Source organism: Thermobia domestica, chromosome 8 (genome assembly GCF_964235325.1).
Source record: "Thermobia domestica chromosome 8, izTheDome1.hap1.1, whole genome shotgun sequence".
Classification (NCBI taxonomy): domain Eukaryota; kingdom Metazoa; phylum Arthropoda; class Insecta; order Zygentoma; family Lepismatidae; genus Thermobia; species Thermobia domestica.
This window is the reverse complement of record NC_137461.1, coordinates 241,637,206-241,768,331: the sequence shown is the minus strand read 5'-3', so window position 1 is coordinate 241,768,331 and position 131,126 is coordinate 241,637,206. Positions and strand designations below refer to the sequence as shown.

The following is a 131,126-nucleotide window of genomic DNA, read 5'->3' as shown; positions in this document are numbered from 1 at the left end:
CTGCAGGTAGGATGGACAAGTTACAGGCGTATGGATTGAGAATCAATTATGATTTGTAATGATGACTATGTCAGAAGTGTAATACTAACTTTGAAACAGCTTCGACGGAATATAATGTAAAATAGTTATGTAATATGAAGAATTTAAAGTAATGAAGAATATGATGTATAATGAATATTGAAGGATAATAATAATAATAATGTTTAACGAATATTTCGATTGTAAAGATATTATTTCTAAAGGCTATCAGAAAGTTAGAGAAACAAAAGTCAGATAAAGATTAATATGCTGTTCTGTGTGTACTTGTCTGCGTAATATGAATGAAAATTTATATGATTTTATGTACAGCTTAACGACCTAATCACCAGTTATTCATATGTATGTCAACAACGTTACAATATTGTACTTCGCTTTGGGAGTTTCTCATTTGTACACTGAACCTCAAATCGATTTATAATTGGAACACGTACCCGTGGGGGTAGGAGCATTTCAATGTATTCCGTTACATTTCACAAAAATATTTTTAACCGTAAAAGATTCGAAATTAAACTACTATTCAAATAGAGAATAAAATTACGAAAGTTTACAACTATTACTGGAAATCAATGCTGTCATCCATTTTGAACATTTTAAAAGAACATAGTTTCTAATGTATTGAAATTTCATTTCTTATGAATAGTTTGAAACGTTGTAAATAGTTGTAAAGAACCAGCAGAAAATTCGTCAAAATCCTCCTACAATGGGGAAGCCGTGTTAGACATGGAGTTAGTGGATGCAGATGGTGGCATTGGAAAAGTCCGGGTCTCCCGAGCACAGTGGTGATATCAGAAACCGGGCCCCAGCCATGAGGCTCCAGAAAAATGGGGTCCCGAAGTTTTGGGCGCGGGTTCATTCTATACGCCTATTAAACATGGAATTGTATGTGGGTGGGTGGTGAAGTTTTTAAATGTTCGGGTCGTCTGAGCACAGTGTTAACGTCAGAAATTGGGCCCTTGTCTCAAAGGTCCAAAAATGGTGTCCCGAAATTTTGAGCTTGGCTTCATTATATTTTTCTTTTAAGCATGGAGTTATTGGATACATATTGTGGTGTTGGAAAGCTCCGGGACCTGCAAAAAACTCAGCAAAAAACAATTACCATAAAACATCTCTTTGCATGTGTAATGACTGAAATGTATTATACTTTGCTTCCCTCCCAAATAGATAAATAAATAAATAAACGATTACAGTCGATAAGCGTAAATCTGGCAGAACCTATTTTCCGAAATCTAAAACAAATCACGCAGATTGTTTATTGCTTGTTCGCGATTGTCCACATCACATTTTCGGTTTTTCATTGTATGTAATTAACTATACCATAACAGAAATTCCCGCTACGAACAAATTACACGTTAGGTATACGCCTATGTGTCTCGTCTCGAGGACTTCCGGGCCGCAGTGGCTTAGTGGCAGAGGGTTCACACATGCTGCGGGGCCCTGGTTCTATACCAACTTGCGCAAAGTGGGGTTTGTGGTGAACAAACACCGTGTGTGAGGGTTTTCTTGGAGTTTCCCTTTCCCACAACTCTTTCATTTCACCATTCCATTTATTCTCATCATCTGCGTCTCCTTTAGTCTACCCAGGATGACAGTCGGACATAAAACTTAAAGATTGCATTTCATTTTCACATTCGGAGACCCTGTATCTGTGTTCCTTGAGTGCCCCAAATGCTAAATAATAATGGGTTGGAAGGCCCATGAAGTTTAGTACCTGGTACACTCATTATCTCAACTTGCCCAAAAAGTTAAGGGCTCACGTTAAGTTAACGCCCCAAAACTTTGATTTTCACACCTTATTAACTATATTGGCCCAAAAGATGAAATTTGTTAGCCCATCGATCTTTATCTCGACTAGTCCAGAAAGTTGGGAGGCTCTGGTGAAGTTAGCCCCGAAATTTTCGGCGCCTATATCACATTAACTATGGGAGAACGAAAGCTGAAATTTGGTAGCCTATCCAGCCCGTAGACAGTACTATGTAGGCCATTCATTCTCTGGACCAGCCCAGAAACTTTGGGGGGGGGGGGCTCACGTTAAATTAGAGCCCGAAATCTTTGGCGCGCATATCTCATTAACCCTTTCGGGACAAAATCGATTTTGGGGTTTTTGGTAGACTTTCAGTTAATGATTTATTGCCCAAACACTGTTATCCCGATTGATATCGTTTACGTCTTGTATTTTAGAAGAGGGACATGGCTATTTTTTGGTGTAAGTTAGATTGCAGTGTTGCTAACGGGAGGGATTATTGAAAAAATGTAGGAGTGAAATTTAAAAAAAAAAATCCCTAGCCGAATTTCATGATTTTTTCTAGCTGGGAACACCGAAGCCACAGGGGTTCAAGTCACCTAAAAAGAATTTTCTGGTATGTTGACAAGGTACAGTAAAAACCTGAAGTCGCTGGCTGCCATACAAAGAGAGAAAGAAAAAAACTCTCTCATAATACACATCAAATTTTGGCACTTCTTACGCGTCAGAAGCAAAAATCAGCATACATGGTGGTTCACCGTCTTCCCTAATTATTCAATCGTGCTCCTCTATGGTGCGTTTTGTAGGCCAAGAATGATTCCAGACAGTTGTACGTTGGTTTGAATATAGCCAAGGACACTGAAATAATAGGGGGGAAAGGATAAACTTCCCAAATTTTTTACAAACAATTACAATTAACATTTTCTGTAGCTGGCAACATTGCTACCACTCAGAAGCAAACAATTTTAAAGTAATCTTTGGCCCACCAATAATATATTCAGCTAGTATCATGATGATATCTCTCAAATTAAGCATGTAATTTTAAAAAGTATATCATTTTTCCTAGAAAGTCACTATTATCCTTAAAATTATGTAATATGGTATACTGTAAGACCGGAATTGTAGTGTCCCCAATTATCCAAGTGAAACCTTTTATAGTGCGTTGTGTAAGTCAAGGATGAGGCTTCCAGAATCTGGTATGTTCGTTCCAATGTAGCCAATAGAAGAGAAGGAAATAAGAGGCAAATTTTAGAAAGGAAAAAAGGAAATTTTTACCAAAAAAAGTCTGGAAATAAATAGTTCTATGGCTGGAAATACTGCTAAGAGACAGATGCAACTATCTTCAAATAAACCTTAGCCCACCACTAATATATCCTGAAAGTATCATGTCGATATTGAATAAACGAAGCTAGTAATTAAAAATTAATAGATTATGGTAAATATAAAAGTGAGAAAAATCAAGGATTAGAACCTTAATACGAAAATGAAATGAAATGAAATCTTTTAGTTTCACGTCCTACGGTTATGCCGGTTAGGCTAAAGTAGACGCTGATGATGAGAAATGAATGAAATGGTGGAATGAAAAAAGTGGAAGGAAACGGGAGAACCCCGATAAAACCCACACACACGATGTTTAGAACCTAAATACGAATTTATGGTGCGCCTCCTAATTACGCAATTGCAACGATCTGTGCCCAAGTTTGTTCAGTAAGGACCGATGTTTGACTGACGTAGTTCACTTGCGCTCGGACGTATAGGTACGGAATTATAAACATAAACTTCGAAAATTGACAAATCTGAAAATACTTTATCTTCGCATTGAATTTGGATCCCTCCTCCAAAGTAAGTTCATGCGTATGGTACGTACCACCATACTACGATTTTTAATTTCAGTAAAAATCCCTTTGTTTTCTTGCCCCCAGGATAACTATATACTCTGCCAGTTAATATGTTTAAAACATTTGGAGTGATGTATCGTCATGTGTATAGATTAACCTCTTGCACACACAGAATGTTTCTTTTCCAAGATTTAAATAAAACTGAAATGATTTCCATTTCCATACAGAATTCAATTCACCTAAGATGTCCAAAGTTCACCTAAGATGTCCAAAATTCAATTCACCTAAGATGTCCACAACAATTTTTATGGAGGTAGTTGGAGAATACTTTATATCATAGGCCCGTAGTTAAACTCCCTCTATAAAAATTGTTGTGGAAGCACCTCAGGATTCTGACATACGCATTTTTGGATAGGGCACATACTAGTTCCTAAGTTAAGTCTTGACCCGACTGCGGTAGGTCCCATAGTTTTGGAGCTATGGACCTTTAAAATTCCTTTTTTCATGTTTTTGGCAGCCTATAACACGTAAACCGTCGCTTGTAGAGGGATAAATTCTTAAGGTCTTTTGAATTTGGCTAATCAGAGTGCTCCTTTAACCCGCGTATATTCGACGATAACCGTTCGGGATAAAATCTGCTCGCCATGTAGACCTAATTTTATTACAAAATGACGACTGTCTATTTACTTTATTGTGTAGTTCTTCCATATTCACTTTCAAATGATCGGCGCCAGTTGCCATCTAATAAAGTTGATGCGTTTGTTGCTTCTAGTACACAACCGCTTTGAAAAAGAAGCAATAAATGCATCAAATGTGGGAGATGAATTTAGAACACCAAAATGGTACATGCCTAGCACATCTTGTGCTGTTAGGGTTTCTTCAGAAACATTTTGTAAAACAATTGAAAACACATCGCGCGGTTTGTATTTTGAAATTTTGCGTATACTTGGATTTGTTTAAGTATTTCTTTCTACTGTGTTTGCCTGTAGCTTCAGTTCATAAGCCTTTATAATTAGATACCCAACATATATGGCAATCACGCAGAAAACAACACCGAAGATTCTACACTTGTGTTAACACACAGGCTGTGTGTCATTTCAACTAGCGGCATTTGACACACAACTCCAAACGGAGAGTGAGTTGTTCTAACCACTTGTTTGTGTTATATTTTAACACAATCGTGCTAACACATAGGCATGTCGTTGAAATAATACAACGATTTTTTACAGTATAGGCACTTCCAGTAGAACTACAAGGATTAAATTTGGCAAAGTTTTTAGCCTCCTGGGACTATATAGAAAATTTCCAAAAGTGAATATTTTCCATTTTTAGCAGCTTTAAAGAGACAAAAAACTGTGTAATTTAAATAGACTTTTTGGATGTACAAAATCTCATATTTTAGGTACCGTAATTGAAATCGGAATAAAAACTAGGAATTTTGGTATGTTAGTAGGTTTATGAGGCGCGAGGCCGTAGGATGAGAAATTTTGTATCTGGCGACAAATTCCCACCTACTTAAAACTAAACTGATTATATAAACATTCAATTTTGCCAATTGCCAAGTTCATAAAGAAATTGAAAATCACAGCAACTGGGTAAGTAAGAAAATGCTAATCCAAATGTCAATTGAAAGAAACGGAAGTCTTTTAAGTAAATATTGGCAGCAACGCATTCTAATTTTCCAACTTGGTCAAAAGTTAGCAGGGTTGGAAAAAATACAGTTTTTTTTTAAAAAAAAAAGAACAAAACGCGTGTTTAAAACATGAAAAAAGTGTTTAAAATGTTTTAAAGATGTTTTAAAAAACACACAAAAAAGTAAAAGTACATGTTTTAAACATTTTGAACAGTTTAAAATATTATTTTAAACATATTTCAAAATCGTCTAATCACGTATTTATTAAGACTTTTTGCTCTTTCAACCGATCTTTTCATTTATTTTATTCTCTTTAAGACTACACAGTGTTGGGTACAGAACATTTCCGTATAGATTAGTAATTTTCAACTTATTTCATATAACGACCCCTTTTATTACACCCTCTTGCCAGTGACTCTCATACAGTAAGTATTTTCTTGGATATAGTAAGCTTTTAAGGTAGATTTTAAAATTTACCAACTATAGAGGTTTCACACAATCTATCAATATACATGGCAAAACAAAAGTCCTCACCATCCTTGTGCGTTGACAACGGGTTGAGGGAGAATGATGAATCTTGGAAGTGGTCTGACACATCAGATGGTGCTATCAAGCATCATGGCGAACATCTGTGCTTAGTATTCGAAATTTCAAATGCAAATGGTGTCATGTTACATGAGGGCTAGAATTTTACCAGAAATGCTGTTGTGCGGTTATTTTAACCATAAAGAAAATCATTTCGAGTTACCGCTTCTAAAAGTTTTGTAGTTATGCCTTTAGGGGCTAAGCTAGCGTTTCGTGGAGGCGGGTGAGATTTCTGTTGCAAAATTTGATTACTACTTCATAACACTGGTGCTAATAAAATTATTTTATAATAATAGGGCTACGTTTTCGAAAAGTAATGTTTGAAGCACACTTCATATTGTGCTAACTTTATATTTTCTGCAAGTCTATGTAATTGGTTGTTTTTTGAGTCAAAATTTATTGACGAAAGGTAATATTTGGGGCGTTCAGAGTACAATAGATCCAAATCCATTTTCAATAAACTTCAGTTTTCCTCAGCAAATGAATTCTATTTCAAAAAATAATACTTCGCAGTCAAGAATCCAAAACAAATGTAACTAAAACCATGCGAAAAGGCGTGGGATAGTTTCATATGACAGCCGCTAGTAAGGGCGTCAGTGGAACAGGAGGGCAACCACCCTCATCCGCACCCTGCATTTCAGATTTTGCTGACAGTAAGACAGTTTTAGAAATCTTTTGATAAGCAAAGTCCAACAGAATAAGCCTGAGGTAATTACACCGAATAAATACGAAGAACATACAGATGATTAAAACTGGGAAGTTGCTTAGGTCAATTTCCTGAATTTTAAGCAGGCCCGAAACTCGAAAGTAGAGCCACCTTTGAAATCCTTGGGTAAAAAAATTATACAAGAAAGCAATATAGGCCTATAGCTCCTTACGGCCAATGATCAAAATCCGTATTTATTCGGTGCAAGGACTTCAATTTTTAAATGTTGGACTTTGCTAAGCAAAATGTTTCTAAATCTGCATTACTGCCCCAAAAATCTGAAATTCAGGGTAGAAGAAGGATGATTTCTAAACGAACGCCCCTATCTAGCGGCAATCATACAAAATTCTAGATTCCTTTTTTTCAGGTAGTTTTTCTTTCTTTCATCTCGGATTCGTGGTTGTGAAAATATGACATTTTACGTCGATGTATTCTTTTGGACACATTCTGCATTTATGTAACGTAATTATGCATCATTGACTATGACATTCGGAGCTTGACTTGTTAATCATTCCAACGCTGCAACATACACAATACAAGTATAATGTTAATATCTTAAATGTATGAGCAAGGAGGGGGAAGGGAAAATTAGCTCTCCTCCCCATTCCGTCAACGCCCTTGTCTAGCGGTTGTCCTATGAAACTCTAGTCCACACGCTTTCCCGTGGTTTTTGTTTCATTTATTTCATACCCTATGCTACGAAGATATTACGTTTGCTGAGCAAAAGTGAACCTTTCTGAAAATGAACTTGGGTCCCTTGTGCTCTAAATGTTGAGTTGAAGCCAAATTTATCCTGCAACCCAAGTTTGTTCGAAACATATAAAATTAGTTTGTTTAGTTTGATTGATTACATCTTGCATCAGTAGCAAGGCTATATTAGACAGGGCTTTTTGTTTAAAGTGGGATCTGACCCACTAATTTTGAAATTTTACGTGGGATCGCAGTCAAAATCTATACAGCAAATTCCGACGCCTCGTGTCTCTATCCTCAAAAATTAATGTTAAAAGACTGAATATTGCACCCTGTAGCGTGGTACATACATACAAACAAACAAATTGAGATCAAATTGTCCCAGACCTTGACGTTCAGCATTAACGTTATAATAAGTATCACACTTGGTTAGTTACGTGATCGACTGCCATACCTTGCGTTTCTCACCTGGTCTCTTCATACAAGCTATGCCAAGTTGTAAAGTTTCAAAGAAAATTTAGAACTGTGGTGGGGAAGAGGTACGAAATAAAATTTTCATAATATAATGAAAAAGATATTGTTGATACAAAATTAGTTGTTACCTGAAGTTTCCAGTTGCATCTCAGCCACACCACTGACGTTAGATTCATCAGAAGCAATTTTCGGATCAACATTTTTACCATTTGTTTGGGTTTCCATTTTTACCAAGCATTGCATTTTTTATAATGATTTTCGTTCTTGGAACTAAACCACCCATTTCTTTGTTACACGTTTTGTGACAAACTCGTTTGATCGTTTACTTACCTGATTGAGTTTGAGTTACTCTAATAAATTTGTATCAAATCATGTCCTTCTTTTCTTCACGCATAATCCATGTTAAACGATTCCATGTTGTACGGAGACAGAACTAACATGTACTGTACAAACGAATGCTTGCGATATTTTAATTTCAGAACCTCAACGTCGCAATGAATACAACACAACAGTTTGTTTCCGTGATAATTATTTTATTTATTTTTTAATATCAGTTCTATAAGTAGTCCAACCTTCGACTACGACACTTTCTCGCAAGTTAACTGAGAAGCATTTAAACAATACAATATACGTTAAAAATAAGGGGGAAAAGAGACAAAATAAATTGTAGATCACCACATTGACCTGCTGTAGCCACGAGAAATCAAACCATTCAAATGGGAAGAAAATAGTCTTCTGATTGGGGAGCACTTTTGGACAGTTCTCTTGCTCTGGAAGATTTCTTTTTTTTACGAACATAAAATAAAATGCAAATAAACATATGTTTAAGACAAGTCTTCAAAATAAACGTGTTTAAAACAAAATGTTTAAAACATAAACAAAATTTGTTTTAAACAAAATCAATTGTTAAAAAAAAGTTTTAATCATTTGTTTTAAATATTTTGTTTTAAACAAAACAACCCTGGAAGTTAGTAAATTTGGGACGAAGCCCAAACTAGCAAAAACTTGAACTAATTACATGAACCTTCGATTGTGCCACCTGCAAAGTCTATAAAAGAAGTGACAATTCACAGCAACTAGGTAACTAAGAAAATGTTAAGCTAAGTCAATTGAACTTAACGGCAATCTTCTGAACAAGGAATTTGCCAACTTGATCAGAAGTAGTGGCTTTTGGGGGGAGGATTCTCCTTTCTCCCTGCTGAGACAAGACTTAGCTTTTTTGGTCCTCCTGAATAAGTCATAGTCCCCCAAGAAAAACTTCCTGGGTACAGCCCTGTATGATTATTTAATTATATTTGTCACTATTTTATTTCTCAGTTTCGTATCTATGCACTTTCGATCGTACGCAGTTTCGACCGTACGCAGTTTCGATCGTACGCAGTTTCGATCGTACGCAGTTTCGACGCTACGCAGTTTCGACCGTACGCAGTTTCGATCCTACGCAGTTTCGGTCGTATACAGTTTTGATCCTACTCCGATTTTTCCCTATATAACTTCAAAAAAATACTATTACTTAATATTCTGTGATTATAAAATAATTGTTTTTTTATTGTTCGATCATAAGACCTTATCTGTTTTCGATCCTACGCCGGTTTTAGTTTCGATCGTACGCAGTTTCGATCGTACGCAGTTTCGATCGTACGCAGTTTCGGTCGTACGCAGTTTCGATCGTACGCAGTTTCGATGCTACGCAGTTTCGATCCTACGCATGTAACCCAACATCTCTCTATTGAGTTGTTTTGATACTGTAGCTGCAGCTGTTTTGCATGCCAGCACCCTCTCTGTCTTCACCCCACCATCACAGGTACGCCTCCTTCTTCTCTCTCCGGGGCCTCCGTACCTTTCACAATTTGGCGCCTTGCATCGAGAGGCCCACACCTTATACACTGGCTTGAAGGAATGTGGTTTTCTTAGAATACTGAGATAGTTCGTATTATGGAGCACGAGTATTGTAGCGAATGTGACACTTACTAAGTAGAATTGAGGAAAGTAAAAAACCTGTTCTGAGAAATGTGTTTCCTTTACATGGTAACTATGTGAACGAGGAGCAATACCACGTTTATCAGTTACAAACTTCTAATTTAATTCTCTCCATGCGAAGACAAAACCTTATTGATCACTCATTGTAAAGGAGGTGATATGGTTAGAACCAAGGTCCGACCGTCTTAAGAACTCAAGTCTCCTCATGTACTCACTTTACAACGGTAAGTGAGCTGCTGTGATGAACTGAAATGAGAATAAAGCAGAGTTGCTGGAATAGATTTTTGTTTTTAGTTAGAAAAGCAAGGGTGAAGGGTATATGCTATTACAGAACATACCCATATGTCCACAAGGGTAATAAGGAACTAAGGATCATCATTTTCCTGACCTAGGCTGGGATGTCATTTCGGGCTGATATGTCACTTGCACTAGAATTATCCATATTCTCAAGCTCGATTCTCGGGCTCAAACGGCCTCTAGAGGTAAATAATCCATTTTACAGAAGCTATGTGAGTCCCTAACCTGCCTTTGAAATGAAGATAGAACAAGAAATAACCCCTTTTTTGCACGGGTGATGTTCAGTTGATAAGAAGACACTTTGCTAGTTTGTAGAAAATTTAGCAGAGAAATTTTAATATCATTCTTTAAATACAGCGACGTTTTGAATAAGGAAAAAAAAACTGAGGTTCTTACACAGATATTCACTGCAAATCTCATATCAATATTCCTTCAATATAAAGTCACTGATTTTGAAAGCTTTAAGAAAACACCTCATTCATCAACTGTTCTAATTATTGATATGATATATAACTTATTGTAAGTTGCAAGCAAATAATTAGTTTTCTCTATAACAGGAGGAATATACACTACCTCCGTTCTCTTGCCATATTATTCTTTAATTCAGTGATATTTTGAAAGAAAGGGGAAAAAACTGACAAGACAAAGTTGGTAACATTTTAGTACTTTCAAACTTGCCAGGTACCGACAACACCAACTTCACTATGAGGTCAATTCTTCTCTTAGACCGTGTGTCCTACATGAGGATTGTGATTAAATTTTACGGCGTATCTAGAAGGGTCACTATGAAAGTGGAGCAAGGGTTGGTTGCAAGCACGCCGATCCTGAGGGGGCCCCCCTTCCAAATCTCATGTGATCCCCCCTATTGTATTTATGAATATACAATATTTGGCATAATTTGAATGCAATTTGTCTTAAAATCCTCATATATATATTTTTTCTGCATCTGAATGCCCCCCCAAATTTACAGAGAAATCGGCGCCCTTGGTTGGTTGGCCAGTTTCTTTGACCTATTTGCCAAAATAGCATTTATGATACAAAAAAAAATCATATTACAGGAACAAAGAGTTAGACTGAGAATTGAAGATTGGAGGTTTTGGAACTAATCAATTATGCTTCATTATATAAATTTTCACTGAAGATGTCAATCAATACAATAAGGTCATTCTAACTTCTGAAAGCTTCAAGAATATATCTCCTTTACAAGGGCGCCCAACAGGAAGGGCAAGGTGGGGCGCTTGCCCCCTACAGGAAATTGTACTTCAGAATATCGAAAATCCAATAGAATTTTTACATTAGTTACAGGAAAATCTGAAACTATTTTTTAAACGTCGCTTATACTTGCCCCCCCATTGGAAACTACAACATGGGCGCCCTTGCTCCTTTATCAAGAATTTTCATGATTCGTATTATATAATATATTACTTATAATGGGAGTGCCGGTTCTGGGTTCGATACTCGTTTGTTCCAGTGCGAGAAGACCGACTAATAATAGTAATATTGGGATTGGAACCTTGGATCTCAAAGTCTCCTTTACAACTTCATTCAAATACACAAATTAGTAAATTGACGTAAGAGACTGGCAATAAACAAGTATCTTCACTCCTCCACGGTCCTAAGATTCGGGCGTTATATGTATCAGAGGCCTAGGCCATATACCCACCATCGCTGTTACGTCAGCTCCAAGATACATTGGTCAATACCTGTAAAAAGTGCAAGGTAGGATAGCCACGCGTGATTAACACCAGACGAGTAGTGGGAGACGAAAGTAAATGTTTGAACTTCTCTATTGATAAATACCTTACCTTCTGATAAACACTTTATGTCGCATACGTTCTAACCTGTACACATTTCAATCACTAGGAAAGAAAAAAAATAACTTACTAAACTCATCTGATTAGCACTATCATCATTTTTAGAAATGATAACAAGAATTGTAAATAACTTTGTATTATTATGCACTATGTGGGTTACACTACATATGATTTAGAACAATACTAAGATTTTTATATTACTTTTAACATTTCACTCGAAAAGAAATTGGCCCTTGAAGGATTTCGCGACGATCTGTAAACGCGCACGACGGTTCCGGCGATTATACCGAATATAATTCACTAGTCCACTACCGGAGAGTTGACATCCATTACTGGAAAGAGATGAATTGACTGTCCTATTCCTTGACAGACAACAAGATTCTTTTGCAAAATCGCTGCATTGGTGAGGGAGGTGCTTAAGAACAATTCTTGTTAACACAAGTTCCTTGTTACTATTGAAACATCATTACTTGTCACCGCTTCCTGCTTTGACTTTGCATTTGATATACACAAAACTCAAATACTATTCACATTCGTTTTAAATTTTGAAATTAACTTATTTCGAGCACATCTTGAATACGTTCAATGTATTTGGTGGGAAGTGACGCTCTCTTCTTTTCTTCGCACATCACACCGTTGCCAATTCACAGCGCAAGAATACACTGACTAAACTAAAATATAGTTCGTAGAGAGCATTGAGTTTTTGCATTATTATAATGTTAATAATATATAATGAATGGTTCATAAGTTAATAAAAATCACCTTAAGAACACTGATTGTTCGAATAAGTTGTACAATCGATGATTATTGATAGACTTCACATTGTCACGTAAATCTCTGTCATCGTCATGAGGACTTGTGAGTGGGCGTTTCTCTCGAGGGTAGCAAAATTTTTCCTCCAAATATGGGCTGACGGGAGGAAGCAGAGCTGTCTGGATAAGTGAGGTACCTTTTGGGTGAGAAATTCCTGAGCATTGTTCTTCTCTAACTGTTGATTAGTCGCATTTCATTTCCAAGAATTGATGTTGGAATAATACGAGGGTTGGTTTAAAAATTCACGCCAATCCATCTTGTTATATACTAAGTTACAAGAAAGTCTCTAATAAGCAGAATCTTCAGCATCTTCGTTCTCTTCGCAGCCACCGACCATGAATTCACTCTCTCTTAAGTGGCTATTTCTTGATTCCATGTATAAAGCAAACACTTGATAACACTTTAGCATTCCAGAGATCAAAGCTATGCTACATTATGTTTAAAGTTCCTACAAATTACATGAACTGAATAATGAAAGTATTGCACAGTGTTGTTTAGAAAATCTTCCCACTGCACATACCCTTTAAAGACCATATTCTCACCACCACAACTAGATATAAACTTTTAAAATGTTCTTGAAATAAAGACCTCGTAACTTAAATAAAGACCAATGTCGTAACTTAGATTCTTTCTTTTGGGGGGGAGCATTAATACGTGTATGCGGATCCACTAAAAAAGTTGTTTTCTAATTCTTGGGCCCTCTTTCTCCATCTCTCATTCTATATGAGCCCCCCCAGAGTCTGTGGGCCCTTCCACACAGCAAGGTGTGCGGAGCCGTTAGTTACGCCCCTGGGCCCGTTTCATACATGACAAATTAATTAAAGGGACAATATTGACAAATCTCAAAGCCATACGAATAAAAATATTATTTCTAGGGCCCGTAATAGTAGACATTTTCTACTGAAATGGGCCCTCATTTTCTGTTTTATTAATCTTTTGTGAGCTGTTTTGTTTATTTATTATAGCGAACCTGTTAAATGCTTCATTTATAATTTCATGTTCGTATCGTATATGGAGTAAGAAAATGTTATCTTAAAATGGGCCTCCCTCGACCGGCGATATGCTTCCCTACAGGGACAGTTGTCCCTACCTACCCCCAAGTTATGGCCCTGCCTCAACAAGCTTTAGATCAGGGTTTCAGAACTTGGTCGCAAAGATAAGCGGAGGTGATAAATATAATTAGAATCTAAAACCGGAAATATTTTTTTAATTATTTGGAATTTTGTTCTGATAGCACACTTTTATTTTTATACATACTATTAAGAACAACAAAAAATAGGTCTACTAAACATTTTCAACAAGTACAGAGTTGTTTACAAATCAATTTAAATGAAAGAGGTATGATTTGAAACTAATGAGAACTGCATATTGTAATACCTTCGCAATAACTGTGTTGCGTTTGTCGATAAATCAACAATGGACAAATTATTCTGTTGGCAATAAAAGAGATTTCTTTCGTTTAGGATTCTTTGTTATTCTTTTCAGTATTGTACACGTATGTGTGTGAGCAATTAGTCTTTTTTTCCAGGAAGCTGGCCACAATGAAAGTATATTTTTGGTGTGGGGTTTTATTTGTTTAATAAATTTAACAAGTTGCTTTTAACAGCTTTTGGTTATACTGAACACATACACAACCATGTAATAAATTCACAACAATGTGAAGCAACTCAAAGTGGCGACCTCTCGAAAATTAAAATACTCAGTAACTTTCTTAACAACTGTCCAATTTTTTTTAAACAAAAATTAGAAATCGCTATTTTTTTATCATATGGCCCAAAATTAAGGGAGTTATGAAGTTTTAAAATTTTCAAACGGTCTCCATTTTGAAACAGTATGACAGATCGGATTCGATATTCTTAATATGAATGAACTGACCAAATTTGGTTTTAATCCATTCGCTTTTAGGGAAGTTACTGTATCCACTATATACAAGAAATGGATTCTGCTGTTATAGAAATAGATGGATAACGTGAGATGTCCGCAATAGGTATATTAAAAATACTATATAAGCTAATTACAAACCAGAAATTATAAGGGGGTCACTGACAAGAGGATGTGATAAAATGGGGGCGAGATAGGAATTAGATTGAGAACCACTGCTTTAGATTTTCGTCATTGCCTGTAATGCGATTGCAATTAATGTGATTGCAATGCGATTGCAGTTTTATTGACTTCCGTGCGAAAGACCTGTATTCTATTACTTGTGGGAGCTCTATAAGTTTCAATTCCAAGTTAAGCCAGGAGCCCACGTCCCCGTCTGAGTAGGAACGATGTTGAAATGAAACAATAAACTCCGAAACATCGTCATCCGATAGGTGTCTCAACACAAAGAATTGAACGCCCTATCGGATAAAGTGATCCAGTTTATATCAAGTTCAACGACTGTTCTTTCCTTGATAATATAATTATCTGTATGACATCATATACAAGAGATTTTATTATCTGATATGTGTATGTCTTTTATATTGACCGTGTTATAGAATTAAGGTAATAATGAAAAATGAAAGAGGTAAAGAGTGAGAGAGAGAGAGAGAGAGAGAGAGAAGAGGAAGAAGAAAGAGTTTAATGAAACAAAAAGTAGAACGTCGACTAACTTTAGTAACCTTAATCATTTCATTTTATTTGGTCCCATTAAGAAGGAGAAAAAGAAGTAAAAAAAAAAAGAAATAGAAAAAGGTAGCATGGTGTATGTATGTATGTTATGCAGAAAGTGTCTTGCACCAAATTCGTTACGTACTATATTCCCTTTTTTTTCTTTTCTTTTTCTGGTTCACAAAATGGCAATACTTTTCAAACTATCCCGTGCTGGTGGTTCTCACAGAGGAACTGGTTCAGAAGCGAAGTATCTCATTTGCGCAACCGGCTCTAGATATATTAAACAAACAAGAGCAAAAAAAAAAAAAAAAAAAAAAAGTATAAAGGCATACTACGGTAAATCTGCTTTCACTTTATCACATAAGATTTACCTTTCTTGAAGGGAGTATACAGCAAATCCCTATTATTTCGAGCTAACTAATGGACGAACTGACACACATAGGAATCGGAAATATGGATAATATGCAATATTGTATTTACTATTATTATTATTATTATTATTATTATTATTATTATTATTATTATTATTATTATTATTATTATTATTATTATTATTATTATTACAAATAATTCATTGTTAAGAGTATGTGCCACAAATCTTTCAGTTTAAAGTCCCACGATTTCAGCCTTTAGGCTAAATGATGGAACGACAATGTGAGACGAAAATCGAGTACCCCTACAAAACCCACTCACAAAATGTTCTCTATTGGTCGAGGATCCAACCAGGGACCCCACCGACTAGATGTAAGCGACTTACCTTATGCCTTTTGTTAAAATGTGTTTCTTTTTAATATATACTTTGTTTTTTTTCTGTGGACAGGGTTGCAAACTATCTCAAGAAAAAATCGGGACGGGACAATCAGTGTTGGAGAACCCCCCTCTGAAGACAACTACACGTACGGCGAGTCGTTGGAAACAAGGTAAATAATTAGCTGAATAACACGAACATGAGTGAATGTGGCACCTTATTTTTTTTTTCCACCCATCACCAGATATAAACAATATATGCAACAAATTCAAACCAAAACAACTGCAATTTATTTAATATAAAAAAAAAAGTTTAGAGAGAAAACTATGTAGATTTTATCATCACATATAAGTGCATAACATTGTTAAGGAATTACTGACAAAAAGTATTACTAAAATCAAGTCTTATTCTTTGGCTATCATCATTCAAAGTCTTTGGCCCAGTAAAATATAATTAACTTTGAAAATCGATAAATCGGGACAATATGCGTCCCGACGAGTGTCCGGACGGGACGCGGGACAAGTAAGTCAGAAATCGGTACAATCCCGACAGAATCGGGACCGTTTGCAACCCTGTTTGTGGAGCCTACAAAAGCTTCAAATTTAGTGTTTGGCTCTCTATGACCTTGTGTCCACCTCTGAAGTAGGATTTTCGAACACTTTTAAGCATGGAAAGCTATAAACTGATTTACTGTCATTTAGTTTCACAGAATTGCAAAGCGGCTCTTTATATCTGGTCTCCTTTGTCCTTGTTAGATACTGGACGAATCACCATCATGATTTAGCTTGGGAAAACATTCCAATAATCTTTTGAGACTTTTGTTTACAGATTTCTCAAATCTTAAAATATGAATTTGAGAACGAGTATTTTCCCATTTATTATTATTATTATTATTATTATTATTATTATTATTATTATTATTATTATTATTATTATTATTATTATTATTACGGGGAAAAATATACACAAGTGCTTGAACTTTCAAGGTCCATATATATATATTTGTAAAAAAAAATCCTATTCAGTGTCGTAATTAGTGAGGGGATAGAAGGCAACTAACCTTCTATTTAGGCTCCCCGCCGTTCGAAGAGGCCCACTTCAAGATAAATCTTTCTTACTGTACATAATTCAATACGAAAATGGATGTATTAAGAATGCATGGAATAAGTTCAGTATGTAAGAAGAATTTTTTCTTTGAAATACTTTAGTTGAATGTCTCACGAGTATGCCCGTTAGGGTAAGGGAGACGATTAAGGCAAGTGGATGATAATGGAATGAGAATGTGGGAGGAAACGACAATACCCGAGAAACCCCACGCACACGTTGTTGTTCACCACAAACTTAGTAGGCCTGGTATCGAACTAGAGACCCCACGCACCAGATGTTAGCGCTCTACTACTGAACCACCGTGGCCCTGTCCACATAAAAAGAAAAGAAGTGAACAGAAAACTGAAATAAAACCAAATTGTGATTTGGACCCATTTTACTAAAATGTCTACCATTAAAGTCCCACTGAACTAATATTTATTTCTTAAGGCTCTAAATTGTTTCAACACTTAGTCCCTCATTTGAACTAATGAAGCGCGGAATGGACTCGCCATATCATTTCACAAAGTAAGTTAAAGTGCTGCTGCTGCCCCGTCATCTGAAAGAAATATATTTCCCTAAGATGAAGCACAAATATAATTACATAAAAGTGATGAAAAACGACTTAAAGTCTTCAAAATGTGGGAGTGAAGAAGAATGGCAAGAATTAGTTGGATCGAGCGGAAAACGAATGAGAGAGTGTTAAAAAGGGTGGGGAGAAAGTAACACTTTTAGGTATTATTGATAAGAGGGATATAAACTGTTCAGGACATTGCCTGAGAAGAAACTGTATCGTGAGGGACGTTCTAGAGGGTATGGTGGCAGGAAAGAGAGGGAGAGAGCGAAAGAGGCTACAATTAATGGAGGATATAAAAGCAGAAAGATCATACGTGAAGACGAAGAGGTTAGCGGAAGACCGTGGAGCATGGAAGCTTCTCACCTGCGGCAAGTTTGACCTGCCAATAAGGGCAGAATACCTATGATGATGACTTTAGTTGAACGCCAACTGAAATAACTATTTGTAATAATAATATTTATTAAGTTCTAAGAAAACCAATTTTTTTTTTCTAGAAGTCCAAATATATATTTTTAAGACTAAAATACTAATCTTTGCCCTCTCGGAAAAAAAAATTAAGTTGCGGGATTGGTATTAATGTTGATATTGTTGTAATGTTCAATTTCAAAGGACATATACAATACATTCGCGTAAGCGCGAAATAATAATAATAATAATAATAATAATAATAATAATAATAATAATAATAATAATAATAATAATAATAATAATAATAATAATAATAAATCGCATTCGATATTGCACAAATTTAGTTATACAGTGGGACGTAGATAACTCGAAGCTGAAGGAAATAGATAAAAATCGAGTTTTTCGAGTAATCATGGTTCAAGTTATAAACGTGATCATAACAGAAATTCGAGATACCGAGGTTCCGCGTTCCTCATGAAAAGTGACCATAACTTGAAGTTTTATTCATTCATAAGTCGAAGTTGTAAAAGCTCCTTAAATTAAATAAATATAATTAAAATAAAAATTAAAATACTAGACATGAGTAAAACTCAATTACAGTGCACATTAGCAACAATGAGAGGACTACCAACAATGATAATTACGTAAAAGCATACAATTGTAGTTTCAAGTTATTGGGACAGGGGGCGCGGTGGCTCAGTGGTAGAGCGTTCACCTCCGGTGCCTGGGGGCGCTGGTTTGATTACAGCTCGCGCCGTGTGGATTTAGTAGTGGACAAACACCGTGCTCGGGGGTGTTCTCGGAATTCTCCCGTTTCCTTTTACTTTCTTCATTCCACCATTTCATTCATTTCTCATCTTCACCGTCTCCTTTAGCGTCACCGGCATACTCGTGGGACGTAAAATTCAAAGATTTTATTACAAGTTATTGGGGTCCGTTGACATAACAATTACCTCTGAAACATGTTTCATTAACAGAGCGAGTACAGCAATACTAGTTTTTCATTTCTTCCCTAAAATTACAAAAAAAAAAAAAAAAAAAAAAAACTGGTTTTTGTGCCCACCACTAGTATTTATCCAGCATTAACATCCCACTTGGCGCTACTCCGGCATCGAATCAGAGTTTATCGATGCGCAAGAGGTGAGTGCTTTGCCACTGAGTCAGCGCTTTCCTCACTCGTACACAAATGATAGTAGCTCTTTTTGCTGGTCTATTGATTGTTTGATTCTAAAAATGAAAAAAAAAAAAAAATACTTCACTTTTACATCCCCGATTATCCCATGTAGAGTAAAGAAAAAAGCGATGGTGAGAATGAATAAGAAATGAAGAAAGTGATAAGAAACGATGATGAACCCCGAAAGTGATGAACCCCGAAAAATCCCAAGTACACGGTAGTTGTTCACTGCAAAGTCCATTTAAAGCGAGCTAGGATCGAACCACGCACCCACACACTACAAATGAAAGTTCTACCACTGAGCTACCAAAATCCTCTTTAAGACGTAAGTACAGGCCTATTGATAATTAATGAATCACAGAAAAGAGAAAAACTCTGGTGTATGGCGTTTTTTGTTCAATCCCAGCTCTCGCCAAGTGGTTTTTGTGGTGGACAAATACCGTGTGAGTGCAGTTTCTCGATATTTGATCGCTTCCTCCTACCTTTTTCATTTCCCCACTGTGTTAATTATCATTATCACTGTCTGCCTTAATCTCGGAGCATAAACATGGGACGTTAAACTAAAAGAAATAGGAAGAGCACAATTAACTAAAAGAAAACAAACGAGGAAAGCAAACTATTGTCTTATGTTACTAATCATTGATGAAAGTAAGTTTAATAGACCCAATTCTGCCTCACATGTTGAAGTAACATGAGATACTAATAAAGGAAAATTAAGATACTTTATTTGTTACATAACAAAGGAATAATTGCAAGAATCGAACCTACGATTCTGCCAGTTGAATACGATCATTCAACCATTAATCCATCATGCCGCCGGACTTGTAGTAAATTTCTTTATTCAGCTCAGTCTTCAACTAGGGCTTTATCACGAGACCATTCAATTAACAATGTTGCGTAATGTCCTTTGTGTCCAGTTACCTAACATATTTGTAACGGAAGAATGCTGTTCGGTTACGAGTGACAAACATTAAATTAATTGATAGAGAAACATCTTCGAAGAAGAGCTATAGTAAGAAGGAGTATGTTGTAGGTATAGCAGTAATTAATCTTTTCTTCATTTCGCATTTTCTTTTGTACGTTGGGCTGCGCGAGAGAATTAACAGCGCAAGAAAAATCCTTATTTCCTGGTTTTGACCAAAGGACTCTTTCCAGATAGGCCTACATACATTTCGATGTTTTGAAAAAAAAATGGCGAATAAAAGACAAAACTAACATTGTACACCGTAGAAAGTTCCTCTTGACGTAACTTGTCCTGTCGATGGTTTGTGTATGTGTGTGTGTGTATGCTTAATTTAAAGTACTGTATACTAAGAGTCTCTTTAGGTTATGGTGTAATATGCTCTTTTAGTATTTGCTCTTTTTGTTAACATTGTTTTTTCGTTGTATTTCGTCGCCCACACTCTTACGTCGTCCATTCACCAGCATCATAATATCGTGCCATTCTCCTCCTGAAGCTTGGTTTCTTAAGCAGAAATGGAGGGGGTGCTCCTAAAAGTATCTTTACTACTGTCCCAACTTCACTTGCACTTTCCAGTCTGATCTTTGCACGTGTATAGTTCTCGTTGAGCCGGTCATGGATGCTTTAAGATATTCTTGTATGTGCCGATGGCTATTGGCTTATATTGTCATTGGGCAAAATATTGTGCATGCAGAAGAGATGGAAGGAGTTCGTAAGTTTCTAAGTGATTTTTTTTTTTTAATTGTAAAACAATATCTTTTTCCTGCTTTTATTGCATACTGAAATGGTTTGTGATGTTTCATTATCATAATAGAATCACAGCCCCAACGGTAAACTTCTTTGCCTTTGGTGCGAAGAAATTCAGGTTGCATTCAAAATTATGTGCGCGTATTATAAACAACACCGTATCGATAGGATTTTCTTCCTCAACTTTGCCATTATCCTTTCATTCAGGCAATTCTTTCATCATTTAAGGCATATTTGGAAAGCTTATCCCTACTTTCTTGAATTTTACGGAATAAGAGGCCTCTGTGGCTCAGTGCTAGAACATTCATCTCTGGTGCATGGGGTCCTTGGTTCAATTCCAGCTCGCGAAAAGTGAACTTTGTGCTGGACAAACACCGTGTGCGTGGTTTTTCTCGGGGTTCTTCCACTTTCTTTATTCCAGCATTTTCCTTCGTCTCTCATCATCACCGTTGCCTTTAGTCTAGCTCGTATACCCGTGGGACATAAAACTGAAAGATTTCATTTTCTTTTCTTTCTTTCTTTTCTTTTCTTTTCTTTTTTGTGGAATAAATTAAAGTCGGTGAAGAAAATCAAAACTGTAGAAAGGAAGACAGATAGTCGTTTCGAAGCATTTTGTTATAGACCAGAAACTTGAGGGTGCAGTTTATTACGTAATAATTGTTGAGCACCCAAATTTAGATAGTCTATTATTTGGCTCGCTTTTCCCATTCTTAGTGTTCTTTAGTGTTTTACAGATATTCACTAAAATTTAAAAAAGTGAGGGTGAACCCTTAATTGTTTTTGTCCGTTTCTTTATCCAAGACCTGAACTCCCTTGAAGCTAAGTGAATAGCGCACGGGCCTTTGGCGTGGGAGATCCGAGTCCGATTGCCGGCGGGAAATCACGTGGTTTGGATTCCACGTTAAGCTGTAGACCCACGACTCATATAGCTTCGTTACTGAAAGGGACGCTAAACTAATATCAAATCATATCAAAAAATCATTTATCCAACAGAACAGAGTTCCTTGAAGGTATTTTAATGGACACGGTCAGCGCAGTAACTTAGATTTTTCTCGGGGAGGGGAGGACATTAATACGAGTATTTGGGCCCCATAGAAAAAGTTGTTTTTTAAATTCTTGGGCTCCTCTTTCGATCTTTCTCTTACTCTTTACGGCCACCCGGACCTCCCACACGGCAAGGTCTGCGGGGCCGTTACTTACGCCCCTGGGCCCGTTCCATACATGACAAATTAATTAAGGGCACAATATTGACAAAGCTCAAAGCCATTCAAATAAATATTATTTCTAGGGCCCCTAATAGTAGACATTTTTTACTGAAATGGGCCCACGACTTATTTTTGTTTTATTTGCCTTTCGTGTGCGGTTTTGTTTATGTAATGTAGTGAACCCATTTGATGCTTCATTTATAATTTCATGTTCATATCGTGTATGAAGTAAGAAAAATCGAACGTCGGGGTGCTTCCATGGGGGTGGGATGTAATTGTCCCCCCCCCTGGACACGATGGGTAATTGGCGTCTGTTTGGTGTAGTGAGCAGTTTGGTTTGAGGTGTTAGTCTGATGATCGTGAGTATCGAAAACCATCGTGGGCTCGAGTTCATCTCTAAAGAGTCGACTGCGTTAATTGTCCTCGATCTTTAATTTGTTCGTGTTCTTGTGGAAAACGGTAGTACTCCGAAGTATAAGAAGGAATAATAATAATAAAAAAGAACATGTAACTTTTGCGTCTGATGTGAGGTGTCTCTGGTTTGAACTCAGACCATGTGAGTCCGTTGAACATAATTGTTTTGACGAGTTCTCTCGGGATCTTACTGTTTCCTCCCACATTTTTATTCCATTATTTCTTTATATAACCATAGACTTTCACTAATTACACAGTCACATACAAATAAATAAATAAATAAATAAATAAAAATAAAAGTTCTGTGCACCGGAGCCCAGGGGATTCGACTTATTTTGTTACTCAGAATCCAAAACAACCGACCGTGACCATTTTTTTATGGGTGAAAAATTTTAGCGATTTTGAATAGTGAGAATACTCCTAACACTGCCATACAAAAAATCAGTGTTGTATGCAGTGGATCCCAGGATATGGATTCCATGTATTTTGTTATACAGGATCCAAATTTCGAAATCACAAGACAATCGACCGGGTCGATTTTCTTTTTGTGGGCAAAAAACCCTAACGATTTTGGATAGGGAGAATACACGTAAGACAGCACACACGTTTTCGCCCATAAAACAAAATTGATATGGCCAATCATCTTGGGCTTTCGCAATTTGGATTGTCTGTTACAAAATATATCGAATCAACGTCCTGCGGTACGCTGCACAGAATTTTTATCTCCGCCTTCTATAGCCTAAAGGGCAAAACCAAAGGACATTTAAAAAAAAAACTCAATTTCGTTTTCCAATGGGACCTATTCTTAGGTTTGAAACTCGAAAGGGATAGATGATGAGTAGATTCTCCAAATTAAAGAAAATATATGATATTGACTTTCGTTCACAGCAAAAAAGAGATGTTGAAATAACACAAAATGACTAGCATTTTAGCGTGTTACTTGTGTGTCAATTCAACTCAAGCCATTTATTTATTTATTTATTTATTGTTTTTGTTTTTGTTCGTCGCCTCGTTTAATAGGTTGTGCCCTTTCTTCGGGTATCTCATTATCAAATTATATTCTTACAAGAAGACAGTTATAGATATGCGACAATCATTTTGGACATGAGTGTACATGCACTTCGATAGTGTTCTTTCGTAAATGAAGAGTTGAAAAGGAGAAACGTAAAACAATTGAAGGTCACTTTTTTTGTTTACATTCCTCGACTATTATTACTGAAGCAACGATCGATTAAAAACTAGTTTCTTGACTTCCGAAATGAAGCTTGGGGCCACGACTTGACCTACAGTAATGACAAAAGTTTACTTTACCTTTCAAATCAAGAAAAAGATTGGAGAAATTTCAACCTTCTATGACTGTGTATAACCATAGCTGGCAAATGTAGTGCAGCAGTCAATTGCGTCATCGACGATAGAGAAAGAAATTTGTAGTAGACTCGCTACTATCGATAAACCTCAGAATAGAAGCTCAATAATGTTTAAGTCTAGTAACCGAGCGGGCCAGAAAAGGTGTTGAGGTTTATTTTAATGTTCCCCAATTTACACCAGAACAAGTCTGGTGGATTGTCATTTTGAGAGATTATTATTATTATTATTATTATTATTATTATTATTATTATTATTATTATTATTATTATTATTATTATTATTTGTTATTATTCATTGATGTTTAGGGTTCCTTTTCTGCCACGAGAGTATATAAGGCGTCGATCTACAGCTTAAGATGAAATCTTAACAACCGTAAAGCGTTATATATTAATTCAATCTTTTTCAAGAAACAAAGATAAAGATTACTCTTTGACTACAGTTCTTTCTTGGAATTATCGAAGATCCGTGTTTTATAATACTGTCAAGGGCGCCGATCCTGGGGGGCAGAGGGGGTCCGGGTCCCTCCAAAGCTCATGTGGGCCCCTCATTTTATTTATGAATATACAATACTTGGTATAATTTGAATTCAATTTGTCTTAAAATCCTCATATATGCCTTCTGCATCTGAATGCCCCCCCCCAAAGTTACAGAGAAATCGGCGCCCTTGAATCCTGTGATTGTTGCACCATCTTTTACACGCTGCCGCCTTGCGGACAGTGACAATCGCGCAATGTGGGATATAAAAGATTCTACTGTTGGCATGACCGACCGTCCATCCGTTACTCTTCACGATTCGTCTTGAACGTAAGCGTATTTTTGGTTAGTTTTGCTTTTTTCGCAACAAACTTATGTCGCCCAAACTACTTAACAGAGTCAATCCATTAACATCGTCACGGGTAACAGCGATTAACCATACCATGTTTATAATGTAAAAAAAAAAAAAAAAAAAAACAACTAAAAATACCCTATTCTATGCAACTACATCGTAGCAAGGAAATGTTGGTTGCGTATAAAAAAAAGTACATATATAAAAGTAGAGAAGGCCAGTTCCGGATTTTTTTTTTTTACTTTCCGAAATCCGGAAAGTGAAATCGCAAAATTCGGGAATTCGGAAAAATCTGAAATTTGAAAAACTCCGAATTCGGAAATAGTATTAAATTAAAAAAAAAACGATATCGGAAAAATTCCGAAAGTATTCCGAATTCCGGCATTTTTAAATTCCGGATTTTTTTATTTTCCGGGTCTTTTTCGAATTCCGGAATTTTTCCGAAATCCGAGTTTTCCGATTCGGGAAAATTTTGGCCATCCCTTTATGAAAGTGACTATTTATATCCAGTATGTGGAATCGTGTGATCCTGTTTACAGTCTTTAGGGGATGCTCTTAGTAACTCAATCTCGGATATTATCATTGTTATTACTGTATATCACAGTTGTTAAAATATACAATGATATGTTCGATATGTTGTATTTATAATTGTATTCTTTGGGCAAAATGTGTAATCTTTTCTATAAAATATGCACTAGCCAGATAGGTTAAAAAGAAGAAGAAAAGGAAATATATCTTGTTATGAATCAATGTATGTTTGGTTGTTATCACCAAGACGATATATTTATAGGTTACTATAGGAACAGAAGCAAGGTTAGACATAATGTCAACTACCTTTTAAAGGATCATATAGTTATAAAAAGAAGGTATACAATAAACGACATTATGTCATTATGTCAATTTAGTTTACTCATTGTGGCTCAATAAGATAGTATAATGTTAGAATCAGGACTAAAGTAAAACAAACAAACAACAATAACAGTTGTTATAAATATTTGTGAATTGGCTGGATTAAAATAGTTAATATTTGAAGTGATAGAGCTTCAAGGAAAATGTGTACTCGTATGTAATACTAATTTTGACCCATAACAAAACTTGATCATATGACTCGTTATTAAATATTATTCCTTTCTCCTTTCAAGTTTTTACTAGCAATTTATTTACATAAATCACAATAGATATAAGTGTGCAAAGTAGGATTCATATTTTCTTCTCGTTTTAGCTTGTTAATTATCTTGTGGTTTCTTTACATAATATTAAATGCTATTGCAAAATGTCATTCACTATATGCATCAACTCAATTCTTTCCGTTATATGTGCAGCAAGTGAAAGTTTATTTCTGCACTTTGTGCAATCAGTTACTTCAAATAAGTAAACGAAAGAGACATGCTCTTTCCAAGACTGAAGCCTAACCACAACAGTGCAACCCAAGGTATATAAAATAACAGGTACCCCAGTTCGCGTTTAGCTTTCTGATTGGCCCCTGTCCATGACGTCTTATGGAGGAACTTTTGCCCATCTTGGAACAGTATACCAACTAGCGTAATTGCGTATGCAGTATTTCACTTCTTCTCTTGAACGATATCTCGCGATAGTCAACGATGTTATAAAATAGAGGATCAGCCCATATGTATCTTCATCCTATTAGGTAACTGAATAACCACAATATATGTTGGCTCAAAACATTGCAATCTTCATATGCAGACATGTAGTGTGTCTGTCGTTTATTTTTATTTAAGTCCCTACTTCAGATTTATTAATGGTTACAATGGTTACATGCTGCACTTATGGGTGTACAAATAGAAATGAGAAGAAATTACCCGAAATAACCTTTCACCGGTAAGAAAATCATAATTCATAGCATACGTATAGCTTCACTATTTTGTGATATGGGCAGATCCTCTATTTTTATAACATCCTTGGCGATACCTCCACGTGACGTCATTGACCGAGAAGTATTCTGGGAAAAATGAGAGCAGAAAGGCTGAATCGAGAGTCCCCTGAGTACAACCTGTTACTTTGCGTTGGGTTAAGGAATAATTCATGTGTTCTTTTTTTCTAATTGATTTTAAACAAGCAAACTACAACAAATTAATCAATAAAATACACTCCGTTGTTTAAGACTGGATCCCATCGTCCAATAAGTTTCTCTATGTGATAGCTACCCGAAAATGTTCTGTCGGATACAACCTTATCAAGAGGAAGGGTACAATATAAATTAAGTTTACTTTGAAATTCAGAAATAGTTCATGTAAGCAGTAATAATCCGTCTGCAACCCGTGGAATCCTACAGCAGTCGAACTTAGCGGAACGTGAATGCGGTAGTGTCGATTACTTGTTGAAAATACGGAACTGTCATCCCCGCAGCCAAATATCTAACAAATGGACTTCCCATAGAGCAATGTCTAGTTAATATGGGGATGCATTCGTGTTTCCCAAAGTCTGCTAATCATATAACTGAAGACATTCGAAATGCATTATATATATTATACAGGGTGTTCATTTATTATGTAGCCAAAATTCACTGGTGAAATCCTCGCACCTAAACAATAAAAAAAATTCCATAAGAACATAGGGCGAAAAACGCGTTGTTTCAAAGTTACGGGATGCCAAAATCGAGAAAATTGTAACTTTGAGTCTGCCTAGCTGGAAAACTGTGAGATATATCAAAGGCGGTTAAGCAAATATTAGATAAACTAGTACACTGTCGATCTAAATAACCTCGTTTCAGAATTGGTTTGTACCGGCGCATATGATTTTAGAGAGGGGGAGGAAGAGCGGAACCTATGCCGCAGCTCCCTCTATAAAATCCGTTGCGCCGATACGTCTCAACTCTGAAAAATGGTTATTTAGACAGACAGCGTACTAGTTCCTCTAATATGTCTTTAAAACCGCCTTTGATATATTTCATAGTTTCCGAACTAGGCTGACTCAAAGTTACAATTTTCTCGATTTCGGCATCTTGTAACTTTGAAAAAAAAAAACGTTTTCCGCCCTGTGTTCAAATGGACATTTTTTTGTTGTTGTTGTTTGGATGTGAGGATTTCACCAGTGGATTTTGGCTACATAATAAATGAACACCCTGTATATTGATCACAGAGTCTTGTCAGTTATACTTAGAACTATTATAACTTGGGAATAAAAGGTATCACACGAATACGGATTACACAGGAAAAATGTGTGATATTTTGACATATTTTTCTGAGCAAGTGAAATACGCTCAGAAAACACAAGTAAGAACACGCTAAGAAGGGTAAGAATGGAATTGGGTCTAAAAATAGAAATGATGGAGACCTTTTCTTTGCTCGGAAACGTTTTCAACATCCAATGCCACGAGAACTTATTCTGTGATTTTAGACATGGTACGTACTAAAATATATATTATGTGTACAGTATGTAGGTTAATAGTCAAATAGCATTTTATGACGTCAGCTTAAAAACTTATTTTTGTGATAATTTTTAAAATGCTAACAGCAATGCGAGCATCAAATTATATAATTAGATGATGCGTGACACATATCTGTACGTTATAGGAAAGAAAGAATAAAAAATGTAGCTAATTTAAATTTTAACATATGTTGCTAGAATAGTTTACAAAGTTATTTGAATTGTGTGTTTGTTAGCCACACTGTCTCGTCAAGTCTAAGCTGAAATTGAATGAATTTAAGTCAAGGTAGTACGAATCGTTGTTAAAGTGAAATGACACATGCACGGTTGTTGTCAGTGTTTCTACCTGGCACATTAAAGGGAATGCTTTGCCCTTTCTCCCAAAGCTGAGCTTCTCCCCCCATCCAAACGGTTACTTCTCCCTTTTGTGAAAAGTACGAGCTTAGTAAATGGATCACATTACATCCAGTGTTACTATTCAGCCAGTTCATGCCGGTTCACTAGAACCGGTTGTTAAAATATTTCGAGTTCGCAGAATAAATTATGTTAAAATATTTACTATTATACCCAGACATAATAGTAAATTTTACACAGTTACACTCAGGGACAGTGAATTTTACTTTAGCTGTCTTTGTTTTTAGAAGTTCTTACAGCTACAGGATTATAGATATATATTTGAAACGAATACATACCATTATCAACAATTGTCAATCCACTACTGGATTAAGGTCTTTCCATTTTTTTTATAACCATCTATCCTGGATAATTTGTTTCCAAGATATTCACAGTGATATCTAATTTCGTCACACCACCTTGTATTAAGGTAGAAAGAATGCTGTGTAGCTTTCTACTTCTCTACTTGTCACTTGTGGTATCCAGTACAAAATTTGCTTTTGTCTATCTTGTATGGTGCCCTAAGAGAGTTATATCTATCAATCTACTATTTTTCTCCAGGCACCAATTTTGAAAACGGTGACCCCTATTAACAACCTTTGCCACAACGCTGTTTAGTGTATGAAGATCTATCGAATTAGGTGTCACTTGACCCATAATATCGTTTAAAATTTCTAAGTTGGGCCTGGGCCCCCATGAAAGGCGGCCCTGGGGGACACCGCGACATCACCATTCGATTTGCCCCATAGTATTTACTATTTGAGTTTTTGTTCAGTTCATTTATGTTCAACCGTTGTCGAGATATTTCCGTGGAAAGATATATATATATATATATATATATATATATATACTGAACCAGTTGTTAAAGAATTAGAATAACATCAGAGTACATCTCCTCACATTTGCCCTCTCTCTCTGAACAAAATTTTCTGAAAGGAAACGTGATTAGTGGTATTGTGTTCGTTTAAGTTGTTAGCGTGCAGTATTGTTATTGTTTAGTTTTATTATTGAAATGTGTTGTACATTGCAAGAACGTGTTTATCATTAGTACCTTCTTGCGAACGAATAGTTTTGAATAGGTGCGGCAACAATTTGTGGTAAGATATTCTAGGAGGCTTATGCACCATAGAAAAGCAATATTGCGACTTCATAAAAAAATTTCAGGATACCAGAGCGCTATGTGCAAGGGTCCAAAGTGAAAGATCAACTGTCGTAACACATGACGTTTAGGAAGATGGGCATAACCAAGGGCACACACACAGGCAGTCCACCAGGTCTGGACGCAACAAAAAGGGTTGGATCCGGACCACTGAGACCAGTGGCGAATCGTAATCAGACAAGTGGGCGCTACAAACTAATAAAACAAATAACATTTAATTTTTAAAATTACACTCAGAATACTATTTTCCTTATTGAGTTAAAGAAGAAAACTACCAAACCTATTTATTTTAAGTAACTTTCTTATCTGTATTTCTAACACTGTTTAGAGCTTAATTTATGTGCATGTATACATAATAGTTTTCTTGTTGTTTAACAAGAAAGAACGAACATATAAACAAAAGTAGGCGAAAGTAGCCTATAATAATAATAATAATAATAATAATAATAATAATAATAATAATAATAATAATAATAATAATAATAATAATAATAATAATAATAATAATAATAATAATATATTCAACAAATGTTTACACGAGGAAAACAGACATTATATTAATGGAATATATATCTATTTAGCTCCACTACAAACACTTTGAAGTGCAATTCATACTTTCTTCTTTCTGGGATTCAGTGGCGGCGTAAGGCAAACTGGGGCCCGGGGCCAGTGAAGTAGATCGGGGCCCTTTCTCGAACAATCATGATTTGCACACTGCTATTTTTGACATTGATTTGAATAATCATTATTTCTGTTTACTCCTCCCCCTTTCCCATTGGTGTGTGTGTTTAAACAACTTTTATCTGGGATATATTAAATAAATGGGGATGACATTCAGCATTCCTATTTTTTAATGCTCAGAACCACCTTCAGACTGGTAAAAAAAAAAAAAAAAAAAAAACGGATCAGGACTATCATTGTATTCATTTTTAAACAAAGGACACGATAGAAAAAAAAGGATTAAGGATACAAGTGTAACGGAAACTACAACCCACGACAGAAATAACAAACAAAACGTAGCAACAAAGAATCCAGAATTTACCCTACACCTATGCTATCCTAGTTTAAACTAGTACTGTGATTAGATGGAATAGTGAAATTAATGGTCCTAATAATACATTTAGAGACAAATTTATGTAGAAAATGTAACAATGAGCTGATATTGAAAAAAAATTGCAAATAATAATACCGGCATAACCGATGCGATTAGATGTAACCTTTTTTTTCTAGAATTTTCTAGTTCGGTTTTCGCCTTTGGTGTTTCTCCTATGCAATTTCTCATATAGTTAAGTTTATTGATGGTATCTCACCTGTCTGGGTTTACTGTATGTCAGTTTTATTTGATTAGATTTTTCTCCTACAATTGGCCCCATTCACTTTAAAATTCAGTTTCTCTCCAGTGATCATACACGATACTTAAAACTCTTTTTTCTTTTTTTACTATTGTTTCCAGATTTCACACCAGTTTTATATCATTTTGTATTTAATAATTTAGCCATGTTTATATTCTGTCACTAATGACTATTTCCATTACCACTTACTAACACACTTAGTATTAGAATTTACTGTAACAAAAAATCCTGATTATGTTGAATAATTGGGCATATATCATAGATGGGAGCAACAGGATTGCGCACACTATAGATCCCGAATTGCGCACAAATCTCTGTTGGTCTTTCTGAACACAGATTTTTGCCTAACGTTGCCACAATGGTAGATTTAAAATTTGTGCGCAAAGAAGGTTTTCCTTCAGACTAGGATAGAAACAGAAATTAGAAATAAAATTCATATTATATTGAGGATTAATTAAATATAATTTGGTCAGTAAATACAAGAAGTCATGATACCTCCAAATTTACAATCCAAATGTTAAAAGTTTCTTGTCTCATAATCTGAATCCCTTCGGAGTTCTAGTACCTATTTTTAGGTACTAAAGTAGCGTCTTCATTATTCGATTAAAAAAGAACCAATAAAGCTTTTTATTTTTTTTCAAGTCTAGAGGTACTGTAGAACACGTTACGTATGGTTTCACGCCTTCCTGCGTCGAGACATAGGAGGTGATGACATCATAACTTTAAAAAATATTTTTGTTAGGCCTATTTTCATTATTTTTTGGCGGGCTTACTTTCGCACCTAGAAGATTGAAATTTTGTACAAACATTCAGTCCACCGAGTACTATTTATTAGATTTTTTCGGATCTCTGCGTAAGCACAAGGTGGATCCAGAGGGGCAAAAAGTAAATAAAAGGGATTTTGTGGTTTAAAAAATCCCTTTTTTTCGCGATTTTCCCGCCTGAGATACATGATGGAGACATGCGAAGTGTCCGTTTGAAAGGCAGTTCTATTTTGAAGATAATAAAGGGCGAACTATGATTCTAGGATAAATAGGGATGTCTCAGGAAATGTTCTGCCTGAGATCAAGGTATTTAACAGTAATCTGGGGCATTGTGGGGATTATTGATATTTTTCCCGCCCTGACTTCAAGATAAAAGCTTGAAATTTTGTACAGACATTTAGTACACCACTTAGTGTTTTCCAGTTGAGTTTTAGGTCTCTGCATTAACACAGTGGGGGTTCAGAGGGGCTCAATTTTTTTTTAAAAAAAGAAATATTTTCAGAGAAAAATCCCGATTTCTCTCAAAATTTCCCGCCTCAGGGACATGATAAGGAGATGTGAATGGTACCATTTGAAAGGTTGCTCTATTGTAAAAAGAAAACGATGTATGAACCATGATCCTATGATAAATAGGGATGATGCTGTAGCCGCTTGACTGAAAGTCTCTAATTTACCTTAAAAAGCCGGAATCTATAAGGGTTAAGCATTTCATACTGCTTCAATATAATGTTATGTATCTTTAAATCTTCCTTTTTGTGTATTGGTATATCCTTTCGCAATTGATCTTAATTTCAATTTTGTTTCTGATTGTGTCTTCAACAAAGAAGAGATCACCTGTTAAATATCTGGACCAAGTGAATAGAATTATTAATTGTAATGTTTGTGAAATATTTCCGCCCTATTTTCGTTCGAGGAGCTCCTGAGGGTTCTGAAGCCCATATTCTAGGTGGGAACCTAAATAAAACAAAGCAAACATTTATGATGACATTCTTAATGTTAATAATAATAATAATAGTAATATATTATACATACTTCCCACTATTAGCCAGTTTTATGGAAAAATTGAAAATTGAAAAAGAATAATTTTCTCCATTGTCGTAAAGTTTTGCTTTGGTAAATTTATTGAGGTCTGTCATTAACGTCTGGTCATATAACAGGATACTTGTTACAATAATATGTGCGATACAATAAACTTAAATTACTATATTATTAGTATAATACAACGATGTGAGTAAACTACTTCCTCATATTAATTACACTGCATTCCAATATAATCCTTGCAAAATTACACTTACTTATTAATAATATGGAATCTGTCAATATATATCTTAAATAACCTTCCTAAATCTAGTTAGAATATATAATTAGAAACAGTATGATGTAGCTACCTGCTAGTTTTATTACATACACTACGACTATGCACAGTAAATACTATCATTGTTCGTACCTAATGTTACTCGCACAAATTAGGACGATAATCTTAGCTTCTTCATTGATGAATAGTAACTTTTCTCCATCATAACTGAACTCAACTTCTCTTTCAATCACTTACTAAAACAGCCTCTGTAATATTTCTCGGACGAACTGGTGTTTTTTTTTTTTTTTTGTTTTTTTTTTTTTGAATAAAGTATGTATCTTCTCTATCGTTATGTGTTAATTCTTCTGTATTTTCTAAATTAGCTCAGTCCTTGTAATTTTATTCGACTCTTGGTTCGGGTATTCCGCTGCTCTTTACTTACAGATTTACATAACAGAAGAGAAAATATTTTCCATCTGACAACATTGCTTAATTTTTCTGTGCGCAATCCTGTACATAATGACAGCTTGTCAATGACTTATCAGATAAAACTGATAAAACTGGAAAAGTGTGCGCAATCTCATTGCAGCCTCATAGATTAAATATGTGAGCACAGAATTCTACTACGGGTTGTACCATCCTACTTTTCTTACCACCCATCACCAGTCAATTGACAGATCCTGACGGTTTTTTATTATTCTTTTGGTACTTTTATATTTTTATTGTCTTAATTTGAAACATGGAACTACTTTCGACGATAGTTCCACTACCTTATTAGAATGTGTTCTACCAGCATTCAGAATACTACCTCCCTTGCTTTGGTAGCTGCGAAAGTCTCACTATATTCTTTCTATTTCATTTTCGATAGAAAGAATGACCAGATTCCTGAGTCTTTCCTGACTCATAGTGTAGCGCAAGTATGACTTCATCAGTTTCATTTTGCTGAAAGACTTTTCACATGATGCGACAGATACAGGCATGCTATCAAAATCTGAAGAGTGGTTGCCAAACTTTTGTCAACTTCAAGCCCCATTGAAGATAAATATTTCAGTATGCCTTGTGCGGAAAAGTCAAGTTGTTCTTTAGTTTTCTAAGCACACATTTGTGAACGGATCATATCCTTACAATCCTGAAATAATTCTACGCCATCCAAGTCATTCGGGTAGAACAAAGTCAAATCAGACCAACATGCTTTTAGCCTTTCCTCGTTCTCATCATCTAGCTGCGGCACAAAGTTGGTAATAGAATACAGAAATTCAAATCTGTCCTTTAGGTCACGCATCTGAGTAAAATAGTCATGCATTTAGCGCTTCACTTCGGCCTGTGCAGTCAGAGGTTCATCCTTTGCTTCTTCTCCAAGCATGCATCTCCTTCTTCTACTGCGTGTACCACAGTTATATTCCATTCTCTGCAACTTCCTTCAGCTACGGATATGATTTCCTCGGCCAACTCAATTCTCCAGGTATCAAATGGTGTCAATCAGGCTCTGTAACTGAATAAGAGCCTGATTGAAACTCATATCCTGAGATTGTAGGCATTTTTGGATCCGATCAATATATGGGAGAACTTCAGACCAAAAATGCAGTAAAGTGATTAAGTTAAATGACTGATACTTGCAAGAAGACCAGCATCTCCTCGAGTATCAAGCGTTTCAGTCGAAGTGTCACGCAGTTCTTCCAACACACCAATTAATTCATCCTATTGACTAGAAAGTGCCTTCACAGCTTCTGTTTTTAAACTCCATCTAGTGTCACTTTCACGTTTCAGACCAATCTTTACGTGCTTTTGCAGTACATTTCATTGGTGAGTAGATCTAGAGAAGAATACAAACAAACATTAACGTGTGCAGTGTGTACGCCAGCAAGGTTCAATGAATGATTGTTACAAGGATTTGCAAATGGCAAAATGGTAAAACGATTTATATTCCGTATCAAAGTTTGAACTCCAGAATATTGATCGGCCATTGTAGCGTGATTATCATAAGACTAGTTTCTGCAATTTTGAATATCAAGCCTGTCACATTAAAGTTTCTTCAGTATTTCAGCAGAAATACCCAACAATCTTTCCTTCGACAGACATAAAATCAATAAATGCTTCCCAAACTTGAACAAACTTACGTTGTATGTCAACAAGTCGAAAGATTTGTGACAACCGTTTCACGTGAGAACAATCAGGAGTTTAATCAAATACAGTGCTAAAGTATTTTTCTCTTCTTTCGCGTTTAAGTATGTACAGTCGAACTTTTTCTCCAAGAAAGTTAATCAATTCGTTCTGAACCTCATGGAAAAAGTAAGATAATCTTCTTTGTCCTTTTGTCTTAGTGCTTATTTAATCAATATGTGCTTTCATAACTGGATCAAATTTTGAGATTTTTTCTTTGGAGGCCCCTAAGAGCGTGAAATGTTTATTTTATCTATTTTTCTCTATATTCAGCTTTTTACTTTAAATTTCTTTGGGGGCTCCCAAGATTATGAAACTTTTATTTTATTTATTTTTAATCTACATTCAGTTTTTTCTTTAAATTTCTTTGTTGTTCCCCAAGAGATTGAGGCCCCAAGTATAGCTTGTTTAGCTTATGCGGAAATTAGACACTGATTAGTTTTGTTAGACAGATATTTTTGTTGTTTCATCCGTTAATTGGCGTAATATTAAATGACAATTAACTGTGTTTACTTTTAAGGAAGATGTGGATTATAAAGTTTGACGGCCCTTGTACGACTCATGCTAACAAGGTTCTTTAGTAATTATTTTTTACCTACCGTCCAGGGGGCCCCCCACAAAGTGGGGCCCGGGGCGGCGGCACCGGTCACCCCGCCCTTACGGCGCCACTGCTGGGATTTGCAGGGGGAATGGGGGAAATTACCTCCTCAGTTGCTGTTTTCATTTCCTGCATATTTGAAAATAGAGGGAGAGAAAAAGAAAGTACATTCTTACAGTTAGTTGCCAAATTTCTTGGATAAACGTTTGTTACTTGCAACTCTCACTTTAAAGTAAGGACAATACTGCATTTAATTAATGCATCATGTGATAATGACTTTAGTAGAAAGAACTTTATTTGAATCAACGCAAGATACTTAATATTGTATTCTATGGATTGGCATATTTAATGGGATGGCTTCCGGGCTCAAACACTCACCGAAATTTTATCGCAACTTTTTATTGTTTTATGCATATTACAGAATTTTTCACATTTCCAAGAATAGACTTAGCATAACTCCTCCCGAAACAAGCAAAGCCCCCCGAAACAAAACCTTAAATACTTCACTGATTCTTTGAAATAGAAAATTCAACTAAAATTACAAACAAATATAATTATTTTATCTTGTACGGCAGCGTTTGTAAATTTATACGTATGTTTAATGTATCAGACATATTCTAGGTGCTATTATGGACCAGGGCCCACGTAAAAAAAAAAAAAAAAAAAAAAAAAAAAAAAAAAACACTGAATAACTCTTGAGAGTACAACAAGCTATCGCTAAATTACTCCTAAATTAAACAAGTTATCGCTAACAGAAAAAAAAAAAACATAATTGTACACAGAAACTTCTTACTCTGTGCTAAGGAAATCATTTTCTAATATATTAGCATTGAAAGATATCTTCAGCGTTACAACTAAACTCCCAGAGGCGAGCCTTCGCACCTTCTCAACAATGCTTATAATCCCAAGCGAAAATAGCTTCGCTCCTTGAGCAGCATAGTCCGTAAACCTGACTAGCGAGCTGGTGAGGCTCAGACTGAAGGGACTCCGAAAAAAAAGAAAGAAAGAAAAAACGAAATGTTGAAGTATTGACTTTATTTTATAAGAAATGAAAGATAAAGAAAATATACGGTATAAAACAGGGTTGGCCCGGCCTCAGAGCCTCATAATACGCTTCGCCACTGACTGAGACACCTCGGCCCCTGAAAAGGAACAATACAGTATGTTTGCTAATAAATAATGAGTAAACAATAGCATTTAAGTAATTGAATACGATAAGGAAAGGGAAATATAGTTCACTTATAGATCAAAGTCTCAACCTACTAATGGAAGTTAAACTAATCATTCACATGACTGGAGTTTTAAGTGTCAGAGTCACATAAGCGCCAAAATAGAAATTCCTCAGTTGGATTCACGAACTACCTCTAGATGCCATTCTTTATCCAAGGAGACAAGAGCCTAACGGGAAACATGGCATATTTAGTGCTGGGAGGCGGAGATTTCTTATTAAGCTGCTAAACCGTATGAGGAAACTGGACTTTAGATCCAATTTTCTCAAAAGTAAGAACATTGCACATATGCTACTCTGGTATTCAAGCCTCTAACTGGACAATCTTAACATTCGGTAAAATCACAGAGGTCTTTTCTTTTCATCGCTACCAAAATGAACCAATCAAATTTTGTGTCATAAAAATTACGTACACTAGTATGCAATCTCACATCTTTGTCTTTTGAATTCATTTTACTCTGCATAATGAATTGAATTTTTCTTGGCGACGCTACGTGCTTCTAGTAAGTGCTCTCAGGCTATCAGCCAGGTGAAGATATTCGTGATTGTGATTCGTGTCATGTTGTCAACACAATGCTTGAAGATGGATGCAATGTCTGCATTCGAAAAATTTTATGTCAATATCTTTATCTAGATGATAGTCCGAGAACCCTTAATAAAATCATTTTACTCTGTTTCTAAACATTGCGAATACTTTTCATACTCTGACCAAGGAAATGTTAGTGATCACGAAATTTATTTTTGTTACGTGACTGATATCATTCTGATAATTCTCCGTTAGTACGGGTAAACGTGATGATGGTTAATGTTTTAATCCAAAAGTGATACTGACTGCATTAATGCTATTGCACAATGTTTCTTCCTTGATTTCAATACTAGATAAAACACGAACACTACATCAAATGTTGTGCAGAACCCTGAAGTCTGTACAACTCAGCATTCCACGCGTTCAACCTAAAAATTAAATCTTTGAATTTAAGGTTCCACGAATATTCCCTTTAGGCTAAAGGAGACGATGAGTAAAGCAAGTGAATGATGATAGAAGAATTGGTGGAATGAGAAAGTGGCAGGAAAGGAGTACCCACGGATAAGATGGTAACCCACCACAAACTTACTTAGAAGGGGATCAAACCAGGGACCCGACGCACCAGAGATAGGCGCTCTACTATTGAGCCACCGTGGTTCTATGGTTTGTATGGAGTGGTTCTATGCACTGGCATTTCTGGCACGTAAAATTTGGGGAGGACATCAAAGAAAGTGATTTAAATGGTACTACCTAGCCCAACCTGTTTATTCACTTCGATTCCATTTGTTACCCTTCTGCTTACCCTCACGGGCCCCCTAAAGTATATCAAGAATTCTGTTATAATCGTTTCACAGTCTGAATATTATATTCGAAATAAATATAATTATTATTATTTATATGATATTCTGTCGTTAGTAAATAAATTAAATTAAACTAAAATATTGAATATTTTGTACTTCAAAATATTGGTTGGGACGCGTTCCCCTCGCTAGAGACGCCCGTGGTTCTATGGTCTCATGTTCAATCTTAAGTTTGATAAAATCCTTGATACAATATACCCAGTGATGTCTTTCAAATCATTTAACAGTCGGTTGTATGGTTAGTATTTAACAACCTACTATATGATTAATATTTAACAACTGGTTCTATGGTAGGTGTTTAACAACCGCTTCTATGATTAATATTTAACAACCGATTTTATAATTAGAAAAGATAGGGGTTGTTTGAGTTAAGTTGAAAAAAAAAACATTCATTACACATTTACTGTATGCAGTAGCACCATAAACTTATGTCCTGTTATGAGTTTGTTGCTTGTGCAAATGTTGGTATGTTTATTACTGTCAATTTATTCAACAGTTGCCGGGCATGTGAATATTCTCTTAGTAAAGCGATTTGTAACGCCTATTTTTTTTCTTGGTCTAATATAATATTATGCACATAACAAATAAGGGGCCAAAGTTCTGTGAGTGCTTATATTTAACAAATCGTTTGCATGTGTATAAGCCACATTGTTTGTATACTTAGGACTTCATGTCATCGCCTTTGTCCGTCAGATCTGAAAGTGGTCCTTCCTTACTCGCAAAAACAAATAACGGATCTATTTGAGTCAACTCGAATTTTGAGACAAGCATGAGATTGAAATGAATCTTGTAAGTTTCGTTACAATCACTCAACTCTTTTTAGTATAGGGTGGACTCCAGGAACCAAATCATAGGATTTTATGGAGGAATATATCCCCTCTACTCCCTCCAAATAGGAGTAGAAAAATTTAAAACTTATTTCTGTTTTCAGGACGTTACTCGAATTAAAATTTGTAAGTTTTATTCCATTTGGACAATTTTTGAGAATCATGCCCCCACCGTCCTCCCTTTGTATGTGCAAATGGAATTTTTTTTATTTGTTTCGTTTTTTTATTGTAGGCTTAAGAGCTATACATCCTGTAAGTTTCGTTCCAATCGCTCAACTCCTTGTAGACTAGACCCAAGAGCAGAACACAACCACATTTTCTCAATATCAATGTGGAATTTAAACGTAAGACGAATGACGATAGAATTTTGAGGATTTTTTTTCTTTTAATATTCCATATGTTGGAAAAAGAGTAGCAAGACTGTCTCAAAGACAAACAAAATTTATAAGAAAACAAAATCACTTGACAGTCTGTGCCAACCAATAATAGCCACAGACGAATGTTATACTGTAAATGATTCCGGAAAACAGAAATATCTTGTGAACTGTGACAGATATAGATATACCACATTGATTTGACACCTAGTCTTCCGTTCCAAGCGCTGCTATCGGCTGAATGAATTCAACTTCCTTTCCCTAAGGCTCTCTCGCTTAGCAACACCTGAATCCTTATTGGCTCAACACCAAGGTGTGTCGAGGGTGTGAGTTTTAGTTCGCATTTTTGCCACGCCTCAAGACATTTTGGCAGCACTATAATACCTTCGAATATCTTTGTTGAACATGTCAGAAGATATCATTGGATTCTCTTACAATATCATGAGATATGTGTAGGAGATCCGGGAGAAAACAATTTGTGTATGACCAAGTGCCTGTGTAGTGAATGCTATTTGTTTAACAACCTTTTAAATACTTTCCTGGTCCATAACTTTTGTCGTGCATTGATTTTGGTTTTTAACTTATTATTGTGTAAATACTTCTAACTTGAATAAGATAAACTTCTTTAAAATAATTATTCTCATTTAGTTTTCATGTAATAATTAGTATGAGTAGTAAATATGCAATACTTTTTTTTTTATATAAAATAAAATAAAAGCATAGTACAATAATGGCTGAAACAGTCAATTCCGAGACGCCAATAGCTCCGAGCTTTTCGCAAGATTCACTCTCCACCATTTTCAATTAAATATTTCTTTTTTTAAATTACTATCAGTTTTATAGTAGGACTTTATTTTTTTTATATATATATTGGGGGCCGCGGTGGCTCAGTGGTAGAGCGTTCACTTCTGGTGCTTGGAGTCCCGCGTTCGATCCCAGCCCCCGCCAAGTGAACTTTGTGGTGGACAAACACCGTGTGCGTGGGTTTTCTCGGGGTTCTCCCGTTTCCTCCCACTTTCTTCATTCCACCGTTTCATTCATTACTCATCATCACCGTCTCCTTTAGCCTAACCGGCATAACCGTGGGACGTAAAACTCAAAGATTTCATTTCATTTTTTTTATATATTGTACTATAGTAATTTATTAATATTTTGACGTAATGAGATAAATAGTCTTTTGTCCTAGTTTTTAGAAAAAAAATTATTTTCCTCTGACTATACTAAAATAATCCCAATCTCCCCTTATATTTGAAAACTACGTACTCTGGTTAGTATTTAACAATTAGTTGTATGGTTAATAGTTAACAACCAGTTCTATGGTTCGTATTTAACAACTGCTTGTATGCTTAGTATTTAACAAAAATTCCTATGATTAATATTTAACTCTTTCCGGAACAGAGAAATACTCATTTTATACCCTATGTTGCACGGAAAATATTATTATTTCTTAAAATTATATGGATGAATTTCTGAACAGAATTGGAACACGTGGTTATACACAGCGGCGCAAATCTGTCTTCAACATTGGGGAGACGGGTAAGACCGTTCCCATATATAGGCCTACAGACACACACACACACACACACACACACACACACACACATATATATATATATATATATATATATATATATATATATATATATATATATATATATATATATATATATATATATATATATATATATATATTTGATGTTCAAAATATTTATGAAGTTGAAAAACAATGCTGTAGTCGTCAACAATGGGAGGCGGGAAGATTTGTGGCTTATCCTGGGAGGGGGGTAAATGAGACTCATATTACGGCAGATAAATCTGATTTCTGAGCTGAACCTGTTGTATATTATATATCAGGCGATGTAGATGAAGTAGTGGCAGGCCAGTATTTAGGTAAGTGTAATTCTGTGCTGGAACACAGGGCTGCAGATTTTAGGGGGCGGCAAAATTTTTGATTTTTTAAAGATTCACAATAAAGTAATATTTAAAACTAGCAACCTGCAGAGTTCCGCGCAAGCGTAAGAAAATATGCTAATGTGTTTAATTCGCTCTAATTACAGTAGTTACTAATTAGCTAGCATATCTGATTATTTTATTTAAAAAGTCATCCTCTCCGACCCCCACCCCATGGGGTGAGGATGAACTTAAACATCATGAAAACTCATACCGGTAAACTCAGCGACCACGAAAACTGAGTTCAATACTAATATCTGTCGTTTTCGATCACTTTTAAAATGTTGCCCCCTCCCTGGGAAGTGGAGTATGACCTTAAAGTTGAAAGGGATTAAAACTGTCACTATTCATCTCAGCGACCCCAAAAACTGTGAATTGAACTCTAATATTGGTCGTTTTCGAGCGGGGGGGGGGGTAATTATTTAGAGCACAGGGGCGCACAATATAAAAATACAGGCCTGAGTAGTGGTACTTATCACTGCCATAAACACATTCTGAAATATGAATACATGCATATTTATAATTGATATGTTTCTACTTAGGCATCCACAGTGATCCATATTAAAATTTTAGGACACTTGTTTCATAATAATATAAATAATGACTTCCAAAAACTACGAAGAAAGAAAATCAATTATGTATGACACAACAAGATGAGGATCTCAATAACATCATAGGAATCGTTACAGGAATTAAACAAATAGTTGAAAATAGACCAACAATAATGACAATATAATGAGTTTTGAAACTTCTACATCATAAAAGTAAAATGGAAAAGCCAAGGGAAATCAAATTCATCTCACTTTCTTTTGTGGCAGTCGGACATAAATCATTACACATATCCCCAAAGAGCACTTTTCAAGTCAGATTATTGGGGGAGACAGTCCCACCCAGTTTCAAGATTGAGAAGGACATGTCCCCATCATTCCCGGGAATTTGCGCCAGTGGTTATACAATGAATGAGTGAAAATATTTTGTTTTGACATCTAGGAACAAACACCTAAACTACATCAACTAAGTATTATTATTATTATTATTATTATTATTATTATTATTATTATTATTATTATTATTATTTCCATGCCGATGGAGACACTCCATCGAAAATATATTGTCCTTCCCTTTATAAATTGTAATAATTCTTTATAAATTGTATTCACGTGTGCCTATTTTACTGAGATATTCGGTTTCTTATAGTACCTATAGTGATACACTTAAATCATGCAATTATATGGGAAGAAAGCATGGAGTAGCTGTGTGTGATTATGTCAGTGAAAGCAAAAAGCCTGTGAAATGGAGACAAGCTAGTAGAGTGAGAAATGGTAATAGAGGCAATTGTGTTTGTATAATTTGAGGTATTCGCCAATTTAATTTTACTTTTCGAGCATTCAAAAAACAGAAAAAAGAAAAAAGAAAAGAAAGAAAGAAAGAAAAGAAAAAAGAAAAGCAATAAAGAAAAGAGAAAAGAAAAGAAAAGAAAAAAGAAAGAAAGAAAAGAGAAAAGAAAAGAAAAGAAAACGAAGCCACACTTGATGAACTACCGCGCTGTATGTGGGCGCTGTTCACGACACATTGCAGTCTCCCCATAAACCTCTACCAGTTGCCGGTGAATTTTAGTTGCGGTTACAGTGTTTCGCCCACTGAAATAGAATAGCTCAGTGGACTTCTTCACGAGACCAATTTTCTAAACAAGCCGCAGTTTTTATTTACTTACAACTTTGCGGGTATCTGAAACTCTGCCAACTCCATTAGCGCACGCTCCTCATTCCTTCATTCCTCATTCCCAGACGAAATTCCAAAAATAGCGACCTTGTAACCTTAGTTTCTGAACCCTCCCTTGTATTAAAATTTGAAAATTCACTCCTAGATTTACAGAAAAGTTTGGATATGCAGCAGAGTCTGGATCTCCAGAAGCCGCCCCCTGCTTATGTCCCTGGGCAAGACAATAAGTGTGTTCATCAACACTATGGAAGGTTTAACTGGTGCTGTTTTATGAGCAAATAAGAACAGACCTTCAGGGGGTCATAATGATAGTACATATTCTTCAAACAGAGGAAATTACATACAACTGCTAATTTTTCTTTATAGCTCTGGAAATATTTAACATGTATTAATGAAAAAAAAATGCTCAAACCAACAAATACTGACTTATGTAACTGTTTTGACAATGTGACATCGAATTCATGAGACACGTTACTGAATCTAGATTAGATGATTATGTATGAGCTAGTATGAGAAACTGTTAAATGTTTTTAGAAGTTGGAAGAAAGAGACTAGTAAGTTTTATATGAGAGGCGGTTCATGAGGGTAGTTACACAGGTAAAAATAAATGAATTATCGCTTGAAATTAAGGCGATAAAGGTTGACTAATATATTAATTGTTCTATGCAACAATTAGTACATTAATAAAGTTTTCTTCTCTTAGTTTTAAGAAAAAAAGAAAACTTAAATTTTTGCCAGTGTGACGTCTCTCACGAGCCGCCTCTGATACCATTGCTTACCCAAAGTAAAAAATTTACTAGACGCCATTGTTATTACTACCCTTACTAATAAATTGCTGACTTCACAACATTCTATCACCTGTAATACCGAAGAGTTTAGATAATACTATATTGCAAAATTCGGCGAATATGTGACGTAAATAGTATCACGCATCCCCTAAATTTGTTTAATTGAGGCCTAGGGATTTTCGGATTACCTAATTGAGAACAATGAAATAACAGATAAATATTCACTGAAAGTTAGTCATAGAGTATAGAATATTCACATTAGTTGAATATCGCTGACTAATAAAAGCAATATTTTTTTTTATATATAGCCAATTAAATGAATGATATTAACATACGTTTTGGTAAGAAATCGGAACATTTCGAGTTTTAAAAATTTGTGGGGGATAGTGTTTCCCAGAAGACAAGACGAAAAAAGATGGGAAATTAAGTTTCTTCGTCTTATAATTATTTGCAAAAGTCTCGATTCTCGAAAATATTTTCTCGTCCCGATTTGTAAAAATAAGAACAAAATTGATGTTCTATTTATTTTTCTTAATTTCATTTAGAAGTTACCAGAATACTTCCGTATCACGATAGATGCACGAAGGGTGTGATATAAGGATATTTAAACCATATTTATTATTGAAATATATTGTGTAATTACTTGCATATCTTTAAATGTTGATAAATGCTGTACATAGTGTTCCTACAATCATTTTATCTATTTATAGTTTTATGCTACAGATAAGGTAACACTAAAACAGTGCTTTAGAACTAGTACTGGGAAGAACTAGTGTTGCCCATGATACTAGATAGAGTGGCGGATCTAACCCGGGGTCCCCCAGTTTTTCGACTAACAAAAATAATTGAAGTTATTATTTATACATTTCTGAAAGTTTATAGTAAACTCATGATATACCTATCATAGTTTGGGTTTACCTCCCCAGTTTTTAAATTCTAGATCCGCCTCTGACTAGATACATGTTTGTCTCATCTCATTTTCGAGACGAGAATTTAAACAAGACGAAAAATTTCTTGTTTCGTTTGGCAACACTACCAGGACAATACGAGTTTGGATCTCCCTTATTCAAAGTCTATGTACGCCACAACATACTACCACTACCCATGGCAGAGTAGAATATATAACACAAGTCAATGGCATGGGCGCCGATTTCTCTGTAAATTTAGGGGAGGGGGAGCATTCAGATGCAGAAGGTGTATACATTAACATTTTAAGACAAATTGCGCTCAAATTATGCCAAATTGTGTATTCATAAATACAATAGGGGGACCCACATCCGGGTCCCTTCGCCCCCCCCCCCGGCGCCCTTGGTCAATGTATATTTAATATGTATAAAAGCTTTCAAATGTAACGGAAAGATTGCTCAAAAGGGAACGTCAAGAAGTGAAAGAATGATGTATTGCAAAATATTTGCATCTTTCATTCCACAGTACTTAAAGAATTGTTAAGTGATGAAAGTGTTGTCCCAGTTAAACAAAAATATGTTTAGTCAGTGGTGTGAATCTATGTTAATCTCTTTTATGCGTGGCTCTCTAATGCTTGCACAATAATGAACAGCTGAAATACTTACATAATGTGAATAATTGTGCGGTTTTTGTGTGCGCATACTCAAAATTTGATACTACTTCTTTCATATATGTGAGCGGGTCGAAGGAAGATAGTGCTAAACGCCACTTCCGGCAAAATTGAGTTAGGTGGAATGACTTAGAATTGGACAACATAACATTATGTAGTTCTTTTAAGCTCGAAAAAATGTACCGAGATGGCAGTTGAAGCTTGTTTGCTATGTGTCACTGCATTGTGCTGCATGGGAATGTTATACGCTCTTTTCCAGTTTACTAAAAAGTTAAAAAAAAGTCACGTACTTCTTCCGAACCGTCCAGATGTTTTTACTACTTAGTAAGTGCATTATAAAATGTTTAAAATATGGTGTTACAAATAATATCTACCTGATAGGTATGAAGTAACTTTCGAGTTGTTACCAAGGAAGTTTTTTTTTTTTTTTTTTTTTTTTTTAAGTCAATATAACAAGAATAAGCCTTTTATTTTGAAATCGAAGTTCAAGAATTGCTTAGATGGAACCAACAAAAAGATTATTTTATGGGCAATGAAATCAGAAAAGTGAAATAAAATCTCTGGTTTTTAGTACTATGATTATGCTCTATAGGCTAAAGGTGACAGATAATTAATGAAAGTGATGATAATTAAACAATTAGAGAAATGAGAGTAAGAGGGAACTGGAGAACTCCAAGGAAACCCACGAAGTCGAAATTATGCGTCGGAAATTACATAGCCTGGGCCCTGGCCCGTAGCTAGGTGTGACAAGGGAGCTTGAATTCCCCTATAAAGCACCACTAAAACTTTCAGACGTTTGTTAGTTGTTAGTAGTAGTTCAAAACAACACCGACAACATTTGGGAGGTGATTCCTGACACCAAGGTAAGACGAAAAGTATAGACCAACCTGGGTGTACAAATTCTTCCTTTCGCAGTTACAGGCTGCCCAAAACATTAAACAATAAACATTAAAGATCCATAGCTTCAGTATTATGGGACCTACCGTAGTCGGGTCAAAACTTTATTTAGGAACTAGTATGTGCCCTATCCAAGTATCCATGTTATAGAATCCTGCAGTACTTACGCAATAATTTTTATAGAGGCTACGTGCTTATAATTTGACGTATTCATCAACTACCTCTATAAAAATTCTTGCGGAAATACAGCAGGATTCTGAAATATGATTTTTTGGATAGGGCAAATATCAGTTCCTAAGTGAACCTCAACTCGGTTACAGTAGGTCTAATAGGCTTGGAGCTATGGACTTTTTAAGTTAATTGTTCCATGTTTTTGGCAGTCTACAACTCCGAAAGGAAGTATTTGTGCATCCAGGTTGCTCTATATTTGTTGTCTTATCTTGATGTCAGTATCACCTTCCAAGCGTTGTCGGTTTTGGAACACCCTGTGTACATTGTTTGTTAATAGTAGAACATACCGACGGATAATTGACCACATCCAACCCGTAATCTCACCATATCAACATGGTTTTATCCCACACAAATCAACAACAACAAACCTTGCACTTATCACAGACTTTATAGCAAATTCGTTAGATGTAGGATGTCAGGTTGATGTAATATATATAGATTTTGAAAAGGCATTTGACAGAGTCAATCACAAGGTACTATTACATAAGCTAGGCGAATATAATTTCTCTTCTCCCTTGATCAAGTTCTTTTCATCATATTTAAATAATCGAAAACAAACTGTTATCTACAAGGAATATAAATCATCTGATTATATTGCATATTCTGGAATTCCCCAGGGCTCTAATCTAGGTCCGTTATTGTTCCTTTTATTCATTAACGATCTCCCTGATCATATATTATTAAGTAACAAATTGCTTTTTGCTGATGACCTCAAAATATATGGTAGGATAAAGACCATCCATGACTGTCTCGATTTACAACGTGACATGGAAAATATTGCTAATTGGTGTTCTCTTAACAAACTTAATGTAAACATAAACAAATGTAACATTTTATCGTTTACCAGAAACAAAAGTCAACTAGAGTTTGATTACTCAATGAATCAGATCTTACTAAGTAGATTAAATTCAGTCAGAGATCTTGGAGTTATATTTGATAAGAAACTGACATTTAATAACCATATAGAGAACATAGTTAACGAATCTTTCAAGATGTTAGGGTTCATAATTAGAATTGGAAAGGAATTTAACAATAGTACTACACTAACAAAAATGTATTATGCTTATGTGCGATCAAAACTGGAATATGCTGCTGTGATTTGGAACCCATCACAACAGCAATACAGACACCAACTGGAAAAGGTCCAATCTAAATTTATCAAATACTTGACGTACAAGACAACTGGAATCTATCCATATTATGAAAATTATCTAACATTAATAGACAACTTCTGTATCCCTACACTTGAACAAAGGCGAAATGTGACAGATTTGATTTTTCTCCATAAAATAGTACAAAACGAATTTAATTGTACAGATCTCATATCAATATTAAATTTTCATGTCCCAACACTTAAAACTCGTGCTAATAACTCTGGTCTGTTTTATTGCAAAAAAGCAAGGACCAACATATTATTGAAATCACCAATTTGGAGAATGTGTTATACTTATAACAAAATATGTATCAAACACAAAGAAATTGACATCTGCAATATGAACTCTATGTTTAAGAAAATTATTGTAAATGTATTATGTAATACACCAACACTATAATTGGGCTTATGCTGTTGTGTTGATGGCAAATAAATAAATAAATAAATAAAGTGAACTCACCTCAACCATAAATGAACTCGTAACTCCATCTACATTCATACGTACCATACTAACTAACAACTGCGGGAGCACAAAGGCTAAGTCTGGCACATTTTCTTAGTGTCTTGGCTACAGGCCTGTATGAGCCATCGTGCTCCAAGAATAAGAAGCTTTAATGTAGTAATATTTAACTTTATAAAAAATTGATCTATATGTTTAAAATTAATTCCAAGAATACTCCATCAAATTTTGAAACTTGCGATAATATCTAACAACACCTTGTCTTAGAGGCTAACATTCTTAACCTCTGTGAAACCACGACCCTAAATATTCTTTATTAGGTACCGGTGCTACAAGATACGAGCAAGTTCCGAATAAATTTATTCGTAAAAAGCATTTTCCATTTCCTTATAGAATGAAAGATCATAGTTAGTAGTAGTTAGTAATTTAATATATTTTGGCAATAAGCAGATCTAAGTTCATCGGAAAATGGCTAAACTGTATGCTGAAAAATAAATTCTTCAGTGACGCAGACGACAAGTAATTACAATGTAACATCTAAATCACTGAAGCATTTCATAATTATGTAACATAAAACTTTATAAACAATAATTATATAAGACTTATTTCTTTAATAACTGTTTGTTTATAGCTAATTCCAACAAATTAACATATTAATTGCGTTGCTCAAGAAACCCTGCACTCTAACATCCTTCTGTATTATTTTTATAGCACAGATAACGTGTAAATCATACTTAATAAGTTGACATTAGACCTCTTGCGGATGTATGAGAACAAATGACTTTTTCAAATTTTATTTACTTGCATTAATTGATGGAGCACACACACATTGTGTTTCTTCCAGATATGTTTTGGGGACGCACTGCCACCCGGAGCTCTCAGAGTGTCCCGCGAAGGAGACCAAAAAATACATCTATAATACAATAATAAATAGACTATTACCAGCAGTGTGGCCCCTGGAATACTGAGTGTCTCCCCGAAACATTTTTTTTTCTGAAACAAACACTGCACACACATGTACACAAAATATGGTATTTCTTCATCGATTCAATTCGTGGAATAAAAATTGGTGAGAATTAATATAGACGTATTATTTAAATAATAGGTACTGTTTGTTGCTAATACCTTGGGCCAGAGGCAATAAGCCCCGAAAGAGCGAATTTATGATTCATCCTTTCCACGAAGGAACAGCTACAGAAAAGAAGCTGAGAATTCTTCCCGTACTCTTTGAACTTATTTATTATTATTATTATTATTATTATTATTATTATTATTATTATTATTATTATTATTATTATTATTATTATTATTATTATTATTATTATTATTTTAATTTTAACTTCGTTATAGAAAAGGGTTTAGAGATGGGAGGAACATGAGAAACAATTTCTTTATAATCTTGATTTTAAATAAAAATAACAGTTCTTAGTAATCCTTACCGAAAACCCTCACCAAATCAAAGACTTTTGGGTTGATTCATTCAGTGGATTGTTCTCACGTTCTTTACATTAACAATACCATATAGGAGAAATATTACAATTTAAGGGGAGAGCTGAACCACTGTAGTGTATTCAGTGCTCTTTCACTTTCAATCAAACCTTTAATTTCACATGCTCCCTAACTACTGGATAAGCGAGGTCTACAGTATGTCTTCTCATTGTTTCAGGGAAACTTGTAAAGGAACCGATGATACATTATGTTACTTTTATTCATCTTTTTGGGGATGTCACTCAAAGTATGATGTCCTAACGTGTACATAGGCTCCACAATTTAACTGAATAACATAAATGACTTGACTATTGTTATAACATGTTTTCACTGCAACAGGTAAGGTTTGTGTCTACTTTGAGGTTTGAACACTGTGTGCAATACTTTTCTAAAGTATTAATGGCGGGAGGGGAGAATTTCCTTCCTGTAGAACAAGGTTGAGATACGAAATATAAGTGTAGGTATTCCCGGGTTCGATTCCCGATCACAAAAATTTAATTTATTTATTAAAATCATTTATTTTCATTAACCATCTGTCTCCTTTACCCGAAAAAGTATAACTATGGAACGTTAAATCAGGGCTGGACTGGCTAGTAGTTCGCCCTGGAGGCTGACATATTGTGTTGGCTCCGAATTCTGAATCTCTCTCTCAACCACCATTATCCCAACTGTCCAGTGTTTTCCCACAATAAAAGTACACTATTACTTTAGATAAAGAACACAATTCTTTTGTAGCCACACCACGCGTGCATTATATCATAGAGATTATAACCTGGTCCAGTCTGGACTTGCGTTAAATTAAAAAAAAAAAAAAAAATCATTTTCAAGAAACGTAGTTATCGTGTGCGTGAGTTTTCTCGATGTTCTTCCGTTCTTTCTTCATTCCTCTATTTCATTCATTCTCGTCATCACGGCTTCGTTTAGCCTATCCGGCATAATTTACGGCCGGAAAGTTGAAACATTTTATTTCATTTCATTTTCAAGAATCACCAGCTGGAGATCTGCAGTTTTCTGAGTGTAACAAATAACGGAGAAGGTTTTGCTGCATCGAATTTGTTACTTCAGATTAAAAAAAAAAAAAAAAAAAAAAAAAAAGATATGGTGTGACATGAGCAAACTGTCGGTACAATGTTTGAGAGGGCATGGTGGTGGTCAGTAGCAGAGCGGTTACTGCTGGTGCAAGGGGTGCCTGATTCGATCCCATGCCAAATAATTTGTGGTGGACAACATTGTATTCGTGGGTTTTCCTGGGGTACTCTCATTTCCTCCCACTCTCTCATTCCAGAAATTCTTCCATTATCATTCATTTGTTTAATCAACCGTCTCTTTTAGCCTAACGGACATGATCGTTGGACGTTAAACTGAAAGATTTCATTTCATTTGAAAGTATAAAATTTACATCATAATCACTTCCGAAAACACTTTTTCACCCACAGAAGGCGCTGTTGTTTTGTCAGTGATACCAACCCGTGGGAAAATTCCATGTTGTGGGATTTTTGACATTAATTTTTCGAATTATGATAGGGGGAATTTTCATCAAAATTAATAGCATATATGGGATTTTTCGTATGTTTATTCGATCAACGAAAAAAAAAAAAATCTGGCGAATAAACGTAAAATCAGTGTTAAAGTGATTTATGCATGAAATTGTGAATCTCAAAACAAGCAAAATGGGATGTATTGCACTTTGGAGTTTAAAAGAGCTTCACAATTAGTGTACGCGCCTTTGACGCCCGTACGCGCCTTTGACGCGGGAGACCCGGGTTCGATTCCCGGCGGGAGTTCAAGTGGTTCGAATTCCACGTTAATCAGTAGGTCCACGTCTCATATAGCCTTGCTGCTGAACGGGACGTTAAACTCAAAATCAACTCAACTCAACTCTGGAGTTTAAAAAAGGAAATCATGAATGGGAGGAAGTTAATCACCAAACAACAAACAGCCAATTTTAAAAGCGCCTCACACGGAACAACTGGAGAATGAAGTTTATCTAGTATCATTACGTGTAGTAGAACATTATCACACAAAATCGTGATGAAAATACTAAATCCTTAGAACAAAATGAGCTTCTTTTCATCAATAATTTCAATGGCCACTTTTAACTAAGGTCAAAGATCGGAATTTATGAATAATTCACTTACATATCGAGAAAAGTAAACAACATACAGTATAGTTTCAATTTTCATATTTTGTAAATTTTGAAAAATTTGTAATTAGTGTAGCGCGTGGGAAATTTAACAGCAAAATGAAAATTTCTTCCTTTGAAGATGGGATTCTATGAGGTTCCAGGTTGGCATCACTGTCGGTGTCTGTGTGATGGTGTATGTTGGAAGTGATCCTTCAATCTTTCCCAGGCGAGGTGAAATGATGAATACAAAATCATAATAGTGATGAGCTGCATGAAACGAATTGCAAAGCTGTCCGCGAGCACATATCTATGGTCAACAGACATAACGTTCTCGTGTTGCACCAGGAGTATTACGTGTTGCACGACATCTCTCTCTCATATGTCGCAGAATGGATGGTACAGGCCAGGCACGTAGCCAAGGGGTTAGGGGTTCGAACCCCCCTTCGAAACCAGAAATGACAAAAATTAAGGAAGGATGAAAAAGAAGAATCAGCGTTAAAAATAAACGCTACAGCAAGCTTTTGGTTACTTTTTTTTTTTTTTGCAATACATGGGGTGAATGAGCGGGATATCCTGGAGAACTCAGGGAATTTGAAATTTCTAGAAAACTTACGGAATTCTCAAAAATTTTGCTACTATTCATGGAAATTTCAAGCTTTCGAAAGCATAGTGCCGTTTTGTTACAGTATGGACATTTTTTTAAATCATAATTTTTCGTCATCGCTTTTCTGCAGTATCAAAGATATTATTTCAGAAACACTTTTCTACTGCTCCTTTAATCTGTCATTTGAACCTGTCAATAGTTGACGGAATAGCGAAATCTAAAAAAAGTTATGCGGGAAACGAAAGTACTGTTAACATTTGATTCAACAGAGAAGGTGAGGAGAGGTGATTTTAGTTTAGCGTCCCGTTCAGCAGCGAGGCTATATGAGACGTGGACCTACTGATTAACGTGGAATCCGAACCACATGAGCTCCGACCGGAAATCGAACCCGGGTCTCCCACGCCAAAGGCGCGTACGCTAACCGCTTAGCCACGAGGGAGCTCTGATTCAACAGAGAAAGAAACGCAGATATTGTAAAATATTTTACAAGACATTGGATATGTTTTTTTTTTTTTTTTTAAATAATAGTTCATTTCATAATGAAAGGAAAATTATTGTATTTGAATGAACAAAGGAAGAAAATTAAATATTGAAAAGTCTTTTTCAATACTTTTTATATTCTTTTACTCGAGATTTCTTCATAGTTTTGTTATTAAAATAATTACTTACGTATCCTCATATTATTGTCCTAAAAAAAAGAATATACAAAATACGTAGTTTAGGTTGATCGAGACCCTGGTGTGTTGACTACAGGATTTCATGTCATTTTCTCCCCCCCCCCTTTACGAAATCCTGGGTAAACGAATCAATATATATGTTGCCAGTAAAATAGTTTAGAATACTCGAGTCCCTGGTGTGACGACCACAGAATTTCATGTCATGGACCCACCTCTCCTTTACGAAATCCTGGCTACGTGCCTGGCACAGACTATCTATGAGTTGCAGTATGAAATTGTTCTTCGCCAAACGGCATTCCCCGATATCTCTTCCACTGATTATCACCTCTTTTGGCATCTAGGGAAGACTTTTCATAATGATTAGGCATTGTAATCAGAAGTGGCATTTCACACTTTTGTTGAGGGGGGCAAGAGCACCATCGACATAAGATTTTCACCTTCTGTACTAGTATATTAGTAGACAATCGATTAGAGTATATGTATTCCGCAAACGCTTGGGGGGGCAGTTGCCCCCTCCTACCCTCCCTATATGACGCCTCTGAGTATAATATGGAGTTGAGTACTTTTTGTTCAGCAAACTCCAGGCTTATTTCAACAGGGAATAAAATTACTGATTGATAGCAAAATTGTGGGGTAGAAGACGACGACCCTTTATAAATTGTACATTAGAAGACAATGACTACTTGTTATAAAATTTACATTCATATCTCGAACCTATATTCATCGTTCTGGAACAGATTTGCCTCTTTTCTCGAACGTCCTTTGTGGCTCCGTTTGTGATGACAATGTTATGATCAGACAAATGTGAAAAATAACCCAGAATGTGACAATATAGTTCATGGATTTTGAGAAATTTGGTTAAAAGAAAGACGTTAGTAATTACTAAGAAGACTTAGTGATTACTTAGAAAGAAAACTTGCTAAGAAAATTAACGTAAAAATTCTTCTTCAGAAGTCAATGTAGTAAATGTCTTTAAATGAATGGGAACATTACGGACATAAAATAACATAAGCACATTGGAAATATTATTAGGCAATGCCGAAAAATCTTTCCAAAGTTTTGATGACCCCACCTGTGCTCTGGATTTTGGTTGATAGGGATGTCATGGGGTATAGCAGATTCACATCATTCCTTCATCATTGTATCTCTCGTAACTCATGTAGGTGCAAATATGTATTTTTAATTGTTTCACCAGTTGCTCTACTCGGCACCCTACACCAGCTGCGACACGATGCCTGAATGTTATTGAAATCTTGTACACTTGCTTTGAGCTCTATGAATATTCCAATTGCCATCTTGGAAAATGGATTGTCTACCCTATATTCATCACCAAGGTGTTTACTGGTCACCAACACTGTCCAAATAAACTTGCTGGTTTACGTTCATATTCACCTGTAGAAGTAGGCTCAAGTGACAATACGAAAAGCATGACTGCTCTAGCTTGAAACAAATCTCCATACATCACGAGTGAAGTACTTGATTAGGTTTCTAGTAGGCCTATATTTCACGCCTTATGCAATTGGAACACAGATAAAAGCAAGTGTCGTTGGTCGAAAGTACACGTTTCTATTTCAGTATATACAGATCAGTGTCTGGGTTTTCTTTAGCCCATTGAAGACATCCAGTTTTATGGATAAAAGTGGGTAAATGTTAAGCACGCAAATAATCGAGAGGGGAAATAACGTCTATTTACCTCGTCTCGACTCTCCAAGAATTCTTTACCGTGTAGATTCTGGAAAACCTTTTTCTCGTCCTCGTCTTCTCTTGAAATTTTTCTCCTCGTATCTTTAAACGTTGTTCATGCAAGCACTTCATCAATTTATAGTTTTCATTCTGTGAATCATATAACACTGAAACAGTGTTTGAGATTTAAGACTTGGGTGAACTACTATGAATCATGTAACACTGAAACAGAGTTTGAGATCTAAGACTTGGGTGAACTACTATGAATCATGTAACACTGAAACAGTGTTTGAGATTTAAGACTTGGGTGGACTACTATGAATCATGTAACACTGAAACAGAGTTTGAGATCTAAGACTTGGGTGAACTACTATGAATCATGTAACACTGAAACAGAGTTTGAGATCTAAGACTTGAGTGAATTACTATGAATCATGTAACACTGAAACAGAGTTTGAGATTTAAGACTTGGGTGAACTACTATGAATCATGTAACACTGAAACAGAATTTGAGATTTAAGACTTGGGTGAACTACTATGAATCATGTAACACTGAAACAGAGTTTGAGATCTAAGACTTGGGTGAACTACTATGAATCATGTAACACTGAAACAGAGTTTGAGATCTAAGACTTGGGTGAACTACTATGAATCATGTAACACTGAAACAGAGTTTGAGATCTAAGACTTGGGTGAACTACTATGAATCATGTAACACTGAAACAGAGTTTGAGATCTAAGACTTGGGTGAACTACTATGAATCATGTAACACTGAAACAGAGTTTGAGATCTAAGACTTGGGTGAACTACTATGAATCATGTAACACTGAAACAGAGTTTGAGATCTAAGACTTGGGTGAACTACTATGAATCATGTAACACTGAAACAGGGTTTGAGATCTAAGACTTGGGTGAACTACTATGAATCATGTAACACTGAAACAGAGTTTGAGATCTAAGACTTGGGTGAACTACTATGAATCATGTAACACTGAAACAGAGTTTGAGATCTAAGACTTGGGTGAACTACTATGAATCATGTAACACTGAAACAGAGTTTGAGATTTAAGACTTGGGTGAACTACTATGAGTCATGTAACATTGAAACAGAGTTTGAGATCTAAGACTTGGGTGAACTACTATGAATCATGTAACACTGAAACAGAGTTTGAGATCTAAGACTTGGGTGAACTACTATGAATCATGTAACACTGAAACAGTGTTTGAGATCTAAGACTTGGGTAAACTACTATGAATCATGTAACACTGAAACAGTGTTTGAGATTTAAGACTTGGGTGAACTACTATGAATCATGTAACACTGAAACAGAGTTCGAGATCTAAGACTTGGGTGAACTACTATGAATCATGTGACACTGAAACAGAGTTTGAGATCTAAGACTTGGGTGAACTACTATGAATCATGTAACACTGAAACAGAGTTTGAGATCTAAGACTTGGGTGAACTACTATGAATCATGTAACACTGAAACAGAGTTCGAGATCTAAGACTTGGGTGTACTACTATGAATCATGTAACACTGAAACAGAGTTTGAGATCTAAGACTTGGGTGGACTACTATGAATCATGTAACACTGAAACAGTGTTTGAGATCTAAGACTTGGGTGAACTACTATGAATCATGTAACACTGAAACAGAGTTTGAGATCTAAGACTTGGGTGAACTACTATGAATCATGTAACTCTGAAACAGTGTTTGAGATTTAAGACTTGGGTGAAGTGGAGTTGGTAGCGAGACCCATCAAATTTCTCAATTCATCTTGATTTTTTTAAACGTACTTCTCTTTTTGATGGTAACACTACAAGTGAGAAATGACCTGTATTCACGAGGTAGAACAACTTGTGTCAAGTTTTAGGAATATTTTTCCTGACCACTTGTGTAACCTGTATACCGTTTTTCTAAGGAATAATCTTTTCTGCAGCCACAATTATGACATGGTATTGAGCTCATATTTGTATTAGATTATTCTTTATAAGCACACTTTAGAGTCGACTTTGATACACGAACAAATCAGGTAACTTTATTTACTATATGCCCATGCTCACACCTAAGCACAATGGACCATTTTTTATATATTCTCTTGGTTCGAACAATCTTGGTAGTATTTCTCCACACAAGCGAATGCAGCACTTTCTCCAGTAGCAGTGAAATGTTCATGTACCAGTGATGGTGGATCATTTGCTGATATCTTACGAGTGAAACGTAAGCTATAATAAGAAGTAACAGTGTCACGTGTGCACTACGCGAAATATTTTGTTTTGTGTGGTTGTGATATTTTTCAATTAATAATTAGAACAAAAAGGATGGAAGATTTCTACCATTTCTCGTTTTTGTAGAGAGATTAAAGTGCAGATGAGGTACCACTTGAGACATAATTGGTTGCAGGAAACTGCTTCTAGCCACTCATGACCGTTTCTATTCTATATGAATCAACGTTAAAACCAGAAGTGATTGATTTCGTCCACTTCTGGCTTCAATTGTGGGTTAAGAGAGAAGATCTTGTTTATTCTTAGAATGCTAAATCGAATCTAGAAGATTAAAAGCTCTCTCTATCTGTTACCAGTTTTGCTCTGTATAAATCAATATTCAAACTAGAAGTGGATCATTAGGTATTCTCGGTGCTATGCTAAACACTGCTTGAATAGTGCGGCGTTGCCAGGTAGTGTCGAGTAATGTTTACTGATGCCAGATAATAAAGGAAGTAATCATGGAATTCTGCGTGGATACTTATTGAAGAAATTAGTTTTCGACCTTACTGCAATTCACAGCTAAGTTCCGCTTCTGCTAACTGCTAGAATCCATTAATTAAACGTACAAATTTGGCAACAACGCACTATGGCGTTCTGCGTAAGTTTCTTCTCAAAATCTATTTCCTTAAATATAAATTAATATTTAAATAAAATGTGAAACATAACACGAAAAACGGTTAAACAATATATCTATTTCGTCATAAGATCATTACTTTTAAAGTACTTTACACAATCAAATAAATGTTTCATAAAATTGAGCACTTATCTCACAGCAAGTGCCATCTTGTGTGCTCATTGTAAAACGAATCAAATATTTTCTTTTCTTTTTTTAACTTTTTCAATATCAGAAGACACAACCAAATGAATCAGTGTCTTGTATTGTAGCTCAAACATAACTTTATCTTATAGTACAGTATTTACAATATGTAACGTTTCATTGCGCAGTGGTTAAGGGAATGAGCTAAAAATATGTACTGACTTCCGGATGATGATCCACCTTAAAGAGAGTAGATTAAAACGAAGTGTGCCCTCAAGACTTTAATCAATTGCTGGAAGCAGCTTATCGCTGTCTATTATCGTTTCAGCTCTACAGCGATCAACAATAACACCGGAGGTGTTTCTATTTCTACCATGAATATCGCCTATATAGACAAATTCCGACCCTAACTTTTGAATTTCTACATCCTGGCCTAAATTTGACAGTAACACAGTTTAATTCTTTAGGGTGTCTCATAAAGAACACAAGTTTTGAAATGCCCGCCATTTTTGTTCTATAGTAAGTTTAGCGTCTTCTGTTTTCTGTACGGGCAACAACATTTAGCACATTTGTAATAAGTTTCCACTATGGCAACACATTGTTCCGTCGTAAAGTCCTCCATTTCTACCCGTACAGAAAACAGATGACGATCATGGGCTATTCGGTGCTCTGTGACTATTAACCAAGGATGTTATAAAATAGAGTATCTGCCCATACAACAAAATCATTAAGCTATACGTCACAGCTTCGCCACACCTATTCTGCCCATGATCGCACCACTAAGATTGCAATGTTTCGAGCCAACAATCATGACGGAAACGAGAATAGCCAATCAGACCTGCCGACTCAGACGATGCTCGGTTGTTTTTTGGCTTCATATGATAAAGATACGTATTGGGCAGATCCTCTATTTTATAACATCCTTGCTATTAACCACAAAGACAACAAATGAAAATCGTGTAACGTTCAGTGTTGACAACTTACCAGAACAGAAATGATTGACATAGATTCTACTGAAAGGAAACTAATCACCAAATTAATGAACTACCTGAAATCTCTTCTTGTTCGCATCCTACAAGTTAATGAATGCATTAATTGATTAATTCTTTGTGGTAATGCAACTGCAATTCTCTACGAGTTTAGTCTTCAATTTGTGTTAAACAAGAAATAGGTTTATAATTTATATAATTTACTACGGCATATGGTTTGGTATTTTAGATTGCATTTTAGAATTTTTTTTTTTACAACATCGAGGTTATTTGAGGTGTGTATCAACAGTTTAAAGTGAAATCCTAATATCCATAATGTGTTCAAATTTCAACGGTCCCCCAACGGGATTCGAATCAGTGACTCAGTGCACCAAGCTAATCACTAGACAAGCAGGGATGGTGAATACTAGTGCTGTTGAATTTTTGTGACATTTGCGGTTTTCGGTTTTTGAGAAAACCGGTTTTCTGAAAACCGAAAACCGCAAAAGCGGTTTTCAAAACCGAAACCGCAAAAGCGGTTTTCAAAACCGAAACCGCAAAAGCGGTTTTCAAAAACCGAAACCGCAAATGCGGTTTTCAAAACCGAAACCGCAAAAGCGGTTTTCAAAACCGAAACCGCAAAAGCGGTTTTCAAAAACCGAAACCGCAAATGCGGTTTTCAAAACCGAAACCGCAAATGCGGTTTTCAAAACCGAAACCGCAAAAGCGGTTTTCAAAACCGAAACCGCAAATGCGGTTTTCAAAACTGAAACCGCAAAAGCTCTTTTCGAAACTGAAACCGCAAAAGCTCTTTTCGAAAGCGAAAGCCGCCCGAAACCGTGTTTGCGGTTTTATAAGGGATTGTCCTTTTCAAAGCAGAAACAATGTTTGCTGTTTTTAATTACACCTTTTAACAATTGTGAAAGCATCTATCGATCGAGACAAATGTATTGATTTATATGTGTGTTTTAACTTTTTTTTATTTGCTCCAAGGCTATTATTGTAATATGTGCAGCACAGTGCGAAAGGGATAGTTCGATGGTTGTACAAGTGACAACTAAATTAGGGTTGCCATATTTTAAAATCAGAAAAGTGAGGGGTTCTAAACCGTAAGTATTGATGTGAACTTCTGTGTTACAAATACTGACCTGCGATCCTTAGTACTTTTTTTTTTTTTAGTTATTTCTTTGATGACACTTCCAATGTACTTTTCGGCTGCAGGGAAGCAAACTGGACCCCACCTGATTTTCATATATGTTGTAAATTAGACCACAAGGAACACAAATCTGAAGGAATTTTGACATTTCGAATGTCGGAACTCGAGATATTCGAACATAAGTTGACCATGGAAGCAAACTGGACGCCACCTGATTTTTATATATTTTGTAAAGTAGGCCACGAGGAACGCGAATCTGAAGAAATTTTGACATTTCGACTTCCCGAACTCGAGATACTAGAACTTATACAGTAGTTTTATGTAATATGTATAAAAGTAACGAAGAAAGTTCTGTCGCTTTTTGACCTATCACTTAGAGCATCGATATGTCACCTAAGACGTACCTGGAAGATCAAAAATAGTACCCATCAGTATCAATGACCTTCTGCCAACGTTCGGGTTGGGCATGGATTCCTTCGCGGTAGAACTTGGTTTGCCGTGAAGCGAAGAAGGTATCAAGTGCATTTAGCACCTCTACTACGGAGTTGAACTGGAGTCCTTTAAAGTGAGTGTCCAAGGAAAGGAACAGGTGATAACAGGACGGTACAATGTCCGGACAGTATGGCGGATGCAATAGTGTTTCCCATCCAAAGCGTAGGATAGTGTCCCGGCTCATTCTAGCTATGTGGGGCATAGCGTTGTTCCGTAACGAGGGAACCCCTTAGCGATTGAGAAGTGCTGGCTCCAGGGTTTTGAGTTTTTCTTGAACACGACTCAACTGCTGACAGTACGCAGTTGCATTGATGTTCTGCTCTGACCACCCGGTAGCAGTTCCCGATGCACGATGTCGTGAGCAGTCCACCAAACACACAGGAGGACTCTCTGCTGCATTGCTGATTTCAGCTGTTTTGGAACCGGTTCGTGGGATTTTAACCAATGATGACGACGCCGTGAAGCTTCGTACAGGACCCACTTCTCAACACATGTCAACACCCTGTCCAGAAATGGCTCCTTCCTCAGACGAGACAGCAAAGAATCACAGGTGTCTGCACGCGTAGCCTTCTGGCCCGGAGACAAATCATCTGGGACACATAGACCCAACTTGTAGTGCTTCCCAAATTGATGGAGGTGCTGGAGAATGGTTTCTCCATTAACATTGAATAGTAAGACTATTCATGGCTTTGGATTAATTGTTTTAACAAAAGAGACACTGACCAAAGCTTAAAACTTTATTTTAAATTATAATTTGTAACTGTTTCAATTACAATTTCAATTAAATTATAATTTGTTATAACAACATTTATATATATGTCTGTATTTTCATTAATTTCGATCGTGTCTGAAGAAGGATATGCTAGATATCCGAAACAGTTACAAATTATAATTTAAAATAAAGCAAAGTTTTAAGCTTTGGTCAGTGTCTCTTTTGTTATAACATTGAATGTTAGCCCCAGTTCCTCACATGTCTGTCCACTGTTCGGCACCCTCACGAAAGGCCTGAGGTATCTTCCGCCCCGCTGCAGTGGCGTTTGATCCAAGTTTGAACTCGTACAGCATACACGCCCTTATGATGCTCTGTGGAGGTTCCATATTCAATCCGTCCTTACACAAGTTCACGTTGTAACTGAACTGCCACAACCAGGTAGAATGTTGGATATACCCACACCAACAACTGACCTTCGCCTTATCTCCATTCGCACTCAACTCACGGTATGAGGGTCAATTGAACATAGACCTCCACAAAAAGCGACAGAACTTTCTTGGTTATCTTTATATATCTCACAGGACATAATATGTTTCGTATAGAGAATATTGTGTTTTTTCATATAGATAGATAGCGTCTATATTAAACTTTAAATTTTAATATCTCGAGTTCCGGAGGTCGGAATGTCAAAACTACTTCAGCTTCGTGTTCCTCGTGATCTAGTTTACAAAATATATAAAAATCAGGTGGAGTCCGGTTTACTTCCGTGGTCACTTTATGTTCGAATATCTCGAGTTCCGAAACTCGGAATGTCAAATTTCCTTCATATTCTTGTTCCTCGTGGTCTAATTTACAAAATATATAAAAATCAGGGGAGGTCCAATTTGCTTCCCTGCATCCTACGTTTCACACGAAACCGTTTTCCAGAGTGTACATTTTGCTTCAAACTGAGTTCTGCCCTGGCTAAGAAACGTAAATTCGCTTCTATAAGAGTCTTGGAATTGTCGTTCGGCATTCTTTATACCTTGTGAAGGCATGAATAATTCAAGTATGTTTGTTACAACATCTACAAACGAATATTCATTCGTATAGAACCTCCAATACATTACATTAAAAACACATGAAATACACAAAGAAAACCATTGTGCATTAGAGCAGATCTCTTATTAGCAAATGATTCTGCACACGTGCACTGCTCAGATAGCCCAGAGCCTGAGCCTGAGCGCGAGTCCAAATTTAACTCAATCGCGATTGAGATTGTCAGAGATGTAGCGGTTTACGTTGAATATACCATACCAACACTTTATCAACTAAGTCCTCTTAGATTTTTCTCCAATCCCAAAAAGCGGCTGGTTTTTCGTGATTAAGATATGTTTAAGAGGGAGACGAATATAGAACCTGAAAATCGGGTGGTACCCGCTAAAATAGGGTAATAAGCCAACACTAAGCTCAATAGAAATAAGGTATATCCCTATTTAAGATCACTACACATGCAACTCATGAAATTCAATTTGAAATATCATCCACTTAGACTGACATCTTTTATATTATTATTGCTCTTTCCCCTTGTTTTTAAAAATAGTACTGCCACTCTTTCTTTTGTTAACAAAAAGGCACCACCTCCCTTTCTTCATAAAAAAGAAAGAGAAAAGAAAGAAAAAATCTCTATCTCAATACACAATTTTATTGTTGATTTGTTGCCACTCCGATAAATGTGAATGTTGTGGTTTTGCATGTGTTGACTGGTTTCTTATCGAAAGTCCCAGACACCTGCAGTAGTTTATACGTGAAGGAAACACCGATCATATTTTATTCTGTATCTTTTTACTTCCCAATAACGATACCCGTGCCTCTTTGAGAAATTGCAACTTATTTTTTTATTCTGCCAATTGTACAAGTATATTCACCAAGAATTTTCCTTCACTTTAAGACATTTTAAGAAAAAATAACTTCTTTTCCTTCTGCAAATTTTGATAATTTTTTCCCTACGCCGAGGAAAATTTCCCTCCATCTGGCAACTGTGAGCCGAAGTGGGGAAAGATTCTTAGCTGTTTTCTCGTCGTTACTTGATATTAGTGTGACATTTGCGGTTTTCGGTTTTTCAGAAAACCGATTTTCTGAAAACCGAAAACCGCAAATGCGGTTTTCAAAACCGAAACCGCAAATGCGGTTTTGAAAACCGAAACCGCAAAAGCGGTTTTGAAAACCGAAACCGCAAATGCGGTTTTCAAAACCGAAACCGCAAATGCGGTTTTCAAAACCGAAACCGCAAAAGCGGTTTTCAAAACCGAAACCGCAAATGCGGTTTTCAAAACCGAAACCGCAAAAGCGGTTTTCAAAACCGACATTTCGGTTTTATGAAATTTCACTTTTTTCAAAAACCGGTTTTCGGTTTTTTCAAAAACCGATTTCGACAGCACTAGTGAATACCCGTACCCTTTCACAATTTGATTTTTTTTTTTTGGATCAAAACATCCATTATATTTCACTCAAAAATTTTCTTAAAAGCCTTATATTTGCAGAATTAGATATAGTGTAGCCAAACCAAAACTATCACTTAAGTCAGTATGATGTGCTTATTCCTAAAAAAAAAAAAAAAAAAAAGAGGGCCGTTCAAATATTTTATCGCCCCTGATCTACTAACTAATTATTGGCCAAGATTGCAATCTTTTGATGCATTTTTTTGGATCATTCCTAAATTTCCTTCAAAGAAATTGTTTAATTTGTCTATTCTTCATTCAGAAACAAGGAAGGATTTTATAAAAGTTTGTAGTGTCCGAAATGATCGCGATCACAATAACCAATAATCATGACAGTGAAAAGTTAAAAATAGAACAAATAATGCTAAAAAGTAAAAGATGATTATATTTTGAAGCAAAATAGTTCAAAAAATTTATGCATGACTATAAAAGAAAAGCAAGAGGAGCTTTGTCATATAATTATGTTCTAATTTTATTGTAATGAGAGAGTATCGAATATTTTTCTTTTATACTCATGCACAAATATATATATTTGTAAAAAGAAAAATAATAATAATTTCCTTGAAAAATTCTCTTTTACTACTTACTAAGATTTGCTTTGTTCTTATTTTACGACTTATGTGACCTGTTTTATTTTGTTAGTTAATTTTTAAGTAAAACAATTTTTAAAATTATTTTCTACTTTATAAAATCATCATTAACAATAATCAATAACAATCATCATTATTTTATATCATTGTAGAATTTTCCTGGTTTCTTTTCTACTTGTTTGTCGAGAGTCTTCTTAAGGAAGAGATTCAAAAATTACATTTGAAAGAAATGACTTTTCTTTGGAGTAAAGTGAAGAAATGTAACTGAGACTATATAAACATTAAGCGCTCCGAATGGTTCACTGTAACACATTATAAGCAATCCCGTTCATTTTATTTTCATTGTCTTAGACCTATTTCTTCATTCTACCCAAATAAGATTCTACTTCTTTTTGTAGACCCTATATCCACGAAGAAATTAAATGTCGACTAAAAGCAGGAAATTCGTGTTATTATTCAGTTCAAAATCTTTTGTCGTCGCGAATTCTGTCGAGGAATTTAAAGCTTAAAATAAATTAAAAAATAAAAAATCTCCTGTATTGTATGGTCTTGAAACATGATCGCTTACTCTGAGTAAAGAACGCTAAACAGAAAGTATTTGGGAATGAAATCCTAGTAGGCTCAGATAGGTAGGTCATGTAACCAGAATGGAAGAAAGCAGTAACGCTTTCAAAGTTTTAACTGGATGTCCTATCGGAAAAGACTGTTAGGAAGACCTAGGCGCAGATGGGAGAACAATATTAAGATGGATCTCGCAGAAATAGAAATACAAAGTAGAAACTGGATCAAGTTGGCTAAGGACAGAAGTCAATGGAGAGCTTTTGTGAAAGCAGTATTGAACCTCCGAGTTCCATAGGTCATAGAGTTAGTTAATTAGTTGTAAGATGTTTTCACATATAATTAGTACTTTCACAATTTGAATCATAATTTACAAATACCATGTGGATGTTATATTGTACATGCAACCTCCAAAGCATTTTTGGTTGCATAACGAAATAGCATATGTAGTTAGTAAAGATTAATATTAATAATGTAATAAATAAGTGTATAAATATATAATTAGGTAGAAATATACAAAAATAACAATGAAGCACTATACTGTCTTTTGACTTACGTCGTAGTGCAAAATTTCATTATTCTATAACGACGGGAAAGCTAAACTTAACATAATCATAGTGAATTCAGGAAACACTGTAAAAAGATTTTCTTTCCTATCACAGCTGGGCTTGATCTGTTCAGCGAGCCTCTTTATATACACCATAAATACTAATGCATGATGTCAGAAGAAGCTGGTTATCCTAATCATATCAGTCAACTATGCATATTTAATTCAAATGTTAGTTCCCTGTAAAAATATTACGGTACTATCTTTAACACGTTTGAATACCAAAAATATATAATATCTGGTTATAGTATGTAAAGTCCAGTGTTAAATGATGAGAAAGCAATTCTTTTAGTACTTAGGTTAGTTAGAAAACTCTTATTTCTGTGATAGAAGAAAATTCTTATACAGTTGAACAGTGTCTTATTTTGTTCTCTCTCTGTTGCAGAGGAATATATCAAGCCATGTTCCAAGGAAGATACTGGATTTGAATACTGTCTGCAAAGATCAATCCGGGAATTAATGGAATCTTTGTATGACGGTAAGTACTTTATCTTCTTCTTTGATATTTGATGTTTTCCTTTTTATTTACATATAGCATCGGTTAACTTGAAGTATGTAAGTAATTCAGCTATTGAAGGAAATGGAAACTTATATGCCCTAAAAATTGATTTAATCAAGAATATTCGACTTATATGCCCTATATCCATCTACAGTGGGTGCATATATTTTTCTGAAGTAGATCATAAGTGTTCACGAATAATGAATACTACAAAATATGAAGGCTGTATCTTTCTGCTGCTGCCAAGGGTGAATTTGTTGTTCCCCGGTAGTGTCAAACGTACTTACTTATATTATTTTTGTTTCGTTCATATTTTTTTTAAACGTAATGTTAGTGCTAAAACATAATCTAACAATAAGGCGATGCACTGAATCCGCGCGCATGAAAGTTGGGGATCCAATAGGACCTACTCGTGTATATTTTGTTTATGGGCGAGGGTATAAATTACAGTTGAGCTGGCAACTCTGTTTGATAGGCATTTGTTAATTATTATATGAAGAAGCTAGCTTTGTGTGAAAAGTGTGGATGAGTTCCTGTTGCCTTTAGTGCTAATAAGTAGTTTCTTTGTGCAATGAAAAACGAAGAAATATGCGCAGAATTTGATCTCATTTGTAATAACAGTATAGTGATCTAGACCTTTCTGAAAATGCAGCAAATTGACGAGGACTTCATAATACTGGCATCTTGTCAAAATAAATTGCAGTAAGTCATTCAAAAAGCAACAAGTAGGTCTGATCGGCCCTAGAGAAACAGCAAATACTTGTTAATTAATATTCAGCACCTCTAGTGGCGTTAATCTGCAACTTCTAACAACAAAACCTACAACATAAATATCTCCTATGTTGTGTGGGATAGAAACACTACAGTTCATTAACACTAGAGGCAGCAGTTTAAAATACGAGTACTCTAACGGCAACTCGACGAATTAGAAAATTGATGGTCCGATTGGACCTACGAGAACATTTTCTTAGAAAACTTCAGTGGGTCCTATTTGACCCATATGGCAGCTAACGCGTTAAACTGAATCAAACGATATTTTAAAATGTGTCCGAAAAGCCACGTCTCTTCCTATAAAGTTACTTTCTGGCGCACATTATTTGGAAACAAGGTTAATAAACGTTCTCAAAACTTCATGTCGATTTTCCATACTACTATTAGCCAGTTCATTTGAAAAATGTCTTTTCTTATGCCTTAACACAAAAATCTGACTTAACATTTATATGAATAAATATAAATGTTCAAGATTGCGATTTTATTTTCACCGAAAAGGAAATAATGTATAAAGTTGGATTACGTGTTCTAAGAATAGTGTATTAATGGGTAAATTGTCGTCAGAAACCCGTTTGAATATCCTTCATTCAAGGGCGCCCATGTTGTGGTTTCCAAGGGGGTGAAGTATAAGCAACGTTTCAAATATAGTTTCAAATTTTGCTGTAACTAATGTAAAAATTCTATTGGGTTTTCGATATTCCCAAGTACAATTTCCTCTTAGGGGGGGGGCGAACGCTCCACCTTGCTCCTCCTGATGGGCGCCCTTGCCTTCATCAATTCATCTGTGACCGAAGACACATTAACATGTCACAACATACAACTATGATTACCATGTGATCATTTGCAGGCATTTGGATCACCCTGTACTTATATCATCTATAATGAACAAAAATATATAGTTTATCAAGCGTTAGCAAGAGTTATGATCCGTTTGGGAGCTACAAATGGTCTAAGAACAACTCATTTACATTAATATAAAATCTATGTCTTGCTTGTAATTATATCCGTCATTTCACTTCATGTCTACCAAAGGTGCATACGAATAATGGTGAACTTCCATTAGAGTAACTTGTTCAACTGTTCATGTCCATTTACAAACACTGGAAGTCAGTCTTGGATGGCTAGAATTATTTAAATCATTTAAGTACTTAGTTGTCGAATGGAAGTTTTGAACAGGAAGTAAAAGCCAACAGTTTAAAAACACTGTTGACTTAGTTTTGGGTTGTTTACATGATTTAACTATTTAACTGTCGAATGTGGACTTCGAACAGCAACTAAAAGCTAACTTGTAAGAATAAAAGTATAAATACATATATAGATAGTTTGAGGCTGGAATTTTCATCTAGTTTGCTGAATGTTCATTACACTTCCATTGTATGTTTGTTAGACACAATCGTATTTTTCCATTGAATGTTCTATCAAACTCTCCTTTTTTTCTGAAAGTTAGCAATAATATCTGTGATGAAGCAAACTAGAGATCTTATACATTATCAAATACAAGAAAATAATTGTTGTAACTTTTTAAAATATTTTATTTAAAAATTCCATTGCTTGTTCATACGAGGATTACCTTCCGGCTGGACATATCCTAATTAGTATCTAGTTGAGACAATTAATTCGATTGATTTTATACAAAGAAGTCTAAAACAAAATAACTAATTGGGTATTGTAATGAGCATGAGATAAGATGACGGTTCTTCATGATATCTGTCTGTCCATAGGAATGTTTGAACATATTATGAAGTTCTTCCTGAGTAAGGGTAGGTAGAGCTTGGTAGAATAAATTATAGTCCGGAATCGTCTTCCACTACCGGTTTTTATTATTAAAAAAATGCTCTGTAAACAAGATTTTACAGGAATACTAAATGATGTAACTTCTCTAATATAAGGTACAGAAAGTGACCCAAGGCCCGAGCAGCCTAAAACAGAATCAACACAGAGCTCCGAAGCAAGCTAGGTGAAGTAGATTAGGAATCCTCAATGTTCCGAAACAAGCAGAGAGAGGGTTAAGTGTCCCAGAGCTCCGGAGAACAAAAGTGATTGAGGTTAGGAATCCCGACAGAGCTCCGAGCAAGCTAAGCGGGAGGAAGGGAAGCCTAGAGTACCGAAACAAACTAAAAGCTTTGGGTTGTGTATCTCCTAGAGCTCCGACCAAGCTCAGCGGGAAGAAGGGAAGCATAGAGTACCGAAACAAACTAAAAGCTTTGGGTTGTGTATCTCCTAGAGCTCCGACCAACCTAAGCGGCAGGAAGGGAAGCCTAGAATACCGAAAAAGAAACTAAAAGCTTTGGGTTGTGTATGTCCTAGAGCTCCGACCAAGCTAAGCGGAAGAAAGGGAAGCCTAGAGTACCGAAACAAACTAAAAGCTTTGGGTTGTGTATCTCCTAGAGCTCCGAGCGAGCTAAGCGGGAGAAAGGGAAGCCTAGAGTACCGAAAAAAAAACTAAAAGCTTTGGGTTGTGAATCTCCTAGACCTCCGACCAAGCTAAGCGGGAGAAAGGGAAGCCTAGAGTATCGAAAAAAAACTAAAAGCTTTGGGTTGTGAATCTCCTAGAGCTCCGACCAAGCTAAGCGGGAGGAAGGGAAGCCTAGAGTACCGAAAAAAAAAAAAACTAAAAGCTTTGGGTTGTGTATCTCCTAGAGCTCCGACCAAGCTAAGCGGGAGGAAGGGAAGCCTAGAGTACCGAAAAAAAAAACTAAAAGCTTTGGGTTGTGTATCTCCTAGAGCTCCGAACAAGCTAAGCGGGAGGAAGGGAAGCCTAGAGTACCGAAAAAAAAACTAAAAGCTTTGGGTTGTGTATCTCCTAGAGCTCCGACCAAGCTAAGCGGGAGGAAGGGAAGCCTAGAGTACCGAAAAAAAAAACTAAAAGCTTTGAGTTGTGAATCTCCTAGAGCTCCGACCAAGCTAAGCGGGAGAAAGGGAAGCCTAGAGTACCGAAAAAAAACTAAAAGCTTTGGGTTGTGTATCTCCTAGAGCTCCGAACAAGCTAAGCGGGAGGAAGGGAAGCATAGAGTACCGAAAAAACTAAAAGCTTTGGGTTATGAATCTCCTAGAGCTCCGACCAAGCTAAGCGGGAGGAAGGGAAGCCTAGAGTACCGAAACAAACTAAAAGCTTTGGGTTGTGTATCTCCTAGAGCTCCGGGCAAGCTAAAGAAGGATATGATCACTCGAGACTGATAGCTGTTCGTGGAATGCTCTTTTATATGGGTGCTCCAGGTGAGGCGATGGTGCCGCTGTTCCCTCGTCGTCGTGTAACTGGTGGTGTCTGCAAGTGTAGTATTCCATAATAAAGTGCACGTGGTAATTGTTTATAAATAGGAGCACGTGTATAATGTTTCTAAACACAAGGACATGTTGGGTGTTTGTAAACACAAACACCTGGTACATTACAATATTTAAATCAAATTTGAATATTTTTAATAATTAGTAAAATTTTAATTATTCAAAATAATAAAATAAAATTAAAGAATAGGCGGAGAGTATGCGTGAAGCTACAAATGTATTTCAAACTAATATGGTTATCTCCTCTATTTTTCTATTCACCTTATCTATTTTCTTTCCTTTTCCTATCTATAATTTTCCTCTTGTTCTGTGTCTGTCCAAATATTGGACTGAAGCTAACTGCAAGGCTTATCAGAGTATAAACACATCAAAATTACCAAAAAAGAAAAAATAAAGCAAAGCTACACATTTATGATATGAGGGAGAGTCAAAATATAACCGAACGAATCTTAAAAAAGTTGTCATAAGGAGTAGCACTGACTGTGAGTCCAAACTGTTTCGTTATTATATTTTTGTATAGCTTGTGTTTAAGGTGGATCACTAGGTGTTCTCGGTGCTATGCTAAACGCTGCTTGGATAGTGCGGCGTTGCCAGCTAGTGTCGAGTGCTTATTGGTGCAAGATAATAAAAGAAGTAATCATGGAATTCTGTTTGGATACTTACTAGAGAAATTAGTTTTCGACCCTTACCGCAATTCACAGCTAAGTTCCGCGTCTCGAATTGCAATGCTAGAATTCAGAAGTTAAACGTACAAATTTGGCAACAACGCATTATGGCGTTCTGCGCAAGTTTCTTCTCAAAATCTATTTCCTTAAATATAAATTAATATTTAAATAAAATGTGAAACATAACACGAAAAACGGTCAAATAATATATCTATTTCGTAATAAGATCGTTACTTTAAAATATTTTACCCATTCAAATAAACATTTCGTAAAACTGAGCACTCCTAGTAAGATCTAACAGCAAGTGTCATCTTGTGTGCTCATTGTAAAACTAATCAAATATTTTCTTTTATTTGTTCTCTTTTTCGATATCAGAAGACACAACCAAATGAATCAGTGTCTTGTGTTGTAGCTGAAACTTAACTTTATCTTATAGTACAATATTTATAATATGTAACGTTTCATTGCGCAGTAGCTACGGGAATGAGCTAAAATATGTACTGACTTCCGGGTGGTGATCCACCTTAAAGAAACAGCATTATTTTCATCTTAGAAAAGTTAATAAACATGAAATTGTATTGGAAATTTAGGTGTCCTGGGAATAAAGGCCGGCCTATGTTTAGCAGAAGGGGTCCAGCTCATTTCTCTAAAAAAAAGTTACAATTTTGGTATTTTCTGTTCACATTCGGTTAGTTTAGGGTAGGTTAGGTTAGTTTAGATTAGATTAGGTTAGTTTAGGATAGGTTAGGTTAGGTTAGGATAGGTTAGGTTAGTTTAGTTTATGTTATATTAGTGTAGGGGTCCCGCATAATTTTCCAAAAAAATACAGAATTTCGCTTATTTCTACTAATATTTGGTTAGTTTAGGTTAGCTTAGGTTAGTTTATGTTATTTTAGGTTAGATTTGGTTACGTTATGTTACGTCTAAGTACTTGCATAATTCATTTCTCCTGTAAATTTTGTGTTTTTTACGTGCTTCTGGACCCCTTGTACTAAACATACTCCTAAAGGCCTTCACTGATGACTCATTCCACCAATAGAGTGCAGAGTAATTGACAATGAGAAGATATTTATGTTTTTAGATATTTCTCATGTAAGAACAATAATTATGCAGGACGTAATTTCATTTTGCTAATTTTTAGTTAATAACTAGGCCTAAAAGACAATAAAGAGCATAAATAAATTACAAGGTGAAACATTTAGCATATACAGAATTCTACTAAATAAACTCAGAACTGCTATCGGGTCTTTTTTCTATATAATAGGCCAGCAATGTGGGTAGACTGTTGTTGACTTCAAATCGGTTATACTTAAATTTGTCTTCTGCAGAAGGACAGAATTTACTTAAAAAACATTTAGTTCATATAACAACATTTTGTACTAAATACTTTAATTTTGAAAGTTACAATAATCTTTGTTTTTACTGGATTACTTACAAAATTATTAATTTTTAAAAGTTATAATTAGGACAACCCAAAAGCATGAAAAGTTTTAAAAGCATAAGAGCAATTTACACATATGGTTGGTACCTTGAATATGATCATGGTCATCTAAGGGTATACGTCCCGTAAAAAAAACGGAACAGTCCCGATTTTGGATCCGAATGTCCCGCGTCCCCGTAAATTTAGTCGGGACAGGCAAATATCCCTATTGTAGTCCCGTCCCATTTCTGCTTTCAATATCAACTTATCGAAAAGTAAAAAATCAAAAATTCTGACACTGGTTGGACACCCTGTTATTAGTGAATGACTGCAGTTATTAGCTGCAGCCGTGTTATTACAGGTTGGCAACCCTGTTATTACTGCAGTTTTTAGCTGTGGCATAAAACAACTTGGTGCAAGTTATCACACCACTCTCTCTAATTTCATAGCGAACAAGCTAATAGGCTTGCAGCGCAGAGTTGCAGTTGTCCATTGGCAGTTAAGTGATCTGCAATCTTTGATCAAGTGCACGAGGTAAGCTGTTATTAAAATTACAAGTGAATTGTTCCAGTTTTGTGTCAATAAGAATGCCTAAACGGAACTGCGAGTTTTTTTTTTTTTTTAATTTGAAGGAGAAATACCCTTTTCTGTAAGGAACGAAGTTGAGCCATGAAGTCGACTGCAAAATTTGCAATTCTACTTTTTCATTGCACGTGGTGGAAACTCTGGACATTCTTCAACTTCAGAAAACAAGAAAACATAAGATGACTTCAAGTGCTTCTACATTTACAAGCACAGAGAAGATAAGTGATTATAATCAGAGCTACAGCTCATTGGATTACACATCAAAGATTATATATATATATATATATATATATAGGATGTTAAGTTCAACTATGCCAGAACAAAATCACATTACTGTATCTATTTAGGGCATCGTAAATGTATGATTGTCTTTCCTCTGCTACATTCTTCAATAATATAGCATATTCAGATGAAAAAAAAACCTCACATTTAAATGCAAAACATTCATAGGAGTTATCCAGAAGCATAAAGTTTCCTGAGAATGAATTGTTCGCTACTTCCTTGTATCCATTTCAAATAATGCAGTAAAAATGTTTCCAAAAATATGTATTGTGCTGAAAAGTTGAAGGGAACGGGGAAGAGGGGGATTGAAGAAGTCCCAGGTTCTCATGAAAAAATATGGCAGGCTTATCTAAGGGTCCAGAAGAAATTAATTTTAAAAGCATAATAAAGCATAATTTTAGAAAATAAAACATAAAGCATAATTTAAAATATATAGCTCAATTCTTGGAAAATTCTGTTTAACTGCAAGTTTAACATACTGCATTAATATTTTTTAAAATCAATATTTATAACGCCAAATCATTGAGAATATAACAATGCGACAAGGAAAAGCTTATTTTTATTCCTGTAAACTTCTTTTCGGTGTAATCCTTTGAAGTGGAGAAAAAAGTAAAAGAAGAAGAAAACTTTCCGCCAACAATGAATAGTACACAAGAAGTCCACACTATATTCTTATGTGTACCTCTTGAACTTGAGCGCTTCTGTACTTTTTGGTGGTATCTTTTACTTTCCCTTTCTGTATATACGTACCTCTAAGGGATCTTGCATCGTTTAGTCTAATCCTCGTTTCGCCTAACCAATTATTTGACACTTTTATGACAGATAAAAGATAAGCTTTATGTCCGCCATTTTAGGCGAAATAAGGGTACTCGTTTGGCCTAATCCTCGTTTTGCCTAAAATGGTGGACTATAAAAAAATCGTGGAGATAAAATTGGAGGGAAATTTTTCGAAAAAAAAATTCCTTACTATGTGAAGAACTGAGAAATACAAATTAGTTTTCCCATAACTAATTTGTAATAGGACTATTTGCTTTCGGAAAAATGTTTCGACAATTGTGCAGTTACTTTTCCGTTCCATTTTGAGAATATTAATGCTCCCACAGGGTGTATAGTAGACACTATACGTCTTAACCTAACTGTTCGTGAAACTTTTCTGTGCTTATTTGCTTTTCTTTAATAATTACTAGACAAATGCACGCAAAATCGAAAGAAAACGATACTCTAAGCAGCGATGATCATAATTTTGTTATCAGACAACACCAAAATTGTCTAGAAAACATACAAGACACATGAAAAACTGGAAACGAAATGTAGCCAAAAAGACAAGGTGAGTGGACTATCTATGCTTAAAAAAACGTTTGTTTTGTATTTCAGGGTAACTCTTTACTTTGAACAGAACATTGTTGGATTAGGTTCTTCTCTAAACGGTCTCTTCAGCTTCAGCAGAACCTCTTTCTTAAAATGTCTCGTGTCAATTATCATTCAAAATTAAAACATGCTTCTGGTACAACATGTTAAAAATTTTTGCCACTTATTTACCATTTCTGATTCTCTTTCTACCACTATTTTGCTCAAACTCAACATTTGCACATTTTGTTTTGCTATATTTCAAATTCATATATTGGGATAATTGGCAAATTAATATTCACCCTATGTTAGTCCATAAAAGGTTACAAACTCTTTTAAAATATAGTCATTCAGTTTAGAAATGTAAACGGATATGTAACCCGCTTGTAGTTACGAAGGGTTTGACGATTGAAAGCAGCTCAAAGCTCACGTTTTACAAGGAGGTTTTTGAGGAATAGAAAACCGAGAAAATGGTGATGCACCAGAGGACGACGACGATATGGATTTCCATTTAGTAGATGATGATGGAGAGGAGGTTACATAATTCAATTTTTTGCACATTTGGATCCATTGTTTTCAATTTAGATCAAAATTAATGTAACATTTATGTATCCATATTCATTTGTGCCAATCTTGTGCAATGTATAGTTGATAATACATTCTCCCCCCCCCCCCGATATTTTAGTAGGCATAATACTGATTTCTGACTCTGAATCCCTTTCTTTTTTGATAGGTTTTGTATCTTGAGCCTCAAGAAAAATGGCCGCTCGTTCAGATGCAAAAGCTGTTATTTCCATTTACATACGAAAAAAACCTGTTAAATCCAAACTATTTTCTTCAATAACGCAATTCACAGACTAGTGTGATTATACAGCTTTCGACAGACCAACACTCACATTATTCTTAATTTTTTAATGTTCTCTAGCTTCTAATGTTATGTTACAATTATGACGTGTTTAAACAGTTTTTCTCGATTTGTCACAAATTTTAAAATGTGAATTTAACGGGTTTTGCTATTCACCTACTCATATATATTCGTATATATCCATGGTCCTAGTAAATACATAAAGAAGTTTTGGTAATCCTAACTCCTCGAAAATAGTTAATATAATATTAATCTATATATTTTGCATTTCTTAACTCTTTATATACTAGGGAATTTTCTCTTATATAATTTCCCTCTAGTTGAATTTCCACGATTTTTTCTTATTGTCCGCCATTTTAGGCGTAACGAGGATTAGGCCAAACGAGGATCCTTTTTCCGCCTAAAATGGCGGACATAAATCTTATCATTTATCTGTCATAAAAGTGTCAGATAATCGGTTAGGCGAAACGAGGATTAGGCCAAACGTGGCGACACGCCTCTAAGGTGCACACATGTGATAAGAAAATCTGACTCGAGTAAAGCATATCTCTTTACAGTGCATTAAGTAGAAAGTTCATTAAACATGAAAGAAATTGGTTGCATAAAATATTAATAAATAGATCAAGATATTTAGAATATTTAATGTAGGCCTATAGTAAATATTATACGTTATACACGATTAATGTAAAACAATGATTGAAATTAATAATAAAGCATAATAAAGCATAATTTGAAAAAAATAAAGCATAATTAAACAAAAAAATAAAGCATAATGTGGGTTGCTCTAGTTATAATAATCTTAGATTTCATTGAGTTATTTACAAAATTATTCATTTTATGAAGTTAAAATCTTGTATATGTTTGTGTTATCTATTAAACAATTCACATTTCAGAGTTACTATATTGAATACTTTCCTTGAATTATTTATAAAATAGTTCGCTTTTCAAAGCTATAATGTTTTTTATTTTTCCTGAGTTATTTACAAAAAGCTCCAGATTTAAAAGTTACAATAGTTTTTGTGTCTTTCTGAGTTACTTACAGAAAAGTAAGGAAAAGTAAGTTTATGTGTGTTGAAATATGATAATCTTTTACTGAATTATTCTTTTCTTACACATTCATGCATTTTGTAAAATATATAAATAATAAAGTTAATAATAGAATTTTATGCAGAATATGAAATTTTGATAATTATTGCTACGGGAAATGTTGTTAAAAAGTGTTTTAAATATTAATATTTTATATTGGTGAAAGGTATACCAAAACTGGGAATCCCTGCGCTTGACCCATTGCTTGAGGCAGAATCTACAATCAATTACAGAAGGGGACCTCTCATTCTCACTATACAAAAGAGGAACTCCTTATTTCGTGGCCTGAGAGAGGTTGATATAAGAAATGCAAGGTAAGTGCCATTCTAATAAATTTACCACAGAAAATGGTTAGTAGGTGATATTGTTAAGATATATGAAGTTGTTATGCATTTGCATACATTATGAGTTATTTTATTTCGAATATTGGGACATTTTATTTTAAGTCAAACTCAATGAATATGGTCGTCATCTGATCAATGTTGAAATCGCATTTCATTTCTTTTTCTAAGTTCATTTAGTTTACAGACAAGGAAATTTTCTTGCTGTCTATCGTCTTATTCTTACATGTGTAATTTGTTTCTATGAAACAGCAGATTGTTTCCCTGTCCGCATTCCTGTCATCACCTCACCTATGGTTAATCTATGTAGTATGCACTTTTCAACGTCACAGAAGAAACTGTCGATAAACTAGGAAATAACCCGGAAGGGACGTTAAACAAAAATGATTGGAAGAGTGTTGGAAGAGGTAGTCAAAGTTGGATTTCGAGCCAAGCAACATGTAACAGCGTGAGCTACGATTTTGAGTTTTCTAAAAGTTATTTCTTGCTCTAGTTGTGGGAGCATTTACTATCTTTAACGTTACTAAGCTGTTAATAACAATGTCTCGTCCTTTTCAAAGTAACTTCAGTCTCTGTTGAGTTAAATGTCTCAAGTACAACTGACTTCTTTGTTCGAGTCGCGCTGCATCTTAATTTCCATCCGCTTCATCGTTTACTTGAAAAGAGAGACCAAGGAAACTTACGAATGGATGAACGTCCAACCACCGAAGAAACCATGAGCGAAGGAACACCGAAGCTTACGAGTAAGTACGAATAGATTAACCTATCCTAATAGCTATTTTCCTTCTCACCAATTTGTACCCTTTCGCCATCACAATCTGTTTCATTTTGTAAGTTTACAGTTTTATCCAAATGCAACCCAGGTCATATACCATATTTTACGCTCTACCAAACATAAGTTTTACAAAATCCTGGGTCCTACTTGTCAGTTCCGACATCCCCAATGTATAAACAATTCATTGAAGCGTCATCTGAGATTTTGAATTGACAAGGGGCGACTGCACAATATTATATCTCAGTAACTCGTACGGAGACCAAGGTTTTCGAATTTCTATTTTTAACTCCATGTGTTATCATGAATAGGGCTGCACATTGCATTTAGGAAATAGGCTATGAACAATTTTAAAATATTTAGGTCTAGTGTTGACTACCAGATGAGACGAGACGAGACGAGACGAGAAGTGAAGTTTTCTCGTATTGTATCTTAACATTAATAGAAGTCTTTTAACAGATGGACCCCATTAATGAACGCTTTAGCTAACTGTTGGAATATAAAGAATTTAAAAATTCGCTTAAATCTATGGGATATAAGATATAAATAGCTATTGTCAACGGCTGGAAATTTTCGAAATATGGATGTGGAGAAGACTGGAGTGGATTAACTGGATTGAATGAGAGGATGTTAGAAATGGTAGGATAGAAAAGATCAATTTGAGATACTATTAAGAAGAGGAAGAGAAACTGGTTGGGACATTGGATAAGAAGGAACTGTATCATGAGGGACGGTGTCAGGAAAGAGAGGGAGAGGGCGAAGGAGACTACAATTAATGAACGCTATCGAAACAGAAGAATAGTACGCGAAGACAAAGAGGTTAGCGGAAGATCGCGGAGTATAGAAGCTTCTTAGTTGAAGCAAATGACCCGCCAATAATGGCAGAATACCTGTGATGATGATGATGATAACGTCAGCGTTACCCAGTGGCGCATTAGGGAAGCTATCGGGCTCAAGCCGGCACGAAATAAATTTGTTATATGCACAACTTCATTATGATTTGTCGGCATCCAAGATGAAAATATAAATGATTATTCTCATGTTGTGCATAGCCCCTCGAAACAAAATCCTAAATACGCCACTGGCAATACCTGTGAAAATGATAATGAGATTGACTCCCTTAACGAACTCGACTGTGTAAAAACCAGAGTTCAAAAATTCTCTTTTGTTCAAGAGTTATTTGATACGTCCCACTAAACAATCCTAATAACTGGGTGATTTGAAAGATAAAGATTAAAGCATGTAAGTGACGAAATGAATGCAAGTAGGTGCCTTAATTTGGTAGATAAGCTCTCCTAAATTAACAATCTTTCTACTGAAAACTACACCAGATTAGCGTTTACCTGATGTTAGAAACTAGAACTAATTTCCTTCAATAACTGTCTTCATATTAGAATATTAGAATGAAACTTGTTTTACTTTAGATTGTTACGTTTTTAGCAAGGTTTGTGAATAAAGGAAGAAATGTCCAAAATTAGTCGTCTTGCAAATTTATCAAAGCTGTTTATACTACTCATTGAATTAGGAATGTTTTTTGCGATTGATAACTAGTTTAAACTTTAATTGATAGATCTTCGTTTAATCTTATGCGATGAGAGATGACGAGCTATAAAATTTTGATTGATAGTTCTAGAGACAAGGCAAAAGAGACAAAGGGGAACAGTAAATACCCATTTTCTTTAACACCGTAAGTGCCGCAGTCAGTTTTATTTTTTTCCATGGTGATGCTATAATAAAATAAGAATAAATAAATAAAAAAAGAGCAATAATATTGGATCATCAGCACAAAACCTTCAAAAGTGCTACGTCGGTCCCTTCTAATGGGTAAGTTTCATCAAAATCGGTCCAAGGACCTTCTAAGGAAGTAACCAAACAGTAGACGTGTAGGTCCCATAGGACCTGCGTAGCCTGTTAACAAACAGAACTGTAGTTCCCATGTGGGCTATGCGGAGCTTAATGAGTTCCCTAAACTTATAGATTGTAACACGCAACCAGGGGCGTAAATGAGGGCCCCGCAGACCCCGCATTGCGGGGGAGCCTCAAGCCATCAGGGGGCCCCAAATCGTGAAGTTGGCCATAGAGAAGGGGCCCCACTCCACGCTGTCTGCGAGGAGGCCCCCAAACCTTTTGTTACGCCACTGCGCGCAACCATTATATTGCGCGAGCGTGTATACTTGTAAGTTGTAGGACTCGAAAGATGAAGCACTTGTTGATGTTGCTTCCACGTGTAAATACATTTTTTTTTGAATGAGTTATTGCTATCTGTGTACAATACATGCAGTAGTTTTATGACTAAATCAGGGGCGCCATTTGGGAAGGCCAAAGCGGGGAGTAATAGTTATCTCTGAGTTTGAGAAACAAACGCTTTCTAATAGATCGTATACTGAAATATTAATGAAAAACGAGAAAACCTTATGTCGATGCATAATCTTGTCTTTCCCCTGGCAAAATTTGAAATGGCGCTATTATGGTAAATTAAGGAACAATTTCGAAAAAAAAAAAAGAAAAAACCTAATAAATCTAAACAAATCTAATAAACCTAATAAATCTTTAACTATCTAATAAATATTGTAATATTTATCTTTTGAATCGTACGACTGTTTTCTAAACAATGATATTTAGCATTACTCGACCTATAACTTGTATGAAGACTACCAACGTGTAGGCCTATACACATATTAATTTATACGTTTAACCAAAACTCTATATAATTGCTGAGTTTTGAACTAAAATGTAACCAAAGCTGAAAAAATTTGCACGAGTGTGAGAAAAAAATGAAATGAAATCTTTATATAAGTTTTACGTCCCACTGTTATGCCGGTTAGGCTAAAGGAGACGGTGAAGATGAGAATCAATAAAATGGTGGAATAAAGAAAGTGGGAGGAAACGGTAGAAGCCCGAAAAACCCACGAGCACGCTGTTTTTCCACCACAAAGTCCACACGGCGCGAGCTGCGATCGAACCAGGGACCCGAAGCACCGGAGGTGAACGCTCTACCACTGAGCCTACTAGTGTGAGAAGCTTCTACTATAAAACAAGTTAGTATTAGAGTACTTAAAAAAAAAAAAAAAACAATTCAGTAAATTTCTGTATTCTATGATAAGTCGAAAATATATTGTTGGAGGTACAATCTCAATAAGTATGAGTAAATAAAAAATTCAGTCTTATACTGTAATTCTGAAATACAGAGCTATAATGGCGTGGACTTCAAGGTATCTACCTTTCAACGAACTATCCAGCTTCGATCCCCATTCCAAGGAGTCTCTCTAGAAAATAGGCTCCTGGGGAAGCACTAAAGAGGGAAAGAGCGTGGTTCCATTACTAGCTGAATGTGGTGAAATCAGGAAAGCGTGAATCCTTTTCTTTACTCAGTTCTTGGACAATTTCGATATGTTCTGCATCAGATTGTTATTTAGGAAAGATCAGGATACTTGAGAAAGTTTATTGCTAGAGATTGTTACTTGGTAAAGGTGAGATTACTTGAAAAAGTTTCTTGCATCAGATTGTTACTTTAAATGAAAAATGGATATGGTATGATAATCCGGAACGCTCGGACAACGACGGTTTCCTAAACTACCTTTCCTCTCACACAAAATGTTGTTGCAAGTATGGTTTGTATGTATTTATGACGGGAGTGATTCATTATATTTTCCTCGGGTTCGGTGGATATATCAATGAAAATCATTAGAGTTCTGACTTGCATAAAATGCGTGCCAAACTTGACCCAAAAATCCAGTGACATACATCGGATATAATGTATTCACGTTAGACGAAAATACTCACTTACATGCCGCGGGAAAAAAAAAAAAGGTGATACTCTCCATGAATAACTACGAAATCTATCCTCATCCACCGTATTCTTCCGATATCTCTCCCACTGATTTTCACCTTTACCGGTATATCGATTACTTATTGGGAAGGAAAATTTCCCTTGATGATGAGACGATACTACAAGCAGTCTCGGATTTCGTCGCATTGCAGACTTTTTGTTTTTCATTACTGAACCCAATCGTTGGCTGAACGCGATGACAAAAGTTTATGGTTCAAATGGCGACTATTTTCATTAACCAGGTAATTTTTTTTATTTGTCTTTGTAAATGACGTAACCTATACTGACGATTCATTCGCACCAACTTCATATATGCTCGTATGTCTATTAAAAATATAATTTACATGTATATACAGGGTGTTTCAAAACAACACCAACAGCGTTTGGGACGTGACTCCTGACACCAAGATACGACAAAAGGTATAGACCAACCAGGGTGAACAAATGCTTCCTTTCGAAGTTATATTCTGCTGAAAACGTGGAAAAAAAAAACTTTAAAGGTCCATAGCTCCAAAACTATGAGACCTACCGTAGTTGGGTCAAGACTTCACTTAGAAACTAATATGTGCGCTATCCAAAAATCCATATTTCAGAATCCTGAGGTACTCAAGGAACAATTTTTATAGACGGAGTTTGGCTGCGGGCATGTAATTTGAACTACTCACCAACTACCGCTACAAAGATTGTTGCAGAAGTAAAGCAGGATTCTGAAACATAGGTATTTGGATAGGGCACATACTAGTTCCTAAGTGAAGTCTTGACCCGACTACGGTAGGTCCTTTATTTTTTGAGATATGGATCTTTAAATTTCAACTTTTCATGTTTTTGGTAGCCTATAACTCTGAAAGGAAGCATTTGTACACCCAGGTTGGTCTATACTTTTTGTCTTATCTTGGTATGAGAAATTACCTCTCAAATGCTGTCGGTGTTGTTTTGAAACATCCCGTATATATAAATTATAGTTTCTCTCGCAACTATAACCTGACCCGGATTACCGTATAGGGTGTAATCTAGGGTCACTACATTTGCTCCATCTCTCCCCATTTAACCTAGTGATTAAATTTATTTATTTTACTTGAAATTACAGTACGTTACCCTTTTATTATTAATTTGAGGGGCGATTCTGGAAGTAGAGTATAGATTGTCAAGATGCGTTTGTCGAGCCCTGAACGTAAAACAAACTTGTTAAGGTATTCTTCCACTTCTTGCTCTAATCACTAGTATTCTAAAGTTTAGGGAAACTTTTAATAATGTATAGGATAGGTGGAAAGTCACTTTCTGGTTTTAAATAACTGTAGTTCTGTAAATTTTTAATAGATTCTCAAAATTGTTTATTACTATTCTAGGTTCTCTAAGAAATCAGGTTCCCAGCTATACTAGTAGCTAGCTTGAGTGAGTGACTATGAAAGGTAGTGTAGAAAATGAGTTTGGAGGATCGCGGTGCCTCGATGATGGCGAAGTGTTCATGGATCATATGTTACACTTCATCCTAGATCAATCAGAGATTGTCATAGAAAATTAATGATAGCTGGGTCTGTAGCAGATGGAATAACTAACGCGTTCATATTAGCTTTGCTACACTAAAGAACTTAAACTAGAAATAGAAATGACTGAACATAGCAACTTTTAGTTTTTTTTTTTTTTTAATGTGTAACATTTTCGCCAAGAAACATCAAACAGTGCCTGATGAAGTCAATATGTCCAGTTAGTTGATAAAACTGTTACGTAGTTATTATTTTAAAATAAACCTTGTTTTACTCAATGATTTGTATTTCTAGTTTAAGATGGAATAAGTGGGCTGCATTGTCTAGGCGTTGGTTAAAGAGAAGAGGACACCATGACTGGTTTGCTAGAAGTCTTGACCTCTCGCTATTGATTTTTTTTCCCGTAGGGCCAAGGGCGAAGTCTACTGAACAAAACCACCAAATTGGGAGGAATGAGAGGATCGTATCAATTGTGTTACGAAATGTTTCTCAGAATTTCCTTCAAAACGAAGCAATTTATCCGTCTTTTTTGTTAGTCACTCACTCAGATTATGTGTTCCTGGTTTTTCTAAGGGAAAATATCGATGAGTAAATGGCGTATACAGCAGTGTTCACAGTTTGAGGAAAATTTCCTTAATGTAGTGTTTCGTAGGTATATTTAGGAAAAAGGGAGAAAGGGATTTTCTTCGATAAAACGTGAACATCTAGGAAAGTTCTTGTGTTGATTGATTGACCAATATAAAGTCTTAAATTTTTCTTTGTTCTTCAGAAATAAACCAATGGAATAGTAATACTGTGTATAGGTGTGTATGTGTATGTATGTATGTATGTATGTTTGTTAAAAGTAGCACAATTTGCACCCATTGTAGTCTGGTTGTATTTATGTATACTGTTTTTTTTCCTAAAATAGGTTAAGGAAAAAGTAAAAAAAAAAAAAAAAGCAAAAACAGTTAAATTAATCTTCTCACATAATTTCTGCCATAAGAACTGGGACACTCCACAAACTAGAGAGGGGGTGTGGTGGCTTAGCAGTAAAGCTTTCACCTCTATTGCGTGGGGTCCTTAGTTCTATCGCAGCTCGCGCTAAGTGAACTTTGAGGCGGACAAACACCGTAACCGTGAGTTTCCTTCGGGGCTCTCCCGTTTCCTCCCACTTTATTCATTCCACTATTGCAAGGGCGCCGATTTCTCTGTAAATTTGGGGGGATCCATTCAGATGCAGAAAGCATATATGAGGATTTTTAAGACAAATTGCATTCAAATTATGCGAAATATTGTAAATTTACAAATACAATGAGGGGACCCACATGAACTTTTGGGGGGGGGGGCAAGGGCCCCCCTCGGCAACCTAGGATCGGTGCCCTTGCACTATTGCATTGATTTTTCGCCATCACATGTCTCCTTTAGCTTAGTTGGCGTAACCGTGGGATTTAAAAAACAACAACAAAGATTTCATCTCACTTCAGTTGTTATAAGCTAGGGAAAATTTGATGAGAAAAGGGAAAATTTTGTGTCAGTTGAGGGAAATTTTCTTACGAAAATCTACGAAAATTTGTATACAGAACTTGGAAGGTAATAATAGCTATGTTTGGATTTTTTAAATATATTTTAAGTACAAAGATTGAGTGTCCTATTATGTATTATTGTTATCCTATTGCAGTATGAAATTGGATGACGACATGAAATTCCATGCCGAAGTAGGTATCTTCATTCCCAAGGCTTCTCTTCAAGGAGATTACAAAGTGAACGGTAGAGTGCTCGTTATACCAATTTATGGGAAAGGACGTCTTAATATGACTATGGGTAAGTTGATTGTACACTTTAACTTTACACTTATAATAATTATTTCAGCTCTCAGGAATCATTTTGTACTTGGTGACCAAATTCATTAATGCTATTTAAATAACCATATATTCCCAGGGACCCATTTATTTCTTTCGTGTAACAAAAAATATATTTGCCGGTTACGGGCTAAAGTTCTTCAAAGCAAGTTTGTGTTAACAATTTTAGTTAAATTACATTTATTTTTATTGACTGAAACCAGTGATGCCAACCTGTGGGGAAAATCCCATATTATGGGAGTTTTGACCTTATTTTCTTGGAGAAGGATAAAAAGTAGCATGTATGGGATTTTTCGAGAAGATCGAAATATACAGCTTATTCATTTAGATATTGTAAAAAGTGACTAACACAGAGAAATTTAACTTTTAATATTATAGCGTTCTTTTAATTAGTATTACGTGGGAAATTCATACGTAAAATGGGATTTTTTTTGCCTCTCGACATGGAATTTCATAATGTTTCAGGTTGGCATCACTGACTGAAAGAAAATATTGTGATAAAGAATCTATACGAGTTTGATAGTATCTTTTACACTTTTACATTTAGATTCACCAACGGCAAATTATATGTATAGTTTGCCTTTCGGATATAATAGACTTACTAACTTAATTTGTCACATTTCGCAAATGGTCCTGAATTAATTAGGTGTATGCCTAACTTTGGAATTACAATCATTATGGTTTTAAAAACAAATGGCCTCAAATTGTCTAGAAAATACTATCAAACTTTTTCTTCTAAGTTGCTTGCACTAGGAGATTTGTTTCGTGTTTCAGCAGGGAGTGTAGAACCATGTAGTAAGCGAAGGTAGGCGTGTAACATAAAGGGTTAGGAAGCCTATAGCATTGGAGCGGGATCTATTTATAGTAATGTTTCCTTAAAATTGATTTAAGTGTTTTATTAAACCTATTTTGTGTTTGCCGCTGATCTTTCTGCTTTACTTCACCTGCCTCCTTTATAGAGCCCCCAGACATACCAGTTTATCTGTGACAGACTTGGATTTACCCCTTTTCACCCCAGGAATTATTCGAAACTTCAAATGTCCCAACTCCCTCCAAAACATACGTAAATATCATTCGTGCGATATTTGAACAAAATCCTGCTTTTTTTCGTCACCGATACTAAAATTGTAGGAATTCTCCATTCTCTGTTATTCACTTTGTCAACTGAGTACTGACCTAGCATTTAATCAACTCTGGTATATCTGCAGGAATCAAATACATAACTAAGAACGTACTGTAAATTTTCATAAAGTGTTCCAGTGTTTACTTTAGAAACACACGAGGCCTATTCCTTTATTTTATATCAGGCGACACAATCACACCAAAGTACTAGATATCTTTCATTTCGTTACACTTATTACGTTTCTCGAAGTCACTCAGCACTGATTCACACATTGCACAGTTGGAGATAAATAATTCTTCTAAGCAGAAGTAAGTGAAATGCTTTTATTCTTGAAAACGCATAATGCATTTGCTATGGATCATAGGAACGCAGTAAGATAAAGGCACCAGTAAATCGTACGTTCAGGAATGTTTCTGGTTTATTGTCTTTACAGTATCATATTAAACTGTCATTGTTTGTTGACATATTTTTTCTATACTTTGAGGTTCTTTCTTATTGACCTTTATAATTTTAAATGGATAAAAATCATTTTCAATAGTTTATATAATTTTTTTCGAAACTTTAAAAATACTAGTTGACATCTCGAGAAAAAACTATCGTAGTCGATGATTTAAGAATTGTGATAAAGACAGAAAAGTTCAAAAATTCTAGGCTTTTAATATGCAGTACATTAAAATGTCGTTTATTCGCATTTAAATAATAAGCAACATCAGTTATTCGCACTCTCAAAATTCCAAGTACATACAGGGTGTTTCGAAACAGCACCGACAACGTTTGGGAGGTAATACCTGACATCAACATAAGACAAAGAGTATAGACCAACCTGGGTGCACAAATGCTTCCTTCAGAGTTATATACTGCTAAAACCTAAAAAAAAAAAAAAAAAAAAAAAAAAAGAACTTTAAAAGTCCATAGCTCCAATACTATAGGACCTACCGTAGTCGGGTCAAGACTTCACATAGAAACTAGTATGTGCCCTATCCAAATATCTATATTTCAGAAATCCTGCGATACTTACGCAACAATTTTTATAGAGGTGGTTGATGAGTACTTCAGATTATATGGAAGTAGGCAAATCTCCTCTATAAAAATTGTTGTGTGAGTACGGTACCTTAAGAAATCCTGCGATACTTACGCAACAAATTTTATAGAGGTGGTTGATGAGTACTTCAGATTATATGGAAGTAGGCAAATCTCCTCTATAAAAATTGTTGTGTGAGTACGGTACCTCAAGATTCTGAAATATAGATTTTTGGATAGGACACATATTAGTTTCTATGTGAAGTCTTGACCCGACTACGGTAGGGCTCATAGTTTTGGAGCTACGGACCTTTAAAGTTCATTTTTTAGGTTTTAGCAGTATATAACTCCAAAGGAAGCATTTGTGCACCCACGTTGGTCTATACTGCACTTTTGTTTTATGTTGGTGTCAGGAATCACCTCCTAAACGTTGTCGGTGTTGTTTTGAAACACTTTGCATATAGGGTAATACATTTCATTCAATTTTTAACAAATTTAACCAATTCGTTAAATTTTAAATTGAATCTAGGTGCGTCTTAGTTACTTTTAAATGGACTGCAATTCTGCAGAAAGTAACTTCCAGTAATGGACTCTGTAACAACGAAGCTGAAAGTTTGGGAACACTTTTAATAAACTTTGAACTCGTCAAACTAATAGTCTTATCAGAAGCTATCAGTGATGAATGTTTAGGTCTTTGGCAATGCCATGACTGTTTACAAAACGCACTTTATCTGTGATGAGTTTTCGACTGCGAGGAGCATCTTGAACATTGAAATTTCCAAAACGAAATCGAATTAACTATCTTTAGACTGTTGGCTTTAGTAATGTACAGGGCCGGATTTCCCAATAGGCCCGGTAGGCCCGGGCCTATGGGCACAAGCTCCCAGGGGGCGCACGGCCGAGAGAAAAAAATAAAAAAATATATAGAAATAAAAATAAATAGCTATAACTTAACATATTTTTTGAATTGATTAAAAAATTCAGGCTAATAAAGCATTCTGATTTTGAAGTTCATTGGAACAAATAATTTTTATACTAGTACAATTTACTATTTGTACATACAAAATATCTAGTTTTACTTTAAAATACAGTTTTTGTGCCACGTTATCAAAATACTTCATGTAACCTGTGTTTCTGAGATTAAAACTATTTTATAATGTATTACAGAGTTTTTTATTTATTTATTTATTTGCCCAAATGGCTAAATTGAACAAAACCAAAGTTATTCACCAATCTTTTATTAATACATTAACGGTATTTTGCTAAGCCCAGAACCAAGTAAATTCCTCAAAAAAACTTGCAATGATAAAATTGCATCGTGGAGTGGTGTTTAAGCAATTAACATATAGGCCTGATATAATTTTTTAATAAAGGTTTTTAGGAAAGTAACTTTAACCAGGCGAGGGGGCGGAAAAAATTATTGGGTCTAGGGGCGCCAAAATGCTAAATCCGGCCCTGGTAATGTATCTTCCGTATAGACAGTGTACATTTCTCACGACCCTGCGCAGCATTTGCATTTTATAAAAATAAAAGTTTAAAAGGTAGTGGAGTTTTTCGGAAAGTTCACTTATTTTCACGGCGCTATACCTTACGTTCAATTAAGAATAATTCCAACAGTTCTTGTGCATATACTAGCCTTATATGTCAGGTATCAAATAACGTTATACTGAACCCGTTGCAACTGATACGCGTATAACCTGTGATTTTGGCCACTAACCACATCTCGTGCACATAACGATAACTACGTGATATGTTGATGCGGATTTCAGTATAAGTAGTTATTCGCATGGGAGATTCTTATCTATAATTAAAACATATATAGCCTATTACAATAATGTTGATACTATTATGCATTTCTCCACGCATGTTTCGTAGGGAGACCCATTTGTACCACAGGGAGTTAGTGTCCTAACTTTAGATTAAGTAACGATCTAAACAACTGAGGCTACGGAAAAACATGAAAAATTGAAATCATTAAAAACAATAACTGATATCAAAAATACACTGAAAGGCAGAAAATAAGAGAAATAAATGAAAAATAATTGCTTTCGATAACGCACTAAAGGGCAGAAAAAAATTTCTAAAAAATCTATGAACCAACTTCACAAAAGGTACTGAAAACTCCATATAATGAAAGCACTAAAATTAGATAATAATAATAATAATAATAATAATAATAATAATAATAATAATAATAATAATAATAAAACTTTTAACACCCGAGAATATCTTACTAGTAGACTACACTCTCTATATATTTTTTAAGACTTTGTCTTGTCAAACATATTAATCCCTCATAATATTACCATCGAAATAATTTTATACAAGGATATTTTTCGGCTTGGTACGACTTAAATTGTTTATATAGATAATAATAATAAATTGTTTCTGCTTTAAAGCGCTTTGTTATAATTACTGTAGCCCAGGGCGTAAAATTTCAAAGTCAGACGCACTCGCCAATCCAAAAGTGATAGTCGCCAGTATCTCTCACGTACAAATTATGAAAGCCTCCCCTACGGCATTTGATTTGATAAAGAAAGAGATTACATCAGGGCATAAAATTTCAAAAGCAGACAATTAGATTTAGGATAATCAGTTTTGAATTAGAGAATTCATTTACATGTTAAAAACTACCTTAAGACTTCAAGTTTCTGTAACGTTCTTTATCTGCAATGAAGTACCAGTTGTCGATTTTAGTTCTCGGATCAAAGTCCTTAAGTGAAGTGCCATTGATGGAATATGTCAGTAAATCACCCAGTGTGTCAGTCTTCAGTGAGTTCTTGTAGGTAGTCTTAACTCTGTTGAGACTACTGAAGCTTCTCTCACATGAAACAGTACTTGCTGGTAAAACTGCACAAAAATGTGACAATTGGAAGAAATGGAAATCTCGTATTGAAAGGAGGGCGAATTACAACGTTGGGAACACTTCACATTCCGTGCTTTCTCTCACTCAGTGACAATTATTTTCGTGCGAAAAAAAAAAAAACTGCGCAGCCCTGTGAGATTAGGCAGAAACCAGAACATTGGTCCCCAGCTCTAAATTTCTAGTCGCCAATGGCGACCGGAAATTTTTTGCCCTGCTGTAGGCTTTTTAGCGCTTTTATAATTTTTTGCCTTGTTTAAAAGTTAGCTCATATTTTGTTAATTTTTTTTAGATGGTTCTTTGTGTGATAACAATATTTTTGCTATTTGCAATAGGCAAGGCCTCTGCAAGCGGTGATAAAAGTAGAAAGGGCCGCAATACTATATGGAGCGAAAAATGTCTGAGATTGTCAAAAGGCTCGATAAAAGCAAGGTTGTTGAATGTCTTGCCACAAGTTTTGAGACTGGAAGGACGATGTTTATGATATTGAAACCCGAAAAGATAGAAGTTTGAAATTTATGTCAAAGATAAGAGTTAGGATTGAAAAAAAAAAAAAAAAACTGACAGCAGTACAGGATTAGATCAACAATTGATGAAAAGTTGCGCCTCGCCATCCTGATAGATACTAAATTTGAACAAATTTAGGATTGTCACTATTCATTACAACGATCCCCAAAACTACGGATTCGACACAAACCTCGGTCAATTTGAACATTTTACTTTTTACCTCTGCTCTTCCCTCTTCATTGCCGATGGGGATACACTTGCACTTGAACGACGTTGTGATTGTTACTGTGCATCTTAGTGAACCTGAAAGCTATGGGTTGGACACTGATATCGATCATTTTCCATTAATTTTACATATCAACCCACTTCCAATTTTCCATATATAGAAAATGCTATCCACAAAAGAGAATTTTAAAAATGTTGTGACATGTACTGTTTATTTTTAATAAAGATTTAATGTACTGGAATTCAGTTTCCTAAGTAGAACGTCTTGTGAAATATGCAATTTTCCTCAAGAACTCTTACCACCAACTCCTCCTTTGGCTATGTAATATAGTGAAAGAGATATGATAACATCCCAGTTATGATTGAGGCCTAACTATATACCAAAAGCCATTTCATTTGGCTTCGCTATTTATTCATGATAATCACGCACACTTAGTTACATTCATTTTTTATATAATAATTCATATACTATATGTGATCAAAATATTTTTTTTCCAGTAGTCTGATCTTAAAATGCACAGGCTATGTTTCGAAAGCCAAGTAGTAAGTCCTATTGCTGTTATTACATTTACAAATATCAATATTCAAAAGTACCTGGTTTTTTCACTTAGATATACTCATCTTAGGTAAGTAAAAAGAAACAAATGAAAAAGAAAATGGAGGTCTTGAAAGTAAAACTTAGACAAACTCACCTGTGTTCAGAAGATGCTGTCTAAAATGCACTAAGCAGAGTGGAACTGTGGTTCGTGGGTCAGAGTGGGTCAGAATGGGTTACGATGGGTCGCAGTGAGTTACGTCCTGTTGACGACCCACTGACTCACTCACAAACTTTGACCCACTTGATCCATGATTCACTGACCAACGCCATGTCTGTTCTGAAGATTGAAGCACCAAGAAAGATACGTGTTAATGGATAATGTATGTACCACATGTTAGTTATATTACTATGTAAGAATAATTGCAGTTGTAGAATGCAATATACCACCCGAAGACAGCACACAAACACATGATTGTAGGCACTCTGTCAAAGCTTGGTGCCATTCCCAGGAAGAAGAAAGGACTCATACACACATAAATCAAAAACAGGAGAATTTTTCATTAATGGAAGGACGAGATACCAGAACTCCCTCCTAGTATTGTCAATGGCTCTAGCGGTTCGGCTCACGGCTCAGTACCACCGAGCCGAGACGAGCAGATGGCTCATTCCAACCGAATCTGCTTGAGCTAATGGCTCACCTGAGCTGAGCCAAACCGAGCTGATGGCTCACCCCAAACGAGCCGGCTCGAGTCGATGGCTTACCTGAGCCCCAGGGCCCGTCCCCCAGGGCCCGTTCCATACATGACAAATTAATTAAGGGAACAATATTGACAAATCTCAAAGCCATACGAATAAATATTGTTTCTAGGTTCCCTAATAGTAGATATTTTTTACTGAAATGGGCCCGCGACTCATCTTTGTTTTATTTACCTTTTGAGTGCTGTTCAGTTTATGTAATATGGTGTACTTGTTTGATGCTTCATTTATAATTTTATGTTCGTATCGTATATGGAGTAAGAAAATTTTGTCTTAAAGTGGACCCCCCTCGAACGGCGGAGAACTTCGCTGGCGAGGAAGGGGGAACAGTTGCCCCCTGGCTCCGACAAGTTACGGCTCTTTATGCAATGTACTTGCCTTTTACGTATGCGTCTCGGATCTATTCTCGGCGAGCTTCCTTGGCTCGATTTCAACAAGCGGTAGTAGGAAATTTATTACTTTTTTCAGTTGGTTTTCTGTATGCTAAGAAAGCTCTTAAAGTTAAGGATATGATTTATAGTATTCGGGTCATAACCAAAGAAGGGGCAAGAAAACCATGTCCCTACTCAGTTTAACCGATGAAAACTACTAAACACTAATTAAATCCATTAATTCTTCAAGGTAGCTAAACAAGAAATTTAACGAGTTGGAAATTTACACCTGACTTTACAAGAACTTTGTTTCGTAACAGTCCTCTTCACAGCTGAACCAAAAAGGCCAGATACAAGAAGACCTACTGAGCCGGACATACAGTCACTTCCATAAATGTGACATCCGATCTAATCTCTAGCGACCAAACTCCATCCATTTGAATGTGTTGTTGAATGAAACGTGCCGACTCTAATGGTGCAATTGGTTTAAATTGGTCGGCTCAAGGCTTATTCACCACAGAGCAGAGCTAAGAAAGACCGCTCATATATCACGTCTACCGAGCCGGCTCGAGCCGATGGTTCACCAGAGTCGAGCCGGTGGCTCATCGCGACCGAGTCGGTCCGAGCCCATAGCTCACCTGAGTTAAGCCAGAGCCGATGGCTCATCGCAACCGAGCCGGCTTGAGCCGATGACTCACCTGAGCCGAGCCGGCTCGAGCCATTTGGTTAGTTGAACCGAGCAGGTTGACATCACTACTCCCTCCCTACTAAAAAAGCTTCAATTTGTAAGAGAACTTTCAAAAGCTTCTACTTTTGTTGATTTTTTAATACAAAGATCTACTAAAATTATCCATGAAAGGGTAAAGTTAGTCAACAGCTACAAACTTTATTACAATAAAAGAATCCAAACCTTAACAAAATATAATATTAAACAGAAGAGACAAAATATAGTAGTTTGACATACGAGCCGCCACTAGAGCTCTCTGTTGCCGCTTCGCAAAAACGTGAAAGTAACTGATAATACAGGGTGAACACAGAAACAGTCCCAGGATTCAAATTAGTGTAAATTTAATATGCTAAGGAATATTTTGCTGAAATTTTGAACAGTGATACATAAACTCAAAAAGGTTTTGTAGCAATAATTGAGATCACAAACACTCGATGTGTGCGCCACCTGTAACGCGGGAAATATCGAGACGGTAATGTAGCTCCAACCACACGTTGTGAAGCATGTCCGGTGTGATGGAGTTGACAGCATCACAGATGCGTTCTTGGAGATCGTTCAGAGTTGCGGGTAGTGGAGGTGCATACACTTTGTCCTTCACAAATCCCCACAGAAAGAAGTCACAAACACTGAGGTCAGGTGATCTTGGAGGCCACTTGCAAAGAACTTGCTCATTGACTCCAGATTGCCCTATCCATCGGTTTGGGAGGTTCTCGTTTAGAAACATGCGTACAGCACATGCCAGTGTGGCGGCGCTCCATCTTGTTGTAGAACGAAGTCGTCTATCTCTGCATTACTAAGTTGCGGAATCAACCAGTTACGTAGCAATGCTAAGTAACTTTCACCTGTAATTGTTTGTTCCTGAAAGAAGAACGGACCGTGCACCGCGGCGCTCTGATACTGCACAAAAACATTGATTTTCGGTGAGTCACGTTCCACATTTACAGTTGCATGAAGATTTGGGTTCCCCATATCCTTACATTGTGTCTATTCACCTTTCCACTTAAGTGAAATGTCGCCTCATCGCTGAAAATGATCTTCGTCAGAAAGTTTTCGTCGTCCTACATGAAATTTTCCATAGTCTCACAGAACTCCCGGCGCTTTACCTTGTCTTGTGGGTATAACTTCTGAACCAACTGCAGTCGGTACGGGTAACACCGCAAACGCTTCCGTAAGATCTTGCTTACTGTTGTTTGTGGCATCTGCAACTCTCTGCTAGCTTTACGTGTAGACTTCTGTGGGCTGTGTACGAAGGCTGCTCTTACGCGCTCCACAGTTTCCTCGGAGACTGGGCGTCTTCCTGAATGTCCTTTTTTTAAAATCACAAATGCACCCCGTCTCAATAAACATTCTATGCCACTTCACAATGGATTTGTGTGTGGGTGGATCAGCATTAAATTGTCGTTTGAAATCACAAAACTGCTTGTTTTTGCAAATTGTAAAACGCACCATCTTCGTTGCTGTGGGGTGAACGCCATTTTCGATGTTACTGCCCTCTAGCTGCCCTAGTCAGAACTAGGATCCTGAAAAGATAGATGGGAAAACACTTCGAGTTTACTGAGCTCTGTACAAAATTTCATGTAAATATTCAATTAAATGTTAATTATATGGCACTTTAAAATCAGGTACTGTTTCTGTGCTCACGCTGTATTACAGGAACTAAAAACAACATTTAGAATTACATACTATGCTGAATTAAGCACCTCTTACGTAATAGATAGAATACTATTTCTTGATAAATTTTATTTTGTTTTGTTTTTGTCGGTTACAAGAACTGCACAATACGGTGCATGAAACATTGATAGTCAGTTTGACATGAAAGTTTTCGTAAAACAAAAGCCTTTATGCATTGTGGCACCAAATCAAAGAAGTTTTAAGTCTATTTGAGGAATCGCTTATCGTGCTGCTTTTATACATATCTACGAGATAGTGCCTGCTTGAAGGCAGTGACGAGCAGGGTGTGTACCTCCGAATTTCACACATGTTCAATGCTTAATGTGTTAGGCGATCATAGGAGAAAGGGAACCAGAGGACCCATCGTTCTTCGAAGTTTTGGACATCCTGGGCATACTAAAATATGGGACCTGAAGTATATCGTCAACTTCAGAACTTTTCTGGTAATCAGGGGTAAAAGTGAGGAGAAATGCGGGAGAACGCCGTTCCCCCACTTCCAGAAAATATCTATTACGTCCCCCATTTTCTAAAGAATTACAATGGGCAAAGATAGGCACGGGGGACGGCGTGACGTCATGACCCTACTTTTTCAGATCCACTTTTGCCCCTGGGTAAGATTTAATTTGCAACTTCCGAAATCACATGTAGTACCCACCCAGACAGCATGTTTGCTTGCCGCAAGCTTGCCTGTCTCATTTATTTGATTTTATACAGAAAAGCTTATTTTTGTTTAGCGCAAGCTGCAGTGCAGGCAACCGAAGCTTCACTTGCAAGACGTTTTCCTTTACATTGAAGTAAAAATCCAGCGCGCGTTCGATATTCAGTTGTTCTCAAAAACTACTTGACGCATGCCTCTTACCTTTTGGCGTCAATGTACTGTTCGTCTTGTTAGCGTTTTTTTTAGCGTTCACATTGAATAAAGGACAAAATTTAATTATTATTTTTTTTTAAATTGTACTGTCTAGTACACTAGTCCCACGTACCTATAATGTCACTCTTTATTTCCTCATATTTCGGTAACCATAAGGCATAACGAATTATGGTGTGAACATTGATTCCTGCAGAATTGAGCCTACTTATTTCGCGAAAGAATAAAAAACTGTTGCAGATATTTTAATATGAACTTAAAGTTTAACTTGCTGTATAAACTTTATCTGAATGCTGTGTTTAAATCTTAAATATTTTTTCTGTTTTTATATAAAAAGGTAGAAATTTCAAGTTCTCGCGACTAATATTGGGGATGTTTTCACGGTTGTGGTTCTGCTGCAATTATTCGACACGCTGAGATGTCATAGATATTTTTGAAGTACCGTACTTAAGGATTGTGGCATGGATTTCTTACTGTTTTATGTTTTATCAAAATTCGCTTGCCGCAAGCTTACATAACGCTTGTTTGGTGTGTCCTTCGCTTGTATTTAGCTTAATCAGGCTTGCCATTGAATAGTTTCTCTCATAGTTGGCTTGGGTTTGAGATAATTTAACTTGCGTTTAACTTATGAAGACAATCTTGCAGCAATCCTTGCCCTGATGTAACTAACTAGCTTGCCACAAGCTTGCAGCAAGTAAATTGGCTTGCATAGTAAAGCTTGCGGCAAGTTAATTGACCTACAACGGCAAGCTTGGTGCAACCTTGCAGCAAGTTTAAATTGCTGTCTGGGCAATGGCTCTATACATCTCATCAAACCTATCACTCGTCTGCTATGACACTCAACAATGCATTTGGAACTGTACAGACTATGATAGCACGTAAACGGATTTATCTGAATTACAGTTTATAGCAGGGATGCACATAAGCAACATTTTACTAGCCCAAGAAAAATGCTACTAGTCCACAGTAGAAATCATTTACTTACCTTCGGTATGAAATTAAATACTCGCCCGCACCGATGAACCATTCGCCCCGGGCGAGTGGGCGAGTGCTTATTTGCATCTCTCGTTTAAAGTGAGACTTGATCGAAAATATGATCATCTACTACTGAGCTTGCCCAACGAACTGTTCACGCACCGAATGTACACACAGGCATTTTTGATGGTTCTTGATCTACGGAAGACAATGTAAAGATATGCACGTCACAACTCAGCAGATGCCATTGAATCGTCGAGATAGACAAGTCCACATTCGTTTCCATGCTTCAGTGTCGAACTCACACCCTGTTATTCCATTAACTGATAATCGTGCACTGTCAGCTGTTGGACATAACGGCATACTGTTATCTTCTGTTTGTTGCTTCCATACATGCATAGCTGTCGTAGTGGCATCTGCCATGTAACAATTTTTCAGCATGAGTTGCAGCCTATCTGTAAACCGATCATGCGTTCCAGTTGTTTCTTCTCTGTTTATATTTTCCACGTTTGACAACACACCAACGTTTGTACCATGTTTACAATTCTTTTGACCATATTGTTGTCTCAGGGGTGCATGAATTATTTTTTCTTTAGGGCATCATTGCATTTTACTTATTTAATGAATTAGACGATATACTATTAATACAGTGAACCGAGGACGCTGTTGTGCACTGGCGCAAATCCCGGGGGATGAGGGGAACATGTCCCCCTCAATCTTGGAACTGGGGGAGACTGTACCCTTAATAATCCGATTTGAAATCTGTTTCTTAGTTAGAAATATGATGATTTGTGTTCGACTGCCACCTCATCTACATCGTTTGATATTTAATATACAACAGGTTCACCTCAGAAATCAGGTTCACCTACCATAATATGAGTCTCATCTCCTCCCAGAATAACCCTCAAGTCCTAACGCTGAAGACAAATCTGCTCCCCTGATCCTCCACAGCATTGTTTTTCAACTTTATAAATATTTTGGACATCGCTTAAAAAAAAAGAAAAAATAACGGTCTTCCCGTCCCCCCAACAGATTTGCGCCACTGCTTTTGTGGTTATCGTGGCGTCATTTGTATGTAATTGTAATGGTTCTTTTGGCATACCCTGCATACAAGTCATGTAATTTTAAACCAACTCTCACCTTTTCTTCTTAATGTTAATGTTAAAATTTCCACGAACACTAATGATATCATTCTTTTATTTTATTTATAATCAGTAAAATAATAGATCTTAATCACTTTCTTCACAGATGACCGCAACTCGAAAGGTAACATTTCATTTAAATTATATTCATTTATGTATTCTTATATATATAAAACTTTTCTAATAATAACAGTAATAATTTAAGAGAATATTCTAAAAACAATTCAAGTAAAACAAATTAAAAGATGTAAAATAAGTAATTAAATAAAAATAAGAGCCTACATACTGAGTTACTACATTATTGTATAAATAACACTACAACTTGTTCATGATAATTCTGTGACTATGCATGGTTTTTATTCTGTTTGGTTCATTATCATGGTCTTAGTAAATCTCTAGACACATGTCTCTCGCAAAAAAAAAAAAAAAAAAAAAAACATTAATGTGGCAGCAATATATATATATATATTTGAAAATGTATAATTTATACTGAAGAAGAGAAATGCATATTAAAGTTCGTTATATCCAGGTGAGGATGGAGAAAGAGATCTAATTCGTGAAATACGCGTAATTTAAAAAGGAGTATTTTTTTTTCCCTTGGGAATGTATGTCAGTAGATTTTAGGAGGAGCTTCACATATTGGTCTTCGGGGCGCGGTGGCTCAGTGGTAAAGCTTAGCTTTGGTACGTGGGGTTCTTGGTTCGATCTCAAGCCAAGTAAGTTTGTGGTGGACAACATCATGTACGTGGATTTTCTCGGGTATTCCCTATCCTCCTACATTATCATTCCACCAATTCTTCCATCATCATTCAGTTGTTTTAATCGTTGTCCACCTTAACCTAAAGAGCACAAACATGGGACGTTAAACTGAAAGATTTCATCTCATTTTCTTTTCTTTTCCCATATTGGTCCTCATTGCTTAGAACAAGGACCTTCCTATTCAGTTTCTTCCAGACACGATTTTTTTGGGGGTGGGACTCCTTCCCCCGGAGCTCTGAGAGAGCCCCCCCGGAGAAGACCAAAATAATACATCTGTAATATAATTATAAATAGGCTACTACCAGCAGAGCCCCCCCCCCGGAATACTAAGTGTGCCCTTCCCCTCGGAACATTGTTTCTGAAAGAAACACCGTTCGTATTACAACAGTAAACTTCAGTGACAACTTAAAGTTTCGATATAATTGACTTTATTTCTTGTTTTTATTTAGATGAAATATCAGGAACCATGGTTGTGGATGGCGAGGCATTTAAGAAGAACGACAAGACATACATCCGATTCAAAAAGTTCCATATTTCACCTCTGATGAGAAGTGCAAGGCTAGCGCTTACTGGTATTTATGACGACAGTGGATTTATTAGTAAGTTCTCTCTCAATTTCCTTCTAATAATCTCTGAAAATATATAAATATTATATACTAGGTTGTACCTCCTTGTTCTAACTTCTGGGTATTTTATACATTTTGTTTCAAAAGAACTAACGACCAGCTTACTAATAAAAGTATCCACATTTTGATAAATTTCTAATTGTGACTTTTGTTGTAATTTGAGAATATTGCACAAAATGCAATTATATTTAAAATATATACGTCAATGAACTTAAAAGAAAAGTGACCTGAAATTTGGGAACTTCGAAGTACCTCTTATGCAATGGTAAAACTGCCCAAATTTGAATACATTTTTTTAACGGTGTTTTTAAATTGAATTTTAGGATGATGAATCCAATGAAACTACTTTGTGACGTCATGAGGAAAAATGATTTAAGAGCCTAAAATTAGTATAAAAGAACAATTAGAGATATACTCAGCGTGAGTACTTTTCTACTTGTGGCTTGATCGTTAGATCTTTGCATTGACAAAACATATAGACCCCTTGGCATTTATTCCGAAGTTGGGCGTCCGGTTTCGGCACGTTTTTTCGCGGTTATCTCCTTTCCACACTTTCTGCAATTTGTTGTTAGGTTCATTAATCCGTGCTATTCACAAACTTTTAAAAGATTTTTCTCGTTATCAACGTATTGCTTCACAAATGTTAAAACTGTTAGTTTATTGCCCTTGTACATTCGCCATGTTGATAACATAAATGCTCGTTTCTTTCCCACAATACAACTGTTCGGTTACCTTGCGCCAAGTAGTTCCCTCCGCTCGCCATATAGTTCCATGTTTATAACCGCTTATATATAACAAATAAACAGATTTTTGGAGACTCTTATACATTATGAAGCACACAAACGATCAAATTATCCGTATCTTTCCTGTAAATTTTAAAAATTTTGCTGTAAACGGACGCCCAACTTTGGAATTTAACCCGACCCCTTAAATGAACAAGAAACTTGTTGACTCTGTCAATAAATAAAATAGAATATGTGGGACGGCAATTAAATATTTTGTAATTTGTTGCACATAATGATACTTCAGGTGATACTAGTTCTCTGCACTACGTCTGCTAGCGTCTGTTTACTCTGTATTCAACCTGGAGGAAGAGTGGATGGCGACTCTACACACGTTACTTTTAACATTGTAATATTTTATTCCCCACTCAACGTTATGATTATGGTGACAGGTATTGTTTTAAATAATATTATACAGCGCAGATAGGATACTTAGTATTCATGAATTCCTTCAACATCAGTTTGTGGAGAGCATCGAGCTCGAACCGTCAATTCTACTCATCCCTTACACGCTCAATACGTTTAAATAATGGGATCATATTTCCATTAGGCCACTGTAAACTCATTGTCAACTCCAGAATTTCCTAGTATTCATGTGTGCATAAACGGTTATCATATGCGCTAATTCATCCCAACACAACAGTGCCCAAAACAATTTATCTTCACTATTTCCCGGCACACTCGTGATATGTGATACTGAGAGTCTATAGAAACATGTTGAATTCTAGTTTAAGCTATAATTGTCTTTATATAAAAAATTAATTCGAAAGTTTTTGCACACACAAAATGTCCATCTCATGATATACATATGCAATGTTCCTAGATTTTGATTTTAGGAATATTATGTTTTCTTATTATATATATATTTGTGGAATTATCTGGCAACCACCCTAAGAAAGAAATAGGAAGAAATTGATGTAAATATACATTTACAAGACAAACCCTGATATTAGCATAGTGTGCCTAAAGGAAGTCCAGGAAAAAAATCTCACCAAATTAAATGGATGGTCTGCGAAAGCGTGCTTTGCGGGCGATCTTTGCCATAAGGAATAGAACTCAATGTTAGTTGCTTCCAAACTGACAGAAGAAACAATTTTAACTGATTTCTGTAAGGTTTATTCGTCCCGAAGTATTTTTCTGCATCCCTTATCAATTGGTAGTAAAATCATTTAAAATGTAGAAGATATCTTTGATAGCAATCCATTTCTACTAGGAGATTACATTACGTTGTCTCAAGGATGTACACGTAGAAAACTGAAAACTGAGCAGGTTGAGATCTGGAAGAACAGTAGAGGATGATGGGTCATAGCATAGTTCATTGCAGGGGCAGCGGTGGCTCAGTGGTAGAGCGTTCACCTCTGGTGCTTGGGGTCCCGGGTTCGATCCCAGCCCCCGCCAAGTGAACTTTGTGGTGGGCAAACACCGTGTGTGTGGGTTTTCTCGGGGTTCTCCCGTTTCCTCCCACTTTCTTCATTCCACCATTTCATTCATTCCTCATCATCACCGTCTCCTTTAGTCTAACCGGCATAAGCGTGGGACGTAAAACTCAAAGATTTCATTTCATTTTTTTCATAGTTCATTGCAAAATGCTCATAATAGGTTCTCTGTTGTGAGTCGATCCAAGTAGAACTTGCTGTCACTTGCACACAGACATTTCTCATTTTTATTTTCATAGTACACTCTTGAGAAACGTCCCTACTTTCTTTGGTTGTTTTAGTGTATTCTCTAATTCCAAAATTGATGACAAATATGTCATAGTATCGTAAAAGATAGTAATAATTAGAATAATATTTTTGGTTTTTATGTTCGGGAACCATATCTCAATATCATTTTGGGTTTGACTTTGTTTGAGTTTTATTAATTGCAATAGTATTTTCATCCATCTTCACTCTGTAACTATTACTTACATAAATTAATGCTTTTCTGGCCAGATTATATAATGATTTATTTGAATTAAAGTAAGTCTTAACAGTTTCAGTAATTAACGTTATCTTCATCAGACGTTAAGTTATTGAAACTGTTACTTTTTTAATTTTAAGAAATAAGTATATACTCTTGTATACTTATTATTTATTTATGCAAAATATTATCGAGATATTTCTGTTTAACTTCAATTATATGTAAAAGAATTTCGATATCAGTTGCTTCACGGTACAATTTGCATCCCGAACATAGTTTGGTACGTATCACTTCTTATTTAGCTTTGCACTTAGATTTATGTCTTATGATGTTCCATAATATAAAGATACTTATCAACTTAATGTAGAAAGTAAATAAATTGCAATGTACGAGGTTATTATGGCGTCGGATCACCGTTCGCCAGACGAGATGGAATGGTGTCAGAGAGGTCGAGAATGGTAGCAAGTGGAGTATTATATTATTTCACGTGCAGCGCATCACTTGGTTCTGACGAAAGTTTGAAGCGAAATTTGTGTCTCTCAAACGGTCCGTAGATTTTATTTATTGTTGAGTACGGAGATTTAACAGGACTCAGGAAGTGTTCAACTTTTTCCTGATGTTCCTCAACCCACGCTGGAACAGCTCCAGGTAGGTGAGTGGGTTCATTGTAATCCTGAAATATGGCGTAATTTCCCGGAAACAATTTCTGGAAACATAGGCTACACACAATCCTTTAAAATAGCGACATAATTAGAAACAGTAACTTGACCGGTAAGCAACAATACAGGACCCATCGAAAATCAGAATATTGAGGTCTACAGCATCACAAAGTTGCCACCATAGTTCACTGTAGAATAGACACATTGCAAGTCGTACGCGTGCTTGAGATTCCATCACACATTTCATTACCCGTTTGAAATAAGTCAAAAATGACTCGTTTGATCATATCACAAGTTTCCTGGCATCAGCAGTACATATTGCATGTTCTTAGCACCATTGGCGTTGTTCTAAAGATCATGGTCCTTTATCAGCTGCTATATGTCTTGTAACTGACGGTGGACTGTGATTGTCAGCATAGGCTGTACGTATTGCTGGTAGATTCCACCTTCATTTGAACCTCAGTTCAACGACGGTTCTGAGCAACAATCCAGTTTAATGTTCGATTGGATCTGTTCCTGAATCTTATAACCGCGAATCCTCTTTGTCGATGTGATTTAGCCTAAGTTTTGTAGGGCATCATCACCTTGGAACATAGGACACTGTCTCTAGCGATACACTCAACACATTTATTACTTTCGTCACGATCGCACCTCATAACAGAATGCCAATAGTTTGCCTGCTTTGTAAATCTGAGAAAGCGCAGTAGTACTTGGTCCTGGATCTATCCAACGTGTGAGGTAATAGAACAAAGGATTGCCGACAAATACTATTGTATTCGTAATAATGAAGTACCAGCGGGGCGCCCGGAGACAATGGGTAGAGAGTATAGTTGTATAGAAATACACTATTGTTTAAATGACATATGATGACAGGTAATGGCTGTAGTACTATTGTATGTATAGTACTGACACAAAAGAGAATAATAAAAGAGAAACCTTGGAAACTTGTTGAACAATGCTAACTTGTTATAAAGAATAATAAAAGAAAAATCTTGGGAAAATCATTGAACAAGGGTATAAAGAAATAATAGAACTATACAATTTTTTGCAGATGTATGTAAAGAGAAACCTCGCAGCTGTATGCGTTAAAGAATATTAATTTAGGTGCTGAACAATAGCGGATTGTTATAAAAAGAGTTTTTAACCCGGCGGCGGCGGAAACGCGGACGCGGCGCGGGAAGGCGCGGGGGCGCGAACGGAAAATACCCGCGTGCGCGGGCGCGAGCGCGTGACGTCATTTGAAATTTTTATTTAAATATTGGTTTTAAAAAATAGGCATGTATAGTTTTGTTAGCGATGGAGAACCGTCAGTTTGTAGAAGACGTTGATGTGAAGCATAAGTTAGACGCTGAGAGTGAATATCCAGATTCTCCAGATTGTACATTTGATGAACATGAATTAGAAAGATATGAAAACGACAATATAAAAGTTTATACAAGTGATAGTGAGGATGGAATAAATAATGAAGTGTATGAATTTTCGCTAGATAATTCACATTTTAAAGCGGAATCAAATGACGAAGTGGTATCAAATGTGGATACGCCGCCATGTTCACCTGATTTATCAGAATTAAGTTGGAACTGTGAATGTGGTGTTAATTATGTGGATGTGAACTGTGTAAGAGACTGCATTGCAAAATGGAAACCAAATGATTATTTAATATGCTATGCATGTTATTGGCATGATACATGTGAATGGTCGCATGAATGTTTTTATTGTAATGAAGACGTTTTAGACATTCGTGTTTGGTCTGTGTTAGTGAATCCTCGTGTACAGGAGGAATTATTTGATATTTATGCAGAAACACATACAGTTATTACAACATTAACAAGAGATTATTTTAATATTACATTTGGTGAACTATCAGTGGATGTGAATGTACGCAAAGAACTTTTAAGTATTTTGCTTGAAAAAGACAGATCGAACGACTATAGTGAAGTGTGTTAAGAAAACGTAATGAACATAATGTATTTCGAAAATAATTTTTGTGTATCATGTAGTGAAGAACATATTAGTGAAGTTTGTGTTTTAAAAACTATAAGTGCATACTTACGCTTTAATAATAATATTTCTTGTGAACATTGCTTGCTGCATCTTGAACATCAATGTTTATTTCACGATGATATTGGAACTTTTGCTGTAGGATATTTATCCAACGACATAACTGTTATTGATTTATATGAAGTGTTTGAAGAACACCATAGTGAAATTTCAAGTATAAACTTTATACGCAAAACGCGTGATTGTTTAAAGAACACTGAATTTGTTGGACAAATTATACCATTTTTCTTAGAACGTAAACATAAAATTTCACCATGTGTTAATGAATACATTATTGACATACAAGGTTTTAAGATTTCAAATCATGAATTTATTATACGTGAATTTTGTTTAACTGCGTGTGATGATACAGTAAATTTGCATTGTTTAATAAAATCACCAGTAGAATACAATATACTTCCATTAGGTTGTCAAAAACAAATTGAATGGTTAACATTAAACTTACATGGACTAACTTGGAATGATAAATGCGGTTATACTGTATCACACATACGTAACCTTATATATCAACTTTGTAAACAAGATGCAACCTTTTATTGTAAAGGTGCAGAAAAAACACTTTGGATTAAAAATATTTTTGCACTAGCTAATGTTATTGATTTGGAAAGTAAACAGTGTCCACCATTAAACACAATGCATGCAAATGTATTTAATGATTATTGTGCTTTTCATGAACAAAATATTAAACTTGAGAAAAAATCAGGATGTGCATTTCGTAATGCACAACAGTTATGTTATTGGTGGAAGTTTCAACGTACTATAACATTAACTAATGCATTTGCAAAGTTGTAAAAAGGATATGATATGTTCTTGTGAATAAAAATACAAGATTTTCAATTGTAAATAAAAAATTTTTATTAAACTAATCTACTTGTTTTTTCTTTTTCATTATATTGGTTACATGATTGAATACAATTTTATCATTTTGTTTAAGATTATTTTTTTTGAACAAATTTAAACATTCGTTAAAGCTTTTCTTTCGTACAATATGATGCAAAAAGTACAACACAAATTGTCCACACAAGATTGAATTATCATCTTGATATGCGGAACTATTTGTAAAATATATTTTACAATTTTTATTTAAAAAAGTTTTTATTTCTTTTGGAAATGGTAATGCTAGGCTATCGAAGTAGTATCCTCTTTGATTTTCATCAATGAATACACACACCCAATGTGTGCCACCTGAAGATGAATTGCTTAAATTTATAATAAGTCCAGCCGGTGGTTGCACAGTTTTTGGTATTCTATCAATAGGATAAATGCCATGCACATTTGCACCAGTAACTTTATCACGAAGTAACACTTTTATTAAATCATCCGTGTACATAACTTTTGTTTTTTAAATTCACATCACTTCACTTCACTTTATACGCGTATATGTTGGAAGACCTAGTGGAGTATATGGAATATTCTCATAAAACGAAATAACATGTTTAAAATATTCATGACAGAGTTTTTTATAACTTTTCCAATAACGATGAATGGTGCTAACGCATAAAAAATACTTTTGACAAACTTCATAGTATGATACCTTGCAACTCTTTGAATAATCAAGCAAAAATATTACAATATACAATGTTTAACACACTTTGTACCAGTAGGACACATGTAATTCATATGCTTAGAAGTGAACAGTTATACTTCTTTTATTAAAATGATACTTTTAAAAAGTATTATCAGTATATATATTTCTATCTTTATCAATTTGAATTAAAGAATCAAACTGAGCGTACACAATACATTTTATAGGCTCAGTTAAATTTTGAGAAAAGGAAACTTTAATATTTACAGGTGCATCACGCACAAGGTCCCACGTACAATCATCTAATGTTGCTGTAGGTGATAGAATAAATGCATAAAGAGTATAGCCGTGTGGATATTCTTCAGGAGTAATAGTATGTGCATCATCTTTATAATATAAACCAGTACCGGAAAACAGAGAATGGTAACTTAGAAGGTACAAATTGTTTTGAAAATCGGGGGTGAGGGGGCTGGGAGGAAAAGATTTTGATCCAACTTGTAGCTGCAGTTTGTTAACGTTAAAGTGTTGAAAATGAAATGGATTTAGTTCAGATTTTCCATTAAATGCCGAATTGGAAACAAACCCGATAACAACACCTTTAGGTACGTTACCCAGAAAAATATTATCAAGATTGTATGAATTAACGTTTGCAGGAATAGTATATGATCTTGTTTGTACTCTTGTAAGGGGATATTTTGCTGTTTCATGATTCATATTAGTATTGATTTCCATTGCCAAATGAGGTGCAACATCAATGCGACGTATATGTAAAGTAACATCTTCAAGTTTTACTTTATAAGAAGTATTTGCAGGAGATAATAAACAAAAAGCATCTTTACTACGATGTAATTTTATACGAAGACCTACTTTATTTACAAGTGCTCTTGGTAATCCAGCAATATCTGTATACAGACGACCATACATTTCAAACGATTTACTATTTTTAATATAATTAGCACGTTGTTGAAAACCTACATTAGCATTACCTATGGTATCAAATTGTTTAGCGGTATCTTTATACCACATACCTAATTTCAAATGTGTATCAGAAGCATCACGGGAATAATTTAATAATGTTTCAAGGTACGCACGATAAGGATAAAATCCTGATGAAGAAGTAATTAATTTATCATTTAATGAAATGTCAATTTGACTAAATAATGAATGTAGGAAATTATTTGTTGGTGCTACAACATCAGTGTCAGCTAATGCTGTATCATCAGGTTTTGTAATTTTACAACGTACGTAAAGATAAAGATATGCAGTATGAATAAATTCTCCTGTTTCACCGGGAATAAAAAATTCAATAGGTCCATCAGAACTTAATGTTGAAATTGGACGGTATTCAGCATTAAAGCAAGATTCAATTGCAGTTTGTGTCATTGGAGTACTAAATAAATCGAAATCGTTAGTACAGCATTCCACACTGTTTGAATTAAGTAGTGCCATTATGAAAATATATCTGTAACACGACTTATTTTTCTTTTTACTTTTCTTTTGCTTTTGCTTTTGTTTGTACGCTTACGTTTAGTTGGAGGTCCAAACCGAACAATTGCAGGAGCTTTACGCTTGCGTGGCCGTCTCTTACCACTTCCAGTTAATAACTGACCAACTTTGTTAACAGCTTTTGTCTTTAATGTTTCACCAGCTTCTTTTACACGCGCACGAACAGATTCTTTAAATGGTTTATCTTCTAATACATCACCCGCTACTTGTATTCCCGTTTGTAATGCTTGTCGACCTAAAGTTTTTGCACCCTGTTTAAGAAATGGTAATGCAAAACGAAATAATCCTTGGAAGAAACTACCTATACCATGTCCACGTTGATATACAGGTCCTGAAAAGTATGGGATACCATGTCCGTAATGCCGTCTAAATTTCATGTTTAAAATGTAATTAATTAATTACTTTTTATTAGGAGAGCGCTTAAAATGAAGTGTAACACTTAGTGTCCCAGAACGAAATGGCAAATTTCGTCCTGCATGGTCTTTTAATAGTATTTCAATACTGTTAAATGAAAACTTTGCAAGTGGTAGATAATGAATATCTTGAAATGTTAATGTTTTTACTTTACCGTATTTTACATTTGATGTTGTTGCAATACGTAATAAAGGTGCTTTTGTATCACCTAGAAACTGATATTGTATGATATCAGTATAAATAAAAATTTGATGAGGATATCCAATATCAACATACGGTTGTTTAAATCCACGTTTATACAAAACAAGATCTTTATGTTGACGAAGTCCTAATTGCATTGCTAATGTTGCTGATAATAAGGCATATTCAACACGATCACTACAATCTACTTGTACAATATTTGATAAAGAAAATTTTATATCTTTTGATATTTTATTTAATTCATCAATAATATGATGTGCAGAGTGATAATATCCACTTACAATTTTACCTTTTTGTGCTTCTTCATTTTTTATTTTATACCACATAACATTTTCTCCATCGTTAACATTATAACATGTTAAAGGAACATGTAATTCACTTAATCCTACATGCCAATCGGTTTCTGATAATTGAATATTATTTTTTAGTTGATTAATAAAATGTGTTGGACTATTTGTAGGATATACATCAGTACTTGCGTTTGATACAAGTGTAATGTAAAAACTATCATCAATACTTTCAGAAATCATTTTCGTTTAAAGTGAAGTGTTAAGTTTGAAGTTCCAAATTGAAATGGCAATTTTAAACCGTGCTCATCTTTTAAGTTTACTTCAATCGTGTTAAAATAAGATTTTACAACTTTAACATATTGTGGTGTGTGAAATAGAAAACATTTTACATCTCCGTGCTCAATATTATAAGCACTAACTTTACGAAGTACTGGTCCAATATTTTCTTGTTGTTTTACAATATCAACACAAACATTAAAAACGTTTGGTATATTATATTCTAAATTGCATGGAAATTTTGCACGTGTTACGCTTGGAATATCTTCATTAACTGGTTTTACAAAAACAGCATCTGTAAACTCTGTTGTATTTTCATTTATAAATCCCAGTAAATGTTGCAATCCGCGTGTCATTCCAATAACACAAAAATCTTTTAATTTTAAAGAATGTCTAATTCCAACTTGATTTTTATTTTTATAATATTTTAACATGCGTAATTCTTCAGGAATCATTTCTAAAATGGATGTAATAGAAGTATAGTATCCTGGTGTAATATCAACATCTACAATTTCAAGTTCATCATTAACGATGGTTTCAATTACAATTTTTTCATTTTTACCTACATTATAAAAACTAAAAGGAACATTAAGTTGTGTTAATGCAACATACCATTCTCCTTCACTTAAGTGAATAGGTTGTGCTAACTTTACTATAAATGAAGAAGTTGTATTATCAGTAAAAATTTCACTACTAGCATTTGAAGGAAGAGTAACATAGAAATCATGTTCTATCATTGAACTCATTTTGAAGACTGAACAGAATTTGTTTTAATCCATGAATTCATACTTGATGGATATCCCAACCACTTTACATACATCATATCTTTTTTTCGTTTTAGTACTTTTTCAATTAAAAATGTTTTGTTTGAATTTACATTTACTTTTTGTAATTCTTCTGTGTAAAATATTCCTTTAATTTCCTCATCATTCCAATCTTTTAATTTATATGTAATAGGATTTGTCGGAATACATTTATCAACAATAAAAATTTCTTGTGACCATTTTGGTAAATATCCCTTTTCTAATTTATGTTTATATTTACTAACACGCACATAATCACCAGGGTGAAATTTACATGTTAATTTGTTTTTATTCGTTTTATCACCGTACAACGTATTCAAAACTTGATCAACATTAGAGTAATTTACATTTGCCGGTGCCATTTTAATACTACTATGATACGAATGATTATAATTTTTTACAAATTGATCTAAGACATCTATATAACGGTATGTATTTTTAGCCGTAAAATAACGATACAATTTTTCTTTTAATGTCCTTATAAAACGTTCAGTTAATGCACATTTAATTTCTGAATGTACACTATAATGATTAATTTCGTATTCTTTAAATAAACGTTTTACATGTTGATTATAAAATTCTGTACCTAAATCCGTTTGTACATTAAACACGGGTAGTTTAAAATTTTTTAAAATTTTTTTGATTGCTTTTGCCATTTCAGGACCTGTTTTTGTTTTTAAGGGAACACAATACGCATACCGTGAAAAAATATCGATACAACATAATATATACTTATAATTTTTGTTATACTTGGCAATATTTTGCATATCTGCTAAATCCATTTGTAATGTTTCATTTGGTGCACTAACATAATATTGTTTACGTTCAAACACTTTACGTGCTGGTGCATGTAATGTATATGCATCTTGAGATGCTAACCAATTTTTAATTTTGTTTTTTGATAATTTTGTTTTTGTTTGTAATGTTTTAATACTTGATAAAGAAGCAGGATTCGTATAATCATAATATAATTTTGACAATTTTCCCATTTTTATTTACATTTTATATTCTTTCCAGTTTTTAAAAATATTTGTTACTAGTGTTGGACTTTGTGATTTTTTAACTTTGCTATGTGATTTCACTATAGGAGTAGAAATAAATTCACGTGGTACATTAAGATCATCCAATAAAATTTTAAATTCGTGAATGCCTATAGGATTTCTTGAATATTTTCGTGTACGAACAACATCATTTATTAAATCAATAATATTAGAACCTGGTATTATTTTTCCTTGAATACGTACTGTTCCTGATTGATCCCAATGAATTTTATCAGAACTTGTTAACTGTTTTAATAATAGATCTGTTTTCCTTCGCTGTGTTTTTGGTACTGATTGTAAAATGTCTGATACAAAGGGTAAAATAGAATTATTTTTTTCTTCTTCTTGAGATAATAATGATGATGATGTTTGAGGAACATCTTTTTCAATAATAGGTAATGTAATTGGATTTTGTGAAACTGATGAAGTATAATTTAAATATTGTTGTAATGCTTGCTGATACAATTTCCATTTTTCTTCAATACTAAGATTACGACGTTGTAAAATACTATTCATTTCTTCATCTAAACGCGATTGATGTGAATCTATTGATTTTATATTCGCATGCATTTGTTGCATTGCATTTTCAGGCACTAATATCATTTTACGAAATTCCGACATAGTTATCTTCCAAACAAACTACTTGCTACTGCACCAAGTAATGGTCCTAAAATTAATGGTAAAAATGCCCCACCTTTCTGTAATAAAATTTTCTTTTTCTTATTAAGTGCTGTACGTTGTGCAGATAAAGCACGCAAGATCTTTTTATGTCTACGTAAACGTTGCTTCTGACGCGAATTCAATGGAATGTTTCCTTTTATTGTGTTTTTAGCAACTTGTGAAATAGTACGTATTAAATCACCAGATGCATGTCGTATAATTTGTTTTCGCTTTGCGCTTTTGCATTTGCACAAAGCACGGAGAGTATCAAAGTGTTGTTTCACCTTCAACATCTTGAACTAAACTAAACGTAAACGACTGAATTACTGTCTTTTACATTTGCATATACATGCAGTGTTTCATTAGGAAAAATATTTGTACGTAATCGTAATGCATCATTTGTTTTTTGAGTTAAGTCAAATAACAAATAAGTGTGAGGTTCACGTGTTACATCTTCGAACACATTCACAACTTGTTTACTATATCGTGGCATAATTTGTCTTGCTAAATATTGTATTTGTAATTTATCACGAGGATTTTTAAATACTATAATATAATGTGCATTTAAACTTATATCACGAGCATGTTTTCCTTTTGGAAATAAATTTTGAACAATAAATATTACTGTTAATTTTTTATGATGTGCATATTTTGTAAATAAGTTTGCAACATCACCATTGGTTTCAGACATTAAGTCATCTAATATTAATAATGAATTTTCTTGTATTTCAAAATTATTCATATCTGGAATACCTTCTATAAATCGAATTTCTGAACTTGCATCTAAATTTGGTATGACTGCACCATAACACCAAACAATTTCATTAAATTTCATAGTAAACATTTCATCACGTTCATTTAATAATCGATTTACAAAACATGTTTTACCTGCACGTGAAGGACCAGCAATTAAAATGGTTGATGGATGTTGAAACTTTAACATCTTGTATTAAACTGAATGCACACAATAGATACTTTACTTTATATACACTCATTCACACACACACACTCACTCACACAATTAACAACATAAATTAAAAATAAATTAAGAATAAGTTAAACAATAAATATTAAAGCTTGAAATGACTAGAATATGAATGAATGACTAGAATAAATGAATGACTAGAATGAAATGTATACTTTGGTTTACAATTTATAAGTTTGCACAGCAAACGATGGAATAAATAAATAAATAAATAGTGAAACTCTACTAATGATCTGTTAAAAATAAATAAATAAAAAGAATCACTTATAAGCCAAGCTAAAATTATTATTGTACATATCCATGAGGTAAACTTTTTGTCTTTGGTATTGGTTCGTCAGTTTGTATATCGTCAATACGTTTACGTTTTTTGTTTACCTCTTGGTGTGTTTTTGTCTCTTTACGCGAAAAGATAGTGAAGCCCTGTTTTCGCACAATGCTATTTGGATTTTCTATAATTGTACAATTAATATTTTCTGTCACTAATCCATAGAAACTCTCAAAGTTTATTCTTTGAGAGGTCCTATCATTTAGTGTAATTCCCCGAATTTTGAAAATATTCCGAAATTCCCCTGCGGCATTTTTAAGCCGCATACTATAATTTTTTGGCCCTAAGCCTATAAACGTTACAAACTCCCACCCTTCTTCAATTTCATCAGTGAGATCACCCAAATAGCTTCCAAGCTTTAACGGAGGTTCCCTATCTTTTTTACACGTAAACATAATACTGTCTGTGTCACAATAAATTACGTCTTCAGGTCCTACAGTCACAAGTAAATCATATAATTGTAGCCTGGCCCATGAAGTAATAAAACCAGCAAGGACGACATTGGAAAATTCTAAAGGTACATTTTCGGTTTCCAAGTCTTTATATGTTAGAATAAGATGTTCATCACCAACTGGAATAACACTATGAACCTCATATCTCGGTGTAGCAAGGTACCTATGGAACTCTGTCCCACTATCAATAATCACACACTGTGTCATATCTGTGCGCTGTCCCCATTTTCCGTATAAGGAATTGAGGTACAACTTCGCGCATTGTCTAAGTCCAGGGTTCGTCCTAATATTATCTTTATTTAATTTTATGCCTTCGTGAGCATAGTAATCGTCAATATACTTATCTTTGTCTTCTTCAGTTTTACACCAAGCAGGATAGCCTGAAGCTTCCTGCTTCATCTGAAGAAACGTATTCACATAGTCCCGGAATAAACTAGGTGAATTCAGATCTTCAGAACCCATGAGTTCAAATTCCCATATTTCATAAATTTTGACGATTTTATATCCGTTTTCAAGAGCACGGTGAAGCTCTGGTGAACAAAAAGTTCCAGTTAATGCACGTTCAGTATCACTATGTGTGCAATTATCAATAGTTTCTCCTTCCATACATAGCCTACAAAGTCCAAATATTAATCGGCTTTGCGCTACATACGGTAAGATGGGAAAAAAGAGTTGTTTAGGAGCCAATACAGTACATTTTACAATCCCATGAATTTTTCCCACATCTGGGAAAACCGGCCCCTTATGCACCTTAGGTGCCCCCACCGGAAGAGGTTTCCTTGCCATTACGTAGGGGTATAACGATGTAATATCATAATAAAAAATGGATTCATCGTCCGCACAATTCACATAAGAACGAAATACTTCAGTACGGCCTCCGTTGTAGCAACTCTTAGGAATAAGAAAGTCTGCAGTAGTATCACATTGTTCTTTAAGGAACTTTTGTAAATCTACATCTGTGCGTACTTTATTATCCCAAGAGCACTCCCATATTTCATACAAATTCATTTTTAGAATTTCTGTGAAATATTTTCGCCGGATTTCCGTATGTTCGTACCTTTTTTCAAATGTGTTGTACGGACCATGTGCATTATCTATTATGGCATTACGGTTATTTGGATAACACGTTTTACAGGCATGCCAGTAACATCCCATAAATTCGAACACGGCATTAAGCTCTGCATTGTATCCGTCAACATTATACCTTCCAAAAGATTGTTCTCCGTTTCGTCCAGCATGCTGGATTTCTATACCCATTTGGTGTTCCATATACTTTAGCCATTTCATTGCTTTCTCACTGGTTTTTGTTTTATAATGGTACCCCAAAGGTGGTATAACAGAAATACTTTCTTCTGGAAGATATGATGTACGATATGTTTACATGGCTAAACTTGCAATCGTAGACGATACTAGAAAACATTGTAATCCACCCGTTTTCTCTTCTATGATATTAGTAAATTTAATAACAGCTTCTGTGAGAATTCTCACATCATTTTCACAATACTCCAGCATTTCCTTTTGCAAATTAAATTGCTCTCCCAATTGCACCCGTTCTTGGTGCCATCCCTCCAACCGCTTTCTTTCTTCACCAGATCGCGATTCAGGATCATAGTACTCTATTTCCGGATATGGTCCTACATAATTTTGGTTCTCTACTGTATTAAACAAGTATGGGAAATCTCCCTTCTTTAAATTTTCTGAAAGGCCTAACGTTTTAGGTAATTTTGATAATTTTACACCAACAAACAAATAACTATCTCTAAAAATGATTTTATTATGAATAGAAATACTAAAAATCTTTTGACCCTGAATTAAAGTTTTTGGAATAATATGCTGGGACTCAATGAGAGATCTCAAACAGAAAATGCTATCAAAACGACTACCATTATGACTTATGACGCATACTTTACTAAATAGGGGTCTATCTAATAAAATATGTGTAATAAATTCATCAATGGTTTTAAAAGAAAACGACCGGTTACCGTTTTCATCACCACATGTACTGCAGGCTTCATCAATGCCGTTATTCATACATTTATGGCATACATGTCTAGCGCATACCAAGCAAACAACGTGTTCCCGCTCCCCACGCTCATTTTCCGGTTTGAGCATGGTTTCTACGTCAAAGACAATATAAAGAAACCTCTTGATATGAGTAGGTTTTACTTTCTTCACATAACATGAGTGACCTTCCTGTACATGTTCGCGACACGTACTGCAAAAGTATTCACCACATGTATGATCAGATTTACGTGATCTTAAATCATAGAGTGCATTACAGTTGATGCAAACTTTCACATATTCACACACATTCTTGCCAATTTTATTACCTTTTAAATGATTGTCGAAACATTCACCCCTAGTAAAATATCTATTGCATGCATTGCATTTCATTTTATACATCGTAACATCAAGTTTATGCATATGTTCGCAAGCTGAACACATTAACTCACACTTATGATAACGATTCAAACCTTTAAATCCCTTTAAACAGTGCAAGCAATACTTTTTTTTTCTTAGAAATGACGTTATTGTACGAATAGGACGGAAATGTCCAATACGTCCCCTTTGATCGTAATAAATATAGATGGGTTTTGCATCTTGTAACTCTGGTCTTTGTACTTGTGTTTCCGGGTAACGTACTCTAAATTCACGTTTGCTTTCGGGTACTTTTTCATAAATAATAATTTGATAATTTGGAGCTAAATGTTTCTGAAACAATTCAACGTCATTAAAATCGCAACCACCTTTAACGCTAACACCTGCCTCAGTACAAAGCTTAATTGCTCTACCTTTTAATGTATCTCTAGTTGGATCTGTTAAATGACTCAAATTTTGATGTGTTTCGGTATGCTTTGCTATACCCCAAGCAATACTTTTAGGTAAGCAAAGTTTATCATTATCGGTTCCCGGGAGCTCAACCAAATGTTGTACTAAAAATTCATTTAAAGGTAAATATTTGTTTAGTGTGGAATTATTATCTCGTGTTCTTCCAGCACCAAACATCGAATTTACTATATGAAATCGAAAGAGGACATGATTACCTAAAAGGAAGTCTTCATTACTATTTAACACTCTAGTAATGGAAGCTAAAACGGACTTAGCAGAAATGTCTTTGCGGCGTCTCCATGGAACATACACTGCTTTCTTATCCTTACTATTGGAGGAATCAATGTACATTCCAACAAAATCATTAGGTCTCGCATTGTTCAATACATTATCCAATGCGAAGTTCATTAGGTTTTCAATATAGGCCGCAGGATTTCTAATTTCATCATTTCCCATTGGCCTTACCGCAATTTCATGTCCCACCAAGTTAAACTTAGTGAAACTTTTTCTGCTTTCACGTACTACTTCGAAATTACCTTCCCCTGTATTTTGAACATCTGTATGTCCGCTACGTTTACTTGGAGAAACGTAACCAGAAGTACTAGGTTGTGGAGACCCCATTCCGTAACCACGAGTATCCCGTGAACATTGTACACTTGATACCTCTACTTCATTATTTACAACATCCACAGGATTTTGTCCGTTTTCACATAACTCGTTTAATAAAGCCTCCACATAATCAGATGTTCCAAACTCATCGGGATTTACTAAAACTGCGGAATTTTGATTTGTTTGTGTACCATCTGCTGCTTCATTTTCTATTTGTTCATTAATAATTTCATCAATTAAATTAAAATCTTCTTCTTGAAGTATGTTTTCCAAGGGTTGACTTTCTTGGTGGACCGAGGTTACGGAATTTTCAACAGATGGCATCACATTATTATGAACCAAAATAAAACGCGATCCATAATTACAAAATTCGGCTACCTCTGCTGCATTTATCCTATCACCTTGTGCACAATTAAAATAATTAAAATGAATGAATTTGTCATGTGCCCACTGGTACATGATTTGCTCACGGAAAAATCCGTGTACAAATAAGTCAACAATGTCAGCACTAGACATTGCATATTGCAATATAAGTGCTTGATTATCATGGTAAAAATTAAAAAGAGCTGATAGCAAGGTATCATACCTTTCACTGCCACGAAATCCTTGGCGTTGCTTATCCATAATACGCCACCAAGTCTCCAACACGCGCTCCTTAGTGTGTAAGCCTTGTATGACACCACCCAGGTAAATTTCATCAATTTCGTTAAACTCGTTTACGTATGATGCACCAAGAAATTCCATCTGTAAAATATAAAAACAAAAATTAGTATACATTAAAATAAATACAACAATATAATGTTATTCAGTTAACAATATTATTTAGTTTCTTTCTAAGAAGCTCTACTTATTTTTTTCTGTTAATAGAACACTCATAGAGTGTGATCATCATTAAAATTCTGCAAGAACTTCGTTGTTAAAATAGAGTGTAATCATTAATAAAATTCTGCAAGAACTTCATTGTTAAAATGGAGTGTGAACATTTTAAAATTATGCAATAACTTTGTTCATAAAATAAAGTGTGAATCTATTAAGAAACATGTTTTGCACAATTGTAAAACAAATTTCGTTTGTTTTAAAATGGGGTATTATTGTAAATATTTAACAGTTTACAATTTTTAAAAATAATACTTTATATACCAATATTTAATCAAAGTATAAAAACATTATCATTCAAATATGTATAATATATAAATATACTTACGATGATCTTCTATGTAAATCTGGTATGTATTCTAAAGTTGATAAAAATCAGGATTTCTTCCTTCCTTCCTTTCTTCTTCTTTTTTTCTTCTTATCTTGTTTTGAATTTCAACAACTGTAACAATACAGTTAATATTAATACTCTTTTCTAAATATAATATTTTAATATTTCTTTTATTATATGGTTGTATAAATTTAATCACTAACTAAGTAAATATCGTGTTAAAGGTACGGTTACCAACATTCATATGATAATATTTCCTTAGCAGCGGGGGTATATATACACAATGCTTAACAAAAAAATAAAAATAAAACCAGTTTAAACCGGTTTAAACACCTGCAGCAAAGCAAACAAAAGAAATTCCTAGCACTACTAACAAAGAAATTTTTTAGACCAATAACATAAGGTACAAATTACATCATATTGTGTAATATTGTTACTGTTACTAAATTTAAAATATGTTAAACCACCTGCGTACAAGATTACAAAACCAAATGCTTTTGGGTACGAGACTACAAAACGAAAAGCGTTTGGGTACGAGACTACAAACTGTGTTGTAGCCTATACAGGTAGTAGTGTTATACTTCGTGTTAATATTATAATTATTATTTTAGACGGTAATTACATTATATTTAATGCAAAGTATACGTATACTAAACGTGTACGGTAAATCATAATACGTTTTTTATGTTTATGTTTGATTAAGTTTGTTAATGTTTGTGTAATCATGTACACAAAATGTAAATAAACTGTTATGTTTATGTTCGGCAATGTTCGGGAAACTTCGGTTAAGTTCGGAACCATTTGTGTGGCACATTAACCAATATGTATAAAATTGTAGATACACTTTTGTTTGTTCGGCAATGTTCGTAAAACTTCGGTTAAGTTCGTGTTAACTTGTTTAAATTTTTAATTAATGGTGTTTTAAAAATAATGTATACTAGATTAATGCACATTAAAATTCATCCGCCATATTTGTTTCTTCAAAGAACGCCACCTGTACCATAACATTCACATTAGTGTGTATAAGACTGTGCGTGTGTGTACATGTGCCATAGCAAGTTACCGAGTGCTGTTTGTCCGGCAATACCCCGCGCACTTTCCGGGCAGCAAAATTTTACGCGTCCCGCGTCGCAAAAACTTTTTTCTCGGTGTAAATACAGCGCGGCGCGTACCGGTCGCGGTAAAAAATGCGCGGCGCGCACCAGTTGCGGTAAAAAACGCGCAAAAAAGGTATTTATTTTAGTAATATTATTCATTTTACCTATTCATATAAAAATATATCCTTTAATAAACATATTTCCAAAGTTTCAAAAAAATCGACGCCATATTGTTTATGTAAATTCATTAAATTTTTATTTTCAATTTACAATGTTGTAAGCTGTATAGTAATGTTCATTAGGTCCTAACGATTAAGAAAATACCTTTCTTTACTTTCTATGACCAATAGTTGGCCGTAAAAACCCAAAAATGTAAAATGTACTTTTTGAACATGCCTCGTATAAAATCGAAAAAAATAAAAATTGTTCAAATGTATCATGTAGGGTGTCTTTCTATATAGATTTTGACCTGATAAATCGATTTCCGTTGTTCATTTTGGCCTACGATGAACCGTTTAGGATTTATGTTCATTTAAAGTTATTTTAAAGTTACAGTGTTCTAATCTGTATAGTAGTGTTCCTTAGGGTCTAACAATTGAGAAAATACCTTTCTTTACTTTCTACGACCAATAGTTTGGCCAAAAAAGCGAAAAAATAAAAAAACTATACTTTTGGAACACACTGTATATAAATTTCAAAAAAATAAAAATTGTTCAAATGTATCATGTAGGGTGTCTTTCTATATAGATTTTGACCTGATAAATCGATTTCTGTTGTCCATTTTCACCTACGATGAACCGTTTAGGATTTATGTTCATTTAAAGTTATTTTAAAGTTACAGTGTTCTAATCTGTATAGTAGTGTTCCTTAGGTCCTAACAATTAAGAAAATACTTTTCTTTTGTTTCTACGACCAATACTTTGTCCAAAAAAGCGAAAAAATAAAAAACTATACTTTTGGAACACACTGTATATAAATTTCAAAAAAATAAAAATTGTTCAAATGTATCATGTAGGGTGTCTTTCTATATAGATTTTGACCTGATAAATCGATTTCTGTTGTCCATTTTCACCTACGATGAACCGTTTAGGATTTATGTTCATTAAAATTATTTTAAAGTTACAGTGTTCTAATCTGTATAGTAGTGTTCCTTAGGGTCTAACAATTGAGAAAATACTTTTCTTTACTTTCTACGACCAATAGTTTGGCCAAAAAAGCGAAAAAATAAAAAACTATACTTTTGGAACACACTGTATAAAATCAAAAAAAAATAAAAATTGTTCAAATGTATCATGTAGGGTGTCTTTCTATATAGATTTTGACCTGATAAATCGATTTCTGTTGTCCATTTTCACCTACGATGAACCGTTTAGGAGCTATGACCATTTAAAATTATTTTCAAGTTACATTGTTCTAATCTGTATCGTAGTGTTCCTTAGGTCCTAACAATTAAGAAAATACCTTTCTTTTCTTTCTATGACCAATAGTTGGCCGTCAAAAGCCAAAAATGTAATGTTAGAGCCCTACATGTCCACCCGCCACTGTTAGCCCCCACAAAAAATTGTTCAATTTTATCGTGTAAGGTGTCTTTCTATATAAATTTTGACCTAACAAATCGATTTCTGTAATCCGTTTTATCATATAATCAATCGTTTACGATTTATGAACATTTAAAGTTATTATACGGAAAAAATCTTAGTCTTTTTGCATCAACGCCATCTATATACCAACACATGTCAGTAGCATACATGCTTTTGTGCGGTTAACATGAATCCGTATCGGTCTCGTCTTATTTGTAGAACCGGCATTCCCTCATACGTTTACCGACAAATTCATTTTGTCGTTTCCCGTCTTTTTTTTTCCCGCCATATTTTAGTGCTTCGTATATGCTTCAAACATTGAAGAGGATAACATTCTGTGTTACGTAAGTATCAAGATTTTATCATTTCTATACTTTACATGTTCTTTCCCATAGGCATATCTGATAAATCCATTTCTATTATTTCAATTGACACATATATTTTTAAAGAAAAAAATAGTCACTTAGAATTTCAATAAACCGCACGCATATACGCCACTGATATCAGCAAATAAATTATTTATTTTCGTTTATTTGGTATTCCGTTTCTCATGGCTTACACAAACTTACAGTTTCTGTGTTCAAAATCAAACTTTCTCCGTTCCTTTTAAACACCGTAAATTCCATTCCATTCAACTAGGAATAAAAAAAAAGGGCCTGAGGCAGCATTCAGGTTATCCTCACCCCTCTCACACACACCAATACATGTATGTGTGGTTCCTGCATTTTTTCTCTGTTTCTCTCCCTCTCTTGCTGTTTTGTCAAACTACAAACATATTCTCCCCCGCCCCTCTCTTCTCCTCTCACGCACACTAACGCATTTATGTGTGTTTCCCGCATCTATCGTTCGCGCTCTTTCCTTCCTCCTCCCTACCGGCACACCAATACATGCATGCTTCCCGCATTCTATGTATCTCTATCTCTCTCTCTCACACGCACACTAACGCATTTATGTGTGTTTCCCGCATCTATCGTTCGCGCTCTTTCCTTCCTCCCGCCCCGCAACACCGAGCACTTCGGTCCCCACCTTGCACTCAGCGTTTATGTATGCTTCCCTCTCTCGCTCTCTTATGTTAGAAAACAATCTGTCCACGATATGCTTCTTGGTGTTTTAAATCCCCTCATAAAAACCATTCAGGAAATGCGCAGCATTTCTGGTTTGCATATTTCAATCTTAAATTTGCCGTAACAACGGTTCTATCTGACATTTGTCCAATAAATAAAAACAAACACAAGTCATTTTAATTCGTGTAAATACATTTAAAATCCAAGTTCAATATTTATATAAATGGTAAATTTTAACTTACTTTTTTCCTTCCAGTAATTCCAAAATTATTCTCCAAACAACACACTCACAGAAAAAATACACAAGCCAAGTTTCCACAACGCCCAAAAGCACACTATATAATCTGCTCTCATTTCAAACTTCGTTATATATATATTCGTTAACCTGGGTGGTTCCAGCGTTCACACACACCCTTCCAATTTTCACAAAAAACAAGTACAAAGCTATTCTTTAAAGTTAACAAGAATCTTTTACAGAAAAAGGGCTTCTTCTTTCTTTCTTTTTTATTCTATCAATGCATGCTAAATGGAACATTTTTCTGTCTAACAAGTCACAAAAATCTTTTTTTCTTTTCTAAAAAGAGTAACGTTCAACTCAAAATTACACGGAGTCTCATCCCTCAACAATAAATGTCACATACGTTTTTCTCAAATAACTTTCTACATCCTAACAACTTAAAAGATCTTTTTTTCTTTCTTTCTTTTCTAAAAAGAGTTAGACATACAGGTGTGTCCCAACCAACATAACATTTTCTCATCCACACACAAAAAAAAAAAAAAAGTTTCGCTTTCTATTGTAGTAATTTTAACTATTCCCACGTTAATTTAAATTGGTCCTTTGCTCAAAAGGACACTACACTTTCCATATGCAATCTTGTGCCATGTCTCTCAGTATGGGGTAATGTAACAACTCTCACAAAGTGACGTGACATTTTCAAGGTATTTCTTACATTCTCTCTCCTTCAGTATACTCATTGCTATTTCTCCATAGGGTGCATGTTACAGTGCCCCCAATTAACCAATGTGCAGAGCACAGTACACCCCCACCACCTCCAAAAAACCTGGAACACACACATACAAGCAGGTGTCTCCTATTTCTTTCTTTTCCATGCAGTAGAAATTACAGGCCCCCAATTAAGCAATGTCCAGAGCATAGTTCGCCCTCCTCCTCCAAAAAACTGGACCACCCAAAATTACAGTACACCTGTGTATATGTTTCTTTCTTTCTTTAGTACACATCAAAGAATTCTCTCCCTACTCATGCCATTCTTAGGTTACATGACTTTCTCACGTCCTGCTGTTACACTATTTTCTGGCTTCCAACAGTTAAACTTTCTCATACAATATATTCTTTTCTTTTAATGACACAATGTTCAAATTGTAACAGTGTTACAAAAAGCTTGTCAATTTCAAATTCTATCCTTTTCTTTCATGTTTCTCATGTTTCTCCGCCTTCCAACAGTTAAAGTATTGTGCAACATCCATATCTCACATTAAATTGACACTTTCCTACTTCCTTAATTGACACAATGATGGAATTACGAGACACCTCCAAAAGAAACATCTGCTACGAATACAATGGTGTTTGTCGGCAATCCTTTGTTCTATTACCTCACACGTTGGATAGATCCAGGACCAAGTACTACTAAGCGCCCATTTACACTATCACCGTCTCCACCGTTCACTTCACATTGCAGTTCTTGAGCTCCTCACATAGCATGGAGTCTGCCTTAACACAGCATTAGCAACAGCCAGGCGGTGTATTCCCGCCTGACCGTTGCCAATTCTGATATATGTTTATTTACAAATCCAGGCATTTCTATTAAATTGACAAGTATCCGTATACACAAATTTAAATTATGGTTTCTACCTTCAAAGGATGTCGCCATTAAGATCAAAGAAGGTCTGGTTTGAAACTTAGTAGTGTTTGCAATTTTTATATTCATTGAGACGAAACAATTTACAAACCAATACCATTATACTTCTTTACCTATTTATGAATGTATTTATTACCTAAGGGAAAAATGATGATAAAGTATAAATCATATAACAAAGGTATATTAAAACCTTTATCCCTAATAATCTAATGACTCATTCAAAATACCAAAGAATAAACACTAATATTAATCAATTCGATTTGATATTTTTATTGCGTTCAATTTACATTTTGTTTTCTGTTTGATCGCTAAGTGAAATGAATGAAAATGATAAGTTGTGCTTTTTAGATTACTGGATTCAAACTCATCATAGCACATTTTCTTTTCTAAATTTACCCAATTTGTACCCTCTGATAGTACTACTGGATTCTAACTTAACCTGGTCTTGTTTAATATGTATTTCCCTCACTATTAATGCTTAAAAGTAGGATTTGAAAAAGAATCTCTAGCTCTAGATAATAAAATATTTTATGTTCTGTCAGCAAACTTTCATTTTGGCTTATTCACTTTTTCATAACCCAGTATTAGCCTTAGTTTGTATGTGGGTCAGCTGCCTTGCGTGAGATTTTAAGTGAGATATACAGTCACAAACATTAATAAATGGAGGCTGAAGCCATTATTTCTTATGGCTCCAACCTCCAATTATTAATGTTCGTGACTGTACCACATTGGGAAAATAATCTGACTTAATTACAGTTTCCTAAGATTTAAGCTTTCCCTCTGATTATAGTCTTATTGTACGCATTATGTCTATTGCCTGTGTTTCTATTCTGTCTTCAAGTCCTAAATTATTTCTTCTCTCTGAATTCCACTGTATCACGTACTTTATATAAAGAAGTTTCTACAGATGGTGTGCAATGTTGATACATATTTTATTTTTCTTAATATTTCTTTTCAGATACTGCAGCTAATGCGTTTGTGAATCAAGTTTGGGGATTCTTCTATCAAGAGTTGTTATCGGAGATTCAAGAAGATATTGACATTCTATTAACTGATTATTCTAACAAGGTCTCTCTTCAAACTCCGATCGATCCGTTTATCTCTAAAGAAGAACCTAAACAAGCATTATAAGAATGAAGTTATTTAAATGTGTGATTGATGAGTGATTCATAGAATGAATGTTAGATTGAAAAACCATTATGTAAATACAACTATGTACAGCATGTTCAAAAAATATCTTTGTCTGTGGGAAGCGAAATGATGAAGGTTGTAGATATAAAGTGATTAGTCCTATCTGTCCTTTAATCAATAACTTCGGAACCAGTAATCAGTTTGAGTTCTGTTTTCCTTGAACGTAAACAGAACGCAACCTCCTGTGCAGTATTAAAAAATTGTACCATAACTGGTCAATTTACCTTGATGTTATTGACAAGGCAACTAATAGGGAGTAAATATACAATTTTTGATTGTAAATATCCTTACAATCACCAAGAAGAAGGGTATATTATAATTCTCTTTCAACTATTCATTTTAGTGTAGTACATTAAAAAAAAAAATGTTTCTCAAAGTTGAAACTACAGATGTCTCAAAACAAATGCGAAATTAAAAAAAAAAATGACTGTAATTGATTGTTCCTTGTATCAATTGTAAAATTCCATTTCAATAAATTTTTTAGTTAAACTCTTTATTGACTCATTACCAAATGTCGTTCTGATGCTGATGTACTTATAAAGTATTAAATTGTTTAAACAAAAATACCAAAAAAAAAAAAAAGATCTAATACAGACTTACTTGTGTCATTCAACTTTCTTTTCAGTTGAATGCTGAAAACTTTCGTGCTTTAAATGCTAACTTTTAATCATATCTCTCTCTCTACAATTGCTTACGTTCAATTCTACTAATACGAGTATTTTATTTATTCTTGTTGTCGTCTTACACATTAATCTTCTAATATAAAAACTATATTACCACTTAAATTCTACTTAAATTCACCTCACCTTACATCCATAGTTCTCAGCACGGCTTTCTACCGAAAAGCTCAAGTCTCTCAAACTTAAGTACTCTTCTTTCCTGTGCAGTCAAATGTATGAATAACAATACTCAATTAGATGTTATCTACTTTGATCTCTCGAAGGCCTTTGATTCTGTCAGTCACATTCATCTTCTTCATAAACTCTCCAATAGATTTAATGTACATGGCAAATTTCTCTCTCTAATCACAAGCTACTTGAAGGACCGTAAACAGAGAGTTGTTCTTTCAGGGGCGACTTCTAACCCCCAAACCGTGATCTCAGGGGTGCCTCAGGGTAGTGTACTTGGGCCTCTACTGTTTGTCCTGTATATGGATGATCTCTACACGCACTTATCAGCTCAATCTAGTGGCCTTCTGCTTTTTGCTGACGATTGTAAGTTATACAGAGAAATATCGTGTCTCCATGACACAATTGCTCTACAGGAAGACATGAATTACCTTACAGGCTGGTGTGAAATGTGGCACTTGAAACTCAACAGTAAGAAATGTGACAGTAATACTATTACTTTGAAAACGTCTCCTGTTCCCTCCACATACCATATCAACGATTCCCCTATCACACATTCTGCTAGTCATAACGATCTTGGTGTCATCTTTGATTCAAAACTCACCTTCTCTGACCACATCTCCTCAATACTAAAGAATTCAATGCGCATGTTGGGACTTCTTTATCGATTCACCGAACTACGCACTGTTTCTTCATTAGCAACTTTTTATAAGACTTTAATAGCGCCCAAGATCGAATACTGCTCTCCCATATGGGCCATGGCAGCACCTACACATCTCTCCAGACTTGATTCTGTTCTCAATTTCTTCATTGCTATAGTCCGATTCCGTGTTCCTGCACTTCGAATATTATCTAAGAAGGAGCTCTTGCGACATCTTAATATTCAGACTCCTGAAGTACGCAGAATTATCTCTGACCTGAAATATCTACATAAAATAGTTAATGGAACCTTAAGATCGGAAATATTACTTCAGGAACTATCCTTACGTGTCCCTTCCCGCATCACTCGGAATACCCACCTATTCCATCTTGCCCGTCCTAGGTTGGCTGTTATACAGAGGTCTCTTTTTTATAGAATACCAAACAGTTATAATCAAGTAACAACTGATGTGGACATTTTTTCGAGCTACCCAGTGTTTGAAAGAGCAATTAAACGAGCTTTGACGGAATAGTTTTACTTTTACACTCTTTTTTTCTATGTTGTTGTTATTGTTGTCTTGTTTTTTTTCTTTCTTTTGTTAGCATGTCCCTGTGTAAAATGGCAAAGTTATGCTGTATCTGGGAAATTGTTCAATAAATAAATAAATAAATAAATTAAACACAATTTGCTAAATGCGAATTATGTCGTATAAACTCTCTCTGAGACATATTACGACATCGTCACTAGTAAGTATCAATATTATATATAAGGTCTTTGTTAAAGAATGGTATGGTATCATAAGGTTCAGTGTCGGATCTAGAAGGTAAAAACTGGGGGGGGGGCTACCAGACCCCACACTATGCTAAGTATATCATGAGCTTAGTATAAAGTTTCAAAAATATATAAATACTAGCTTAAGTTATTTTCGTCACTCTGAAATTGGGGGGCCCTAGGACCTCCGGCCCCGAGCTAGATCCGCCACTGGTAAGGTTATTATAGTTTCGTGTGTCTCCATCAGAGAACCTGGTCATTATCATTACGGTACTTGGCTCGTTAAATGACTCAAATAGTTTGTTCCTATGACATAAAGGGCTTTAAGCAAGAGCAGGTAACGCCACGGTGTGGTAACTTTCCAAAACGAGTGGAAGTTGAACTTACACAACAGTGTTGCCAATTTGGGAATAAAGTAACTAAATCTAGAGGATTGAACTTCAAAAATAGTGACGAAAAATCATTTTCATAATTGGCGAATCTTGGGGGCATTTTGAAAGGATGACTCGGTGACTTACTTTCAAATCTGACAACTTTTGTGTTCCGAACAGTTTGTCCTTTAAGGAAGCACTATGACTTCGAAATAGTTTTGATGATTTTTTCTTTTCTTTTCTTTTTCTTTTTCTTCTTCTTCTTTTTTTTTGATCAGCACAATCAATGAATAGTTTTAGTTATACCTGATCCTGCGATCTCACTTTGTTCCTGATATCCTTTGTCTTCTAACGGACAACAATTAAGACGTTCTGAGTAATAGAAGCGACATCAACATTTGGTCCTTGTTTTATTACAAACAGGAAATAATAATAATAAAAATAACAGAAATTTCAACAACAATAATTATAACTAATTGATAGAGGAACATTTTGTTGAGTTCTCCCTTATGTAGAAAGTAGTAAAAGCATTTTCCCGAAACGCCTCAAGTCCAACTTTCAATCTCTAGTTTGCAGATTTTCCATTATAAGGCACAAGTAAAATAGCATTACAGATGATAAGCCGAGTAACTTCAGAATCATAAGTGCTACATTAAGAAAAAAAAAAACCTTCGTGAATTTAACTTATGATTATTTTACAAAAATCGCATAACGTAAGTAGCCTACTTTATAGTGTTAATACAGTCGAAACATTATTGCTTCAATATTTAGCTACTTTTTACCAAAAAAATTCATTTTTCATTTAGTGAATTTTTGTGTCAATTGTTTAAATACTAAGTACAGTAGGAAGTCGAAAATCCGAACTAATTGGGACCACAGGTAGTTCGGATTTTCAAATATTTTGGACTTTCGAAAATGACCAAGAAAATGCCATTTAGGCTTACATATACTGTACGATATGTTCTTCTATCGATACAGTGGTTATTCAGTACATACAGTTTATTACAATACCGTACGTAAGGCTACTTACATTCAGGGGCGGATCCAGGACGGACTTCTGGGGGGGCGGTGGGTTATAATACTGATACTTATAGCTACTTTTAAGAGCGTCAAACTCGGGGATGGGTTTTATTTATATATAAGATAAAAAAAGTTTCCTCTTCTGGGGGGGATCGCCCCGATCGCCCCCCCCCCCCTTGGATCCGCCTCTGCTTACATTTAATGCATCTGAAGAACCTGCTCGTACTCACTGATCTTGTAAGTCACACTTAAAACTTATAGGCCTGAGAAAAAATAAAAATATGTATGACAAACAATTACATATGAATGAACCTTTGTATAAACACTGATTTCGCACAATGTCGACGGACACACTATTATTACTATATTTGTTTATCCCTAGCGTTAAGACAAAATGTGAAAAGCTTCTAGGGACCGCGTTCGGATTTTTGACTTTCGGATTATCGACGTCCTACTGTAGTAAAGTTTGAAGCAACTTCCAAACAAAAGATGGTAAGTGCGAAATATAAAAATTCTTGCTAGTAGTTTAGATAAATCTTCTGACCAAGTTGAAGTAGATTCAAGATAATAACTTTGACCAGATATTTCCAATTGGGAATGTGTGTTCTTTGGAGTACGCACTAGAGCTTTGACATAAAATAAATACATAATGGTGGGTAAAGCACCTTAATCTTCTTTGATTCTATAAACGTTGTATCGTCACTTGAAGGAAACTACAAGTTGGATTGTCCAGCCAAGGAGCTTGATTCAATCAGAATTAAAAAGCTCAGAACTGGAAATTTCTATCTTTGGGTAAAAGTATAAACAATAAATAGCTGGAAGTCAGCATTTTCTCGAGGTAATCCACCTACAGGTGTAATATGCCACTAACCATGTTCTGAACTTGATTATTGACGTCAACAACTTTAAATGTTTTTGGCGATAGTTTAGTACGTAATTCGTTACGTTCAGCTTGTTCATGCTTATATCGCATTCCTTATGCAGAGAAATATTTTTAACGTCTCGTTAAAGTGAACACATGTATAAAGATTGCCAATGATCTAAACATACCCAACCGAAGAGTGTTAAACCATTTGAAGAAAGTTTGCTAAAAAAAAAAAACTTTTACTTGGTCATATTTCTATCTGCAAGTCTGTACTGAATCTGTATATGTATATACAGGTGTGCAGATGAGGCATAGAGCCCGGTTTCCTTGTCTACCAAGTTTCCTTTTCCTTTGCCTACTGGAACTCGATTTCTCCGTTTTTTCCAGCGTTCGAATACATATAAGAGGGTTTTGTCTTTTCATTGTGTACCGTTCTGTTCCTTGCCCTTTCTTTTTCTTTTTGGATTTCTTATTCTTCTTATTCTTATTATTATGGTTTGTTCACTCCTTTGGTTTGGGGCCACTAGCGTGATTATATGGTTTATTTTTTGCTTTTTTGTTTTTTGTTATTGTTGTTTCTGTTTTCTTTGTTACTTTCCTTCTTTGTTGTCTCGGTATTTTACTGTTATCATTGCCGTTGTTATTGCTTTTATCTTTGTTTCTTCATTCCTTTGGTTTATGGCTTTGTGTCTTGCGTGTATACAAATCCTTACATACACATAAGTATACATGGTTGGTATGTGGGTATCTGTTTTGGTAGGTGTTCTGTTGTCTCACAGGTTGTGGTTTCTCTTTTTATTCATTCTGTGCTTTCGTTTTTACGTTGGTGCATAGGTTTCTGTCTGCCTTCGTTTGTCTTCTCTTCTCTTCGTTATCCCTTACAGGTTTCCTTCATTTTCTTTTTTCTTTTCCTTTTTCTTTTATTAATTTTCCTTTTTCTCCTTTTCTCCTTTTTCTTTTTTATTTTTCCTTTTCTTTTTCCTCTTTTCGTTTCATCTCTTGTTTCCAGTCTCTCGATACTTTGTCTCGCTTTTTCTTTATGTGGTCCCTTTTGTCTTTTAATATTCCCTGGTGTGGGGTTGGGGCTTCTTTTAATTTTCTATCATATGTGGCTCTGGTGAGGTATTGCTTAAGGTTTTCAGGCCTCCTGTATGCTATCATTGGAGTTCCCTGTCGCATCTTTGCTCGTCATTCTTCTCTTCAATATTCTGTTTTCATTCCTTTCCAGAAATCGTTGGTGATGGCTTTCAGTTTTTTCTCAAAATTGTGATGGTAGAGAAATGGGAATATTATTCTGTCCTCCTTTCGTTTTCGCTTTTTCCTGTTTTTAGTTTTAATAGATCCTCTATCTTGGTCCTGATAAGGGCTTTCTTATATCCCCTTGCTATGAATGTTTTCCCTAATAGTTTTAGTTTGTTTTTCATTCTCTGTTTGTTTTCATTAATTCTTGTTAAGCTTAATCCATGGCTTGTTATTAGTGAGTTATTTAGTGCTATGGTGTGTGATAAGTCACTTCTCAGTAATTCTTGTTTGTTTGTGGCTTTTAGTAAATGTTTGTCTCTAGGAGACCGCATGATTTTTTCACTATTGTTACATCCAGGAAGTTTATATTCGGATTTGGTTTATTTCCATAGTGAATTTCAATCCACTTTTTTTTTTCTTTTTCTAGGTTTTCAATATACGTTTTAAGTTGTTGTATAGTGTCTGGGAATATTCCCATGATGTCGTTCATAAATCTGTATTAATATGAGGGTTTCGTAGGGTTCGTTTCTGTCTGAGTTAGTTCCATGTGAACGTAGATGCTCGCATAGGCTACCGACATCGATGCCTTTGTGGTTGTATCTTTGCGTTGGAGAAATATTTTGCCACCAAACCTGATGTAGTTATTATCCTGTACATCAGGATTTCCAAACCTATCCTTACTAGTAACGGGGCTGGTGGTTCCAAGGATTCTCCTTCCCGTTTTTCTTTTAGTCAATCATATTTTGAGGTGTAATAATTTGATACGAGTTCTATGCCTCTTTTGCTTTCTATATTTCGGTATCTGTGGTCTGTAGGGAGGTCTGTGGGATTTATTTTTCTGATTTATCTAATTCTTTGTAGAAAGTATGTGGTGTTTTTAGCCGTTCCAGCAGTGTGAGTAGAAGTTTCATAAGGAAGTGTGTCAGACATTTGTCTAGATTTTGCGGGACTGTTGTAGGCCGATACTATTGGTCTTTCCCAGGGAAGGCCTTCTCTGGTCTTGGTTGTTTGTGTATTTTTAGTAGTAGGTAGAAGCTGGGCAATTTTCCCTCTCTGTTATTAGTGTTCCTTTTTGAAAGTGTTTCACTATCCCGTCTGTAACAGTAGCCTTTCAAAGAAGGTTATTTTCTTCTCTATCATTTTTATAGTGGCTCATTTTGATTGTTTTATTTCTATGAATGTTTTTTTTGTTGTCCAGTTGCTTCT

The 131,126-nt window shown here is 35.2% G+C and overlaps 1 protein-coding gene across 1 annotated transcript; it reads left to right on the top strand.

Moving 5' to 3' along the window:
- Positions 1-20,762: 20,762 nt before the first annotated feature.
- On the top strand, positions 20,763-124,567 carry LOC145691974 (protein takeout-like). Its single transcript, XM_081767273.1, has 6 exons — positions 20,763-20,871; positions 65,977-66,069; positions 76,560-76,707; positions 84,480-84,622; positions 98,655-98,804; positions 123,931-124,567. Exons 1-6 carry the CDS (start codon positions 20,775-20,777, stop codon positions 124,101-124,103), a joined length of 804 nt encoding a protein of 267 aa, XP_081623399.1. The 5' UTR covers positions 20,763-20,774; the 3' UTR covers positions 124,104-124,567.
- Positions 124,568-131,126: the final 6,559 nt, after the last annotated feature.

What these genes read in the sequence shown, in the direction of transcription:
- LOC145691974 (XM_081767273.1), top strand. Translation starts at nt 20,775, where the DNA reads ATGGATGCTTTAAGATATTCTTGTATGTGCCGATGGCTATTGGCTTAT. An exon ending in AGAAGAGATGGAAGGAGTTC is followed by an intron (nt 20,872 to 65,976) that starts GTAAGTTTCTAA and finishes TCTCTGTTGCAG; the next exon opens with AGGAATATATCAAGCCATGT. An exon ending in ACGTCTTAATATGACTATGG is followed by an intron (nt 84,623 to 98,654) that starts GTAAGTTGATTG and finishes GTTTTTATTTAG; the next exon opens with ATGAAATATCAGGAACCATG.